Source organism: Thermobia domestica, chromosome 13 (assembly GCF_964235325.1).
Source record: "Thermobia domestica chromosome 13, izTheDome1.hap1.1, whole genome shotgun sequence".
Classification (NCBI taxonomy): domain Eukaryota; kingdom Metazoa; phylum Arthropoda; class Insecta; order Zygentoma; family Lepismatidae; genus Thermobia; species Thermobia domestica.
In genome coordinates this window covers 178,468,551-178,578,201 of record NC_137466.1, presented here as the reverse complement: position 1 = coordinate 178,578,201, position 109,651 = coordinate 178,468,551, and the positions used below count along the sequence as shown (strand labels likewise).

Sequence of the window (109,651 nt, the reverse complement as noted above, 5' to 3'; positions counted from 1 at the left end):
ACGTAATACCAGTGAGCCCATGTTGGAGCCCCTGTGACTACGTGCTAGTAGAAGTAGTTATCTCCTTCCATAAAATCCAAATTTTCCTGACATATTTGCACCCGAGTTTGCTTCTGAAAAACCTTCCAATTGTGAGGAACCCATGTGAAACAGACCTTTGTGAGCCGAAAGTGTTGGTACAGAATATCCCAAACACTACGAATATCAATCCTTACTTCCTCCATTTCTCTAATCTTTTTTCGTCGATCGGACATTACCAATTTTTGTACAATTTCCACGACTTCAGGTCAAGTTGCTGGTTTGGTCCATGACTTCTAGGCTCATCTTCGACGTTTGTTGTACCACACTTAAATGAGCTTATCCATCGTTTACCTGTCTATGCGACAGTGCATCATCACCATACACTTCCACCAAGTTTTGATGAATTTCATTGACACTGACGCCCTTACGAAAGAAAAAAACGAATCATATGTCTATGTTCTAAATTAGTGTTTTCTGGGTTTTGCTTTCTGTACTTGTGGAAGCTCTGGTGATCCGATCACTTGACATTTTTCCTTGAAATCTTGTCCACCTTCTTAAATATGCTTGTCTTCTATGGCCAGGTTTCTTTCAGTCAGCGAAAAGAGAAAATAGAGGTAATTAGACATGACTTTCCCAACACCCCTCGTATGAGACGTGGACCTACTAATTAACGTGGGATTCGAACCACGTGAGCTCCCGCCGAAAATCGAAGCCGGACCTCCCACACCAAAGGCGCATACGCTATCCACATAGCCACGAGGGAACACTTTCATTAAATCATGTGAACACAGTTATTATATTCAGTGAATAATTTTAAGCAACTAACAGAAGACATTACCTAGGTAAGTAATAAACTTTCGTAAACAGTATTGTCTTCTCTAAATAAACTTTTTTTCTCTCCACAAACGATGTGCTTTCATTTTTAAGTGTAATACATGTGTCATGCTGTTCGAAGCGTATTTCCAACACACATACTACTTGCCTAAGGCGTTCTGTGTGTGATCTGAGTTCCAGTTCCTAGATTGATTCTTAGTAGGGTATTTACTTTGCATGCAAACTCGATTAATGATTCAAATCACACTTTAAACACTGCATCCTTTCTAATATAGACTTGGTGCTGAAAATAACCGTTAATCTCCAATCAATCAGTTCGAAAAAGGAACGCAGAGAATATTCTTCGTTAAAATCATTTTCATGTTGGCATTCGACAGCTTTCGCTCTACATCAATATGAGTGATCACATAAGAGTCTACGTCTGTATGTATGTATGAATATGTCCAGTCTGTGGATTTGTTTATTTGTATCATATAATATGTGGCAGCAGAGGAGAAAAAATAAACCAAATGCTTACGAAATTGTTTTATCAATTCCCCCCCCCCCCCAAAAAAAAAAACTGTGTAAAAATGTGGATTTGTTAGTTGATTGATTTGGAGTTTAATGCCTCTTTTCAGCACCAAGACTATGTGAGACGTGGTCCTGAGATCCAAACCACATGAGCAGTTCCTGGAACTGAACACGGACGGCGCGTACGCCAATTATATAGCTACGAGAAAGCTTATTTAGGCATGGGGATAAGTCATAAAGTTTCATAGTCATTGCTGCCGTTGCTTAGTGTATTGCACCAAGTTTATTACTAAATGGGTTTGTCTACAAATATGAATTACAATAGTTCAGTGCATTATTCCTAAGATATACTATTCAATCAACTAATATGAATAATTAATTACGTTAAAGACAATTTATACACACAATGGAAGTTGGCTAGTGATTCGAAACAAAGCGAAAAGTAAATAAATAAATAAAAAAAAAGTTGTCTGTCTCCAACTCCTGGTTCATTTCTCTTGAGCGTAACCTAATTTTGTGAAGTCTTGCTGAGTTCATCCGCGGCTGAGTACAGGAATGTTACAGAAAAAGATTTTCTGTACATGAACAGATTATTTGGGGGTTTAATAGTGAGGCCACCAATAGTTTTATTTTTTAATTCATGCCAATCAGCGCTTTTTGATTCGCAACGGTGGATATTGACTTATTTTTGAGAAACTTCCTACTTTATTCTAATTAGCAACCTAAATGTTAATAAAGCAGTTATTCTAATCTTGCCTTACTTAACCGGTAGGTGAACTTAGGAAAAGTTCAAAAATCTTAGATATACGATCATCAAATGTTTGTGCAGTCAACTGATGAAAACCACTTGGGAGAATTTTGACACCATGGTGGTATGTCTTTCTCTATGTAGTCACCATGCCTAGTGACACTTTTTGACAGTGGTTCTTCACTTTCCATATGTCTATTTTGTAAAAGTCTGCAGTTTGGCTTTTGAAACCACATGAACTAGCGTACTGTACGGTGATTGTCCAAGGAACAGGTGATAATCGGACGGTGCAATATTCGGAGAGTATGCCGGATGCAAGTGTTTTCCATCCAAGGCGTAGAATGGTGTCCGGGTCATCCTGGCCACGTGAGGCTTACTGTTGTCATGTAACAGAAGGATCCCTTTGCGATTCAGAAGTGCTGACATCAGATTTTTGAGTTTTTCTTGAACATGGCTCAACTGCTGACAGTACACAGTTGCATTGATACTCTGACCAACTGGTAGCAGTTCTCGATACACGCTGCCGCGAGCAGTCCACCAAACACGCAGGAGGACCTTCTGGTGCAGTGCTGGTTTCGGCTGTTTAGGAACCGGTTCATGGAATGCTAACCAATGATGACGGCGCCGTGGAGCTTCGTTACAGGACCCATTTCTCATCATATGTCAACACCCTGTTCACAAATGGCTCCTTCCCCAGACGAGACAGCAAAGAAACACAGGTGTCTGCTCCCGTTGCCTTCTGGGCCGGAGTCAAATCATATGGGACCCATTGACCCAACTTGTAGTACTTCCTAAGTTGATGAAGGTGCTGCCGAATGATTTCTCCACTCACACTGAATTGGAGAGGCAGATCCTCATATCTCTGGCCACTTCGCCTCAATGACTGCCTGAAGATCATTTTTTTTACATGTGTTGGTCTTCCGGCACATGGTGCTTCTTCGAGTGTTTCGTCACTGTCCTTAAACATATTAAACCACCGCTGCACTGTCCGCCTAGTCATGACACCCTCACCAAAGGCCTGGCATATCTTCCGCCCCACTGCAGCGCCGGCTGACCCCAGTTTAAACTCGTACAGCATACACGTTCGGTGGAGGTCCCATATTCACTCTGTCCTTACGCAAGTTCACGGTGTAACTGAACTGCCACAACCAGGTAGTATGTTGGATATACCCACACCAACAACTGATCTTCGCCTTATGTCTATCCGCATTCAACTCACGGTGTGAGGGCCAGTTGAACGCAGAACTTTCTTGGTTACATTTATATTAAGCAAGATGTATGTTACTTTATTTTTACAAACGAATGCAAATAAAACTTAGATATTAAGTTCAATTATGCATATTTATGAAAATGAATAATAAAATACAAATGGCAGCCACTGATGACTGGTATTTCTGTGCATAATATATGTCTTAAGTTTTACATAATCATTCATTTGGTACTTTAAATATGGGGTCGCGGTGGCTCAGTGGTAGAGCGTTCACCTCTGGTGCATGGGGCCCCGGGTTCAAACCCTGCTCCCTCCAAGTGAACTTTGTAGTGGACAAACACCGTGTGCATGGGTTTCCTCGGGTTCTCCCGTTTCCTTCCACTTTCTTCATTCCACCATTTCATTCATTGCTCATAGCCTAGCCGTCATAATCGTAGGACGTAAAACTCATCTGAGGAACTGGCCAGAGTAAATACTTAGCAAGAAAGAAAACGAAGCATCGCTACCTAAAATACAACGATTTTAGGGTAATTTAGTACTCATTCTCAGAAATTGTGTGTGTTAACTTAATGGAGAACGATGACCTAGTTTGTTAATGACGGACTTTAAATTACAGAAACATGAGGAAATGCCTTCTGGGAGGTTAAAAAATTGGTTCATTTTACGTTAATAATTTGCCTGGGAATTATTGTCATTATTCAAGAAAAATTAAAAATCATACAATACTTGAATTCACATCTATTTACTATAAAGTATGTGTACAGTACTAATAAAAAAAAACTGCAGCCTTAGGTTAAAGAATTTAAGCGTAAGGCAAACTTTCTCACAGGCTATTCTTACTTTTCTTGAACTTCATCAGGTCTTAGAGAGATTAATTTGGTGATGGCTTCCCACTTTTGTTCTTAGGACAAACTTTACACCCACACTATCCTCCTCCAAAATACACCTACCATTTTTGCAGGCATAAATTTTCTTAACATGAAGATGTAGTCTATTACCACATTGGCCTAAATATAGTATGACGGATATAATGCTACCCCAACTTTTTATTGAGTAGTTCAATGAAAAATAAAAATGCCCAACATAACATATTATACACTTGGAAAATATTACATAAAATGCTGACCAATTTAAAGTTTTTTTTAGATTTAAATCTGTCTTTATTGGATCTTTCTTCTGGAGGTTATCTCTAGGGAACGGAACTTTATTTAAATAAATGTTTTTTTTTTTTTTCTGCAGTGAGATAGAGGCCCTTTCTTTTGCCAAAATGTTTATCATATCCTTTTATGTCACCACAGCAAATTTTATTTTACATAAAAACATATTTTCCAGTTCTATGCAAATACATATTTTAAGAATTTTCGTCTTAAAAAAACAAAATCTCTCATTGAGGCTTACTACATCGAAATCTTCGAAAGAAAAAGTGCTTATTTCCTCCACCTTATTTCCACACCTCTTTCATATCGAGTGTGTCAAGCTTGTTTTCTTTAGCACGTTGTCTGGCAGACTTTGAGCACCTTACTTTTAATCTACATGTAAGGTCCTGTTATGGAAAATTCTACCCAGCCACAAGCCAGTTACAACATTGCAGGACTTCGAATTCACTATGTGTTTTTTCGTTTATTATGTTCTGAGTGTGTGTGTGTTTCCTTACTATAAAATGCCTAAAATAAAGCCAAGTGTTTCTTCTCGTTGTAGAAGTTCTGTGATTAATATAAACTTGTATTTTCTACTGATGGCAAAGTGTATTTTGCCAATCGTGTGGTACATCTGTCGCGGCTGACCAACGTTCACAAATTATGCAGCATTTGGAGAGCAAGAAGCATATTATATACATTTATAAGCGTATATTGCTGCTGCGTCACGTTTGAGCAAGAGACAAGGATTTATCGGTCAACCAATTGCGTCTAGTTCTGGTGAACAGTCAAAATTGTCCGCTTTTTCAATGGACTTATACAGAGCTTTTGTATCCGCAGATATTCCACTGTTCAAATTAAAGAACCCTGAATTACGAAATTTTCTCGTGAAATACCGTCTGACGAATCAATATTGCGAAAAACTTATCTGGACAGGTGTTACGACCGAACTTCGCAACATATTTACTCGGAATGTGTGCATCAAAATATTTGAGTATGAATGGACGAAATACAGACTCCAGTGGCAAGAAAGTTTTTATCAAGTGACCTAAAAGAATAGACATTTTTAATCAAAAATGTCCTGGGATTCCTCTTCCACCCGCTCCTGTAGTTATGCGATGGGGCACTTGGTTGGATGCCGTTGTGCATTATGCCCTGAACTTTGAATAATTCGTATCTGTCGTAAATGATCTCAACAAAGACGAAGCATCGTCTATAGAAATTCTGCAAGAACTGTTAAAAGATCCCTCCTTAAAATGCAAGTTAGCATTCATTTCAACAAACCTGTCCATTCTTTCTCGTTGTATAGAAAAGCTTCAAGCGTCATTGAACACTGTCAGCTTCAGTGGATGAAATCCACGTAGTAGAAACGAAACTGGAAGAACTTATTGGAGCTAACGGACTAGTGCTAATGTCTAAATTTACAGACATTTTTGGAGAAAAAAAAAAAAAGTTTTCAAACATTGCGTAGATTGCACGTGTTTTGGAAGAAGTGGTGGAGGAAGGTGTGGTCAATTTGAGTGTTAGTGAAATTTCGTGTTGCTTCAAATATGCGAGAATTGTTTCTTGTGACGTGAAGCGATCTTTCTCGCAATATAAGATGCTTTTCGAGAAAATTATGGTGATCCACTGCGCTTCCAAAGAATAGCTCGCTAGAAGATAAGCATTTTAAAACTGAATTTAAGATATTTACAATATACATATTATTTAAGGTGGATCACTAGGTATTCTCGGTGCTATGCTAAACGCTGCTTGAATAGTGTCGAGTGGTTACTAATACCAGATAATAAAGAGAGTAATCATAGAATTCTGATTAGATACTTACTGGAGAAATTATTTTTCGATCCTTACCGCGTATCCTCTTCTTGAACTGAAACGCTAGAATCCAGGAATTTTCTTATTGTGACTACTACAGTAAACGTACAAATTTGGCAACAACGCATTATGGCGTTCTATGCAAATTTCGTCTCAAAATCTATTTCCTTAAATTTAAATTAATATTTAAATAAAATGTGAAACATAACACGAAAAACGTTCAATCAATATATCTATTTTGTAATAAGATCGTTAGTTTAAAGTACTATACACATCCAAATAAACATTTCATAAAATTGAGCACGTCTAGTAAGATCTAAGAGCAAGTGCCATCTTGTGTACTCATTGTAAAACGAAAAGAATATTTTCTTTTATTTATTCCATTTTTCGATATCAGGAGACACCACAAAACGAATCAGTGTCTTGTGCTGTGGCTGAAGCAATATTGTCAACCCAAGTATATTTGGAATATTTGTTTTATCGGAAATTTGGAGTTAATCTAACTGGAAGCATATTTTATTAGGTAGAAATTAAATCTTGTTTAAATTCATGTATCAGAATTAAGAAAGATTGTAGACAAAAGGTAAACATTACAAAAGCATTTTGTATGTTATGTTTTATGTTTATGTAATAACCCTGAAGACACGAGTCTGCAAATGAAGTAATGTTATGATAAGAAAGAGAATTGAGAACATGTCATGTCATGAATCTTTGTAAGTTTGTTAACAATCACAAATTTCGGATATGTCAAAACTATCAGACTTGCAGATGAAGGATTTCTGGAGATTTCAATCACTGGATGACAATGCAGAAACCACGAGGTTTCAACAACGAAATAGGACAACACAGAGATGTCATCAGTTGATGCAGCGAATTTCGAAAACTGAAAAGAAGAATAAAAACCTTGTGAAGGAAGGAACGTGATCAGTTGCCGAGGTCAGTCAAAGTTGAGTCGTGATCAATTTAGATCAGACAGGTTAAGTTCTTGATTCGCTTAGAACTCAAGTAACTAGAGAAGACCTAGATGGCTGTCCAGAGGTCGAGTCCGAGTCGTTGTTGAGAGACTACAATTCCACCAAGGCTACATTGTAAGGAAGGAAGAGATGGCCATCATCCCAAGGAAGCAACACAGAACCATGAAGGTATTTGTTCCTATCCAGAACTGTTACCAGTGATAAATAGCCAGAATCGTTGATATTGTGATCTGATATAGTCTGGACATATCATTTTAACACACACACTCCGTACACTTGACATTAATCGTTTAGATTGAAAATACATGAGTTTTGACCTACGTAAAGTTGATTTGTTATTTGCATTTATAACCTCTCGCATATTATGCTAATCAATTAGACAATTCCTGGTCATTTCGGATAATGATAAGAGGACAACCTATCTGTGTCACAAAGCAAATCAATCCCCATAATAGGCACGACATTGCGGTAGGTTGGCATGGTGGAGATGCTGGGTAGCACAATATTTATAATATGTAACGTTTCCTTGCGCAGTAGTTAAGGGACTGAGCTAAAATATGTACTGACTTCCGGGTGGTGGTCTGTTACGAAATATTTTTATTTTTGTCACGTATGTTTCTCGTTTTATAACATATTTTCAAAATGTATAGCACTTAAATAAATAAATATTTCTGAGCTTTTTAGCACATAAAGTTCCGTTCCCTAGTTATCACTTTCAACTTAAACCATCATCTCCTCCTCCCTCTACCATTGCTGACAATTTGATTAACGCCCATATACGCTCATCTATACAGACTTGTATTTCCTGTAGATTTGTGACCTTCATAATAAAGAAGAAACTTCTCAAGGACTTTGCTGGGGTTTTTAAACGGGATAAATCTTTTGGTTGGTATGGATACCAAATAACCTCAAGGAAAATTACAATAGATCTCGCATGCATGGGATAGATATTAGGTCTAAAACTGTCAGTTACGACTTAATAATAACTTTATAGCTTTATTATTTCATATTTTCAGATACCACAAATAGCTTGATAGTTCACATTTTGTACTAGTCTCACTTGAAACTATTATACCAAAACATAAAATATAGCAAAGTAACATATTCTTGTAATTATTAATTATCTTAAATTTTTTTCTAAATTTTCGAAACTAAGGATTCTATATAACTCATCTACTAATCAATATTTAATATCTTTAACATATTTCAACCATTTATTGGTTTTAAACAGTTTAATGTACTCTTTACTTTTAAATCATCTATAGTGTGTTTATACACTCATGTGCAAAACCAGAATAATGCTATTTGCATGATTTATTGCTCTCAGAGAATGGTGAATCAGCCATATATTATTGGAATGTGGAATTGCAAATGGATACAGTCCGAAAACACTGGAAGAGAATGCACAGGATGAGCAATAGAGACGAAAATGCATGGGCATGGGAAAATTCGGAAATAGACCAATGTGGTTTTCGAGGGTTAAGTGTAAGATACAGGACATCAATAGTGTGTGTGATCGCCCCCCACTGCAACACGTGCACCGCAACGTGATTGCATACTGAGAATGAGATTATCAAGAAGTGGCTGGGGTATGTTTTGCCATTCCTGTACAAGTGCCTCCCGAAGCTCAGGAATGGATCTTGGGAGCCATTTGACGACGTGCAATTTGCCTGCCAAGCATGTCCCACGCATGCTCGATGGGGTTCAAATCCGGTGAGCAACTGGGCCAATCGAATCGCCTGATATCCTGGTGATCAAGCTACTCATCCACTATGGCAGTGCGTGAGGACGTGCGTTATCATCCATTAGAATGAAATCAGGACCCACTGCGCCCCGAAAAGACGAACGTATTGATCCAAGGTGTCATCCTGACACATTGCACCAGTGACGGTACCGCGTGGGAAAACATGCAGAGGTATACGGGACCCCAGGATGATCCCACCCTTATACCATAATTCCGCCGCCCCTGTACTGGTCTGCAGCAGTCATGTTAGCTGGAAAGAACCGTGTTCCTGGTTCTCTCCACATGAACACACGTCGAGAATCACTGGTGAGACTGAACCTGGATTCATCTGTGAACAGGACATGACACCATTGTTCCGAGATCCATGCGTGATGTTCTTTGGACCAATTCAACCGGGCTCTTCTTTGCTGTGGGGTCAATGGAACACACTTTGCTGGTCTTCTGGCATACAAGTTTCTCTCAGCTAACCGTCTGTACACTGTAAATCTTGACACTGACGTCTCTGTAGCAGCTGCAAGGTCCCTAGCAAGATGTGAGTGGTGTTGTGTCTGCTGCGCCTGTCATTTAGACGTAAGTAACGGTCTTCCTGGTCACTGGTGCTCCTTGGAGATCTCCGCCGAACCTCTCAGAGAGACGTTTTCACCCCTTTTGGACTCGTCGCCAGATCCTCGAGATGACACTTTGTGGGACACGAATTCACGAGACGCGTCCATCTGATTCTGACCCCTCTCGAGTCGCCCGATGATTCTTCCACGCATATCATCATCAATATGGTCTCTTTGCGCCATTCTCCTACACGTACACTGGCACTATGTCAAGTAATGCAGCTTTGACTCACAAATCCCTTAACGTCTCGAACACAAGTGCTTGCGTGTTGAAACAGCGCTCATCACCAAGCGGCAACATCAGGAGTTACGCGTGTCAAGCAGTCAGGTATGTGTAACAGGATAAATTATATGCATTTACCATACTCTCCAAAACTGTTGTCTATGTATTTTCACATTATTCTTAAGTTTTGCACATGAGTGTATTTAAATGCTACATATTTCTAAAGATTATAACATTTAACAGTACATAAGAAATAAAATCCTCACGCTTCTCTTCACTGAGCTGGTGCAAAAAATTATCCAATCCACAGGATCATTTATCTACTTTTCTTACCAAAGAATGTCTGTTTCAGCTGCCAGGTCGGACTTACGTCAGTATTAAGTGTGTAGATTAAATGTTGTGGAATAGTTCGAAAATTGATGTGAAATTCATTATAAATATGACATAATAATTTGTTATTGTATTTGTTAGTCTTTTTAGGTGTAGCTAACTTTTAGGCCTATTTTAACATTGAAACAGTAACATCATTTTAAGGACAATTATTGTATTCGCCCGTTAGAGCCTTCTGCCAATGTATATGGCACCTGAATAACTACTATACTGTCAGATATTCAAACAGATTCCAATCGTTCTGATACCATGGAAGTATCTAATGAGATTCAAGTGACAATAACCGAAGTGCAACATACTCAGGGAACTGAATCGGTACCAACTGAAAAAAAAAATAATAACAAAAAACAAATTAAGTACATATTCGAAACACCTTGATCATGACGTTAATCTAAGCGAGTCGTCACATCGCCCCATATTTTATTTTTTAAAAGCCAACAATGGGGACATTGGGAAAAAGTATATCATGTCCTTAGGCAGAAACTTTATTTAGTTAAATCTCTGGCATTGCTAAAATTCAGACAATTGGCAGAAAGTTATTTAAAGTTTCCTTTAACACTGGCCTCGAGGCCAATCAATTCTTAACTCATCCTATCCATGAGGCTCAGGACTGGTCAGCATTTATTCCTAATCATGCCTTATATTCTTCAGGCGTGGTCAGAGATATCGATATATCTACAGATGATTATTATAAGACTTGGAATTAGACATACCTGTCACTTCAGTACGAAGAATTCTCAGAAGGGATAAAGACACAAAAGTTCCTAGAAGAACGGTCATTTTAACTTTCAATTCTAGACAACTTCCCACCGAAGTAAAACTTTAACTCAATCTCCTAGTCGAACCGTACATTCTGGCCATCAGGCAATGTTTAGATGACTGTTTGAAATACAGTCCCACGATATGCACATGCAAAGCTGGGACCATACTATGCATAAATTGTGGACAAAATCATATTGCAATCGAATGCACTAACCCCATTCAGTACTATCACTGCACGTTCAAACATCGAGCTGACTTTCAACAATGGAATAATCAATTTAATGGCCAAGTTACATTTATCATTCAATGAAGGTATTGCGTTAACAATTACAACTAAACCCACTACTGCTATAAGCATTACTCCTACTACTACTTTATACAGCGAAATGGTCAGGCATCCTCCCACTGACAATGTACTTCCACAACCGTTTACGTGATCAACAAATCAATCTGTCGCCAAAGAAACTATTCTGGAGAACCAAACAAATAGAACATTTTCCATTTCCCCGCAGTTCCTTCCGAAAAACGACGAAATGGTTTGCATGAAGAACACATCTTTGTCTCAACTTACCTTAGGTAGTATGAGAACCTACTTCTTTCCTTTAGCGGTTCCTTCTTCTATCGCTGAGTCCCTTGTTACCATCACCAAGGTTTGACAATGCGAAACCCAAATCCGATAATAAAGGTACATACGTAAATCGGAACTACCGTAGATGAATGAGTTGGGCATAAAACTTCAGAACACACATCTGGACCTATCAACGATCGTCCGAACTACACTTTTCTTTTCAATAATGAAAATCTCGATAATGAACATACCATATTTGGGGATTACCCCGACACAATGAAATCCTCATCAATCAAATAAAATCAATAAAACAAATCTTAATTACGGCAGCTATAAGTTTCACTACTGAACTCAATCCAAAAATACTGGATAATTTACTTCAACAAGGCACTTAAGTTCTGTGGGGCTTTGTAACCGTTGATCCTTATGTACGAGGGTCATTCGGAAAGTAAAGAACGTTTTTGTATAAACACTTTAATAACTGATATACAAAGGCGAAATTTGTATTACATACTATGTGATACTCAAGTTACTTTTCGACATAGTCGCCGTGTAAATTTAAACACTTGTCATACCGTGGTACAAGTTTTTCTATGCCTTCGGCATACACAGTTGCCGCCAAACTGTTGAACCAATCACTAACAGCTTCCTTAAGTTCATCATCACTGCCGTAGTGGCTTCCACCCAAAAAGTCTTTCAACTTTGGGAATAGGTGGAAGTCACTGGGGGCTAAGTCTGGACTATAGGGTGGATGCTCCCAAACTTCCTACTTAAACTGCTGAAGCAAGTCCGTCGTCAATGCCACGGACTGAGGACGGGCATTGTCGTGGAGGAGGATGACGCCGCTGGTCAGCAATCCGCGCCTTTTGTTTTGAATCGCGCGGCGAAGTCGACGTAACGTCTGACAGTAGGCAGCTGCATTTATGGTCTCACCTTTCTGCATGTAGTCAACGAGCAAAACACCCTTACGATCCCAAAAGACCGTAGCCATAACCTTTCTGGTGCTCAAAATTTGTTTGGCTTTTTTCGGCTTTTTCGGAGAATTTGAACGGTGCCATTCCATGGATTGGCGCTTTGTTTCTGGAGTGATGTGCGAAATCCACGTCTCATCTCCAGTAACAATACGATTTAAAAGTTCATCGCAATCCTTATGGTAACGGCTGAGAAAAGTCAATGCGGCTCCCATTCGCTTGGTTTTGTGTTCCTCCGATAACAGTCGAGGCACCCACCTTGCACTAATTTTTTTGTAACCAAGTTCACCACTGACAATTTCGTACAACATAGTTCTTGAAATTTCAGGAAAGAATTCGTGCAGCCCATCAATAGTGAATCGCCTATCCTCTTGAATTTTCCGCTCAATTCTTCCTTTGAGTTCGTTAGTCACAACAGAAGGCCGGTGCGAGCGTTCCTCATCGTGCACATTCGTCCGTCCGTCATTAAACATAATGCACCACTTACGAACTGATGCTTCATTCATTACATTTCCATACACCTCAGTGATTTGTCTATAAATTTCTATCGGACGTACTTTTCTTGCATTCAAAAATCTTATCACACTACGAACCTCACACTTGGCGGGATCAGTAATTGTATCGCACATTTTACAGTCGCACAGCGAAGCAATAACGGACCGTAGCGGATCGCAGCTGGTGCCAGACTGAGGCTAAAGCATGCCCAGGTCAATAACCCAGCGGCAGCGGGGATGGGGGAGCAGGCGCTAGCGCAAAACGTTCTTTACTTTCCGAATGACCCTCGCACTACCTCTGATCTTCAATAGACACGTTACCCGAGACACCCGCTGCCTCCATTTGGAACACTTATCAAAGCCACACTGTGTTCAGTAAATAGTGCACACGCACACATCGTGCTTCAATACCTCAGCTTCAATTGACGAAATGTTTACCTCGATTTTAGTATCCACTCCGCAATGTTGCCATAGTATGCATTATTTATAAAATGACCCTCGTATGAACCCATGAATCAATATTTGATACAAGTTGTACTGCGGAGCTATATATTTTGAATGTGAATTCAAAATGTTGATAATATTGGTCAACGTATCAGGTAATCTGAGAAGTACTGAGACTTTTGCGCACGAGATGGCATTAGTGTCTCAAATCTTAGGGTTTATGAGTCGCAGCGAGCGAGCCAGGTCTAACACCAACTGACAGCTAAAGGCAGCACACATGCAAAAAATGTTGGGATTCATATGATTATACGTCAAGTATTGCGCCATGAAGATACGTGAACTTTCCGCAAAACTTATAATTTGATTTCGATAAAGACGCAAATGCTGCGCATATCTGTGAGAAAAAAATGTGCTGTGTATGGGAAAGATACGTCTTCAAAAGCAACAGCCAAAAAATGGTTCAGTCGCTTTCGTAGTGAAAAATTTCTATGTCCAAGACACACCTCATAGTGGGTGACCAATCACAGCAAAAGTGAATGATATTTTGGCAAAGGTCGAGCAAGATTGCCATGTAAGCAGTCATGACATCGCTCATGACCTGAAGATCCACCACCCTACAGTGTTAAACGAGTTGGAAGAAACTGCCTACGAAATGAAGCTTGACGTTTGGGTGCACATGATCTGACTCACCAATATTTACTCGATCAATTTCCTATCTGCGAATTTCTACTGAAACGTAACGAACTCGAGTCATTTCTGAAGCGGCCGCTCACAAGTGATGATAAATGCATAACCCACGATAACAACGTAAGGAAAAAAATATGGCCAAAGCGAGAATGACGTTCGGGAAAGTTATGCTGTGCGTTGGTGGGATTGGAAGGGCATCGCAAACCACGAGCTGCTGCTGACGGACAGAACGATAAACTCGGACCTGTACTATCGACAACTGGCGGGCAACTCAAAAGAAATAGCCGGAACTGGTCTACGCATACCACGCTCACAACGCCATATCACTCTTCCATCTAACTGCTTTTTAATTTTTGTACATACTTCAGACCGAGCAGTGTTTCAATATATTTTATACAACAACCTCATCAATGTACAATGTAAGTCCAAGGGTCTCGAACGGATTAAAGGACGTATATCATGGTTATTACAGCAAATATAAGTTTACGATTTTACCAAAAAAAATCTGGTTTCAGTTTTTCATCTAAATACATGTCAATTTCACTTTCTTTCAACATAAATTAAATCTGCATTACATTCAATTAAAATGCTATAGTTTAAGTCAGAGATACTTTTTCTTGTACAGCTAGTTTAGTTTATAAATCCTCCACAAAATATTCAGCAAACAATGAGTTTCATTACCATGGCAACGGTACGGATATGACATCAACACTTATAAAGTAGTAGCCCATTAGCACCTATACTAAGAACTTTTCGTACAGTCAGAAACAATACAGGTTGGAGCTATCATTTATTATACCTCCAACTTTTACTTAATATTGTTTCTGACTGTACAATATCAAATGTGGTTTTATCACTGGTTTATCAATCTACAATGTGATACATACATATATAATGATATTCATAAGAAAAAAACAAGTTAAAATACAAAAAATATACACAGACGATATACCCCAAAAGAAAAGTTTAATCATATCATGAGCTCTTAAAGTAACATATTTTATTTTAAATGTGAACAATAGAGAATAATGTCTAACATAACAGTCTAAAAATTACTTCAGAAAATCCATATAGGAATATTACTCGTGTACAATACATACGCTACGGTTTAACCTCTAAAATGCCGTTGCATTGCTAATTTACTTCTCACCTAAAATTCATGAATACTTATCTACATACGGAGGATAACTGTATTGAAAGGCTGCTTACCAGAAACTTAAATGATAAGATACTCCGAACTAACTAATGATTAGATATAAAATTCCTATAAGATGTACTCAAGCTACAATTCTCCAGCAAAATCATTGTTCATTCACAAACGATTTTGAGTATATTCTGATGTGTTAATATATACAAACTAAGTGCTTCAGGTCCTCCTGCTACTGGAAATGAATGTGTTAGATTATACACATGCGCATGTCGGGGTCATTAACGTCTGAATACAAACAGATCATACACTAGTGATAAATTGGTTCAATTATGTGGGATACAAAGACAACTCTACAAGTCTGCCTAGATTACGCAGTTTTCGGACAAGCATAAGGGCTGCGTTCAGAGGCTGGTCACCCTACGGCTTTGCAAGTAGAGACTGCCGGCTCCGAACAAAGGAACTAACCAGCCTACGGCAAGAAACATTGTCTTATCATATCCAATTTCAATAAATCCCCCTGATTCAACTACAAAAGGTCCTATGCAGCATATACTACAACTACTGGGTCTCAGTCATTTTTGATACTTAAACAACATGTACCTAAGGCAGAAACCGCAGATACAGAGTTATTTGATTTTAATATTAAATTAAGATTTAATATAACTTTGCTTGATATGAATAAAATTAATGAAATCTAGTGAAATTTGAGACAAGTTTTAAAGGAATTTACTTATTTTATACAGAGTGGCCCAAAAGTAGGGTATACGGTTCCGTATTGATCGGTCATGATATTTTATATCATTTACTTATTGTTATCCATAGAGGTATTGACTTAGTTTCTTCCTTATCTGTTCTTAATTTATTTTCACTTATACCTTAAGCTCGAAACAAACCAAAGCAAATAAATTCATTACCTTAATGTCGTACTTGATCAATACTGGTCTGTATACCTACTTTTGGGTCACCCTGTATTTTCGAACAAAACTGGAAAAGGTAAAACGATCGAAAGAAAAAAAATTTCAGTATCAAAATACCTATCATTCACACTATTTGGCTTTAACACACCGTCATTTACTATTGTATTTGTTCGAACACATATAGAATTAATTAGTATGTATATAGTTACATCCCTATGTTGTCGATATACATATATTAGCAAAGTGTATAACCACATCTCTATGTTGTCGACATACAAATATAAGCAACGTACATATAACTACATCATGTATACAAAATAGTATGTAATTACAAAAGGATATCTGAACGAGGTTTGCAATTTACGAAATATTTATTCACCTGGAACATTTATAAATTTTAAGATTAAAGCAAACAAATAACAAAAAATAATAATAAAAGAAGTCTGAAATAACAAAAAATTTGAAAACACAGAATAATTAATTTCACGCGCAATAATTAATTCCACGCACAGCGCTCAAGAAAGAAACAAAACGTAAAAGTAAAATCAGTAAGTAAATGGTTTAGTATATTCAACATTGATTGGCTAATTTTCCAAAAGTAAGTTTTGAATGCATTAACGAACTGAGAAATATCTGTTAAAAAAAAAAAAAGTATTAATTAAACACTTCTACAAATGTATCCAACATTAAGAAATACAACTCAACTCAACAAAAATAATCTATAATACAACTGCAACATGAAATTTTGTTCCACATGTCACTAGCTGCATCTATAAAAGCTACTCCGAAAGGGTTATTGATACAAGTGAAAAAGCCGCCCGTTTTTTGAAGTACTGCACACTTTTCTTTCCTCTCAAACATATAAAGTACTGTAAGCATATTCACAGCTTAAAACAGTTTTCCAGCACAAACACTTATATTTATATAAGAATAAAAAGCTAACTCTTTAATGTCAAAATGTTGAAATATGTACAAATATATCATCAAATCTTTGTCACAACACTAGCAACAGTACTTCAACGATGATGCAGCATATTTACAACAATTTAACGTATATAGAAATTACGTAACGTGTATTCTTACAGTACAATTTTATATGTGCTCACGTATCAGCTATTAACTGATAACCAAAAGATACTGCAAAAACAAGTGAACACTCCACACTCAAAAGTACCTTGAAAATCTTTCTAAAGTAAACCTCTAGAAGTGAAACACTTTCTGAAAAAATGCATATATATTTTCTAGAAATTCAAAATATTTCTATTTCTACTGTTTTGTCACTGCAATTGATAACTAGTGGGTACGGATTGATTATAATCATACAACCATAATATTCAATCGCTTTCTCAAAAATAGAAAAGATGAAGTTTACTTACAACACTACTTCAGATCCCAAATACAAATTTTGAACACTGTTTATGAACTGGTAGAACACTGGCTGCATTTACCCTAGTTATTTCTTATATACATTTCCCACTTACGAAATTAGCCCCAGATCGTCAGAATAATCTCCTGACATTAAACAATCTAAAGTGAGATCCACATTTTCAGATTTGATGGCCTTCTTCAATGTGGCCAGCTCACTCGCTTTGATATTCCATTCTGAGAGCATACCTAAATGCTGTATCTGTGGGCAGTTGTTAATGATATACTGCACAGAAGCTGCAGTCAACGTTACACTTTCGACTGACAGTGCCTTCAAGTTAGGAAGCTTGTGTGACTCAAATATATGACACAAAAACTTATCATTGAAAAATTTCACAGTTTCATATAAAACTATAACAAGCGTTTCTAACTTGGTCGCATTTCTCAAAAGAAAGTCTACAACTGTACCGTTCGGAATTGTTCCACTTACTTTGCACTGCTTCATGTTTACAAAATCTGGTCCTTTCCCAATCAAATCATAATCTTTCTCAAAGATATCGACTTCCAGCTCCAGAAGTTTTAAGTTTGGACATTTTTCTTTTAACATAACCAGATCAGAGTACCGTATGCTTTGAAGATGTGTCAATTTTAACCCTTCTAAACGTGCACCACAATCACAAATGGCAGATTTCAGAACATCATTGAAGTCGTAATAAATGAGATGTATAAATGAAAGTTTCGTAAATTTAGGTAGAAGTGTACTAATGATACAATCATCAATCATATTAATTGTACTTAGTTCTATTTTGCGAACATTAGGACAAAATTTCAGTGCTGTATTCATAGAGTGTTGCGATGGTTCGAAGTCTATGTACTGAACCAAATTTAAAGTAGGTGAACACTCTTTGATTTTGTGGATTTCACTGTACGCTTCTAAAGCTTCGCCTAAATACTCATAATGGATAACACTAATAGATCGTAAGTACATTAGTAAAGCTATTACGCCTTGAATAGTTATGCCATGCCCATAACTAGCTCTGTACTGCGTATCCGTTAAATCGATAGATTTAAGACATGCACAACCATAATCCTTAGGAACAAAAATGAATTTGCCTTTCAGATCAACACAACTATTTGCATTTTCACTGGTTCCTTCGCTGGAGCCAGTACTAGGACCACTGGCTGAATGCGACTCTCTATCGGCCTCCTCATCCTTTTCTATACTAACCATCTCTATACCACATACTGCCAACAAACCTTCATCGCTTATTCTTGAATAAGAAACATCCAAGCGCTGCAATTTTCTGGCATTTTTTGCAAGAAGTTTCAGTATTTTGTTCGTACATTTTCCTGGCAAGATTACAACGGTCAAATTGGAGGCACAGGTCAAACATTGTGTCAATGCTGTCTTCTCCTCTATCTTCCATCTCCTCCACACAATGTGTTTCGCATTCAAACAAAAGTCATTTACCATGTCATTCACAAAAATAGTATATGTGATCAAATCGCCGACTTTTGCTCGTATTTCTTTGAAATAATTACTTGCTGTTTTTACGTAATCACTTATGAGTATTTTATTGAGAGTTTCTTTCAAGAACAGTCGCACTTGTTTTACTTTTTTCAGGAGCGCAAGTCTGTCTTCTTGGGTTTTTACAGTCCCTTCCCATTTGGACACTTGTTTGTGTAAATATTTCAAAAAGGCCAACTGACACAATCGCTGTAAGGTCAGTGGTTTCTTCTTTCCTCCCATGGCGCCTGAAAAAGACAAATTAAATTTTATTTAAACATGATCTTCTAAAATTATTTTACGATAACAATATGTAATTAATCCTAGAATAGATATCCGTCGCATTGGTACAACTTAAGGCTCGGCAACCTTTTAATAGTGGTAGGTTATCATATTTAGTCTTATCCTGCGTGCTTTTCAGTCTTTAAGGCTGATGTTCAGTTGAAAATATTTAAATGATTTAAAAAAAAAAATACTGCTATTTCAACAAAACGTATTTTACGTTGTTGCAAATTGTAGGAATTACTTCCTTCTTAACCCTAAATTACTACCGTGTTTCGTTATACCACTATCACTACTGATACGTCAATTTTACGAGTACGAAACGCTACCTAGCATTTTCTTCCACTATGCCATCATAGGGTCAACTAACCACTGGAAGCACTGTGACAGCGTTTGTGAGGAGAGGGAGCAAACAAAAATATGGATGCACAGAAATTTGCGCACGGTGGTAATCTAGGGTTAAGAGACAAAAACCAATGTTAACAAGCATTTTCCCTTTCTTTTAACTACAGATATTGCACAAATTAACTCGACTCCATACTGTATTCTCAACCATCACTGATCAAGTGATATGAGAAAATAGTTATTTTTGTTCTAGAAACTTCAAGATCATTGACTACAATAGCATCAATAATATAAATTTATATATCATGAAGTTTTAGAAAAAGTCTACATTGGTGTTAAAGAGAGCAGACATTGCTACAACTATATACGAGGCAGAAAAAAAAGGGGTAAGTTTAACGTGGAGTTCGCAACACTGATGAAGTTAAGCATCCGCAGTACCACGCCCTATTATTCTGTACTTGCAAGTTATAGAGCCCTCTAAATGGAGTTGCGTACATGCAACCAGTAGTAAAGTGAAATGGCTGCCGTAATACAAAATCCCACTTAATGTAAAGTGAGATCTGTCATACGATTTCTGAACGCCAAAATACAGAATGCAACTGATATGCATCGGGAATTGTGTGCCATTTACGATCCGACAGTAATGAGTGAAAGAAAGGTCAGACAATGGTGTAGAGAATATTTGGAAGGATGTTCAAATGTTCATAACGATGTGCGTAGCGAAAGGCCTAATGTTCAAAGAACGATCTGGTGGAAGCCATTAACGAGAGGAAGTGCGATCCAATCGCCGATTCACAATAACTGAACTCGCCAAAGAGTTTCAAGAAGTATCTGCAGGATGTCGCAGAAAGTATGAAATGACGGTCGGATAGACATCGACGCTTCTACCATGTAGAATTCTCGTTTAGGGTAGAGCTAAAAATGGTACATGGAAATTTTTGGACTTTTTCAATTATTTTTTATTATCATTTTTTTAATATAAAGTAATAAATAATTACAGTTTAAGTATTAAGTTTTTCTTAGGTATTTGGTTGTTTATTGATGGGTTTGGAGGAATCCTGAGACTGAAGGTCCTAGGGTGACAAAATCGAAGGTTTTTGTGGCCAAGGGGAATGTGTAGGTACTTCTCACGAGACCGAGCGTCCTAAAGAGGACGATAAAACTCAAAGGCAAGGTGTAGTAGAGAGGGAAAGTACGGAGTAAGTTGCTGGTGGCCTGTTACTGTTTCAAAAACCCCTCCCAATACCGTTGCAGGGGCCCTTACTATGACCGGTTTCACTAAAAATCCACTGCTTAATTGCATCTTTCTGCATTTCGTACATCTGAAAGTGATTTTTAAAGTGGGATGCAGGAACATATGAAATCACTGATACTGTTTTTGAAATTCTAGACACAGTTTGTCTTAAGTTTTTGAGCATTTTGTCTATGGCTACGAGTGCATGAGCCGAATCGTGTGTTTTGTCATTCCTTATTACACTATTGCCGTAAAGATAGAGGTTTGCTCAGCGAAGCCCACGTGCAATAAAATAAAATTTGTATCCTGAAAGTTTATACGATTTTTTCGATAGCAATGAACTCTCTGAATTTTCTCAATGTAGTTATGAGTGACCCAGTTAAGCCAGTAACCTACGATACGTATTGCAATGCAGCACCAGCTAACTTAAAATTCGCAATATATATATATACACATATATATATATATATATATATATATATATATATATATATATATATATATATATATATATATATATATATATCACACTATCTTGCACTCACTCCTAAGAATATACTACCCTCGTAGATGTTTTTGAAATGATTTATACCACAATATGAGGACGTTAAATACTGAGTGTGCAATGTAAGAAAAACGAATCGTGAAAGCAGTTTTCGAGATAATAGCATTTTTTTTATCCCTTAGTAAACTACCCTTAATTCTGGGGGTAAGAAAACAATTCGAAATATCCCCCACCCAATTGAAGAACCCTTTAAAAACTTGAACATTTAAAATTTCATACAGATACATTGAACAGTACTGCTTCTAGGGGTGTGAACACATTTATATAGAGACGAACGAACAGACATCCAGAAATCATTTTTCTGATTTGTAGAGGCTATGAAAAGTGTAAATCCGCTTAAATTTCTAATTGGACTATTTTTCTTGATCAAAATAATATTTTCTCCTCTCCTATAGTAGCTTAAAAGTGAAAAGAAAAGTGCTCTTAACGAATATAGGAGCACGGATCATTTCACAAATTTAGTCTCTCTTTTAGATAAGAATAACTAACTAACTAACTCTATGGCCTATGGAACCCGGAGGTTCAGTACCGCGTTCACAAAAGCTCTCCATTGACTTCTATCCTTAGCTAATTGGATCCAGTTTCTACTTTGTATTCCTATCTCTGCGAGATCCATCTTAATATTATCCTCCCATCTGCGCCTAGGTCTTCCTAATGGTCGTTTTCCTATTGGTCTACCAGTCAAGACTTTGAAAGCGTTTCTACTTTCTTCCATTCTAGCTACATGACCTGCCCACCTAAGCCTCCTAGACTTGACGACCCTAACAATGTTGGGTGAACCGTATAAACTATGTAGTTCCTCGTTATGAAGCTTCCGCCATTCCCCATTCTCGTTCCTCTTGGGTCCGAATATTCTTCTCAGGATCCTGTTCTCAAATACTTTCAGTCTATGTTCTTCCCTCAGAGTAAGCGACCATGTTTCGCAACCATACAGAACAACAGGCATGATTATCGTTTTATATATTTTAAGCTTCAAATTCCTCGACAGAATTCGCGACGACAAGAGATTTTGAACCGAATAGTAACACGAATTCCCTGCTTTTAGTCGACATTTAATTTCTTCGTGAATATGATTTTCGTCTGTTAATATTGATCCTAAATATTTGAAAGTATCCACTTTATCAAAAGTATTATTTAATATTTTAACGACTCCACCATTTGCCGTATTACGGTACCGACGCACTTCCATGTATTTAGTTTTCTCTGCATTTACTTCTAAACCCATGTCCCTGCAAGCGTTTAATAAGATCTCTGCATTTATTTCTACTGTTCTCCTATCATCCCCTATTAAATTTACATCATCAGCATATGCCATAACCTGGTGAATGCCGTTCAACTCTAGGCCCTGGTTGCTATCTTTGATTTTCCTTATGACCAATTCCATTTCAAATCGTCCAGGCAAACCACAATTGGTCCCCATCATAGTCTCAGATTTACTTCATTTTTTTAAAATAAGAAACTACATACAAAATTATTAGACCCATATTTTTTCTTTTTGCTGAAAAAAATTTTTTCTTCGATATACAGCCTTCCAAAATGGCCGCCCTCCTCTCGGATTGCTCGAAAAACTGAAAAACATGTCAAATTAAAACTTTTATTGTAGAGAAACGAGTGTACTTAGTAACGTAATCGCAATAGCAGGAAGAGTATAAAGTTGTATGTTTCGTTGGAGGGCCAAAATTTGTCTATTGGTCCAATAGGAATCGCACAATTCACTCGCAATGTTGCCAACTTTGATGAAATTTTTGCTAACTTCAAACATTTTTTTTCTGTCCTCACGAGCAATATCAAGCATCTGCTTCTAGCATCAAAATCTACTCCATAAGGTCTCTTGAAAATGTAAAGGACTTACGTTTCTGATTATTACATCCCACGTTATAGCATGATGAAAAGCTGAAAATTTCATTAAGACGCCATGTTTGGACGCCATTTTCTCAAAAACCCCACCTTTTAAAAATCTGAATTTATTACATATATTGGAGAAGTACCTAAGCATTTAATATCCGTTAACCGTTCATGCGGCTGCAGCCCCTAACATTCGCAGTTAATTATTGAAATTTCGATTTTTGTACTTGCAATGTAAATATTTCCAATGGGCATTTAGGTCCTATACACAAGGCGATTTGAAAGGGAGTATGAAAATTTTGAGAGATGAATCCTGACATCAAATCCAGTAGAAAAGTTCCTATAAACATGAGTCGAATTCCGCTTCGTTTTCGAGTTACAGGGTTTCCAACTCGGGACCCAAAATCGGTTCGGGACAATAGAAAATAATATATATATTTCGCGTTAAATCAGAAACTATGTGTTAAGGCTTTGATAAAGTTTAGAAAGTTGATTCGTATCAATATGATGATTTTTACGTGCGTTGCAATTCAGTTGGAAGTGTTGCCAACTTGCTAGAATTTTTATTTTTTCTTTTCAAATGACACTACGTGGATTTTATTTGATATTTGGTATTCATTAATAATTGCAAACATCACACGAAGCACAATTTTCCCTCACATTACCACAGTTTTCGAAAACTTACATGTATTTCATTAAAAGGTTTTATCTCGTGTGTTATTGATAGTTTGTGTGATTCGGTGTCGTGAACATCGTCCTAGTGTTCCCTGGAACCATGAAAATTATTTACACTGGTAACATGACATTGTAGTGCACTAGTTAAGTGTTTGTGTGAATAACAATTGGGAAGTCCTATTACAGTAAGGACCGTATTAAATGTGTTGATTATACTAAAAGCCATAAGATGATTGTGCACAGAAAGAATTCTAAAGAAAAAAATTATCTTGCGGTAAAATATATGGATTGCGTACTGCGTGTCAGCTCAAACGTACTATTAGGGGAGGATGATTATTTGTGTCTTGTACACAAAGCGATTTGAAAGGCAGTATGAAAAATTTTGAGATGTGAATCCTTCACCGTAGTCTAGGTGTTACCGATAACAGCCGTTTTAATGGGGGCACATTCATGGTTAGCATGTTAACTGTCTGGTTAATGGTTTTCAAATCTACATTCAGAGGAACAAATTCTTTATCTTGCTGGTGCATAATTTCATATTTAAATCATCTTTCGTGATCACCAATATATCACACACATTCACGTTGTTCACGGTAAATATTCAAAGCACCCTTTACACGAATAATCATCCTCTCCTAATACTACGTTTTGGCAGACGCGCTGCACGCAATACATATATTTTACCGCAAGACAAAATGTTTGTCAAGAATTCTTTCTGTACACAATTATTTTATTCCTTTTAGAATTATCAACACATTTAATACGGTCCTTACTGTAATACACTGAGAAAAAATTATTTCTATAGTAAGCAAGAGGATACCGTATATTTGTACAATATACCGCTGCACGGAGATCGGATTTTTCTCTGTGTAGGACTTCCCCATTGTTATTCGCACAAACACTGTAACTAGTGCACTACAATGTCATGTTACCAGTGAAAACAATTTTCATGGTTCCAGAGAACACTAGGACGATGTTCACGACACCGAATCACATAAACTATCAATAACGCACGAGATAAAACCTTTTAATGAAATACATGTAAGTTTTCGAAAACTGTGGTGATGTGAGGGAAAATTGTGCTTCGTGTGATGTTTGCAATTATTAATGAATACCAAATATCAAATAAAATCCACGTAGTGTCATTTGAAAAGAAAAATAAAATAAAAATTCTAGCAAGTTGGCAACACTGCCAACTGAATTGCAACGCACGTAAAAATCATCATATTGATACAAATCAACTTTCTAAACTTTATCAAAGCCTTAACACACAGTTTCTGATTTAACGCGAAATATATATATTATTTTCTATTGTCCCGAACCGATTTTGGGTCCCGAGTTGGAAACCCTGTAACTCGAAAACGAAGCGGATTTCGACTCATGTTTATAGGAACTTTTCTACTGGATTTGATGTCAGGATTCATCTCTCAAAATTTTCATACTCCCTTTCAAATCGCCTTGTGTATAGGACCTAAATGCCCATTGGAAATATTTACATTGCAAGTACAAAAATCGAAATTTCAATAATTAATTGCGAATGTTAGGGGCTGCAGCCGCATGAACGGTTAACGGATATTAAATACTTAGGTACTTCTCCAATACATGTAAAAAATTCAGATTTTTAAAAGGTGGGGTTTTTGAGAAAATGGCGTCCAAACATGGCGTCTTAATGAAATTTTCAGCTTTTCATCATGCTATAACGTGGGATGTAATAATCAGAAACGTAAGTCCTTTACATTTTCAAGAGACCTTATGGAGTAGATTTTGATGCTAGAAGCAGATGCTTGATATTGCTCGTGAGGACAGAAAAAAAAAATGTTTGAAGTTAGCAAAAATTTCATCAAAGTTGGCAACATTGCGAGTGAATTGTGCGATTCCTATTGGGCCAATAGACAAATTTTGGCCCTCCAACGAAACATACAACTTTATACTCTTCCTGCTATTGCGACTACGTTACTAAGTACACTCGTTTCTCTACAATAAAAGTTTTAATTTGACATGTTTTTCAATTTTCCGAACAATCCGAGAGGAGAGCGGCCATTATGGAAGGCTGTATATCGAAGAAAAATTTTTTTTCAGCAAAAAGAAAAAATATGGGTCTAATAATTTTGTATGTAGTTTCTTATTTTAAAAAAATGAACTAAATCTGAGACAGTCGTGTGGACCACCCTGGACGATTTGAAATGGAATCACTCTTATGGCGTATTCCAGCACAAAGTTAAATAATAATGGCGACAACGCATCTCCTTGTTTCAGGCCATTTTCGACGTGGAAGCTCGTGGACAAAAATTTTCCTACCCGGACTTTACTTTGGGATTCACTTAAACATATCTTAATTAATCTAATTAGCTTTCTCGGTATTCCAAGCTCTGTAAGAACGTTGTGTAATGTTTCTCTCCTAACCGAGTCGTAAGCCTTTCTAAAATCAATAAATAGTTGATGTACCGGGGTATTGTATTCCTACTTCTTTTCGAGTATTTGGCGAATGGTAAATATTTGGTCGATAGTTGATCGATTTCGTCTAAATCCGCACTGATAATCTCCAATAATTTCATCTGCGTATAAAATAGATAAATAACCTACTAATCTTTTCTTAAAGAATGTAAGCTGCAACCATGATCCAATTATCGCCGTATTATTGTTTCCAGTGTTGCCAGTTGGGACATCACCCTTTAGGAAAACTCGCTTAATTCAAAAGGCTGTAATTAATTTGTAATGCACAAGTCAGTAATGGTGTGGTTATTTTTCACGTTAAAGTGAACAACCCGACAAAATTTCAGATTTTTAAGCAATGGATTTCTCGAGAAAATGGCAGCTTTTGAGAATATGAAAAATTTCTAGAATTTTTCCCCATGAAAAGGGTTACCTATGGAAGCGATACAAAATCTCTTTCAGAAAGGGGTGACTATTTCTCTCAAACTGTGAAAAGAGAATTTTAAAATTCAAACCGCTTCAAAAAATCAAGAACAAAGTGGAAACCAAACTATAATAAAATATAGTTTTACTACACATGTACATACCACAACACGAAATATAAATCTGCCCATGGAGCTCCTCCTTGGCTAAGCGGTTAGCGTACGCGCCTTTGGCGTGGGAGACCCGGGTTCGATTCCCGGCGGGAGCTCATGTGGTTCGGATTCCACGTTAATCAGTAGGTCCACGTCTCATATAGCCTCGCTGCTAAAAGGGACGTTAAACTAAAATCAACTCAACTCAAATCTGCCCATATTCACAACTGAACAGTGAGGTCCCGAATTTGACCATTTTCCATGTTGGCTTCAATCCATAAATTGTACTAGCCGTCTTTGATGACCAGTCATTTGGCGGGATTCTTTTTTTTTTTTTTCGACAAAACATAAAAATATGGGTTTCTTAAAAACAAGTATAGTTTCTAAAAACCTGATGATGGTATATGTTCTGCTTGAATTTGAAATGGACTTCCCCACATATGTTCACTCATGTTTAGATGGTGGACTAATTTTATAGGAAGTTAATGTCTTACCTTTAGTTCAGGTACTTAACTAACTTACTGGAGTAACGAAAAGAGGAATAATTAAACAAACTTAAGGAAAAATAACAGTCTTAAAAAACGCACTAGAAAGCAGAAAATATTAAAATTTAAAATTAATATTAACAGACCAACAAAAGCATTAAAAACAGAAAATAATAAAAACGGTAAAAAAAAGAAAATACATTCTTAATGTCTATAAAAATGTTTGAAGTCCGTGCCAAGCCAAACAAATTAATGCACAATATAAAATCAGGTTTAATAGTAATTTTATGAGATGGTCTAGTGGCTAATGTGTATGCTTTAGTCCACGTGGTTCTGAGTTTCATTCTCGGTGGAAGAGCACCAAAAATTCAATATTACAATAATTCACTTTCATTAATCATCCGTCTCCTATAGCCTAAAGGGCATAACTGAGGGGTTCAAATAATAATAAACAGTTCATTAAAATGTAGAAACAAACCCATTATACGAATACTATGTCTACTTGGAAATGAGTCCAGATTAAAAGTCCCGAGTGGCTTTTTTTTATACCGAAGAGTACAAAAGACGACTTTTTTTTTTTTTTTTTTTTGAACATCCGATGTATACGTTCCCTAGTTAAGGGACTTGACTGCACTTTGAGTTTAACGTCGCTTTCAGCAGCGAGGCTATATGAGACGGGAACTTTTGATTAACGTGGCATCCGAACCACACGAGCTCCCGCCGAGCCTAGGTAAGGGAGTTGATTTTGTGTTAACGTCCCTTTCAGCAGCGAGGAGGCTATATACCACGGAACCTATTGATTAACATGATATGAGCTCCCACCGGGAATCGAATCAGGGTCTCCCACGCCAAACGCTTAGCCACGCGGAGGAGCACCCCAAACTAGGGGAGGCGGAGTGATGATAATCAACGAAATGATGGGATGAAAAAATGAGAGAACACTGAAAAAACACACACACAGTGTCTGTCTACCACGAAGCCCAGTAGGCGAGCTACCTTCGATCTAACGACCCCGAATATCAGAGAAAGAGCTCTACCACTGAGCCACCGGGTCTGAAGAATACCATTTTCAATATTTGAAAAATTTACATGTGACATTTACTAATTCACAATGGAAAACTACTGTTTAAGAAACTTTAAGGGAAATGGGAAAAACGCACACACACAAAGAAAGCGAATCGTAGTAAAAAGGATACAAAAATAAGATGGGCATAAAAGTAAAATCGGTATGAAAATGTTAAAGGAGGAAAGTGCGCACTAACAGGAGGAAGGATGTGATTTATGTAATGGATTAATTAATAGTCTATAGTGCATAGAACTTCGCCTCAGCACTATTCAGCAGCGTTCGCCCACTACGTCTCGTACACTTTCCGGTGGGTCATGATAGCAATTCCTTTATTCAGTAAATTAAGCATAAAAACATGGGCATAATCATTTTTATGGTAACTATTTTCATCCTGCGCTTCCACCTGTATTGTAAGACGTTTAATAGTTATTATCTAGGCATTTTTTGTTAACCCCCGCCAGTTTTTCAACATAACAATATTGACTTATGAATAGGTTAGATTTCGTTCACTTACTTAGTACGTACGTATTGCGAGGCGGGGATTATCGAAACTCAACCTGTTAGCAAGTAGTACTCAGATTACAAATCTGAAAGAAATATTCTATCAGCAGATTTCGATTTAGCTCTACGAAATGTTCCGTCGGGGTCGATGTAGTTTATGGAGCCAAAGATTTGAAAATTTAAAGGAGAAATGAATGTATAAACCGTGCAGATCAAGGTTTGGCACACACCACTCGAAGTAATTGTTGAAAATAATTCTGTCATTAATTTCCTTTTCTTAGTTCTCCAAAAGACCTCCACTGGACAGCATGACATTATCCGACTTAACAGAGATGAAATTTAAAGGGGACATAAGAAGTAGCTGTTGAAAAATTACAATTCTTTTACGATTTGTGTATAAATACAACGTCCGGATATATGGCACAAACACAAACTAACCTCTGTTACGTGGCAACTAAAAAGTATGACCCGTACGATAGCACGTCAGCGATGGTAAGTATAGTAGTAAGTGAGGATGGTGAAAACATGTGGTTTTTCGCAATGATAGTAGTTTCCCACTAGTATCATAGCACTTGTAATAGTTTCGCACTAGTAAACATAATATACGCTTTTGTAGATCGTGCAGAAATACTCCGCCCGTGGAAAATAGTATTTAATACTTTTAACTTCATATGCACTCACTCATTTTAACAGTCGCAAAACATTTGTAACAATTTTACACTACCAACCTTACACTTGTAAACGTAAAATACAGCTGTATTACTTAGCATTTAATTCTTCCGCCTGCAGAATTTCCTCCCTTATAAACATGTCTTCTCGTGTAGGCGACTGAATTCTACCTGTTAATTTTGGAAAATACAGTGTGCCTAAACTTGATCAACACCATATACATAATAATAATTCAAGATTTTACCTTTGATATCTCTAATAATGTAAAAATTCGTATTACAAAATGTTAACATTTTAATCACGCGTTAGGCCTACTCCATGAAGAAACCATGATCAAATAAAGTGTTATGTGACGGTAATGTTTCAGTGCAAGCAAAGTTCTTGGTTTTTTCTTATATGCAACATCTAAGTTTACGCGCATACTCGCCGTTGATGATGCACTTGATCCCTTTGGAAGTACCCGTGCGGAACCAGTAGTTCCATCTGCCATGCTCCGGGTAGATACACTATTTGGGTAAACTTTACAAGACACACTCCAGCTGCGCATCGATAAGTATGGCTCTTTTAAAAAGTATAGTACAGTAGGGTAAGGTAGAGTACAGTAAGATATAATTAAGTAGGGTAGGGGTTAGGAACGGGTTAGCTTAAGGTTAAGTTAGCTTTGATCCATTTTCATAAAATTATAAGTGTGTAATTTCTCGTTTCTGAGTGAGTATACCTGCTGGACCAGGCGTTGTAAAGTTAACCCCACTATTTTTTTACAGGCTACCTAGCACAGGCTGGTTTGTTTTGTCACGTTTGTCTTCATACTGCAAGTGAATCTTCACCCTGGAATGGGACTTAACTCATACAAAACAATGTTTCAATGTTTTAGACAGATTTCATGAAATCAGTAAATATATGTGATATACGAAGAGAGCCTCTGTGATAAAGCGTACGGGTAGACACTACTTGGAGTCACTAAACCCTAAAATATCTTCCTTAAACAAACTGTCGTGTCCACTGTGTGTGCGATGTTACTCTGACGTAGGCTTACATGTCACTAATTTTTTATTTGTACCTAGCTACTATAGTTACGGACATGCCGCTTGCATACGAGTTCCTTACTCATTGCTATATGTTCTTCTTACATTATCAAGTTATTATAACATGTCATATACTTATACACAAACAAGCAAACTTACACACAAAAAAGAAGATAGTACAACTCCGTAATTTCAGTTTAGTTTAGTTTTCTCTCCAAATCAACGTTATTTAAACGAAGACTGCTTTGATCAACTTCCAAACTGTTTTGACGCTAACATGGAGAATTGTCACAGACTAAAATACATTTATGTAAGAAAACGAACAACACTGTTATAAGTACAGGCGTCAAACTATGTCGCATGAAATTTTTATTTTAAAAAAAAGTGATTTCGTTAATTATAACTGAACATTTTTTTCTATCTGCACGAAACGAGTGAATGAAACTAGTTTACACAAACAAGGTCTCATATTTACTGCGAGAAAGGAAAATGCAATACATTCTCTTTGAACATATTGATGAAGACAACGTAAGATTCAGAAAGACCAATTGAGTGTTACATGCGTACAATAATCACTCTACGCTTAGTATCAGAAAATCGGTCTCTACACGTGATTTGTTCTTTGAAGGTGTTGTTATTGTCCGCAAAGAAAACGAAGAAACCACTGTCTATGGAAGAAAATTCGTGTCAGTTTGTGTCGTAGTTGTGTACTGAGTTTTAACTTACAGTGTTCGTAGATGGATTGTTGTAACTGACATATCAGTGTTACAAGTTATACGCGGCAGATACATACATACTATAGGTAATGGGGAAAAAGAAGACTGCTGGCTCCTTAGGCCGAGCTTTGATCAAAGATAAATTCGGTTCTTCGGGTAGACCCAAACATGATTCCATGGTAATGCTCTCTCTTTTATAAATACTAATACTATAGTGAAATTTCATTTTAGGCAGTTGGTTTCTATTGGTGCTGATTAAGAATATAGGGATATATTGATTCAATACTTCAACATTACTTTTTTAATGCAGTTTTACTATACGGATTTATATATACTTAAAAATTTGGGCAAGTCTTTAATTTGCCCATTTTATGTCGCGAACAAACCTACCAACCCCTGCGGGGCTTCTAACCCGTTCCTACTACTACTACTACTACTACTAATGCTATGGATCCTTATAGTAAAACTGCACGTTCTTTCTTAAGTGCTTTCATTTTCTTGTCACCAGGACCTGTCTACCAACAACTTACGGATCTATAATATACTTGTGAACTAACGTGTAATAAAAATGACTTTATTCATTAGCATTAGGGGCGATAGGAATACGTGTTAAGGAATATAAAAAAATTCAACGTCTGTTAGATTGTTATTTCGGATTTATTGAAATTCAGTGGTAGACAAATGTACGGGGCAGGCATGAGTGCTCGGAGGAGCGGCCACACTAGCAACAGTCTGTATGTACGTATAGGAAGACAAATACGAAAATTACACACCAGCAGGGTTTAAAAAAAAAGTTTTTTAAAAAAAAGCCCAACCCACCTGGGCCCGTATGGGTTTTTTCGGGTTTAATTGGGTTTTTTCGAAATATTTCAATGTCTTTGGGGTAAAAGTTTTAAAATGTGATTTATATTTTAAGATTATCATTGTCACAACTTGCAATAATTTTCTATTCACTGCTGTCTTAAAAAGAATGACCGCCATTTAGAAATTTTACATTGGATCGCCGAGAAAACCTATACAGCCAATTTAGAATGTCTCGTGCTTCTACTCTCAAAATTGCAATTTAAAAGTCCCATAATTGCACCCTGTAGCGTGGATAACAGGTATTTTGAAAAATGGCCGCCATTTTGAAATTACGTTGGATCGGCGTCAAGATAGGTACAGGTAATTTAGAGTGTCTCGTGCTTCTACTCTGAAAATTTCAACTTGAAAGATTGAAAGTTGCGTTTGTAGCGTGGATAACAGCTATTTTGAAAAAAAAAAAAAAAAAAAGGACGCCATTTTGAAATTTTACGTTGGTATGTCGTCAAAATCTATACAGGTAATTTAGAGTGTCTCGTGCTTCTACTCTGAAAATTTCAACTTGAAAGATTGAAAGTTGCGTTTTGTAGCGTGGATAACATCTATTTTGAAAAAAAAAAAAAAAGGACGCCATTTTGAAATTTTACGTTGGTATGTCGTCAAAATCTATACAGGAAATTTAGAGTGTCTCGTGCTTGTACCCTGAAAATTTAAACTTAAAAGACCGAAAGTGGTACCCTGTAGTATATGTAGTACACCAGGGGCGGATAGACTCCAGGTGGGGGGGGGGGGCAAGCTGATGGAAGTGAAATATTCGTCTAATGATCTAAAGGACGAAGGAATAAATGTAGATCGAATCATCCCAGAAGCTTCAGTGATATTCGTCAAATGTTTTGTTGAAGTTCACTTCCGATACTTTGTGCGCTCAAGTATGGAAATTTCCCGAGCACTTGTTGCAAGACGGTTCTTGCCAGAAAATTAATTGAAAACAATTGAAGATATAATTCATATTTTATAAAGTAAGGGTTTCAAAATGTCTTAAATGGAATTAAATATTTTCCAGCGTAAAATGAATGGTTTTATTGTTGAAGTAATCACTTCCGATGCTTTGTGCGTTAAATTGCGGGAATTTCTTGAGTCCTTCTTTCACGACGGTTTTTTTTTTTCTTTCGAAAATGCAGCTTATTTTTTACTGTACAGCGTGGTCCGGAAGTGGGCGTACGACTAATTGGTGTTTTCTGACGGTTTTAGGATGTTAATGGACATTCTTACCGGGAGATGCTTAATGAGTGGTTGGTGTTTCAACTGGAAGAAAATGGTATCAAAGACACTATTGTGATACAGCAGGATGGAGCACCAGCGCACTTCGCAATTATCTGAATCAGACATTTCTTGGCCGCTGGATTGGAAGAGGTTATGGGATTTCATAAAGCAACAAGTAAGAAACACTCGATATCACATAACGCAGGAATTACGAGCAGCTGTGGAACACGGCTTCACCCTCGTGACTCCGGAGTATCTCCCCAAAACATCTGCGAGAACTTGGCGCAGAATTCAGCTGTGTTACGACATGGATGGTGATCATAGCGATGTTTATGACTCTTAAGATTTCAAGGTAACTGTGTACAGACATTCTACCATAAATAACACTATACTGTTGAAACTAAAGGGGGTACACCCACCTTCAGACCACCCTATACATCGAAATTTCAACTAGTACGGAATTTTGAATTGGGCACTTGAAATAGTAAGCGTTAGTTAGTCTTCGGATCTCCGAACATTAAGCTTTTAAATTTGACGAGAATTTTTACGTTATTGCTGGTGTTGATTCTACAGCATGCCTATTTGAAGAGTAGCAACAAATAACTGAACTAAACTATTATTGGAAAACGAAATTTTACTGAAGAATACTTCTGTTACAATCAAAGTAATTAGAAAATAATACTAATAATTTTACTAATGCACTACATATCTATTGGTAGTACAGGCACCTATGGCCTTAAACACGTCAAACATTTGAGGAATAACGTCCCTCGGCGTCGGCAAGTACACTATTCACGGAAAGTATTTTCTAAAATATAAAATTGCATATTTTCAAACAGGCTATAAGCATAATCCATATATTAATTTGCTCTATAATTATCTTAAGCTAAGGTTTCTTATTCATTCATAAATTTATAAAGGTCGTATGTTGAAAGGTGTTGTATACCTTAACGCGAATTCGCCCAAAGAAAGACCAAAATCTGATAAAAATCACTTTCAATGTGATCAACTTAGCTGTACCAACAATATAATTACAAAAAGCTCAAAAACCCAGGTGGGTTTTAAAGTTTTTTTTTTTTTTTTTTTTTTTTTCAGGTGGGTCCAACACGAAAAAAACCCACCAAGTTTTTTCGGGCTGGATCCATTTGGGCAAACCCTGCACACCATTATATGCTAGTTGATCATTGTAATTGCATACTAATAACCTGCAACGTACTGTGTACTTTTGGCGCACCACTAGAAAGGATTGTAGAAAGATTCTTTCACTTATTTCCTTCTTATTGTCCCCTAAATGGTTTCCGCTGGGTGACATGAAAATATCTAGTTGATACAGATGAAATACAAGGGGACCACTAGAAGTACCGTAGTTGTTGAAAATTTACAACTCTTTTACGATTTCGATATAAATACGGCTTTCGAATGTGCAGCATAAAAACTACAGTGCAAAGACAAACCAACCTGTGCTAAGTGGTCACTAAATGCACGAATGCTGTCAAACCGAGTCAGAACAGGGCAAAGCTGATTGGTGTACGCGTAAGCGAGGGTAGTAAAAAGAAGAGGGTTTTACAATGATTAGAGTTTCAATAACACTTGTCACGGTGTTATACTACTAACGCTTTACATGTAAACATAAAATAAGGTTCTATGCACTGTGCAAAAATATACCACTGCTGAAAAATAGCATCTAATAGAGTCATCTTTCATATGCATTTACTTATTTTATCAGTCGTAAAGCACGTTTTATGATTTACACTAGTAAACTAATAAACCTAAAACGCAGCTGTATTAGCCCTGCTTTGTGTTTAATTCTGTTGGCTGCAGAAATTTGTTCCTTATAAACGTGTCTTTATGTGCAAAGTGTTGAATTTTCCCTCTAAATCTTCCAAAATGTGGTTGCTGAAACTACACCAGCACCGAATTGCAATTTATAATGCTGTTTCTATGTTCACAAATCATTTATGTTAGCGTTAAAGTCCATGTCAGCCACCATAGATAAGAAGGGATGAAAAATATATCAAATAACTGAGATTAGTATTGAGTCTATGGTTTGAGTTCAGCAGGCTATTACGTTACAATCGCGATGACATTTAATCCCAATTTTAGTCATGAACGAGCATGTCAACTGGATTAGGAATTTACGCGGGCAGCTCCAAAGGCATTGCATGCACATCTGTATATATTTGGATGTATGTTAATAACGTTTTAAATCAAAACTTTAGGAGACAGAGGAAGGGAGAGATAGAAAATGTCAAAAACGATTGAAATTTGTGTGGAGTTCATAGTTTTCTTGGACGGGAAAACGCCAGACCCGTTTGAAATTATTTTTGGAAGATACATAGTACCCACTTCAACTGGGCTTTTTAATTATATCAATTTGATTAAAGACATATTTTGTAAGAGATAAGGTGTTTTAATATTTGTGAAAAATAGAGTATCTTCTGTTTATATATATATATATATATAACTTTTATTGAAATAAGTGTTCTAAGCGGAAGGGAATTCACATATTTCCCATAAACCTATTCTCCCTGTGCGAAGAACGAGCATTTCAGCTAGTATATGTATTACATCATATAAGTTAATAAGTGCCTCCCATTTCAACTCAGGCAAAAAATAAAAATAAATTTGCATCATCATCATCTCAGATATTGCTGATTTTTTTTTTTTTTTTTTTTTTTTTTTTTTTTTTTTTTTTTTTTTTTTACAGCAACTAGACATGTTTATAAGAGACCCATATTTTTTTGTTTTGTCGAAAAAAAATTTTCCCGCCAAGTAATGGATCATCAAAGACTGGGAGTACAATTTATGAATTGTAGAAGACATGGAAAATGGTCAACTTCTGATCCCCACCATTCAGCCATGGAGACAGGTAGAGTTATAATTTTTGTTGTGGTATGTACACTCATGTCCAAAATTATTGTCGCATGTCTATAAATATGTTGTTGTAGGAATATAATTTGATAACGCATTCTTCCGCTATTTATAATGTTAGTATGTGTATAATCGGCAAAGACATGTATGTGGCAATTTTCATGTCAAAAGAGCAGTAAGTAAGAACAATAAAACGAAAATAAAACTTTCTTGTCCATTTAGCAGCATCTTGTTTTATTCATTCTAATTTTCCTATTTATAGTTCTTTTCCTATGAAATTTACCACAAATATACATTTCTCGATTATACACATAGTATCAGTATTAAAAGTACCCTGCAAAATCATTATCAAATTATATTCTTACAAGGAGACTGTTATAGATATGAGAGAATCATTTTGGACATGAGTGTACATAAGGATATGAATAAACTATGTTTTATTATAGTTTGTTTTCACATGCGTATCTTTTTCTACATTAATTAATAAATGAATCGAGCACTTCCGATTAATAAATGAATCGAGCACTTCCGAGCACACATTTTTTTCGAGCACTTCCGGTTGGAACTTTAAAATTCTGTTTTCACGGTTGGTAAGACCTAGTTACCCGCTTTTCGAAAAAACTTTGTATCGCTTCTGTGTGCAACCGTTTTGTCGCAGAAAATTCCAGAAATTGTAAAATTTTCCAAAATCGCCATTTTGGGCGCCATTTTCTCGAAAACACCATCTTTTAAAATTCTGAAATTTTGTCAGATGGTTCAACTTTATATGAATTATAAACACACCAAATACCATTCTCGATCAATGCTTCATGAATTAACTATAGCCTTTTGAAGTTAGCGAAGTTTCGTTAACTTTGTGTCACAGTTAGCAACACTGGAAACAATAAAAGTGCAATGATTTGATGATGTTTGTGGTTCACATTCATTAAATGAAGAATAAAAGGTTTTCTTGATGTTTTTTATTATTTTGATCAAAAAGGCTCTTTAGAATAGTAAAATGAGCCTCCCCCTACTCCTCCGTTTTCTTAAACCGTAATAATCTGAGGTGGAAATTACGATTACGAAACACAAATTTCAAGTTCACTTATTTAAAATGGTCTTTGAAAACAAAATTTCACAGATTTTTTTTTTTTTTTTAATATTTATACATGGACCAATCATTTGCTTGCTTGGTGTCTTTTTCGCTAATAGCATGTAACCGTGCAGATGCTCCAATAGGTGTTGATATACTCACAACTCGTCCAGGGGGACGATCGCCCCCCTCCGAAAAAGAAACTTTCTTATTTTATATATAAATAAAACCCATCCCAGAGTTTTTGGTTCTTAAAAGTAGCTCTAAATAGCAATATTACACCCCTCCCCCAGGAGTCCGTCCTGGATCCGCCCCTGCGTAGCACATTGTCAATAGCCACAAAACACTTATTTTCACTTCTCTTATGCTCTTATGGAAACCTGTATCCTGCTGAAGGTCCATGTGGAAGCATAAATAGTACTTCAACTTCACGTAAATCATGATTTATTCATAATATTTCTGCTACGCACGACTGGTTATCATACGTATATGTAGGTAACAAAAGTTCCTTTTTGCAGACTTCTTAAATCTACACTTTGAATTGCAGAAGCTCGATTTTGGGGGAAGCATGAAGTTAGAATTTTAAAAGATGGTGTTTTGGAGAAAATAGCGCCCAAAATGGCGATTTTTGAAAATTTTACAATTTCTGGAATGTTTTTGCGACAAAACGGTTGCACACAGAAGCGATACACATTTTTTTTTTTTTTTCGAAAAGCGGGTAACTAGGTTTTACCAACCGTGAAAACAGAATTTTAAAGTTCGAACCGGAAGTGCTCGAAAAAAATTCGCAAACTTAGACTTTTCAGAGGAACTGACATTCATTTATTGATTTATGTAGAAAAAGATACGCATGCGCAAACCAAACTGTAATAAAATATACTTTATTTATATCCCTATATACATACCACAACAAGAATTAACTCTACCTGTCTTCATAGCTGAATGGTGGGGTCCGAAGTTGACCATTTTCCATGTCTTCTACAATTCATAAATTGTACTCCCCGTCTTGATGGCCCATTACTTGGTGGGAAAATTTTTTCGACAAAACAAAAAAATATGGGTCTCTTAAAAACATGTCTAGTTGCTATAAAAAAGTTTCAACAATATCTGAGATGGTGATGGTACATGCTCTGCCTGAATTGAAATGGAAGGCACCAATAATTACAGGCCTTAATTTTGATCACGATTGAAAATTTTACCTAATCCACCTATATTTTAAACCTTTCTTTTGTTTCAAATGTATCATATTATTTTCTCTATAAAATGTGGCACAATCAATTAAAATTCTTATTTTTCAACCAGAAAACTATATGTGGATAAGGCAATAATGAAATAATCAGTAACAATCTATGAATTTAGCGCGCTGATCTAAATTGCACATAATAAGCTGAGAAAAGGTCACATAGGCGTCTAGCGTGTTATTCGATGTGTTCATATGATGACTAATGGTGGAGATGGATTTAATGAATGTTGAATATGCCTCCTATTAAAATAAGAAAGTTTTTTATTAATAATCCATAATATACCTACCCAAGCATCTCAGTAGCAATGCTAAGAGACTGATGTTTCAGCAAGATTCCACGCTTTCTTCAGTGGATATCCTTTAAGAAATATATTACTTGTATAGAAATTACATTGTTGATGAATTTTCTTAACTGAAGAATATTTAACTTGGTAACTCAAGGAATGATCATAAGATTCTTTTTCCCGTAATTTGTGCTACTTTCTTATTGTCTTTAATATATATATATATATATATATATATATATATATATATATATACAGTGAAACCTCTTCTAACGGACACCTCCCGTAACGGACATGTTTTGTAATCCCCAAACACGGTAATAGGAAAAAACATATTGACATACCTCTCCAAAGCGGACACTCTCTAGTACGGACGCGGACAGTCTTTTCTGTCTTTTATAGTTATTATTTATCACCCTATTACGGACACTTTCTCTAGAATTAAGTTGAAAAGTATAGCAAAAATACATCTTAGTAATTTATATATGTGTCACGAAGGAAGAATTGTGACAACTTTTTGCCTCCTCAATGTGTCTGATCAGCAACCAAGACGAAGCGTCTCTGTTTAACAACACTCTCATGTCCTTTGTTTGCATCCCACTCCCCCCAAGCTGTTCTAGTCAACAAAAGTGATTGACAGTTGCCCTCCGTTAGAAGTAACACGTTATTCTACTGTCCCGCTGGAATCTCTAACCAAGCAGAAGACAAATTTGGTATTTTTGCCAGCGGGTACGCATATTGTTTCGAAAAAGACACTACTGGTCTGCAATTAACCCACAAATTAAAGCGACATACTGAAAACGTAGTAAGTAGTGATAAGTGAAAGTGCAGAGAACTGTAACATCTTATTTCCATATTGTGCCTCGGACACAGAGTATTAGATGGCGGAGGATAATGCAGGTACAGAACATTTTGATAATATTAGTATATTCATGCAAAAATATTTTTTCTAATTGCATATTTCCTTATTTACTAATTTACGTAAGAAAATGTGGAAACCTCTCTATAGCGGACAGTTTTTGATTCCCCACGGCTGTCCGCTTTAGAGAGGTTTCACTGTATATATATGAGTGACTAACGAAAGCTTTCTTCTAAGTTTCCCTTCGTACTAGAATTGAGGCGCCTGTTACCGTTGTTCATACTGAATGTGAGTAAAACTGACCTGTCTCATATCTGTACTCAAAAACCTTAACCTTAATCTGGATATCAATTATGCAAATGCATTCATTGTTAAAGAAAATTATATAAGCGACTGTAATTTTAATGTCAATAAGACTGAATGACATGATGTAATTCATACATACTTACTTACTCTTCATTCTAGTGTATGAAATATGTATTTTATGTATTTGAACTATGTGTTGATAATTCTAACTATAGATATAAATGGTTATTTGGAAATGATAAAATTTTGAATACCATATTTGATTGTGATATTTCCAGCAAATGATTCACCAAATTTTATGTTATTTCGTATGTTGCAGCTTCATACAGCCGATCTTCCTGATGGATATGATTGGGGAAGACTGAATTTGCAATCGGTCACTGAGGAGAATTCATTTCAGGAGTTTCTGTCTACCGCACAACTAGCTGGAACAGAGTTTGAGGTATGTTTTTATTTATTTATTTATTTATATTTACTACCATAAATATAATCTTTTAAATAGTTTGTATTGTTGGTTTCCTTACGATTTCGTATTTACATTGAACTTTGCGAAGATGATAAATAAGGCCCGGATTTTTATGTAAAAACATTTTTTTTTTCAAACACGTACATGCCCAAAACAAAGTTTATTATCCCAATTAAGAGTCTGTTAGTGTAAATTACAAATTTTCTTTCACATGAAAATACATATTTTTTGAGAAAAATTATGTAAATAAATATTTTGGACATTTTTGTTATAAGTACATATTTTTAACAGTTTCCCGTTATTTTATTCTAAATTTCATTTTTTCTTTCGTGCGAAAGAAATTAACATAGGAAAAAGAATAGGCTACATAAATCTATCCACCGTACTTACAAGCAATTTCCTACCTGTAGAAACAGCGTCTTCATGAATTCTGCTTATCAGCGCTGGGGTAACTTGTGCCAAACAAAGAGCTTCTAAAGGAGCGCTTTGTACTTTAAAGCCTAAGGGAAGGGGAGGTGACCGTAGGTGAAGAGGAAGTAATCGTAGGCACAACGCTGCTAGATCTTTCAGTTACGAATCACGTGACAATTGCCAGGCTGTTCGATGAATCTTTGCACATTTTGTGACCGAATGGTGTGAAATACGACAATGTTTTGCTTTCTCTGACTGATAGTGCTCCTTATATGAGGAAAGCTGCTAAAGCTCTTTCCATATGGTACCCTAACATTATTCACGTGACATGTGTCGTATACGCACTACATCGATTGTGTGAAAAATCCGAATCCTTTATCCTAAAGTGGACAAGTTAGTGTCAAATGGGAAAACATTTTCGTAAAGTCGTAAACTAGAATTGAGCTTTTCAAAGAAACAAATCTCGATCTTTCACTTCCTCCAACACCCGTAATCACGCGGTGGGATAACTGGCTTAATATAGTACTAGATTATGTGGATCATTTTCAAGCATTTAAATATGTAGTAATTAAACTAAACTCAGATGATGGTTAATCCTTTTAGTAAGTGACAGTAGCTTCAAATGTGACTTGGCTTTCAAATCTCCCAATTTCGGTTTCTTCGCTCACTCTATAAAGAAATTAGAAACTACGGGAGATATATTGAGTACTTCGGATAAAGAACTAGAGTGCGTTGAAAGAAAGCTGAATGATCTTTCTGCTTCGAAAGCTGAAGTCATAAGAAAAAGAATTTAAGGATTTGTTTGACAAAAACATTGGCTATAAAACCCTATGTATAATATCTGAAGTACAGGAAGGCCAAAACACAAGTGAAATTGATGTGAATATTCGTGATATGCCCCTTTTCAAATACACTAGGTTAGCATCATGTGATGTAGAACGTTCCTTTTCTCAATATAAGGCATTATTCCGTGCCAACAGGCATGGCTTTACGATAGAGAATTTTGAAAAGACGTTAGTTATTCCATGGAATTTCGATATCTGATGAATAGGAGCTATTGGTGAGTACCAGTATTTATTTTTTTTTTTTATGTTGGGCCTTTTCCCATACTTTTTCTTGTTATTTTTTGTTAAATTTTTTTTTAATTTTTGGCAGACATTTTTTCATTTTTACCACATAAAAAATAAATATTTTAGTTTTTTAGCACATAAAAATCCGGGCCCTAATGATAACACGTATTTATAATAATATCTGTGTTCTAATGTAATAGAAAGTCAAAGTACGTCAATGATTGACGAGCTCATTAAATAGTACAGTCGATTTTCTGAGTGCTAATCAACAACAGACGTATTAGCAACAATTGTGAACCCGTCGTAGATTTAAGTGTTAATTGGACTTCATTTCTTTCTTATAATTGTTTTTTAGTCGTTTCCTGTGATTTATCGAACACAGTTCTGTAGCACAAATCTTAAATATCCCAAAAATATATACAAACTTCAAGGTGAAAAAGTATTAAAAGTGTTAATTAATATAAAAGACAAATTAATATAAAAGAAGTCATATTTGCGTTTTGCAACTACAAGAATTGCTCAAGCTGGTACTCATCAATGTACAGATACATGTGAGTATGACTAACTGTTAATTGAGTGATGTTTCCAAAAGCTTCAAGGGGGGCGCGGTGGCTCAGTGGTAGAGCGTTCACCTCTGGTGCTTGGGGTCCCGGGTTCGATCCCAGCCCCCGCCAAGTGAACTTTGTGGTGGACAAACACCGTGCTCGTGGGTTTTCTCGGGGTTCTCCCGTTTCCTCCCACTTTCTTCATTCCACCATTTCACTCATCTCTCATCTTCACCGTCTCCTTCAGCCTAACCGGCATAATCGTGGGACCTAAAACTCAAAGATTTCATTTTTTTCCAAAAGCTTCAATTTATCCCAAATATCCGCAGATTTCTTTACTGTATACTGCTTTATTTAGGGTCCTCTGCAGATAAAAATCTAAAGAGGTGTCAAGTAAGAAGAACGTGAGGAATACTCAGTCGAATCTAAATTAAATTGACTCACTTCGTCTTTCCTTGCCAAATACGTAACGGCCTCGGAATATTCGAATCTAAATTAACTTAACGTACTTCATTGTTCCTTGCCAAATACTTCACAACTTTGAAATATTTCAAAAAGCAACATGGCTTTCCTTCGTCAGCAGACAAAGGTTTATAATCAAATATATGATGAAAGGATCTCACATATTTATTATTGTTTTAACTACTTATCGACAGTTAAATATTAATGAAGTCCGAATATTATGCGTACGATTGCTTTAGTGTCGTGGCAAAAGTTCACCGTTAAGATTACGAAGAAACTAGTATTGTAAATACATAATACGGTAAGTCCACAAGAAATTGGTGATGATAAAAGCTGTGCTACTTTTCAAAATATTTAGAAATCATTAAATATTTGGCTGCTACAAAGAACAAGAGAAATGTCTGTATTTATCTCAGCAAAGTGCAAAATAAATTTTCCTTTTGTTTGAATGTAGCAAACACGTCGACTGAGCTTATTCATGGTCACAGTGGAGCAGATCTGGCGTCATTATCAATAAATTTCTTAAAATTGCCTGTATTTACGAAACTAGAGGCTTTTTAGCAAAGTGTAAAATAAAACTTTTCTCGTGTTGTGATGTGAGAAACATGTATGCGAGATTTGACGGTATCCTGGAACACCCTGTAAATTGGTATCTTTTTCGTGACTAACAATGGAAGCTATCCAACTTCTCGACGAGTATCGCATTGAAACGTGCACAAGTGAAAGAACATGTTGAAAGATGGAAAAATGCTTACTCCGACGATTCGCAACATCGTCAGACAGGAAGTATAATGATTTTTCCCCATAGCCCCAAAAGTTATGTACTCTGATCATACATGCCTTGGATGGGATATGAATCTGATACACTGGAACTTGTTTTCTTTCGAAAACAATGTTGCAAACTAAAGATGATAACAGTTGGTGGTGATTGTGATCTCTGGTACGTCATTGATGCAAATCGAAGTCAAATGGAACACGATAAGTTACCTGACGGAGAAAAAGGACACGCTGAAACCACAACGCAAAAATGACTTTCTATTATTATTATTATTAGTAGTAGTAGTAGGAGGAGGAGGAAGAGAAGGTGGTGGTGGTGGTCTTCGTCATCTTGTCGATCTGGCATTCATGTGGGTTGAGGCGTCAAGCCAGCGATTCCAAGGTCCCGGCTTCGAATTACGGCTGGGCTATGGTTGGTTGTGGATTTTCAAACCTCCATAGCAGTGCTAGATGACAATCAAGATTGGACGAAATCCTTCGTTACTGAACGGGCCCAACAATACCTTTGTTGCCTAATTATTATGATAATTATCATCATCATCATCATCATAAAAAGTCATTTTTGCGTTGTGGTTTGACCGTGTCCCTTTTCTCCACCAGGTAAAAGTGTTCGTTTTGAACTTACGATCGCATATCGTGTTCCATTTGACATCGATTCGCATCAATGACGTACCAGAGATCACAATCACCACCGACTGTTATCATCTTTAGTTTGCAACATTTGTTTTCGTGAGAAAACAAGTTCCAGCGTATTAGATTCATATCCCATCCAAGGCATGTATGACCAGAGTACATAACTTTCAGGGGCTATGGGGAAAAATCATTATACTTCCTGTTCGACGATGTTGCGAATCGTCTGAGTAAGCATGATTCCATCTTTCAACATGTCCTTCCACTTGTGCAAGTTTCAATGCGATACTCGTCGAGGAGTTGGATAGCTTCCCTTGTAAGAATTTTTTTTTTTTTTTTTTAATCAAGAAAACACGTTGTATGTTAGAAAAGTAACGAAATTGGCAACACTGTGCACGAGCCATCGACGCAACTGCCTCCACTGCACACGAAAGTTCAGTTAAACCTTACCATTGTCTTAGTACATGATTGAACTTGCTCCGGTTCTATAGATTGTTGAGAGCATCTGAAGTAAAGTTACGTTCGTTAGGTACGTTACGAAAATAAACGCCAATGTTGTGGCATCAAGTATTGGATAAAACTTGGCATATTCACTACTGTGGTTTATGAAAAATTCCAAAGAGCCTGCTGGAAACATTCGCTATCTGGGGCACATGTCCTTTTTCAGAAGGCTGAGAACAACTGAGACACGAACTTTGTACGGGAAGACCTTCAACCTCAGAAAATGATAACAATGTGGAACGAGTAATGCCTCTTGTGAGGTCAGATCGTTGTTTGACGGTAACATTGATCAGTAGTGAAATAAATTTCAACGTGTATACCATCCATTAAGGATTTGGATATGAGAAAAGTGTGCACCAAGATGATTCCGAAGAACTTGGAGACTGAGCAGAAGGCCAGTTGGGGATGTGTATGTGTCTTGATCCATTGGGCCGCCTTTAGAGGGAGCTAAAATTTTTCAGTCATGTTATCACATGTGATTAATCATGAACTTTTGAGTATGATCCCGAAACAAAACGCCGAAGTCGGGAGTGACGCTCTGCAGACTCTTCCCGTCCAAAGAAAGAAAGAGTGAGTAAATCCAAAATCTATTTGATGCTCATTTGTTGTTTTAAGAGTCAAGGGAACGTCCACAAGGAATTTGTTCCACCAGGATAAATTGTCAATCAATCTTTTTATGGGGAGGTCCTTAAGGATGGCACGCGAGCGATCAGACCTTACACACACTTGGATGCTGCACCACGACAACGCACTACGTCACACGGCAGTCTCCATCAATTAATTGTTGGCAGGGAGAAAGCATTTCTGTGGTTCCTCAGCCCTTCATTCGCCGGATCTCAGTATTCCTCGTGCTCAAAAACTATTTGAAAGGGCGCCATTGTGATACTATGGATAATATCAAGATGATCATGCCCAACGACTGAAAAGTATTCCACAAAAGCTTTTCAGCACTGCAGCGAAGACTGGAAACAATGCCTCCATTGATATGTAGCTGCCTGAAGAAACTATTTAGAAGGAGATAACCGTGATTTGTAAAAATTATAAAATTCTTCGTTAAGAAAATTTTTCATTACTTTTCTAACACTCCTTGTATGAGCTGGATAAAAAGATACATAAACACTGTAATATATAAACTGTTTTGGTGGATGGATATTAAACGATTTGTTAATTCTCCTTCAGGTATGTATTATGGTAATAAATGAATTATACAGGAAACAGATTGTAAGACCTTTCAGTACCAGAAAATTTGTTATTTTCGATGTTAAAGATATGTATGTGGAATTGTAAAAGAAACAGAGACATGTCCAGAAAGTAAGTTCCTCTAGGTCAGTAGACACAAGAGAGAAAAAAATGACCGTCAAACATTTATTGCCACAGATATAGCATAAGTGACATTATTTTTCAACATATTCAATACCGGAATTCAGACATTTGTCATACCGTGAGACCAGCTTTTGTTTCCCGATGTAATAGTCAGCTGCTTGGGAGTGGAACCAGTATATGACAGCCATCTGCGGTTGTTCATCATTACTAAAATGTTTACCGTATAGGAACATCTTGAGGTCAGGGTGTCTACTAGTGTGGAAAACCAGGAAAAGTCAGGGAATTTTCTGTATATTCTGAAAATTTTAAGTAAAGTTGGGCTTATATTATTGCTTTTACATTTTATCTGCACAGTGTTTTGAAAACAGTTTTTCGGTACACCAGAAGTCATCATCCAATGAAGAATGTCTGAAAGGAGTTGCCAACCCTTGAATCTGGAGCTCGTGGTTTCTGATCTCCATGTTAAAAATGATAATCATGTCCAGGGGTAGCTAGGTTATAGCAACTGGTGACCCCCAATAAAGTCCTAAATGACATTTGTTCTGATCTTGTTGATCTTAATGTAGCGATAAGTGAGAGCCTATGTACGGTTAACTCTAAAGTGTAATACAGGGTTATTGTTTTAAAACTCATAGATTTCATTTGGGTGTAGAATTTCTAACTGAATTCCAATTTGCCTGTAGTTTGTGATAAATGATCAAGGAAAGATGGGAGATTTATGGGACTATATTTAATTTACATTCATCCCGGATACTATCGGCCACACCCAAGAAAAACAGCAAACATTCGCCAATGTACCTTATAATTGGAATGAGGTGCGGTGCGGAGGTTTCAGTTTTCCCGTTAGATGGCAACCTCGCCAAGGTTAACAAGAAACAGGAAATTGGACCGTTGTTTTGAGAATTGTTGTGCTGTATTGTTTGATTGTGATCAGGACAAGCTGAGAATGGTGTACTCTTTGGAGCAACATATGGTTATCGTTCACAGTTTTTGGAGGCATTGAAATTGGTACCGCTTGGTACGTCGTGGTTCGGAATAACTTCCAGTCTCTTATTTTACTTTTTACTCTTTTCCTCTCCCAGCAATCCCACGGCGGACACGGTCCATACCCATGTCTGTATCTTCGTTGTACTGGGGCTGGGGACGCAGTAAACTCGGATGCAAACACCGTAAAAGATGTTTACTAAACTATATGTGATTAAGCTATGTGTTAGATTTGTAGCAAATGATAAAACCAAATTTTATATGATGAATGTATAATGTTACTCAAAATATATATTGTTACATGCACACAAACCAATAAAACAAATGAGTTAATAACCCTTTGATTAACTTTAGTTTGCTGCCGTTATAATTAAAATATACCAACGAAATAGGTGGCTCGATAAATTAATTAAAGAACTCACATTAGTCTGCGGCTACCCAATGATGCTGTTCTGTCACCGTCCTGAGGTCAAGTCCGTAATGCTGCTCCCGTAATTAATATTCTAAATCAGCGCACACAAATGTAATCCTTAGTACGTATGGTTGCAGACGAAGTCTTGCCACAGAGTTCCACTTATCGTGATATTTGCCACAACGAGGAATGGATTTTTTTTTTAACACATACAAAGAACTTACTAACTTGGTCTTCACACTTAACATATTTCAAAATATGTCTGTATATATAATCACACTATAAACTGTTCAACACATATCAAAGTGACGATGCGGTTAGTTCGTCCCATACAGGAAAATGTTGTACGTTTAGAAGATACGCGCGCTTTATAACAACTAGCGGTGTGGATGCTGCGTCCACAAGGGTGCCCGAAGCACTCAAGCACTCTTTGGTTAACTATTGCATATGACTCCTGGGGCTGGAGTCTCCCGCCTATGACGTATGATGTTGAGTTCAAGCTCTTTTACTGAAAAGATGCGGATGCTTCGAATTAACCAACCAGCGATGAACTGTACCAAGTGTAGGTGTGATTGCAAGTGTCCCGTTTTCTGAACTCAAGAAGCCGATCACAAAGGGAGTCGTCGTTTCCACTTCGTATGTCCATATTGTAGAGATATATTAGAAGATTATAAGATTTTATTAGGTGATTGGGATAATTATAATTTAAAATCAGACTTAAAGCTCAGAATATTACACTTGTATGGCACGTGTTATTGTTTGTTATTGTCTGTCTGTGTAAGCAGTTGCACATGGTTATGTTTATGTTTTGTTACTCGTGAAATCCTGGCGAGACGCTAGTGTAATAACATCATTTGTTAACATTAACACAATTCGGATATGGCATAATATTCAGATTCGCAGAGATTGATAGTCTGGGAATTCGGTCACAATGTAATACGGTTTGAAACGAATGTTTGACCAATAGCTGAGGTAAACAAAGTCGAATCACGAAATGACGAATTCCATCGTCTGCAAGAGGAAACAAAAACTCAGATTTGGATGGAATCAGGATCAGTCGCGGATGAGCGATAGATGAGTCGGAGAGTGGTGGATGAGCCATAGATCAGTCGCAGCTCAGAAATAGATCGGAGGTCGATCTAAGTTTAAGTTCCAAGTACTACGAATTACTATCTACTAATGGTTGGTCATTAGTTGGCTAACTGTGGAAGCCGAGTCGCAGATACCAACATCGTCCTGATAAAGAGACAGAGCCCAGCAGTGGATATTCGTCGTTCCAGCCTGAAGCTAGATTACCAAGGTATGTGTACCTCAGTTATGTATGTTACTCGTGATCGAAACTCCAGACATTTGACATACTGTGATCTGAACAATTAGGTCATATCCATTTATTCCACACACTTGCACTATAACATTCACTATTCAAATACATGAAATTTAAATGAATTAATGTGTTTCTGTGATAGAATAGAATAATCCTCTCGCTAAAACATCTACTTGCTCGATACCTACTCATTTCAGATAATGAGTAGCAGCAGCTTCTTTACGTCAACACGCAACTATCCCCAAGCTTAATAGGCACGACGTAAGGAGGTTGTTAATATATAGCCATGGGATCAAACTGAGGCTTACCAACACAAATGAAAAGTCACACCAAAGCGATGAGGGAAGAGTTTCTAGAATGTTTGGAAATGTACGAGGCTTGGTTAATAAAGTTTAAAATCAATCAAAGTTTTTCTTGATTTTCCTCAAATGCAATAATATAGGCTAGGGTCGGTGACAAAATCAATTTGCCTCACGTTCTGCCACAGACAGGAACATAATATGGTATCTAGTGAATAAATTGGAAGAAACAGGATCGCTTCTGAGTGAGACAGGGAAGTGTCGGACCCCGCAGGCGGGTGTTGTGGAAGGTGTCGGTTATCGACTCCTCAGGTCGACCAAGAAGTCTTTCCACGGTTTGTCGCAAGATAGCTATTTAATACGTGATTTATGGGTGTTACCAGTAACTCTTAATTTGTAGTCTCACTAAAACTTGATTTTATGTTCTGCAATTCCGCTTCAAAAATCCAAAACCTCATTTCAGTTGTAAGCTACACCGCCAAATATTTGCTATTTTTATTCAGGCGTGGCCGGGATAAATTTAAATCAGTAAACATAATCCCATTAATCTCCCATCCTTCCTTGATCATTTGCCACAAACCTCATAAAAATCGGACTTGCGTTAGAAATTCTAGATCCAAATGAAATCCATGAGTTTTTTTAATTACCCTGTATAATGCGTAACTAATTAGCTAGATTTAAAACTCGTAAGAAAATTCTAGGGTTATCACACGGAAACGCTTCCTTTGAACTCAATTTCTCATCGAATAAGGAGTTTCTTGTGGATAATCTACACGAAGTCTTTAGTTTCGCTAACAATAGTACATAACACAGTATGTTCCACGGAAGTGTTCAGGCAATGCCAATCTGAAAACAATTAATTCATGCAGCAAGAAATGCAAATGCCAAATGGAAAGAGGCTCTCGATAGAAAGCAAACAACTGAGGCAGGGAAAATTCGTTCAAAAGAAAAAAGAGAGTAGTTGAAGAGTTGGAAGAACTGAAAAAAAAAGAAAGAAAAAAGGATAAATCCGTGGAAAGGCAGCGAAACAAATCAACGAAGTTGATGAGCACATGAAAAACCTTAAGAGAAAGATTCAATAACGTGATCATAATTGGAAATCTCATGTAGGTTTTAGGTTCTAGATTTTAAAAATATCCCGTATTTGGTATTTTACATAGACATTAAATATAAAATACTTTTACAATCTAGAATACTAAAATGCACAATGTTTGTCAGTATTTGTATCTCGCAATGACATTCTTGTTAGTATCCATATATCTGTGTGTATTGTGGTGTATGTATTATCCCTACTTCATATCCTGGAATAATAAAAATCTAATAGAAGTAAATCACTTGAATAGTCTAGTTTATATAAGTGAGTGTACCTCACAAGTACGTGGTATGAAATATAAAATCTTTATACGCATTTCTGTATTATGTATGTATGTTTTGTCATTCACACATTTTGTATTTTAAAAAAATAGATGTATTGAAGCAAGAAGCGGAGCAAAATATATATGAACAATTGTCTGAATTCCGGTGGTAAATATGCTAAAAAGTAGTGTCACCTGTGCTGTGTGGCAACAAATGTTTCAAGGCCACTTTATCTTCTTTGTGTTTACTGCTCTAGGGAAACTTACTTTCTAGACGTGTCTCATAGTAAATGGCTTCATTATACCGTACTTTGCGAATTCGTTATTTTATCTTTCAGGCCGAGAAACTGAATATAACCTTTGTAAACCCGAAGTCTAATATTGGCCTCTTGACTAAAGAAGAAAAGGCGAAAGTGAAAGACAGTCATGAGAAACATCGACAGGTTTTGCGAATTCCAAGACGGTAAGTTTATTTCAAAAAATGTGAAAATTTCTAACACAGTGGTCATTTCAAGGATTAAAGGCAAAATGTCAATGCAAGTAACATTTACTTTTTTTTTTCTTTCTTTTTTTAAAAAGGCCAGTAGATGGCGGGACTCGAATACTGATTACCCGCTTGCTGGGTGGATGTTTACCAATTGAACTATCAGAGACATGACTAGGATTTTGTGTTTTTGATGTAGTTTGGGATGGAGCTATACTAAATGAATATTGTGATTTGAGGATACTTTAACATTTATCCTTAGGCAAATATTTTAATTATCATGTTTACACTTTGTTTTAAGTACAGATATAATATTCGTTGGTCATTTTTTCTTTTTTTTAAGTGTACATTTTCACTATTCACGTATCATCGAGTTTTATTTCTCCGGTAAAGTTCCAAGAATTATTTTGTCATTTTATTCAGTTTTTCTTGTTAGGCTTAAATAAAAATGTATTTTCCTTTTTTGTAAATATGCAGTCCAGCATGGGATGAGAACACTACAGCTGAAGAGCTACAAAATAAGGAACGTGAAGCATTCCTAAACTGGCGACGACAATTGGCAGAACTGCAGGAGGAAGAGGGCCTTTTACTTACTCCATACGAGAAGAATCTGGAAGTTTGGAGACAGCTTTGGAGGGTTGTGGAGAGAAGGTGAGTCAGTTCTTGAGAATAGCTTTTGAAATTATGTCTGAGAAAAAAAGTTTCACTGGTATTAACAAACAATTAATCAAAGTAAATAATGATAAAACGTGAATGTTGTAGGAAAAAAAGAAAAAACAGCATTAATCTTTATGTATGCTGCGGGAGTCGTAATAGGATTATTAAATCCTGTTATGATATATTTAGATTATTAATTACGCAGGTATCAACAAATATGTAGTTCTAAAAGTAGCTTTAATTTCATAAGGTACATACATTGAGAATGACAACAAGTTGTCCCTGAAATATTTGCGTTGAATTGGCATTTGGATGCTTTAGTAAGTACATTTTTGTTTTGATTATTTTATATGCGTCCAATTACGTCATTATATAATTTTATTTGTCAAAGTTTTCAGTCAAACCCGGGGGAAAATAAATAGTAGCTAGCTTCCTAATAACAGAGATAGATCTAACATAATGTAAATGTTTTTGTTAGTACTAGCCTTGTAGTTAAATTAGGATAGTAGCTACTTTTGTTTTGTAATAGTAACTATTCTTCAACATTGCATATACCATTTGTATCCTCGAAAGATACGATGAAGTAAAGACTTAATAACCTAAAGAGACACTGTAGGTCAATCAAATAGATATGGAATAAAAGCTTTGTAACACAAGGAGACACCGTATCTCAGTGATTGAGCGCTTGCGTTTGGTGCAAAGAGAGGCCAAGATCTCTGTCCTTGTGAGTTTATGGACGGTATTGTGAGTTTTCTCTAGTTTCCTTGATGAACTATTTTCATGCCATTATTTCTTCCGTCATCGTTCAACGGCACTTGTCATATCTGTCTTCTGTAGCCTCCAGAATGGAATATCTGTGGGAACATTAAAATGAAATTTTCATTTTGATTTCATGTGCATCGGTAATGCCTCTTTGTTGCAAGGTGGCTAATGCGTGTACTTCTCTGTGCGCATATTTTATTTACATCCCATTCGAAGCAGTTTTAGTTGTATCAACATGGAAACAGGAATCACACTTGTGATATTTAAATCAAACAATAAACTGTTGTTTCTGACAGAAGGTTTTCAGCAAAGTCTGTGAAGTATCTGCTTTGTACTTGTCTGTTACATAATCGTCGATATTTCGTCCGGATATAATCTATGTATTTGTGATCTGTACACCTAGAGTAGTGAAGATACGTACATATACAATAAAATGTACAGTCTATAAGCCAAAACATCAAAGTATTCCTTGGTTTTGGAAACCAATAAAGATCAGGATACAAATAACCTTGTATTTTCAAAATGTATATCATGCCCCAGCCCTATCTTGCGTTGCAGATTTCACAGTCTCTCTTATTATACCTTTTACCACGCGACACTCAGAAAAGCATGAAAAGTCGTGTTTACATCTGGACATTGAGAACACCATGGTTCGAAATGTGGATTTATTTTATTCAGCCTTGCTTTGAATATAAATATGTCTTGAATAAGAATATACAAGCATTAGGATCTGCCTCACTTAACCTTGGTGTTTCAAAGAAACGTTAAATTTCAGTTGATTAATTAATCAAGCATCTGTAACGAAGAATCGGCATGTCATTGTGTTTACTTAAACTCGTTTATGTATAATAAACTATTATGATTTTTTCAAGTCTAGTTATTTGAGAACGATAACTTTCGTAATATCTAAGTAGAAATATAATTGACTAATTTAATTAAGGAAATCCCAGTAAGAATTATTGGTTTGAGATACACGGGCTGCCACCTCATAACCTCTACATTATGTCAGCTAAGTCACACTGTTCTATTATTAAGAACAAATTCGTCTGTTTTATTACCTGAAAAACTAAGGATGACTGCCATAGTTTTAAGTTGTTATTACTTTTGTTTAAAAAATTAAGTTGTAAATAATGCTTTTTCTTTTCTTATTTCAGTGATGTAATTGTGCAGATCGTAGATGCGAGAAATCCTTTACTTTTCCGCTGTGAGGATTTAGAAAAATATGTAAAGGAACTTGATTCAACAAAACAGAATATGATTCTTATAAATAAAGCAGATTTTTTAACAGAAAAACAGCGTTGGACGTGGGCAAAATATTTCGATAGTGTATGTATTCAAGTGGCATTTTTCTCGGCAATTCAGGATGATTCGGTTACTGTTAAGAATCGTGTTGCCAATACTAGTAAGCATCAGTCGGATGAAAGAGTGGTCTCTGATGAACTAGCTAAAGATACGGAGCCTGAAAATCAAAATGAAACGGAGACAGCGACAGGTACTAAAGAAAGTGAAGGCTTGCCGTCTCAGGCAGGCGAAGAAGACTCATGTGAAGAAAAGAACACCACAGAGAGTGCGTCTGTTTGTAGTGAAGACAGCCCAGAGACGACAAACGACACAACAAAAACAGACGAACAGTCTGTTTCTGAGACGACATGCGACACAACAAAGACCGATGAACAGTCTATTTCTGAAACTAGTGAGGATGTAAAGAACGTTTGTAATACTATTAATGAACAAAACAAGGACACGATAAATAACTCCGGAAAACTGTTAACAAGAGAAGAACTTATAACGTTATTTAAAAATATTCACAAAGCTAAGAAAGTTCAAGGAAATGTTACAACTGTTGGGTTAGTTGGCTATCCAAATGTTGGTAAAAGCTCAACCATTAATGCATTATTGACATACAAGAAGGTATCCGTCTCCTCAACTCCTGGAAAGACGAAGCATTTTCAGGTAAAACTGGTTTTAATTTTCATTTAGATATAGTTTTAGTAGAAAATATTTGTAGTTTTAATTGGCTCAGAGACCGCTGAAAGATGCCATTCCCCAGGAAGCAAGAATTGAAAAGAATGATTACCTCTTTTTGAAGGTAGTACTGCGGAGTTTATTTGGTAAGGCTGATGAAAACCCGAGAAACAAATCTAAAACAAAAAAGAGAACAAAGGTATTGGGTAATCCTTGCGGATCACTTAATATTGCCACATCAACTAGTTGGTGTTATGTGTGTTCTCCACGGTGGTAGTATGTTCCTGTTAGGCAAATAACCATCGGCTTCAACAATAAGGACCTGTGGATCGAAGCCAGTCGAGGGACAAACCAAAATCTAGAGAAGCTAGTTTTCTTGCTCCTCAACAGTATATTTAGTCTTAGTTTCTATGCCAGTGACAAAATTAGTTTATTTATGCATGTTCAACGTTGGATCATATTTGAATAATAGCTTCCTACTTCACTGCATAGTGACGTGAACTAGAGTGATCTATATAAGTATGATCTTTATAGTATCCTTATAAGATTTACTATGTAGTCCATTGTTTTCTGAATAAAAACTAGCTGAGCACTATTCTAAAAATTGACTACGTTTTAACATGCACTTCCTGAGCTAGGTCAGTTCGTAATTCTGGACTTGAAAATTCAAAATTGAAATATATGAGTAGGCTATAATGTATCTGGTTTGTGTGAGATACAATGACTTTCCAAGTAAGATTATAGTTGATGTTTCTGAAAATTGTTTGTCTTGTCTGTAAGCGGGTTTTTAGCCCATTTACCCCATGTAACGAGGCGGAAAGGCTAAATCAGTAGAGCATGGATAGAGTGGCTCATTTTGAAACAAAAGTGAAGTGATAGATTGAGAGTTAAGAAATAGCACGTATGCAGGACCAAATATTTATTATATAAATCTTTATTGTATATTAATAGTAGTGGTACTAATAAATCACCTGGCCTGTAGTGTTTAATTTTGGTTTAATAACGTATCCTTTATTCCAGACTTTATTCTTGGATAATGATTTGATGTTGTGCGATTGCCCTGGTCTTGTGATGCCAACGTTTGTGTTTACCAAAGCAGAGATGGTATTGAACGGGGTGCTTCCCATCGATCAAATGAGAGACCATATTCCACCTACAACGCTGGCGGCTACACTGATCCCAAGACATGTGTTTGAAGAGAAATATGGGATTATGTTGCCATCGCCGGCTGATGGTGAAGATCCAGATAGACCTCCCACTGCAGATGAGGTTCTTAGCGCCTATGGATGTAAGTATTGTTGTTAATATTTGTCTCGAATGAGTCGCATTATCCTCACACTTTGCTCATGTATGTGATGAATTCTCAACCCTGCTCGCTGGTCTGGTGACTAGCTCGCTCGAATTTGATGTACGTGGTCTCGGGTTCGATTCCTGGTGGGAGAGTATTGAACACTTAACGGTGGTTCGGATTCCATCTTGAACTGTAGGTCCACGTCTCATATTACCTCCGTGCTGAAAAGAGGCGCTTAACCAAAAAAAAAAAATGATGAACACTCAAGTAAAACTTGTTCGTATTCCATTAAGTGCAGAGGGGCCGCGGTGGTTCAGTGGTAGAGCGTTCACCTCTGGTACTAGGGGTCCCGGGTTCGATCCCAGCCCCCGCCAAGTGAACTTTGTGGTGGACAAACACCGTGTGCGTGGGTTTTTTCGGGGTTCTCCCGTTTCCTCCCACTTTCTTTATTCCACCATTTCATTCATTAATCATCATCACCGTCTCCTTTAGCCTAACCGGCATAGCCGTGGGACGTAAAACTCAAAGATTTCATTTCATTTTCCATTAAGTGCAGAGACAAGGTGATCTCTTCGTTTTTCTACTTTCTAAATAAAAACAAAAAATTCTAATTTAAATTGAGCAAAGCCGAAGTTACTTTTGTTTAGCTTTCTGATACTGTAAGACGTCAGAGTCTCACGTGAAGGGAAATTAGTTGGCGTGGGCAATAATATTTGTGAATTGAAATCATAATTACTCAGTTCTGGTGAGTGCTATTTCTAATCCGAATCCTTATCCTCTACTTCCTTAATTTAAATTTCCCCATATACTTTCTTAAACCACAAGTTTTTAAAAAAACCTAGCTCCTATCCCTGCTCTACGGTCTCTGGGGAAAACACTCAAAATATAGGGTGACCATAAATTTTTCAGCTGAAAACGGGACTGGTTCCGGTTTTCTAAAAATTATGAAAAATGAGAAACAGGTCAGTGCGTAAATTAGTTTCTGTTTATCTTAGCAATATCTAATAATTTATATTGTAATATAACACAATATATATAAGTAATAATATATAAACAGCATTTAATTTACAGTATAGTAGGACATGATGTTGCCTGGATTTGCCCCTTTACCCTAGCTCGAATCTTTGATATTACATTGGGTGAAAAGTTGACTCTGGAACTGAAGAATGCTAGAAGTATTTCTCAGAAGAACCTATCTTCATGAGAATAAGTTTCTTCTTCACTAGTCTTTCATAAAACTCATGAAAAAACTTGTACATTTTAACTACAAAACTTTCAATATCATAAGGGAGACTATCAACACTTGTTTGAAAACAATTATGTGCGATATGTGCTCCACAGCCTGTGCCAAAAATATCCTTATCCAGTTTTGATTGAAGCTTTTGCCCTTATTATTATTATTATTATTATTATTATTATTATTATTATTATTATTACACGTCTATTGATACCACCAAAGTCGTGTTGGTGTTGTCAGCACAAAGTCCTACAACTTCATCTTGCAAATTGTGTGTTTCAATTACCTTTTCCAACAATGAACACTGGTGTTCGGAATTTTCACCTGGCAGAGAGACGAATTCTAATATTTTAATATTAATACCACTCTTAGGAAGAAAAAAGTCTTACTAACACAGGAAACAGTTCCTCAGATTTCTTGTTAGAAGCGTTAATATTTTAGAGTATCTTGCCTCTTTGTTATTATTATTTCTTTACAAGGACTAAAGGTTCTTCGTTTGTTATTTACTACTTTCCTTGCATAAAACGCGAGAAATACTACTTTTTTTCCCATCTACTGACGGGACGGCCGGGAAGTCATGATATTCTCGGGGTACTCTCGATTCTTTCCGCTATTTTTATTACATCAATTCTTTCAAAATCATTCACTTTCATTTTATCATTAAGTCATTAGTATACAGGATATAATCGTTGGACGTTAATCGAAAATTTAAGTATTATGTGAAAGTATTATTTCATTTCATTTCATTTCATTTCAAGACGTAACTACGCGGTGGCTCAGTGGTAGAGCGTTCACCTCTGGTGTTTAGGGTCCCGGGTTCGATCCCAGCCCTCGCCAAGTGAACTTTGTGGTGGACAAACACCGTGTGTGTGAGTTTCCTCGGGGTTCTCCCGTTTCCTCCCACTTTCTTCATTCCACCATTTCATTCATTACTCATCATCACCGTCTCCTTTAGCCTAACCGGCATAGCCGTGGGACGTAAAACTCAAAGATTTCATTTCATTTTTTTTTCAAGGCATAACTAATTTCCACAATAACAGCTAAAAAAAAAAAAAAAGTCGATTTCGATATTCCATTTCAAAATTTAAAAAGAAAGAAAAAAGATATGTTCCATGACACACAGTGTCTTGAAGTTTCCAACCAATCCCAACTGCATGGAGTTAAAATAGTTAGGAATGAGGAAAAATAGTTCCATTGTAACTTTCGAAAAAAAAAATCAATTTTGGAGGCTTTTCCACATTACTTGGGGTTAAATTAATCAAGAACGATGAGTGAATTATTCCCTTCCAATTTACAAATATTCGCGATAACTTTCATTTTAAAAAGTCGATTTTGATGCTAATGCACATACTTTATTGATTACTTCCACCATTCTGATTGTTTGGGTTTAAAACCAGTCAAGAATGACGATGTGAATTTAATCTCTCTCTCCAGTAATTAAAACTTTCGCACTTTCGCAAAATACCATTCAATTTCGGTACAATATTATAGATGTTCATTGAGACTTTTCATACTGCTTGGTGTTGAAAAGAATTACTTACGAGGTAGTGTGTATATACTCCTTTTACCCTATGAGGTCACGGTAGCTCAGTGGTAGAGCGCTTACCTTTGATACGTGGAGTTCCTGGTTTGATTCCTGGCCAAGTAAGTTTGTGATTGGATATAATCGTGTTCGTGGGTTTTCTCAGAGTACTTCCCACATTCTCATTCCACCAATTCTTCCACCATAATTCACTTGCTTTACATCATCGTCTCCCGTAGCGTAAAGAATATAATCGTGGGACAAATGAAAGATTTCATTTCATTTTATGTCCCTTGTTTCCGATTTTTAAGAGAATGTTCTGCAAACATTTCGTAAGAACTATCCGAAGCGTTTGTTTTTGTTGAGGGTGGGAGACGGTGAATTAATCCGTCTTGTAAAAGCATACTAATCATAAAGATCATAAAGAAGCAAGACGTGTATTTGTTAGAAGCTTAAGGATTCCTCGTATTGGTTAGGGTTTGAAATTGGTGAAGAGCAAGGCGAAGAAAAACTAAAATCGAAAGCAATCAAATGATTTACTTCTATTATGTGCGTCATTAGTAGTAACAACAATAACAAGCTTTCTCATTTCTAGACTTACTACAGTGCTATTAGACTAGGGTGAAAGTTGTTTCTATACATGTATTTAAATAACTGAAATAAATAGATGTTGTTTATGCGTATCAATATACGATGATGACATTTTTAAGTATTAAAAATTGTTATGTGGACATATTTGTTTCTTTCCAGATAATCGTGGGTTCATGACCCAGCGTGGACTGCCTGATACTGCTCGTGCAGCTCGTTACATACTAAAAGATTATATTAATGGAAAACTGTTGTATTGTTTTGCACCACCAGGATATAATCAGGACGAATTTCACGTTTTCCCACAGAAGACAAAGACTTCGTCAGCTGATAAAGTTCCACCACAGTTGAAAGTGATGAAGGTAAGTTTTTAATTATGTTTTTACTTTTTTTTTTTTTTTTTTTTTTTTAACTATTTACTGAAACAGTTGTAAATTTTAGTGCAAGAATATACACTTATACGTATATTAAAATAACAGTAAGCGGAATGCTTGTGTTTAAAGTCATATACTCTACTACACTGCGCAGTCGTTTGATATACTTGTTAAGATTCAGCATACTGGGTAGATACGATCGTTCGAGAAAACTCTCTAGGAGTTACATAAAATTTGGCCGAAAAGCTAGAGGAAATAAATTATAGAACTGCTCAGAAAAACCGTCTACCACTTTTCTTTGAAAACCCCTTCACACTTACCTGTAAATAAAATTAAAATAAACGTGAATCTTCTTCAGCTCCTTGAGATTCTTATTTCAAGTTAATGTTAAAATGCCCAGTCTATGATTGTGAATAGACCTATTATTTTATTTTTTATTGTTTACATTACTACACATTAAATACGTTAATTTTTTCATCATCTGAAGAACCGGATGCTTTTCTCTCCAAAGCTCATAGTGTTTTAAAAAAGAACATTTGGGCTTTTGCAAAATCTTCACTAACTGAGCCTATAATCTTATTTAACCAGCAATCATTAAGGTTTCTTATTCCTCATTATTTTGACTGTTTTTAAAGTGATATCCTATTTGCCTTAAAACAATGTAACTGTAATTTTTGTATGGTTGATTTTCAGCTGTATTTTCAAAGTAATCCAACATGTAGTTATTCACTATGTAAGTGGCTGACTTCAGTGGGTATGCAATCAAATCTCCTAGCCATGCTCAATCAAAATGTCGCATTGTTTCTCGATACTATCATGCCTTGGGAAAATGATAAACTAATCACTAGAGCGTGGAAAACTACAAGGAAATATATGATAAGACGACGGTTCTCTTGAATTACTGCACGTGTTATTTCTCGTTTTTCAGTCCCTCACTGCGGTTGAGGGCAGTCACGTCGATGTTTATCCACCATCGAGGTTTTTCCTTTTCATCTATCTTCTAACATTGCTAATGTCAATTGTGTTCTCACCATATGCCGCCTCCAGTGTGCTTTGAATTTCCGGAGTTGGACAACCCTCTGTTTGCAAGAATTCGATCACAGCTCTTTGTTTTCCTATGCTGTTCATGTTGTTTATGTTAATCTATGTATTATGTAACCCTACTACTTTATTCTAATGATCAATCACTCTATTAATAAAACTAATACAATTTAGAATATACAAGTTTATTCTAAACTTGTTAAGCACACCTTACGGTTATCATCACCACAATATTATAAAGATCATATAATACATAATAATTACACAGCATGTAATACTTTTTTTTTTTTTTTTGTTCGGTTACTACACAATTCGTGTAACATTTTATACCAAGAACACCCACTCCCCCTTAAATGTGAAATTAATCAGTGTTGCCTATTTCCATCGCTCTGAAGACTTCCTTAATCTCCTACATCTGCCAATCTTACCTTCGAGATTTTTCAGCTTCAATTAGCAATCGGTTATCTATTCTGTGACTACTTTTCTCAGACGTCGAATCTCTTAAATGAAGTCTTGTTCTAGATCCCGGACTCCATAACTCATCAAGCACGAAGGATTATTAGTGTCTATATATCACTTTATGTATCCCTCGTACATGGACTACAAACATATTCGTTCCAGTGTGCCTTAACACAGTGCCTTTTGAGAATTTTGGAAGCTGATGTCGTGCCAAACGGTGGAACCAGTCTCGTATAATTTTAGGCTTCCTGGACTTATCGGCTTTGCCATCTCACCCCCTTTTGAACTAGGGCAGTCATAATAAAGTATCTGGAAAACCAAAAACTCAGAATATTTTATCGAGCTTTCCTGTGGTATCTTGGAAGTTAACCGACTGTACACACAAAGTTTTAATCCAGTTAGAAAAACAATCAACCAAGATAATAATAATGGGTCCAGAATTAATAGAAAGAAAACCTACGTGTACTCTTTGCCATGGGGGTTTCATTTGCGGTCATTCCTTGTATAGCACCTTAGGAAGTACGTTGGCTAATGACTGACACATCTTTTAACAAACTCCTGCTATCATAGTTCATCATACTTCGTTTAATGAAATTTTCAACATTCTTGAGTCTTCCATGTAGTTACTATACAGCTTTTCATACAAAATGATCAGAAGCGCTTGAGAATTATAAAGCGATTTTGAAAATGCAACCCAATATCAATTAACTTGTAATTTTAACTGTGTCTGAATAGTTTGAATTTGGACATATCAAATATTCAAGCAACTTGCCAGACTATCCATTTTTCTCACTCAGTTAGCTGCTGTAATATCGCATTACTGTTAATAGCTTTAGCTGTTTCTTTTATATTTAAAAGAAAAGAATGTATCTCAGAAACAAATTGACTGCGAGGCTACTTCATTGGCAGTGACTGTGTTGATGGGAACCTGGATAAGAAATCAGCTACAGGCACGTGCTTGGAATAACTTAACTCGAAATCGTAGTGGCTCAATAACAAGAACCAACGCTGTAGACGAGGCGAAGCAGCCGAGGAAGGAGGTTTTCCTCCAAAAATCCAACTAGGAGGCTGAGAATCAGATACTTCAAGTGCCTTCCGAAAAGAAATTTCTTAACAGTAAGAGTAATTGCCAAGGCCTTCCTTTCAACGTGTGGGTAGTTCCTTTCAGCTGTGGATAGTGTAGCCGACACGGTACATTTCTCGTTAAATAGCACTGCCCCAAATCCATAAGGGGAAGCATCCGTCGTCACATTTTGATCCTGATGGAAAGTATAAAGTATTTCAGCTTGTAACAACGCTTTCATCACATTCTCAAATTCTATCTTACGTTTTTCATGCCACTGCCGATTGGTTTCTTTCTTGAATAGGCCATACAACGCTGGAATCTTCAAGGATAACGATGATAGAAGGTTATCATTCCTAAGAAAGATTATAGTTGCGCCGCATTAGTCGGAGATGGAATATTTATTATATTCTTTTTCTTGGTTTCATCAGATATAATTACATTACGACTGAAATTATATCATTCTCTATTATCACTATAGGTAGTAAATGTGTGGTGAAGTCATGGACAACAACCAGGGAGTAATCTACACCCCTCCAAATTTCTTTACACACACCCCTGGATGGAAAAGGAATGCTCCCCCAAATCCAATTGTATCAATCAGTATCACATATCTTATTTATTACATCAAGTTAAAAGAAAAAAAAAAGGTTTAGCGTTTAGGAAAGAAGGCAATATTCTTATTTATTTTATTTCACTTCAAAATAGTACGAAGCGACCTCGTTCTCATGTGCGGCTTCGAGAACCACATGACCTCATTGTTTCGGGCGGTGTTTTGATCGATGACAAAACAGACCGCTGATACCTACCCTTCTGGGCTCCGCGGTCGTTTCCGAGAAAACAGACTGATGGACAGATGCAGATGACTGAAATTGGCAACGTCTTGAAGGGTCATTCACCTACCTTCTCAATAAGGAAAAATGTGACAATATAGTGATAAGCCTATACCAGATTCAGTTGGTAAGTGCTACTCTGCAACAGCTTGCAACCAGAGGGGCTAGGGAGGGCCTGGCCCTCTAAATTTTTCATGTCCCCTCCAGACCTCAATACAAAATGCAAAATTTAGATATTTGTAAGAGAATTTTTAATGACTTGGTCCCTCCTAACATATTCATGGCCCCCCAAAGCTGTGTGGCTGGTTTCGAGCCTGCTCTGCAAGTGGTGTATGAACGGAAGGACGTTAGATGGTTGTAGTCAAAACGTGTTTAGAAGTGAAGAGATCAGTTGAATTAAGAATTATATATATTTTAGACTGAGTCTAGTGTTATGCAGGAACGCATTTGGCGCTAGCGTAATGTTTTGTATACCTACAGTATATTTTTATTCACGTAAATTCATTGAGCCGAACAGGGCTCATAGTGAGTCACTTTTTTTAAACTAAAATTTACTTTTTTTCAAGTTGGTCACTAAAAGTTACTTTTTTTCAAATTTGTCACTAAAAGTTATTTTTTTGAGAGGTAAAGCGACTTTTTCGTGTGATTTATGTTTTGGCAGTTTTCTAAGAAAAATATAAAAACAAATGGAAAAAGGCAGAAACTTGGTACTCATTACTCTTCTGAAAGCTCCAGTACTTGCTGCCACATGTGAAACAGTCAGTTTTATTCTCACTTCAGCTTTTATTCTTTCTAAAGCACAGTGGACGGTTGGTGGATGCTTAAGCTCTCAAGGTGGGGTTGAGAACCCTTCTGTGTCCATTTTTTCTTCCATCATAATAATCTTTTAGTTTTCTCGCGTAATAGTTAACGCTCCGTTGAACGTTGTGTATGTGTGTCTGTGTGGTTCATCATGTTCGTCTTGTGTTATGCTTCTTGTGTGTTCTTCTTAAGAGTAGGTGATGAATTTGAATATTTCACGTTTTTGAGAACTCTTAATGCGAAGTTAAATATAATGTCTGGGATGAAGAAATTCGGAAATAGGCCAGAACTGGTTCCACTTACTCAGAAGCTTTTTACATCTGCTAAGTCTGCTTACCGTAACTACAAAGCATACTTTGAAAACCTAAGAAAGGAGGAAGCTCAAAAAGAAGAAGTAAAGAAGAAAAGATGAAACAAAACAACAAAGAGAGAGGTGATGGAGAAATTGACAAAGGAAAAAAGGGGTATGATGAGATTTTGGGCACTTTTTCGTGTGCTTTTGGCCATTTTTTGGTCACTTTTCAACTCTTTACAAGAGACAAGACCACTATGAGTCCTGGATTATTAAAATTAGAGTATATTAAAGAAGACAAAACAGACAGATACAAAATATTTGTAAATTGTAAAACTGGATTTCTGGAAAACAACTAAATCAATGAATAATTTTCTTATGAAAGATATTCAGAGCCAATAACGTAGCCAGGAAGGGGCAGGAACGGAGATTAAGAGATCAAATAATATTACAACAATTAACGTTAACAACAGGGTTAAAATATTAAAATAATGAAATTGGAACTATGTACAGTATTAATTACTAAACGAATGTGATTTCAGCATGGGACAAGAGAATTTTTTCCCAATTAATATTTTGGAAAAAATCACCCGCTAAAACTTGTTGGGGGTGAATAAATTGAAATAATAGCAGAATTTTGCAAAATAATTACAATAATTCGTATGTAATCAATTCACATGTAATTACTGGGTAAAATAGTGGAGGATAATTCCTACAGTGAAACCTCTCTTAACGGGCACCTTTCAATAGTGGACATCTTCATAAGAGGACAAACTTTCTTATTCTTCCATGCCATAAATATGTGTGGTGTGGTGTTATGAGAACCCTTCCTTTTAGGGACACCTCTCATTTACGGACAAATAATCGGTTCCACCGATGTCCGTTTTGGGAGGTTTCATTGTATTACTTAGTTTAGTAATAATAATAAATGCCCAAAGGTGTGAACTTACTTTATTGAACCTACCACTGCGAAGAGCTGATATTATTATTATTATTATTATTATTATTATTATTATTATTATTATTATTATTATTATTATTATTATTATTATTGCTGCAATAGTTGCGTAACAAAATACACTGTTTTCTTGTTTGAGTTTGTTTAAAAATTATATCACTATTCTGAGAGCACACCCCCCCTTTTATTTTGAACACCCCCCAAGTAAAAATTTCTGGCGTACTTATTGACAACAGCAGCCCGTATACCGTTGCCCAAAGAGAAAATTGAAGAATTTCGCGAACAGAAAATAGAATGGTCCAACCAAACTACCCCTATGAAAGGAATTCAGAAGTCACATGTCTGAACTTACAGTCATGGGAAAAAGAAGAAATTTCGGTTATCCAACCAAGATCCTCAGAAATACCAAGAGAATATCAGATTCACAACCCACGAAGAGAGATGTTTGTGGCGTGTGTGTATGATTGCTGGCTTGCAGAAGTTATAGATATCAGTTGTGAACTTTGCTACAATATGGACCGACTGCTGGATATAGATTTCCACCTGCAAAGCAGCAACATCTCCACCAGTGCTCACTTCCAATTCGCGATGTTTTAAAAATTGTAAGTGCCCTAGATCCTATTGGTTCAACAGGAGGGCATCACTCAATATGAAACAAAGATACTGATGCAGTTGAACAGTTTTTTAGTTCATTAAATTGCCGATTTCAGTTCTAAGTAGAGTGCACGGAGCTTTGAAACCTGTAATATGTTTTGGAATTTGCACGCATATTATGAAAGCTTTAGAATGTTTGAAAGCTGTTTACTTATCTTTACGCAGAATTAAAATACCATGTCAAATAAGACTAGATTTTGGTTTCATGAGATCAATATGTGAGAATGTGGTAACGGAAACTGAGTAAAATTTTTAATTGTTTGTAAATCTTGTTCAACTAAAAATTGGAAATTCTCTTTTATTAGAACATATAGGTTTGGTGTTAATCAACAGGCACAAAATTAAATTTTTGGGGTTAACATTTTTGAAAAAGAAGTATTTCTGATTTTAAAAAATCGGAAGGCTACAGCACGAGTTCTTGGACACACATGTCCAAACAAAAGATATAATTTGAATCAGTAAACTATTATCTTTCAAATAAATAAATAAATAAAAGTAATACAATATCTTGAACCGTTCCAGAGGTAAAATATTTTAATATTTTGCTGAAATCCGCAAGAAATAGCGCTCGAGGCGCCATCTTTGGTGGTTTTGTATTGGTCGAGGATTTTTTTTGGGGGGGGAGGTGAAAACAAACATTATGGATTTCATATTACATCTGGTAAATTCAATAACATCTGAGACTATCATGGTAAGATATTTTCTTTGTCTGGCTGAATTGATCTGGACTATGCCATATCTGATTGTTCCTTTAAAATTGTTTCCACAGCCTAATAAAATATCAGTAAAAGAATTGGACAAAGCATTCTTCCAGAAAATGTCCGTAGGTGTTCATTCCAAAGGAGTTAATAGAGTTCCCGGGCCTTCAAATATAGCAGGAAGGTAAGTAGATAATGATCTATTTTAATATTGCACTAGTAATTTATACATCGCAGATGTTGGAAAACATTCTAAAACTTACAATACAAGTACATACTTTTTTATTCTTCACGTGCAGACTGTAACCTGGCCATAAATAAATAGGAAACCCATAAATAAAACATCAATAACCTTTTTAGTTACCTTGTAACTCGTTATCATTTACTTGTTTCCATGTTGTGTAGTTGTTGTTATCCTATTTTTGACGATCTCTGCAGGTGAATAGCTACTAAAGAAAGGCTTCCAAGTTTATTAAACACTTGTAACGATCTTGTTCAAATTAGAATTGGAATCTAACACACAACATAATAATTGCATATTTTTCAGAACTTATTCCGGAGCTTATCGTACAGTTTCCGATCTTCTTGAAGATTAAAGGAACGTGGTCGATAGTTGATCCGAGTGGTACATTTGGGCTTAAATAGGTACAGACACGTTGAAATCGGAAGGAATCCCAATTAAAATTTTCATTTTTCCAGTGGCTTTGAAGTGATTGCCCAATTTCAGTCCTATTTTTCTACCGAGTTGTGTAGTACAGTAGAAGTGTTACGAGCTGAAAAGTGATACGATAGCCGAGCCTGTCCCTGGCCGAGCGGCCACCAAAAGATAAAGATATATATATACCATATTTTACAGACTATGAGACGCACGTTAATTTTTAATTATTTTTTTTTTTTTAAATACCGTAACAATTTTACCATTTTTATTATTAGATTGCAAAGTAGATCTTAGTTTATAAAACCGAACTGTCCTTTAAAATCCCTGAAAATCGTCATCTGAACTTCGGTGCACTGCTGCTGTTGCCAGTTAGAGATAGGTTTCCCGCGGCACCGAATATATAGCCATTTTTAAGAGTAGCGGGAATTTTAAATCAAACACTGAACATTTTTATAGTAACTTTGAGTATGAAACGCACCTGAATTTTGGAGGCAATTTTTCGAAGAAAAAAGTACGTCTTATAGTCCATAAAATATGGTATATATATAAAAAACGAGCTTTATTCCTGAGATAATGGGCCGCTTCCCGCAAAATTTGGTTCAGATCTGGCCAATAGTTACCGAGAAATGAAGTCCCACATACAAGGCGAGCGGAGTTTGACAACCAAACATAGCAAGTTTTATTTCTTAGACCATGGACTACGTGTCCACCAGATTGGTTTAAAGCCGGCCAGTAATTACCGAAAGTACAAGAAATATATATATAAAACCTGGAGTGAAACTAACTCCCGTGTGCTTACGCCGGTAGCTAGTAGAAAAAAAAATATTCATAGTAAGACAGGAATTCCTTCCTTCCTTCCAATGAAGTAGTCCTAATTAAATTCTGACATGGGTACTCTGAACAGAATTTGTAATAATATCATTGACAGACCAACGAGAGACGAAAGAAAAGGATTTAAGGTAGTAGCAGCAATGGCAGATAGTTTTAATCACCAGTATATTTTTTATTTTTCAATTATCAGATGCGTACCAAAACGACGTACTGTTTACATATCACTCCCGTAGTTTTCCATTTTAGAGTTACATATTTCTGTCCCTTTTCAACATAATCCCCGTCCACATCTACATATGGTTTCATCTTCGCATTGTACTATGAAAAGCATCAGGTGTTTTTTTTTTTTTTCGGGGTGGGGGGCGACTGCAGACACTTCCGAGGGTACATTTGGACTCAAAACGTCTGTCTCGCTATGAATCCTTCAATTTTGAAGGCAGAGAGGTCACTGGGGTACACTTCTTGGAAGCAGAATGGATGAGCGACCATTTTGATGATCTTTCTGTAAAAAAAAATTCTTGTTAACCGGGAGACTTCTTTTCATCTGTCGAGGAACCTAACGTGAACCGACTTGGACAACTTCAAGTGGTGTGTCAAAATTCGTTCCACGATACAATGAGAGAATCCTATAAAGTTACAATATCCTCAATAGTTAGCCTTCTGTACTCCGTGACCAGGCCCTGAACAGGAAAAATGTTTCCTGAGGTGGTTGCAGATGTTGAGCTTCCAGACAGCAGATCTTCAGTTGACTTCCCCCACCCCTCTAAATTCATGCACACACTTCCGCACAGTACAATCTCAGCCAGGGGAGTGTCCCTACAAACATTCTTCAACTGACAATGAATATGGATAGCTTTTCTACATGTAAACATAAACTTAACTAGGAATAAACTACGGTGAATTCTATAATTTCAGCTCGCTGTCAAAAAAGGTATTCCTTCACAGTTGCATTTATTAAAAACTAACATAGTTGGAATCTTAGAAATTTGCAAAGCCTTAAAGTGTCAGTTTCAGTCCTGTGTAACTTTACTAAAATGCTATCATGCGTTTTGAACCTGCATCAAAGCGGCATGTGCTTTTGGTACGCACCTCCTCGTTCGTAATTCCCACAACTCTTTCTCCACAATATTTCCTTTTCAATGTCTTGGCAAAAAATGACAGCTGTAAGCGAAAACTCGACGTGAAACATATTTGAAACTTAACTATATGATACAGAAGAGCAAGATGAATGAATACCTTTTGAGTTGATTGTTTGCCAACTTGACACGACGTAAGTGTTGTTTCTAATAGACTAACATTAGCGCAGTGAATTGAGAGTTTTTGTACCATGTGCTAATTTCGTGCACCCGTGTTTGCCTTCATATATTGCAAGCAGTTGATAACGAACTGCTGAGACACTGTTGGGAGAAGTTCTGTAGTTGTTATAGCAATTGGGAAGATGGAGGTCCGCACTAATGTATACTGAGGGAGATCCTGCTCTGGGGGATACCATATTCCTCCTCTGGAATGAATGAAAATAATTACAGATCAAGACATATACAAACACACCCAAATGTGGATTGTTATACGGAGTACAATGCAATATATGCTGTCATTTTGTTCTTAAATGCATTTTATCCTCTGTAAAAATCCTTTGATTTGCAAATTACCTTATATTTTATTATGTTTTAAAATTTTAATTCTCTCTCTGGTGATTTAATTGTATAAAATTAGTACTAAGTTTCAGTCCAAGAAAGAAAGCAACAAAAGCCTCTCAAGATAAATTCCATACAAAAAGTCCTTCTGCATTTATGATAGCCTTACTCGAACCGTAAAAGAGCAGGTAAGATATATCATATGCATTTGCAGTCAAAGTATAAATTGCTCTTCGTAGGTTTGTTTGTGAATAGGTTTCTCAGAAAAGGTTGCCATGAGCTCAACAGGCAAGATGCAAAGTAGGAATTCCTTGGTTGCGAACAAGTTTACCATTGACATTGTGATGCAATGAACAAATGGCTTCAATCTGGACAGTCGATCTTCCGAAGAGACCAATTTAAAATCGGAGCTATTTGGTCTAGGAATTAATTCGTGCGGTTGGTACGCACACATTGAAGCTGTAGTACAAACACAAAATACATAAATACCTTAAGAAAAATATTGTCCATCGCTAGCCACCACTTTCGCCCATCTGTCAGGCAATGTACGGATTCCGTGGCGAAAGAAGTCCTCATCCTTGGAAGCGATCCAGTCAGAGACCCATGTTTCGATATCTTCTGAAGAAGTAAACAGCTGTCCAATGAAATCGTTGTTCATGCAATCGAACAAGTAGTAGTCCGAAGGAGCAACGTCTGGTGAATACGGTGGGTGGGGTAAAACTTCCCATCCGACATTTTCTAAATAGGTTTTGACCGGTTTTGCGACATGTGGGCGAGCGTTATCATGTTGAACAATAAGTTTATCATGTCTGTTCTCCCATTCTGGTCGTGTTCTGGCCAGAGCTTGCTTCAAACGCATTAATTGTCGTCGATAACGTTCTCCATTCATAGTTTCACCCGGTTGCAGCAGCTCATAGTACACCACACCTTTCATATCCCACCATATGCACAGCATAACCTTTGCACAGTAAATATCTCGTTTTGGTTGTGATGGACCTGGTTCACCTGGTTTCACCCAGGCCTTTTTTCGTTTAGGGTTCTCGTAATGGATCCACTTCTCATCACCCGTAATAATTCGATGCAGAAACCCCTTTCTGCTCTGTCGTTGAAGCAGCAATTCGCAAATGGTTTTTCGTCTTTCAACGTCTGTCTTTCAATTCATGTGGAACCCAATGTGACATCTTTTGAATCATTCCCATGGCTTTCAAGCGTTTGGAGACTGTTGTTTGATCAACGCCTAATGCTGCTGCAAGTTGTTCCTGCGTTTGACACGAATCCTGCTCGAGCAATGCTGTCAATTCTTCGTCTTGAAATTTTTTTGGCTGTCCAGCTCGCTCTTGGTCTGCCAAGCCGAAATCACCACTTCTAAACCGTACAAACCACTTCTGACACGTTCGCTCAGCTAGAGCATGGTCACCATACACTTCCACCAAAATACGATGACTTTCAGTCGCACTTTTCTGCATGTTAAAGTAATGCAGCAGGACACCCCGCAAAAACACTTTATCAGGCACAAATTGCGCCATGTTCACTTAACTACAAACTGGTGTTGTTGACGCTTTAATCCACTGCCCTATACTACGAACGATACGCGATGACAAGGGTTTGCAACACATGTGTGGATACACGGAACTGTGGGACGCTCCGTTCGTTGCGCCATCTCTTGTCCACCCGCACGAATTAATTCCTAGACCAAATATGTTCTAGAACTGTAGTATCAATGTACTGAGAGATTATTCCGAGTCATTCCACTAGTTTTTTCATCACTCACTTCCATTAATCATCCATAAAGGGTGTAAGTTTCCTTTGTTTCTTTTTTTCTTTTAAGAAAAAGAAAACGAACAGAATGTTTTGTACAGTACAAATATTATTCTATTTACCTACGTAGCTTTTCCCCGTCCAACCACTTGCTACGTTTGCACACAATTCTTGAGCAGGCTGTGCTACACATAGCAAAAGGAAGAATTGTTCAACTCAGAACCACTGAAACTGTACAAATTCAACACTTAGTAGATAACTGACATGTGGCAAAAGACATTGTGTAGTGTGTGTGTTTTGTCAAATCATGCAGGTAACATAATCTACCAATTGATATATAGTTTCTATATCAATTGATATATGGTTTACTTCGCGTAGAATTTATATATATTTTCTTGTTGTAGGGACAGTTCATCTGCATCAAGTGAGACAGTGAATGCGAAGCCCTGGAAGAAGCACAATAATCGGAATAAGAGAGAAAAACTAAGAAGAGTGTATGCATATTTGGATGAATAATAATAATATTAATAAAGGAATGTGTAGATATTTGTAAAATAAACTTTCATTGTTTTTATAAATAAGCTTTTCTTCCTTTTTGGCGGGGAAAACTATTGAAAATACATTATCATTCCAATATAAGATTTTGATAGTTGAACTAGACTGAATTTTTATTTATATTTGAAAACCTCATTTGGCGTAACATTCAACTAGACCTGAGTTGACTGGCTGGAGCGTGAATGTTATCCAGATCCTGAAAATTCTTATGCTAATAGTGACTTCTAGTTAATAAATAAATGAAAATAAAAGCCATGACTCCTTGTTGGCATTTGCTTATTCTCAAGTCTACTCTATAAAAATAATAATTACTAGAGGGTCTTGACATTTAAATTTGGTTCTGGTTTGTAAAAAAGCCCAGTTTCGATATCCAATTCAGCCAATCGTAAATTGTTCGGTAATATACGAATAAATTTAATGTGTAGCAGCTGAAAAGAAATTTAACTGAATCTTCATTTGAAATTCCACTATAAATTTATTAGAATGAATTTGTAATTTTAAAAAGTATCCTAGATTAATTTCGGATTTTTTCACGTTTTCCAATCGGGCATTTATTGCACTTTTTTAAGCGTGCATTGTTCAAGTGAACTCCTCAAATGTTAGACATGAGTCTTTTTTAAGGCGATCACTTAAAAGCATTAATTATGCTATCATCATCTGAAGGACATGGTTCTGTAATATAGTTGTCAAATGTATATATATACTGTAAATTAAATTAATTTTGCATTTTTTAATTTGGTGTCTATCTTGTTCCATATTGGGGAGAACCAACTTTTCGTTGTTTGTATCTTGGGGTCAACTGGATGGATCACCTCCATCAGTCAACTTGATTCTTAATTTTTGATAATCTTGGTGATCCATCGATTAGTTCTTGAGATTTTCTGTTTCTAGTTGGACACGCGGACAGACAGAGTAAATTATAAAGAAATTTTGGTAAACCAAATTTCTTAAAAAGCATGACGTAACTTACTGCTGGTTATAAAAGACTGTGATATAGTATATCATGCAGAAAAACATTATTCCAAAAAAGAAATGTATGTATTAACCCCTAACAAGCCTCGAAAGTTCACCACCGCCGATACAAAATTTTGCTATTTAATCCACTCCAGTTACAACTTTTGTAGACATTATGCCAGTGGCGTGGTCTTCTAATTCAGCTCTTTTGGAGGCGATGTATGTGGTGGGGAACGACATATTGCAAGAGTTGATCTTCCACACGATGGTGTGTGCATTGGCCAACTGCACCGGAATCAAGTTCGGACCCCACGTTAATAGTTGTCACATCCTTCATAACCTTGGTGTTGAATACGGACGCAAACCACAAAATATCACTAAACAGCTGCGCAGGAGAATCCACGAACTTTATCACTTTTAACGGAATTATCATCAGCAATCGAAGTATACAGACGTGTTCAAATTATTCGACTCGACATTCAGTTTCTGAATATTTCACTGTTCTTACAATATTACGTGAGAAAATACGTTCGACATTAGTTCAAATTAGTACTTTGTAACTCTGTCCTAATTTCTAGTGGGTGTGGCATATGCTTTTCAATGTCAATAAAAGAAATGCGTACGTAACATTCAAATATAATTACTATAAAGTGTGTATATCCAAATTGGAAACAAAAAATGAAATCCCTTATTCTTTATTAAATCTTTTATCCTTTGTGGCGTCTTATGTACGAGTTTAGCACATTTTGCCTTCACACACACACACCACAAATTGTTGATCTCCTTGATCAATTGAAGTTTGGTTCTAATGTACTTCTGTAGATTTTCTTTCATGAAGCTCCAAAAGTTTTCAATCGGGTTCATATCACGACTAGTGCCTGGCCTCAGAAGAACATTAATTTCATTGTCCTCGAAGAATTTTGTCTCAGCTTTGGCCCGGTAGCATGGGGCTCCACCATGCATAAAGATTAATTGTACGTCATCAAACCATAGTGCAGTCTGAGAAAGCAGTTCTTGAACTTGTAGTTATTGGTCGTGCTTCATAGTCCTCTCTACTATATACAGTCTTCCAGGCCCGAAGACAGAAATCATACCCCAGACCATGACTGAAGTAGGACGATTCACGGTTTATTAAAGACATTCCAACTTGAATTCCTCCCAGATCAAAGTGGCACATATTGTGAACATTCATCACTGAAACACACTATTCTCCAATCGTCAGCAGTCCAATATTTTAGGCCTCGTGCCCATTCGAGGCGCTTTTTTTTGCCATGATTGGAGTAGACTCTAATTATTGTTTTCTTTCTTGACGTGTGCTTATTCCCTCGGCACAAAGAATTCTTTGAGCACTTTCAGGCCAGATGTCTGCGCCATACACAGCCATTTTTATGCTTAAGTCTACTAGAAGTTGCACATCTGTTTCCCAGAGCCAATCTTTTTAGTTTTCTGATACCTCTTACCGACAGCTTTGGTTTTCGCCCATACTTCCCAACCTTTTCTGACTCTTGTTCATTTCAACAGAGATTATGCTCACAGATTTTTGTTCTACCCCAACTCTACTAGCAATGTATTGCCGTGTATATCTTATTTCCACCAGAAGTATTTTGTTAACTTCCATTTTACGCGGAGAAAGGTCTTTTGCTTTTCCCGTTATGCTGCAATTACAGGACTACACAGAATAAAAGACTGATACACGAAACCCGTCACAATTATTTTAAACTGGCCCATTCAAACTGTTGAACGCTTTGAATGTCGTTAACTTCTTACGACAGCAACCACAACATTTCAGACTGTAATTGTAGATAGAAACCACAATTGTTATCTACAACTGAAACACCACTTTCAGAATTCCCCTCACTAATACCATCTGCTGTTCAACGGTGATATCACCACTTCAACTGTACAGTAAATGAATGAAGGATCCTATATTGGTGGTTCAACCATTAAATTAAATGTTCTAGAACTCTGAAATTAGGACTACTACATCAATTTTGCATTTTTCTAGCGTGAGTCTAATAATGTGAACAAATCTGTAAATGAATTCGTTCCATACCTCTCTGCAGCAACTTCTTTCAGATGTTGTTTATAGGTTTCACTTTTGTGTGAAACAATACAATGTTTTCACATATGTAACTACATGAAAACTCAATTAATTTTACCAGATGAATGCGCATGAAAAGAAAATGGATTGGGGAGTCAATAAACAGACATCAAACTTGGAACATAACATTTATGTCGAAAAAGATCATTGTTTCAATTCTTATATTGAATGTGGTTCTCAAGTTATGCATATTGTTCGTTTAAACCAATATATATATCTTATTTTCAGGAGAAATAAACTTATATCGTACCTTCACCAAAAAAATACACTCAGAAAGTAACGTCTTCTCAAAACTTGTGGTGCAGCAAATTTTAGTCACACGCATTCCAAAGATAAATACATTATATATTCCGCTAATGCTCGACAGTACAACTGCTGTGTCATTTATAAATATAGGAACGGTTTTGACCTTTTAAATCAGCCCTGTTTATATTGGTTGTTAAAAAATGTTATTAACACTACCATTTATAACATAATTTGATCGTATTTTTCGCTTCTCATTTTAAATGCAGCCTAAAGCTACAATGATTATAATATTATTGACAAATATCTCTGTACATAGATGTTTATATGAAAATAAGTTTACAAGTCCCTGAAATACACTGAAACTGTTTCTAGGACAGATCAGATATGTTGATAAAAATTACAACCTTTCCAATAACGTAACATTTTCTCGGGTCTTACATGTTAAATTTATTACTAGAACAAATAAAAACTCTTTAATAAATATTTTCAATTTGTAATAATTTACATAAACGTAAAGAAACTATTATAATCATGATACTTCATTTCGCCAACTTGCATTATGTCGTAAAATCAATTTTCTTGTAAAGACCTCCAAAATGAGCACTTATATTTTGAAATAATAAACTACAAGTAATTAAATCTACGGAAGTGTTGCGCTACCAAAGGCAAGCAAACTGAAATGTCCATTTACAGATCACTTGTTTTGCAGTTACAAATTTGTAACTTTATCACTGCGACGATGGCAAGGAACAATGTTTTTTTTTTTCTTTCTTTCTTTAATAAAAATAACACAACCAGTTAACTTCTAAGTTCTTTTGTTTCCATACTGGAAATTTCTGTCAACTGAAAGAGAATTAAAAAAAAAAAAAAAAAAACTCAATACCATCGTTCATTAAAATTAAGGAAGCACTTTTTGTATGTATTTTTCTTTTTTCCTTTGACTCCAGTCAGTCAGTCTTTGGGAAACAGAACACTCACTGTTCATGAAAAAAATATATATGGATGCCTTTTTCTGTTTGGAAAAATATGTACATTTACTCTATCATAAGTCAATAGAACAAAACACAATGTAAAATTGGTCGCTGACACTTTGATTCGAAATCTTGTAGCAACTCGTCAATATCGTTATCAAGGTCATCACTTTGTGACATCTGGAAGAAGAGAAAGAAAAATTAGTCAGGAGTAGAATATTAAGAGCATAGTATTTGGACACTAAACTAAATGAAATCTTACCGTCTTATATTTATGGCAATACTTTTGAGTTTATGCAAAATCTTGCTCTGGATACTCAGTAATTATACAAAATAACTGGACCGTATATGATTATCCACTTCTTTCAAAAGCGTCGTTCGAAAATCCAATATATGACTCCCTACCGGGAGAAGGGCGGGGTATCTACGATAATCGCCAATGAAATGAATGATGAAAAAAATAATACAGGGTGTCTACTGAGTTTCATTTTCAAGATTCCAGTATATTTAGTAATTTACATTTTTATATTATGTATGTCAGTTTATAAATTTCCTTTTTGTTAAATTCTAAATGTAAAATAATTAGGCAAAAATTTTAGTGTTGACTTCATTGTTATACCTAGATCTACATAGAAATATATTATATGGAGAAATATTTTAAAAAAATATATATATATATATTACAATTTAGTATAATTATCAGCAAAATTCCAATACCTAATACAATGATTAACCCATTCCGGACGGGCCTTTTAATACCTGATTTTTCCCTGTAGACGACGGTTTTTTGGCATATTTTAAAAATTCGTAGAAAATAGAGTTTTCAACACAATGCTATTTATTATACCATTTTATAAACTACAAAACTTCCCCTTTACACAGGTGTGAAACATTCAACACTTGGTACACATTGTCTAATTTTTTACTGCATATCTATATATATCAATTACGTAAAGCGAGAAAATTTTTTACAATGTAACAAAAAGTACAAAAATATCCTATACGCATGTAATATGTAAGCTATAGTTGGAAAAGAGCCACAAAATACACAATGTGAGAGTTTCAACAATGATACTTGTTATGTCCACATGGAAACTCGAAAATCACAGCTAATATCCACAATCTCATCAGCATCTAATAATTTCGACGCCATTTTCACAAGTAAAGGCAAAAAACGCGTATTCGTACAAAGGTGTATTGCCACTTGGCATTGTACCTGAATTCCATTCATTCTCACGCCAACTAAAGTTGCAATTGTACACACTAAGGTTTTGGAATTGTCTGCAGGTTTTGTATTGTGACGGGTGTGAGCATCAATATGGAAAACTGACTTGAATGAAAGAAAATAGCAGTCAACTGGGGCAACAAAAAATACTTGGTATGTTACTATACCAAATATATCAACATTGTTTAATATATAAACACACTATTAAACTATTTACAAAACTAAGTTTGAAGATTTCAGTATGAGCTTGTTCTACAAAATGTTTAGAGTTTTTATTGATTTGTAGAGGCTACTGCTTTAAGTATTTCTATTTAAAAATTGTCATTCAGGTCTAAAGGTATCGGAAAAAAAGTGACTATGGAAGTAGATACACTTGGGGTCTAAATGTGGAATCACGTGTCTCGGTTTTGCGTGCAGTTTTGACTTTCAGTCACAAGAAATTGTTTCAATAATTGGTTCCTTGGAATACGAACTTAATCCGTTCCAGAACCATGTTCAACTTCCAAACATAACAACAATAATAGAAACAATCAATGGGTTTCTGAGTCTCACGAATTTGAATTTTCAAAATAATTTTAACAGTAAATACGCTGGATTTTAAGGTAAAATATTAGCAAATAATACTTAAATAAAATTAAAAATGAACCTTTTACGATGCGTGGTGAACATACTATAAAAGTAACCAAGAGAGTTCTGTCGCTTTTTGTGGAGGTTTGTGTTCAATTGGCATTCATACCTTGAGTTCAATGCGAATGGAAATAAGGCGAAGGTCAGTTGTTGGTATGGATATATCCAACATACTACCTGGTTGTGGCAGTTCAGTTACACCGTGAACTTGCGTAAGGACAGAGTGAACATGGGATCTCCACAGAGTGTCATAAGGGCATGTATGCTGTACGAGTTCAAACTGGGATCAAACGCCGCTGCAGCGGGCGGAAGATATGCCAAGGCCTTTGGTGCGGATGTCGTGACTACGCGGACATGCAGCGGCGGTTTACCAAGTTTAGGGATGGTGGTGAAACATTCGAAGAGGCACTACGTGCCAGAAGACCAACCCATGTACAAAAGGAAGATCTTCAGGCAGCCATTGAGGCGAACGGTGACCAGACATATGAGGAACTGGGGCTACAATTCAAAGTAAGCAGAGAAACCATTCGGCAGCATCTCCATCAACTTGGGAAGCACTACTAGTTGGGTCGATGCGTCCCACATGATTTGACTCCGGGCCAGAAGGTAATGCGACAGACATCTGTGTTTCTTTGTTGTCTTGTCTGAGGAAGGAGCCATTTCTGGACAGGGTGTTGACATATGATGAGAAGTGGGTCCTATACGGAGCTCCACGGTGGCATCATCACTGGTTAGCATCTCATGAACAGCTGAAACCGACACTGCACCAGAAGAAGATCCTCCTGTGTGTTTGATGGATTGCTCGCGGCATCGTGCATCGGGAATTGCTACCAGCTGGTCAGAGCATCAATGCAACTATGTACTGTAAGCAGTTAAGCCGTGTTCAAGGAAAACTTAAAACTCTGGAGCCAGCACTTCTGAATCGCACAGAGATCTTCCTGCTACAGGATAACATTACGCTCCACGTTTCTAGAATGATCCAGGACACCATTCTACGTCTTGGATTGGAAACATTATTGCATCCGCCATACTCCCCGGACATTGTACCGTCCGATTATCACCAGTTCCATTCCTTGAACAATCACCTTAGAGGACGCCAGTTCAAATCCCTAGTACAGGTGCAAAATGCACTTGATACCTTCTTCGCTTCACGGCCCACCAAGTTCTACCGCAATAGAATCCATGGCCTTCCAGAACGTTGGCAAAAGATCATCGATGCTGATGGGGACTTTTTTTTTTTATCTTCCAGGTACGTCTTAGATGACATATCGATGTTCGAAGGTGGTGGGGGGAAAAGCGACAGAACTTTCTTGGTTACCTTTATATATATATATATATATATATATATATATATATATATATAAAACACAAAACAGGTACAAAAACATAAAATTAGCAGCGAAAACCTCACAGATATTTTTACTACAGCTTCCGGCAACAAACTGAACGACAAAGCGCATGGGTGGCCCAAGCGCACGGGAGACGTATGCACAAGAAACGTGCTGAGCGTTTGGACTACAAAGCAGCTTTCGTATTCCGAGACAAAATTTGCATAAAATTTTTGTTCGTATTCCAAGTTGTTCAAGTTCCGCATTGAATGGAACCTTCTAGGGTTTACAATCTATCTATATAACGTGCCTTTCATTCATGAGCAATTGATGTTATCTGTAAATTTTCTAAATTGTGACTCCGCGAAATTTGTATCCAATAAAACTTTGGGAGAGTAGGACTATATTTTTGCTGAAAAACAATAATCTGGGTGTCACCATACAATTCATGTAAATTTAGTGTGCAACACTCATGCTGCAGGAATTCTTATTCTAATGGCGGCGGTTAATGTTTGCTATATATATATATATATATATATATATGTACAAGAGTATTTATAACTTACGAGAAACGTATGATTCCAAATGAACGAATGTAGGCAGTATGCAGAGGAACAGAATGACAAAATGAATACATAATATTTTCATAGCTCTCCGTTAGTCGCAACATTGTGATGAGTGATGTGTGATGCAATGTATCAAATTGATACACGTAATTTTCTTCTTCTTCTTTTTTTTTAACATAATTATTATTTATTTGTCGTTCTTATAGTTTAACGGTAAATTCAGTAACTTGTTTCAAATATTTCTAATACATAAATTTATTGTATGACTTTTCCTCGTTGAAGAAAACAAAATTGAAACTAGTGTGAGATCAGTTACATATGCAGTATTCTTTTATAACAACAAGAGTCGCGCGTGTGTGTGTGTATAATTCCACTTCAAAATATGCATAAATTATTCTTAGTCTACGCCATATTTTTTATTAGATCTTTGTTCCTTTTAACATTTCGTAAGTACTTTTTCGCTTCAAAATTGAAATCTTCGTTCTGAAACTAAGGCACGCTACACAATAAGAATAACAGGTTTTTGTTTGTGATTCCTAGACACACATATATTTAGCTTGATAGCTTGTTGATAGCTTCATTCATTTTAACTACATTTTTGAAAAATCGATGTAATAGCATATTGCAAAACTTTCGTTTATCACTCGATTCCACCTGCCCCTTTAGTTGCAATTGAGGAAAACAATTGTTCGTCTTTCATTACGCTTCGTTCGGTCGTCAAGTCCAAGACATCGTGTAATGATGTACTACCGAGGTAAAGAAATCGACTGGAAATCTTGATTTTACATAAACCGATATTACTTGCACCACGCTCTCTTTTAAATACACCACGTACACTACTGATAACCTGATTCGGATAACAATATTCTGGGGTATTTCATCGGTAAAGCAGTTTTAGCGATATCTATCTAACTACTAAAATGCTAGGTTTATATGTTTGTTGCCAATCCTTTCGACAATGAGATCTCGAAAACCGTAAGTGCTAGAAACGTGACGTTTTCGCTGGTCGGTTCCAAATTTTGTGTAGATTTGCCAGTTTGCATTCAGCTTTTTTTTTTTTTTTTTTTTTCCAACTTCTCATTTTTCTATTCCACATTTTAGGCGTCGTTATGACTCTATTAGTTTAATATTCCCACTAGGATGTTAAGGTTGCTACGCTTGTGAAAAGCAACCAGTAGAAGAGCTACATATAGCGGGTTGATAGACACTTCAGGCGCTTTGCTTTAATCTGAATGAGAAAACCTATTGCAAGCTGACAACTTCGAAGGCTTTTGAACCCACAATGAGGCGTACTCGGATATGGAATTATAAGAGAAATATTTGCATTTGGTATCATCTATCACTTATCCAAGTTCGCCACAAACTCACCCCAACATTTTATATATTGAAATACATTTATAAATATGTTTGTCTATAGCAATTCACTCCTTTTAAGAGTCTTCCTGTCGTTTACTTGTTGCCTGTAAAGGGATTTGCACATATATAGTGAGAACTGGGAAGGAGATTCACGCTCATTTTAGAACTTGCGCTGTGTAAATAGCGCAGGTTCAGCTAGTTTTGATATTAATTTGTTTCCACGCCAGGAAGTTCAATATATTCTGAGTAACCGTTCGAAGGTTGTATTGACGAAGCATAATTTGTTACCTTGTTGCTTTGTTTCTCTCAATATAAACCAAGTTGTGATTTGGATTAGTTTTATTTATTTCACGTTCTTCCATTTCGGAAGTTTCTATTACGTCTCTCATCATCATCATTAGACGCATCATTGCCGAAGTCTTCTACTTCAGCTGGATGATTTGAAGTTCCATCTTTAAACTAGACGCCATCAGAAGAATTATTCAAATTAAAAATACATCTCCGTTCAATCATATTGAATGAGAAAAATAAGCAGATAACTCACTGAAATGAAATAAACTCTTAACGAAACAGTTATTGTGATAATACACTATAACTGAAAATACGGTAAACGGTAATACCACCACCAGTCGCAACGTATCAATTTGATACAATCGCATACAAAGGGAAACACCACTACTCGCCAAAAATCTCTCCCTCATTGATATGTTGGAGAAGCCGAGTGAGAGACGGCCAGATGAAGAGCTGTCCGCAAGCGCATTCAAAAATGCGACTTAAAATAGGTTTGATTGTATCAATCTGATACGCATACAACTAACGGAATGTTAATAGTGTACTATTTCTAATATTGGCAGTTGGTATAGTTGACTGATCTAACGCACTAGACTGAAAGACCAAATCACTTATGTTTTAGTCATAAATCATTAGTCATAATTTACATCTCGTTATCACGTTTAGCCTGTCTAGCATAACTGTGGAATATATAAAATCTGTTTATTTTATAATATTTTAACCATACTGTTTGCATTCGTAGTGCAATTCTATATTAAATAATAAACGAACATTCACTCGATAGGAATAGCTCTTAAAGTTACCTAATACTTTTAATAAATCAGTGTACAGAAAAAAGTTTCAGTTTACTACAACTAACTTTAATAAGTAGAGACGTTTGCCTCATGTACAGTTTTAGGTGCTACAGGCTGTCTCCTTCCCTTCTAACCACAAAACACTGCCCAAATGATGTCACCAATTAATCTTCTCACCGGCACTATCAATGTCCCCTTCGACGTTGTCTTGGTTCGAAACTTTTCGAAGCAACTGAAACACCTTAAAAAACAAATAAATGAATTAAAAAAAATCTCACTATTTCCAAACCTCATTTTGACAACACCGATGGGAGCACGGTCCTCTTTTATCTTGTTCAATTTTCAAAGTTGTAAATTAAAGAACAATCTTTCCTTTCCTCTTATTTAATGTTAAAACCTATTTTTTAATTTTCGCTGATTAAGTAAAAAGTGATTGAATGAAAGTCCACAACCTGCACACATAAACGCAGCACAAATGTCCCCAAAACATGGGAACACAGAAAACTGTGAGTAATCACAAATAATCCCAAAATGAATTTGCTAACATTCTATGCCACCTACGGTGCGTCGACACTGGAGATCAACTATACAAAGGATAGCGTACAGATCATACCGCATTTACATGCAACACTATACTTACCATCGTGACAAGCTCGCACACTAGGAAAGCACCTATTGTCGCTTCTTCATGGTTGTCCTGGATATCAACATTCACTACATGCACTGGGGTGTTTTCTTCAGTAGTTCGATTTTCTAAAGCTACAAAAGAATGCTATTATTAACAACGTTAGGACAAATGATATACATCCAGGCACTGCAAGTTATTTTATCATCTGATCCCACCCTATTCAACGATCAATTTTTTTCTCCATTTCCGTTAACATGGTCATGTGAAACGAAAGTACCCACAGCGAAACAAATAAAGATGATGTGATGAGTTGACTATTTCGGAGTGTAATGAATAGCAGTGAAGCGTTATCACAAACTCGTGTTATACTGAACATCAACTAGCAACATAAGTAGCGTTAATTTAAGACATAAAATGTAACTTCACAAGTTTTCTTGCACGCTCATTGATTGCTGAGTCCAAATTAGCTTTCTATATTTATCCTCTAGCTCTTAATTTACACGTACTTTAACACGTGATCTATTACAGAATTCTTCATACTGAAGCGATAATTATCCAACTTCAATCTATTACAGAACCATAGGCAAATATTCGGAGATATTATGTAAAAAATCACAAATTAGTGATTTATTGAAAGTATATCAACAAATTGGTTGGTTTGCGAATCTGAGGTTTACTGTCTTGTTCACAGCTTAACGCGAGGATCCGAACTACATGAGCTCTTACCGGAAATATGTCAATTAAATGTATCTTTTGAAAAATGAAAGAATGAAGTATTAGTTTGTGAATACTTATTGCACGACAAAATCATTAGAAAATTTATTGAGTGCATCACGTTATTCACAAATAAAAGATTAGCACTGTTTCTCGTTTCAAGAAGCCAATGTGTAGTAAATTTACATCATTCAGGAAAGTTTTGAGTAATAACGGTAATAAGTGGTTCAAATTAACTATTCAAGTTTCAACTTTTACCACCATAGAACAAAAAGAGTAAGGGATAGCGATTAATGGTTTCTTCATATGGATTCAGCGTCCGAGGAATAGGTTCTATCTTTAAATCATATTACTCTATTGCAACCAGTAGTTATAGATGTACTACTTCAAGTTTGAGTATTCAATTCGCAGTTTGGAAGCCTTAGTTCCACGCTGTGAAATGAAACTTCCTTGTTGAAATTTAACTTTCATTTTCACCATAACACATGCATGTACAGTTGAAGTGTGGGATCACGAATTCCTATTGAATTTGAACCCATTCTCCCGCACCAAAGTCGCGTATATTAACCATACAGCTAAGTGCTCTAAATCAGATGAGTCAGAATCGACGAATTAAAATTTATCATTAAGAAGAACTTTTTAAATAATATTAGATGAAATGCAAAAATTAACTTTTCGTAGGAATGTTTATAAGCCAAGGTAAAGTAGAACAATTTTGAATCTTTCCTGTTAAGAGTTTTATTACATTTGCTTTCTCATAATACGACCATCAAGATGTAAACGCGACTTTTCCTTTTTAATATGGCTTTCCGTTGCATTCTAGTTGCAAGTAAGTCCGAAATTCAAATATTCAAGAAGTGCATTGACTTTATATAAATCTGCGATCTTACTATTCACATGAAACCAACTGCTCACACTAAATATTACTTAAATAACAAAATAATAATAAGATGCATATTATTATTTTGTTAAAAAATGAAATATACTAACAGGTACAGGACACGCAAAATTTGGACGGACAAAATTATGCATTCGGAGAACTAATATTTTGATCAGTTTCCCTCACTGTAGAAACAGTTCTAATGTTCTTTGATTCACCGTTATGAAATTTCCTTGTCGAGAATCACTCCTTTCTCTTCTACAGTTTTTTTCAAAAACGAGTCAACAATTCACCATGGTGATTTAAGGAACAAAAGAACTGTCTTTACAACAGGCGAGACTGATAAAAATATATAGTCCTACGAGCTAAGTAATTATTTACAAAATACTCGCATGAAGATGATAACGGGTCATTGAAACGTAACGTCAATTTGTTCGTAACAATTTGGTGTTTCAGGAGTATATATATATATATATATATATATATATATATATAAAATTAAGAATGTGCTATACTTACCTTCTATTACTTGGTCGTACACTCTTTCTTCACACGTAATAATAATATCAAATTTGTCTTTACATGATTGAAAGCGCTCTGGTCTAGCTTTGATTCTTCTATTCCTATCTAGCATATGGAGAAGGCCGTTTTGAGTATATCTGATTAAATTAAGGAATATATGCTCACCATACACACAAAAGGTAATTTATAATCGTGTTGAAAAGCAACATATTGTATAAGGAAGCCATGCGCCAGAATATAAAATCAAAATACTTGTTGAGTGTTATCCAAAACCTCTTTCTTTTTCTTAACCTTCAGAGTAGAAAAAATTATTGTACGTAGTTTCTTGTAACTCGAAGTCAGAGCGAGTTTTCTCTAATACGGGAAATACTTTAATGTAATATATAAATCACCTGACACTGAAAATATTCGCGCTTTATTTATTTATTTATTTTCTAGCTTTGTAATGAGTAACTTAAGATATATAGTGACTTTGATTCCAACTTTACCATCATGTTGAGCGAAAGTAACGAAACATATGAGAGAAAATGCGTGATTGGTCCAGGTATCGAACTTGAGTCTCTGGCTTACCATGCCAACGGTCTATTCAATGCTTCCCTACACGAGTCACACATCTTTCACTTTTCAGACTGGTGCACAGCCATGATTGTAGTGTAATTTACGTCTGCAGCGTTTGGGCAATCCATTTTAACGAATCGATTTTGCATTTATGACGGTTGAATTTTATTATACAGAAATAGAAGAAAAACCCGATATTTTGAACACCAACTCCTCTGTAATATAGATATGACGTTTAAATAGATGAATGCAGACACGAAAAGTGATACATATATATATATATTGCTAGCTCGTGGAAAAACAGGTCATGTGGTACTTTACCGGCTCAAGCCGGAGACCGGTGTTCTATTTTCGACTACGCCGCACTTTTTAACTTTGAAGAAGAAGAAGAAAGTTTTTTTTCCTATATGTGTATCGCTGGGCAAACCGTTCTTCCAAAAGTCCACTGTTCACCCTATATAGATAGAATATTTTGCTACATGTGTAAAACATCCCCTCCCCCCCCCCCAAAAAAAAAGCTTCAAATTAACAACCAATATACTTTTTAAGTAAACTGATATTTATTCAAGAATTTCAATAATAATAATAAGAAGAAGAAATTTATATTCCATTTGTTTCGTTTACATGTATCAATGTGGTATTAGTACAACTGATATATCTCTCCAATGTGTGTCTATTGCTTTCTTCCGTACACTAACCAGTGACAACTTAGCAATTAAATAATAAAATAACTAAATTTGAATTAAGATAGTACTTTAAATTCCAGTGAATATGACATCCTAACCTGTAGTATCTTAATAAGGGAACCTGATCTTGCTTTTAGCATAAAAATTACAAACAATACCATCAGATCAGATTATTTTACACTGCTGATTTTCCAAGATATATAACTAAAACACCCCTGATTTGTTTTTTACAGAACTTACAGCTTTAACAGATTATAGTTAGCATTCACTTTCGCTACTAACATTAATACGTTTCAGCAACAATACCTAATATTTTTTAATATGGAATCTGCCTAATATTGTACTTAGCATACACAAATGAAAAATGTGAATATTGCGTTTAATATGACAATACTCGTACTTCTTAAATAATATCAATCTTTTTATTTACTGAACACTGTCGCATATCATTTTATTATAGACCAGCTTATTACATTTTCTTCATGCATACAGATGGATAGTGTGTAAACCTTTTAGTAAAATTTAATAAGAAATACTTTTCGATGTGGATCTTAATTGTATGCAATTTTCGAAACCACCTCCATGGAAAAGAGGAGGCAACTTCGGTGGAGGTTTCAGTTATCCCAGCATTTCAAGCTGAAACCAAATTTAGAAATAGCATTAAAATATCGAAAATATTTACTGAAAAGATTTACTGCTACATTAATAATTTAAAATATTACCTTGTTTTTAGCGACGAGCGAATGATTTATGATTTTGCACAGCTTTATGAGGTGTGTACAATATTTTTCTTTGGGAAAAATGTTATGGATCTACTCTTATCGGGGTTAACTTTTAAGAGCCATGTTTTACAACATGATGAAAAATTATCTTTATCGTTTTGAAGTAGGTCGGAGTCTTCTGTACTGTTCACTTCCCTGAAGATTTTACAGTCGTCTGCAAATAACAAGATTCTGATGGAGATTGGGTTGAAGCCATTAGCCAGGTCATCCATATACAATATGAATGAATGAATAATAATTATATATATATATAAGAGTTGGACCTAGTACACTACCATGTGCTACTCCGGATGTTACAGGCAGCGGGTCAGAAATTCATCCCAAGATGACTCTGGGTGTGACCTTGTAGGTAGCTAGTCAATAAAGATACGAGTGGTCCACGGATACCGGATTATTGAAGATTTTGTAAATTAGATAAGGATGTATATAATCGCTATGAACAAAAATAAATCACAATATTTCAGATGATCGTGATTAAAATTGTTTCGTGCAATGCTCCTTTTCTTAAACGTTTTTTATATTCTTATGATGACATTCCGGTCTTAATGAGTTGTTTGCAGTAGTGCATTTTTGTTCATAATTATCATCGTTGGATTTTCTCACGGTAAGACGGGATTCATTTGTTTTAACGTGATCATAAACCTCTTGGATACCCAGTTACGCAAAAATATAACATATACCATTAACAACAATGCATTTTAAATCATTAATTTGGTATAAAAAGGATACAAGGCTTTATCTTTCGCTATAAGATCCTGATAAATTTCATCATAAGAAATGCCAAATTCATAACAATTTGGCCTATCAGGAGCCGGTCCGGGTAATTTCACTTTATCACCAGTCCCGAACGACTTCACACAGAAGCCTTTTTTGCTGCAACAAAAGCATGTAAAAGATAAATAAATAAAATTAATAACAATAACAATACATTATAAATGGCAAAAATAAACATAGGACACACAAATATCACAAATGTTTTATCATCATGCATATACGAAGAACATATATTAAAGAATTCTACTTCAGCGAAAGCTTCCGTATTACTTAAATATACACATCTCTCAGTGGATGTGAACATTACAATACCACAGCGAACTTTACAGTAGGTCGATTCATTTACAAGACACCACATAAGAAATTATATTCCATGTTCTGCATTCTTTTGGCCAACAGAATACCTACAAAAATATTCATCACCTTTTTCTCAAAAATATATCTTTGACCATTTTTCTCGCTGCAAAATTTCATGTCTTCATTGCCGCTTTTCGCTAATATAGTACGGTAATTTACATAAAAATTACTGAATACAGTGATACCTTAGGATTCAAACTTTATTCTGTTCCAGAACCTCGTCTGAGTTCCACGATAATGTTTCTCTTTGAAAATAATACGGTTCTGGGTTCGATTCCCAGTGGGGACATTTGGTCGAAAAAGTGTAAAACTTTTCCAGGTCAGCCATCCTGAGTGAGGTTTCCCCTCATTCACACCAAGCAAATGCTGGTATGGTACCTAACAATAGTTCTAGGTCGCTTAATTCCTTCCCAATTCCATAGGTAGTGTGGAAGGACATTATTCCTCATACATGACGGGCTAGCATGGCCTTTGCTGCCGAAATCCCAGAAATCTAGTCCTAATATTTTAAAATAATAAAAACAACTTTAATCTATTACTACGTTCCACAAACTTGAATTTTCAGGAAGAGCTCCTTCGTGACTAAGCGGTTAGCGTACGCGTCTTAGCGTGGGAGACCCGGGTTCGACTCCCGGCGGGAGTTCATGTGGTTTGTATTCCATGTTAGTCAGTAGGTCCACGTCTCATATAGCCTCGCTGCTGAACCAGACATTAAACTCAAAATCAACTCAACTCGAATTTTTAGAATGATTTCCAATAGTAAATACATTGAATTTTACAGTAAAATATTAAAACGAATAAAAATTTAAATTAGTAACATAAATAATAGCGACAATCACACGAAAAGTTTTTACTACAGCTTCCGTCAATTGTACGATAAAACGTACGGGTGGCCCGAGCGGTGCGGAAACGTAAGCACAAATACACGAATAACGTGCTTGGTGTTCGGAAACCGGGACAACGTTTGTTCGAATTTTTTATTCCGATTCCAAGTTGCTCGAGTTCTAGAGGGTTATGATTCCGGAGGCAATACTGTATTATCAAAAGGATTTGGGAAGAATACTTTCATGGATACAGAATTATTGGATTGGATTGTGTATATTTTGTTAAGTAGTTAGAACAAATTCATCCTGAAGCACTCTTAAAAGTCAGCTTCTTACCAGGAAACAATAATAACACATACCACATTAATCCAGAAGTAAACTATAAGCGCTTTCGCTATATGCGTCATCACATAAAGAGACGACGTAGAAAGATAACTATGAAGCGTCCAGCTAGAAGTCGTATTAGAATTCAGAATCACGCGATAAAATTTCCAGATTGAAAGTGGAGGTCGATACGAGTAATTGGAGTGGTTGATCGACAGACAGACAGACACACACACACACAAATAAACTTAAAATAAAGGAGACGGATAATGAAAATAAGTCACTGATATGAGAGTATTCATGGAATAAGAATGCCAGAGACAGCGGGAGAACATTGAGAAAACCCACAAACCTCACTTGGCCTGGAATTGATCCAGGGACCTCCAGCACTATGAAGGAACAAAGGAATTGATACACGCATAATGTAAGAAAACTGTATATGTACAATGATAGGCCAAATTACCAGAAAACTCTTGATTCCAATATGGCGCCTAACTCGACGCTTCAGTGCCACTTCTATTTTAGTTCTTTAATTTTCTCCCCTCTGCCTCAATCCCTTCCTCTCTAAGATGCATTTAGTTTGCTTTGTGTTGTATGTTAGTTTTTTTCTTTTTCTTTTTTTTTTCATAAACGGTACGGAAAAATCCTCTCATTATCAACATGCAAATAACTGATTTGTTTAACAAAGCATATTTAATTACACATTGCCAATTCAGAACTACTTGGACATTTTAAAATATAACCTACAACTATACTATATATTATACTCTTTTACGCAGACATTGAGAAGCACTAAAACAAAATCCATGGAATATGCTTACGTCAAAATTAAGTATGAAAAAAAGCACTTTATTTGAACTTGAAGTTTCATCTCAAATTAATTCAATTGTTAGCTATGCACTCTGTATTAATACATACGGAATAATGATGGAACAACACACATATATATAATCGGTGAACTGCAGAGACTTCAGCCCTATCCCTATATGTTGAACGACTGCACTATCAATTGAAGTACTAGTGAGACGACCTATTTTCTGTGTTTTTGCAGCTGAATTCCCAACTACCCACCCATCAGCTGGCACTCTGAAAAGATTATAAAAAAATAGTGGATGCCTAACAAATAATATTCCACATAAAAATGAAAGGACCATTCACTCGTAATAATTTCACACTTACCTAAGAAACGCATGAGCTTCCATGCTTCTATTCATATTGCTGGAACATATAACAGCAATCTTCATTCCACTATTGGACTGCATTTTATGTAGACGTACATAAACTGCAACATACAAAATGCCATTATAAGTATAATGGTCCCGAAAGATTATTGGACATATCTTCAATGTTTCAGCCCACTCTGGGGCTTTGATCATGAACAATCATTTCAAAAAGGAGACATTAATTGAACGTTATTTTTGTTGCTTTGACCTATAACAAAATAAAACCGAGTATCTGAAACACCTCTATGTGTGCTTAAAACTGTAAGGTTGGAATTACGTCCATTTACTCTTGACATTGAGGTAAGCACAGTCGGATAATTTGTTCTAATTATGTGTTTAAAAAAAAAAAAAAAAAAAAAAAAAAAAAAAAAAAAAAAAAAAAAACCTTCACACTAAAAGAAACTTCGTCACTTGAGTTCGTTTTATTTTACCTATTCTTTTATATATAGAAAACCTCGTTGTGATTAATTGAAATGATTTTCTTGTGTTTCCGTTACAGAAAATAATTGAAGACTTACTGTAGAAAACAATGTAAGTGCCACCTAGCAATTGTTTCACTTGTTTTATTTTTTTAAATATACGTTTATTCCTTAGATTTTCATACATAGCTTCACTTCGTTATATGCTGGGTTGTATTTATAAACAATAATATTTTCTATTTTGTGACGCTTGGACACAACTCTCAAAAGCAACTATTGCTTTTGGTACTTACATTGTTTTCTACAGCGAGTCTTCAATTATTGAGCGAACTGCAAATGTTCAAGAGTGTGCAAACAAATGTTGCCGGATTCCCGGCGGGAGCTCATGTGGTTCGGATTCCACGTTAATCAGTAGGTCCACGTCTCATATAGCCTCGCTGCTGAACGGGACGTAAAACTCAAAATCAATCAATCAATCAAAATGTTGCCGGAAGATGTTGATATGAAAACTTTTTAGAATTCCTTGGAAATATTCAGTTATGTACAAAGAAGGATAAACTTACGTTTCTCTTATATTACACACCTATTTAGTTTTGATTATGCCGTTCTATCCGTGATCCAGATTACCAGTGTCTAAATTAAATTAAGGATTTTTGATCCTAATAAAGATTTACACACATTTCTTTCTGTATTATTGGAGCATTGGTTGTACTTATTTACTGGCTCTATGTTACGTCCAAATTCATGCAAATGTCATGATAGACCAGACATGGGGGGTCCCTCCCTTCTTGAGATCCTGATGTGTTCTTTCACCCTCGCCAAGATATTTTCCTCTGTCATTTCAGTATTGATTTCGATGCTCAAACAACACGCTGAGTAAATTCCTGGTAAAGACAATTTATCCCTATAATAGTTTCTGTATTCAGAAAGGGAATTTTAAAAACTTCTTCGTGCTTTCATTGAAAATTTGATTCCAAAAGAATTGCCAATTTTCCTTATTCTGTCAGAGGCTTTTGGGTAAAGGTGTCAACTTGGCCATTTTAGCCTTGTTGGCCTGGCTAGTGTAATATTCCAAAGCCGATTCTTCCATTTTTCAAGTGTAGTGTAATTGAATCCGTTCTTCTTCCCTAGAATTTATAATTTGTGAACATGATTCCTAAGATCCTTTTCTTCTGTAGTGTGTCTGAATGCCTTTAAAAAGATATTCTTCTAAATATTGGCCTCAATGAGATGTGAATGTGCTGAATATTTATGAATAAACAATTCCGATGCTATTTCCTTTCTGTATGCAGACGTACAAAGTTTACTGTTTACGCTGAATGTGAATGTCTAGAAAGTTTAGTCTGTTGTTGGCTTCTTTTTCTACTATTGTTTCTATGAATGTCGTTGAATTCAGAGACTAAATATAATAATGTGTTTTCTTCTTTAAATAATCAAGGGATCGTCAACGTAACGGAATTACGTGATAAATTCATATTTATCTTTTTGCAAAATTTTTGTTTCATAATGATCCATAACTGTTGGCCAAATGGGGGTCATAGTGGGTTGGTTGCCCATGGCTACTCCATTTATGTTTGGGGGGCGCGGTGACTCAGTGGTAGAGCGTTCACCTCTGGTGCTTGGGGTCCCTGGTCCGATCTCAGCTCGCGCCGTGTGGACTTTGTGGTGGACAAACACCTTACTCGTGGGTTTTCTCGGAGTTCTCCCGTTTCCTCCCACTTTCTTCATTCCACCATTTCACTCATCTGTCATCATCACCGTCTCCTTTAGCCTAACCGGCATAATCGTGGGACGTAAAATTTAAAGATTTCATTTCATCTTTTTCCATCTCTGTTTGTGTATGATATCTTCGAATTAAAAATAATTATTATGTAAACAATACTCCAACAATTTAGTAATTTCATAGATTATGGTCCGAAACTCTTTTCTCGTAATTTCTGTTGACTGCAGGCAATGATAAATAAATCGGTATTTGAATTGTACGCATCCGTGGTGTCTATTGATGTTAAGTGTACACTGTTTGCGCTAATAAGGAAATTAATGTCTGGTAGAATTCCCATGGCATCTTTAATGGAATGTGCGAAGTTTTTCGTGTTGTCAGAAATAAATTTGGTCAACTAATTGGGAATCCCATAGGTATGGGAGTTTCTAATGGACAAAAAATAACGGGTCTATCTAAGAGAGGCGTATTCTTTATGAATTTTGGGAAGACTTATAATTACTTTGCTTAATGTTTTGATTTAACAGGCTTTACTGTTGATTTTAGTTAGTAGCTTTGTTCTATATTCCTTTTTGTCAATGATAAGAAACTTGTCTTGATCAGATTAAATACACCAAAGGTTGTTTTTAGAAAGTCCATCCTTGAAATCCATGAGAAGATTCTTTACATGAGGTTTCTGCTTCCGTTTAATTACATGCGTCTTTGTGGCCCAACACCGAACGACAGCTATTTACGAATTTTTCTTTTTCATTGGAAACTCAGTTAAAAGTGCCGCTTTTGCTTCCGAAGGGATGAATTTGGGTATTATTAATTCTGTAGATATTAAGCTAAATTTAAGTCCTTTGTTACAAATGTCCTTGAATTTGGTGAGATCTGGAATACTGCAATATAAAACTTTTTAAACTGTTTTTTGTGTTTCTAGACGTTCATGCCCATGGATGGCAGATGTTCTCACTGAGGGTTCTAGGTATCTAGTGACTATGTTAGGTGCGTTCTTTTTACAATCCTATCTATTGCCACTTCCAATGTGTGACCTATTAATGTCTTTCCTTATTTTAGCATTAACATTGGGAGCGTACACGGTACCCCCATAAAAATTAAAACCAGCTATGTTCCCTTGGATCAATCTGTTATTAATGTTTTCTGATTACGCTCTCAAAATGTTGGATGGGTTTACCGAACAGATGTTGCGAACATCTTTCACTTCTCCTGGCAAAGTGAATAAAGCCTTTATATTCATAACTATCATTAACTTCCTCTGAAAGTCAATAGGAGCCCCTCTGCTTCAACTACTTCTTGACTAGTATTTTCTTCAGTTCTAGGTGTGACAACTCATCGGAACCGAAGCTGAACTCTTCTTCCCCTGTTTTCAAATTATGTTCATTAATTACGCCTCAAGAAAACTGATGATTTACAGATTAGTGCAACACAAAACAGCCAGGCCAAAAATCACATTTCCAAGTTACAATCACATTTCCAACATAAATATACTTGAGATAAAGGAGAATTCATAACGATATAACAAGGCATGTGAAATAATTTTCAAGCATTCCTACAATGATTCTTTAATTTTCTGAGTTGTTCATTTCAAAAAGTATTTGATCTATTGTTTTTAGCGATTGTCAGTTTTATTTTGGTTGAGTTACTGATTACCCTGCTACTTCCTGTTTCAATTTCTTTTGCTATTTCTTCTACAGTTTCTATCTTCAGTTATTTGTGCCAGTTTTATGGTGCTCCAAAATTTTTCCCAATTAATTTTATTTGGATTATATTTTATAATTGTTCTTCATCTAAGATGTCCTTTTCTATGTCCAAAAATATTATAATGAGGTCATTGTCGCAGTGTCTACTATTCTCCAATTTTCTTATCCAATTTATTATATTAATGTAGCGATAGTTACATCTATATTCGATTCAGCTCGCTGACAATAAGTTGATAGATTTCCCTCTATATTAATAACGTACATTTTATTATTATTATTAGATCCTCTAATTTCTCTCCTCTATAGTCTGTGATACTACTGTGTCATAGTACAAGTTTAGCATTAGCATCTGCACACAATATTACCTTCTAATTACTACATTTTTCACATACTACTGCGATATTTTGTAAAAGTGGTTCAATTGGTTTCACAATAACAATTTAGTAACACGAAATTTTCCATATTCGACTTTATTTCCACACAGTTACTAAAATAGTTCCCATTTTATGTTATATCTAATGTTTTTTAAGATTTCGATTCCTGTTTATGATGACTGCCACTGGTTTATTCAATGTATTTATATCTGTTATTTCTTTATTTTTGCATATATTGTTCCTTCATATATATACTAATTACTATATACTCCAGTCTATACATACACTAATACCACACGACACTGATATTTACAAAAGCTGAATCGTACTAGCACATTTTGAAATGTCAATACCCTATACATCGTCCAAAAGATTACATTCTTTGAAATTTGAAACAAAGGTATAATCTGACATGATTGATTTCCCTATCCCCCACGATTCTTAAATGAAAGAAACATTGAAATTAACTTCATCACGACTGAGTGCTTACTTATAGTAATTTCATTTAAAAATCCTGCTAAAATCAGATCTTTAATACATGAATAATAACAATAATCAATATTTTAATTAAAAAGTTATAGTTATTGCTGATGGTAGTTGTTGACAGTGACTAAAAAGAAAGAAAGAAAGAAAGGAAACAACAAAGGTAACGGGATGGAAACCTAGATTTGAACTTACTCTGTTACCTTAGTTTCTTTCCCTAATATAGTTACCAACTTGTTATCTTTTTATGCAGCAGCAGAGCGGGGAAAGTGAATTATGAGAGTTCGTTTTGATTGCCTAACAGTTTATGTGGATCGAGAACCTATAAAATGAAAAGAAATTGTTCATAGAATGCGCAATCTCTCTCTCCATTAACACTATATACAGTCACTTTGTATCGTGAAAGCACCTCGTTTATGTGTATACCGACCATCGCTGACGCATCTGCTCCGTATGGATGCACTCCCCCTGCCTTGACTCGGTTAGATAGTATTCGTGCATTTTAGTAGACACCTAGCACATGTTGATTGGCATTTTTGTACATGATCTCTTAAAGTGAATCTGCACACCGGGGAATGCAAGTGCACACCTCAAAAATGATTGCTGAGGCACAAAAAGTGAATGCAGAGAGAAAGAAGTGTAGATTTCATGAATTCACGTATGGATCCGTACCCTCAATCTGCACGTGGCTTTTAACCTATAGTGATCACCGTAAAAACCGAAGTAATGATTTTTGTTACTGCCGGTTTGAATGGAGATGGGAGCTATTCGCACAATGCTAAATCGACTAAAACAAACAAACAACCAAAAATCTCCTCTCTCATATTTTTGCTTTACGCAGATCAATATTGAACTCAAAAGTTGTAATGAATATCTATACTTTCCGTTTTAGTAGAGATCAAAGAATGAAGTATTCTTGAGACACTTAACTGATTGCTGGAAACCACTCCTCGGCATCTATGACTTTTTTGACCAATAGCCATCGAAGGTAAAACCGAAGATGATTGATTCCGATTTGAATATTACCTCCAATAAACTCGATTCCTAATGTTGACCTAGGCCTACATCCTGCTCCAAACTAATTGAAATGAAATGAAGTCTTTAAGCTTTACGTCTCACGGTTATGCCGGTTAGGCTAAAGGAGGCTGTGATTATGAGAAATGAATGGAATGGTGGAATGAAGAAAGTGGTAGGAAACGGAAGAACCTCGAGAAAACCCACGAGCACGATGTTTGTGCACCACAACCAGGGACCCCAAGCACCGGAGGTGAACGATCTACCACTGAGCCACCGCGCCCTCAATCCAAACTAATTGAGACACGCGCGCGCGCGCGGACTGACAAGGAGTTTTGGCAAACGCAAATAATTAAAATGGAAAATCTTGAACAAGTCTTTGTCAATCAGTGACCAGAAAATTGTTGTAAAATGTAACAATGTCATCATCTTTAATTATAATAACTTAAATTTTAACACTTTTGTCCAAAAGGAACTTAAGAATTCCGAAACAATTTCAGAGGTAGGGTGGGTTTTCTCTTTTTAAAAAACGAGTTTTTTGAAATCCTGGCAAAAGACTAGGTCTCCCTGTTTACTAAAATTTCCAAAAACGCTGCGCAAACTTAGGAGTTGCCTCTTCGAAATACCATATATATGGAACCAAAGCTCTTATTCAGCTGACACTCGGCCCATGACCATAAAAAACAATACAGAATCTTCCCACCAAATTACATTAACTTTGGAACTACTAGGGATACCTGACGTCTTCACACTTCTAATAAGCATGTTTCCATACATGGATTGTTTTCATAACTTACTGATGTGGTGGAGCTGATACATGAGACAACCAGGCAGGGTTGGCAAAAACATGATTTTTATTGAAAAAAATCGATTCTTTTGGTTTAAATAATTTGCTTCATGTATTTATATTACATATTGACAAAAGTAAGTTTGTTTCGTCTTTGTGCCATTATGCAGCAACAGGGTTATGCTGAAAGGGGAGACATAAGCGTAAGGCGCACCAAACCGCTTCTCGGCTTACATCCGAGAAACTGTCCTCCATTGGAACTCGAAACCGGAACTAATTGGCCACAAATACTACGAGTCTGCCGACACACTTACGAAGAACTCCTGACAAAAATACGTTGTACTGATGTTTACATAATTGTTAATATAATTGTCAAGAGTCGTTTCAGAAGGACAAAAAGATAAACAATTGCAGAAGTGAAACACTTATCCAGAATTATATATACATTGTGAAACTCCGGGAAAGTCCTGCTATTACTTTACATGCAAAGCAATAACGGGAATATTCCGTTATTGCTTCGCATGTAAAATTTTAAGTTCAAAGTATTATAATTAGTACGCTAAAACTGAGGTATTAAATTACAAATTTATTATGTAGATATCATTCAATAAAATTAAAACTGAAAGTCCAATCCATGCTAATGTTGGAAGCGACGTAGGCAGTCGATAAATTTTGCCAATTTCTATCAATATATTTAATCAACCTTGGCTTCTCTATAAAACAACAGCCATTCAGGCAAGCAGAAATATCAATTCGGTTTCGCTTCGTATGTTTACGATTAACATCCTTATGTAATACAACTTTCGCTTAAAGTGACATCCTCCAAAGCGCAATTATGCTAATGCAAATGGTTTGGTGTGCGGAAACGTCACCATGAAGGTTTTTTTTTTTTTTTTTATGTGTGTGTTTAAACCATGAACCATGGTTGAAACCACCTTGGTTTAACCCAGCCAACCTTGCAACCAGGCATTCCAGAAGCATACAGCGGCGCATGAGCTAGCTTAATTCCATTCGTTTTCACCCATACTATCTTTTTTAAGGTTACAGAATATGGAGTTACCTATAAATGGATCACCCTTGATGCATTTGTTAGTACTCGCATCATGGGTTAAGCTCCCAGAAGTGAACTTTGTGGTGAACACAGTATGCGTGGGTTTCCTCCGGATTCTCCCGTTTCCTCCCACTTTCTTCATTCCACCACTTCATTCATTTCTCATCATCACCGTCTCCTTTAGCCTTGCCGGCATATTCGTGGGCCGTAAAACTCAAAGATTTCATTTCATCATGGGTTAAGTTCCAAAGTTGATCGTACATTGTAACAAAATTCTGAAAATTTACCAGGAAGAAATGGATAATTTGCTTGTTTGCGTGTTTGATATGTATAAAGAACCGAAGTTTTATATATATATATATAAGCGGTTATAAAAGAACTATTTAGCAAGCGGAGGGAACTACTTGACGTTCGGTTACCGCATGGTTGAGTTGGAAAGTAACGTGCAATTGTATTGTGAACATGCCTGCAGGTGTACACACACACACACTCCACCCTTATCCTTATGGTATCCTTACGCAGCGATGAGAAATTACACTCTATTAATTTTAATATGGGTCCTAACTTTCCTAACCTTACACATCCCTACCGTACTCTACTCCACCCTATTGTAATATAGGGTCCCGTACTGTAATACCCCACCCTTTTAAAGCGGTCCTAAAGATTGATTATTTTTAAATTTTCGTATGGTTCTTACGCTTTTTGTCGAAAACAAAGGCGGACGGCAAACTTCGGAATAAATGCCTCCAGCATTTCTTTATAATTAGGTTTCGAAGGCATGGCCTTGATATTAAGCAAATAGTTGTTTTGCGATGACTTACATCAATGAGAGAAATGCAATCTGCGAGAAAAAAAAAAAAACTTTAAAGGCCAAGAACAGAAATAATAAATGTACAGAAAAATAGGTATGAAAATTACACGAAACACCCTTTCCTAACTCATGTATTGTTTATAACCGAATATGTGAATTTTGGAACCTTGTACTTCAGTTGCTAGAGGAAGTGACGAAATTACTTGACTCACCCGTACTCTTACATCATACTGTAATCTTTGCTATGCTACTCAAGAACTGGCATCAACTGTATACATTTATTCCACTCAATTTTTAGTCTTCTGCTTTTCTCAATTTGTACTATACAACAAATTCCCTCCTTGCACATCAGTAGAAATATATAATGCCATAAATCTTATATTCTCACTCGACTAATAGCATGAGTTTCCTGAAAGAGGAAAGTATAGTAAATATGTTGCGAATTTTGACACTTCAACCCACTCACATACTAATGGTCAACCAGTTTTCTCCTAAAATTAAACATTTTCGAAAGAAACTAAGTATATACTTTCCCTTGTAAACATACCCGTTCTATAATTTGACAATTAACAGCTGGCCTTCAGTACGACTGTTAATTCATGGTCCCTGAGCAAATTACAAGTAAACCGATAGAACTGGTGCAATAGTTCACTTTCACCAGTTAAAATTCCTAATTCGGCAAAAATATACGCTAAATTTATTGTATCGTAGATCACGATAATGATTTCTGGGTCATTCACGGTAACAAATCATGTTATCGTTATACAATACAATCCCCATAATTCGAACTTATAGGCTTAAATCCATTATAAGAGTCCACGACCGCTTACTAAACAGGCTTTCCTCTACTACTACTACCAACATCAATGTTGCCAAAAGACGTTCTCCCATTTCTCTGCTTTAATATATATGACTGGAAATATATTAATGATTGCCACTGGACTGAAAGGAGGCAACTGAAGCTGAAAAAAAATAACGATTCAGAAGAATGATTCAAGAAATACGTGAAGAAAGGGGACAGATAAATCGCAATATTAGGAAACGAAAACAATCGATCCATAGGAAGATAAAATTTCAAAAATCTGAGAAAGAGAAGCGGTACCGTAAAAAGAAGGGAATAAAATAGGCACATTCCGTAACAGTAATCGCAAACTCTTGCATATACACACATACCGCCTTATGCAGAGTCGTTTTGACATATGATTAGTGTCATACTAAAAACCTGACTACTGCAGGAAACATATGTTAGTCGAACTCTTTAGCATGTCACTAATCACACGTCAAAACGACTCTGCATAAGGCCCATAATGTATAGAACTCGCAGAGTCTTGAAAACCTTAGTGGGTGGTAATCGGAACTGTCTGAACAATCATATCCTCTTACTAGTGACATTGTAACTCAACTTATGTTCAACGACGTTGCCATAGCTTTGGCCTCCACTACACTGTGATTAATGTAAATGGAAGGGAACTAAGTGAGAAAGAAATGGAAAAAACCAAGAACTTCTTGAATTTTGGTGGAAAAAGGAAATGGAAAACGTTAAATGAAAAAAAAACAAAAAAAACAGTACTTACTTTTTTTCTTTTTTCCAGGATCCAAACTTCCGAAGAGAAGGAAGGAAAATACCTTGAACCTGAACCTGAACCTGAACATGTGGGTTCTTTCCTTCTATATAGAGAAGGGGGAAATAAACAAACACTGACCAACTTGCCTGCATATATAGATCATTCCTTCTCAATGGAAAAAGAAATATTCTGTTGAAAGCAGGTTGAAAGTGTCAAATAACAAAGCAACATCAAGCACTCGGAGTTTCCAGACTACTTTTTTCTTTGCCAAAACATTTAAGACATTCCATTCCTTATTCATGTGACGGAGAAGATCAGCTTTTGCTCACCCCCTATTTTCGCCGAGAGCTGCCGTCCAGTTCGAATTTTGTTCCTCTCCAAAGGAAGAAGGAAGACTTTTCCACTCAAATAACAAAACAACACAAACCATTCGGAATTTCTACGCTACATTTTTTTCTTTTTCGCCAAAACCTTTCTCAAGTGACAGAGAGAAATACGCACTCCTCTGGTCGAGAATTGTCAGCTAGCTAGAATTTCTTGGCAACACCGGATTTCGGAGAAAGTATCTGTTTCACTACCATGTAGTAGGAGGAGAATGTTAATAGGTCAATTTTCCATACCTCCCCCAAGGTTTTTAAGATGTTTCTAAAAGTTTAGTGTGATTAGAAAAGTGTATTCTAAGGGAGAGAAAGACAAATACACGCCAAAAATTGAGTAACTCACGGTCCTATTAAATTTGCAAAGTGAAAGTTCGTATATAAACTCGTCATTAAGAGTAAGTGGACACGTGTCCTAACGTTTTTGAACATTCGTTTTAACAAAGAGAATGGTGCATTTCTGTAAGCTTTTTCTTCACTTGGTGTTTTCTGTTTCATGAAGGAAAACAATGCGGGGGAAAGGGGGGAATGCTCAGTCAGAAATGAATTTTGGAACATATTAAGTACCACTTGGTACCAACTCTAAGTATTTTTTCTGATGTTACTTTGAAAAAACGGCTTCTCCCAAGAAAGTAGAGGAGTCAAAATTTATATAAAAAATACAGTAACTCGCGAGCCCGTATATAAACCTCCATATTAGTAAAGGATTGGATAGTACACTGACGTGCAAATATTGGTGAGTGCCCTATACTAGTTTCTCTTTTATATGTGCATATATATATATATATATATATATATATATATATATATATATATATATATATATATATATATATATATATATATATATATATATATATATATATATATATCAGTGGCGTAGGGAAGGGGTGCGCCCAGGGGACCGAGCCTCTCCCCAAAGGGTTCCGATAATTTACTTTGGTGCTTTGATGTTTATAATTTTTTTTCTCCCTAGAAACAGCAATTGCCTTCTATTTCAGAACAAAACATGTCATAAACAGTTTCTAGATAAGCTGAATGAAAGAAAGGAGGGGTAAGAATTAAGATTTTCCTTTGATGTTTTGGTTTCATTCAAGTGAAAAATATTTGAGGAAAAAATGTTAACAGGAAAGGGTGGAAAACAATAGTAAACACTTGTAGCATGTGACTATCTCATAGAAATATCTTATGTTTGATCAATGGGAGCAATTCAGAAGATTTGCTTAAGTTATTCGAGTTCTAGGTGTCGAAAGAAGAACTTCGTTTGCAATTGCAAAATGTCGCAAAACGTTTTACAAAAGTGGTTAAAGTGATTAAAAAAAACAATTGTGTTAATTTCGGTGAGGAAAATGTGCGAAGAAACCAAAAAACAACGGAGAAAAATATAAACAAGATATTAATTCAGAGGAGGACCAGCAAAACGTTTTAGAAAAACAGCTAGAACGAAAAAAATGATAGTAGTGGTGTGCAAAAACAGCAATTGAGAAGCAACGAAGAAATATCTAGAGAAGTCAGCACTTCAGAAAAAGATATATTATTATTATTATTATTATTATTATTATTATTTATTAAAAACATTCTGACGCAGCAAACTCATATATATATATATATATATAGCTCGTTCAATAATGATTGTTGAGTTGGAAATTTGTGTGGATGTATGCATTAAGATAGACTATAGTACTATCAAACCCCACTAAATGGCTTTGTTTCTTTCCGTAGGTAGCACATTGTAGCAGCAGTTGTTCCAGCTTGCCAGGACGCTGGTGGACAACGAAAAGAGCATGGAAGCAAACACACATGGGCAACGGTGGACAGTGTGGTTTCTCTGGAGGGAAGGAGTGAATACTTCAGACATCCACAACAAACTATTAGCCGTATGTGGGTACACAGCAAAAAGTCGCAGATCCGTGTTTCGTTGGGTAATCGAATTCAAAGAAGGCAAAGACAGTGCTGCACTAAACAAAAGTACAGAGCGTCCTGCAACTGTACGCAGACCAAGCAATGCCGCGCGAGTGAATGATTTGATAATGGAGCACACGAGAATCACGTTTGATGAACTAGAGAAAAAAAGAGGTCCATCACGGGATTCCCTCAACACTATCATTCATGAGGATTTGAAGCTGCAAAAGGTGTGTGCACAATAGGTGCCTCATGACCTCACCGTTGCACAGAAACACAAGCGTGTGGAGATTTGCCAGCAGTTGATGTAACAGTACAGTGAAAATCCGACCGAGTTATTTGAGCGTCTGGTCACCATCGACGAAACTTGACTCCTCTACGAGACTCCGGAGAAGAAACGCCAGTCCATGGAATGGAGGCATACTGGAAGCACTCGTCGCAAGAAGGCACGGATGGGACTATTCGTGCGGAAACAAATGGTGACCGTTTTCTGGGATCAGGAAGGGATACTGCTGGTGGAATGGCTCTCTCCCAATACGTCCATCGACAGTGAGAGCTACTGCAGTTCACTGCATAGACTCCGCCGACGCATCCAACAACGCCGACAAGGAAAATGGGGCCGTGGAGTTCTTCTCCAACACGACAATGCACGACCACATGTCAGTCGTCAGACAATTGCTACAGTGCATGAACTAGGGTTTAGTGTATGCTGTATCCTCCATATTCGCCGGATATGGCTCCTAGCGACTATGCTTTATTCGACAAAATGAAAGAGGGTATGAGAGGTTAAAAGTTCAACACAAATGATGAACTCCACGCATTTGTCCGCCATTGGCAGAGAGATACCCCCAAAGAATGGTTTGCTACATAAATAAGGAAGTTTCCACAACGGTGGCAAAGGTGCATAGACATTGCCGGGGAATACCTCTAAAATAAACTGTAATCGTTTATTCAATAATGTGTGTGTTTGTGTGATCCCTTATGGGAGGTCACGAATCTTTACAGTGTTGCGTAAGTTACTTGTAAAAGAGTAACGCGTTACAAATTACTTTACTTCTCTTTAAAATGTAACGCGTTACTTACCCCCAAAAGTAACTGTTACTCTACTTCGAAAGTAACGCGTGAGAACACGTTACTTTCAGGTCCGAAACTTTCAACATGTGAAACATCTTATTACTTCAATTTTTCGTACTACAACTATTATTATTATTATTATTATTATTATTATTATTATTATTATTATTATTATTATTATTATTATTATTATTATTACATTTTCCCTAATCATCGTAAATGTTTAGAAATGTAGGTTGATAATAGTAGAACTGCTACATCCTTTCATGCGGACAGTCACTTCACTGGAAATTTGATGTGTTTCGCTGACGTTATGAACTCAATATTGCACGTTCTGAATCGCTTTATGCAGATGCAAAAACATATTCTTACTCGACAGCTACGTGAACAGTTTCATATAATAAAACTGACTAAAATGCCATACTGCATTAGAAAAAATGGCTGCTTATTATTCTGCTAATCTAACCTTATAACCGTATCAAAACTTGCCAGTACTTTAAAATCGATACATGCTTTTTAAAACTAATTTGTTCCAAACTCTATAATCAACGGGACTCTAGGATACGCAAACTGATCTGAAATAACTCCAATATTACATACCATCGACGAACTATTTTCTAGTAATAAAGTTGGCCTGCTCATCAGAACACAGTTTATTCATATTAACCTCTTACTGTGTATAGTTAGTTATGGCACTCTACCTGTTGATAAATATTTCCCGCCGGAGCATTTCAGACACTTCGCTTTTGAATTCAGTCCACCATCATCTTCAGGTTTTCAGAAAAATTATTCTTACAAGTGTTTGAACGGTAACATATTTTCGTTTTCCATCTTTATAAAAACAACACCAATCAAAGTAAAATAGGGTACGCGTTACCATTGTACTCGTAGTACACACACTGAATATATTGATTTTGAGCTGTCAAAATCTGTGACAAAATCTTTCATCTGCTTGCAATCAGTACATGTGTTTTCCCTGCGGGTGTATACATCTTCCAAAAAACAGCAATGGCACCAAGTTCATGCTCCATTGTTCCATTCTAAGAAATTCATTTACAGGCAAAAAGAACATTTGTTTCCTAAAAATATGAATATATTATAGTTACTCATCCAAAATGTAACGCAAACTAAGCATGTTACTTAAAAATTTGTAACGCGTTACCATTACAGTTGCTTTGGAAAAAATTTAACGCGTTACTGGGAAAGGCTACTTAAAAAGTAACCCCTTCTTTCGTTACGTTACTTCCCAAGACTGAATCTTTGATAGACGTTGGTGTGATCTAATTTTTTTTTAACTAGTGTGTTCACGTTTGAATTTTCACTGGCAGAGAGTGTAAAAATAATTACAATAAAACAAATGAAAAATTAGAATTCGCCTGGGACTGATGAAATGAAATATCTAACAATTTGGTGCAAAGTTGTTGCAAATACTTAATTACATCATTATGTTATGTATAAAATATTTCATTCTCCACACCTTTCCCTGATAAACTAAAAGCTGTTAAATTAAACCGTTATATATATAGGCCTGTATTTATATATTGTGCGCCCCTGTGCTCAAAATAATTTGCCGCCCCCGCATAAAATTTGCCGTCCCCTGAAAACGACCAATATTAGAGTTGAATTCGTCGTTGCTTCGGATCACTGAGATGAATAGTGACAGTTTTAATCCAATTCAACTTCAAGGTCATACTCCACTCCCAGAGAGGAGGCGAGACTTTCAAAGTAATCGAATACGGCAAATATTAGTGTTGAATTCAAAGTTTACGAGGTCACTGACTTTAACTGTGTCAGTTTCCATGATGTTCAATTTCATCCTAACTCATTTGGGTGGGGTGGGAGAGGGTGACATTTCTCAAAATAATCAGATAAGCTAGCTAAATAGTAACTAGTGTAATTAGAGCGATTTAAACATATTAACATAGTTTCTCGCGCTTGCATGGGACGCTACGGGTTGCTAGTTTTAAATATGTATTTATTATGTATCTTCAAAACAAAATTCTGAGGCTGCGGTGGCTCAGTGGTAGAGCGTTCACCTGTAGTTATATCGACACCTGATCCCACTTTTTGATGAGATTTCCACTTTTCCCAGGACCCGCCTGATCTGAAGGATTTGATTTTCCAATGTCGCGCATAATGCTGTGCCACACGTATCGCCCAGCTATGGAAAATTGAACACCCTCCAAAATTGGCTCTCTTTTACGACCCTTTTTTAGGGATGTACTCGTTCCCTTTTATGACAAATTTTTCATGAACACGTAGCAGAGAATAATGAGGGGTGTACTCGTCCTCTTTTCAACCTCTATATAACATAGCAGAGCTGATAAAAGAGTATGACTTATTTTCAACCCCTATTTAACACAGCAGAGAAAACATAAGACTAAACCAATACCAGGGGTACCTTTTATCAACCTCTATGTAACATAGGACAGAATACGAAAAGACTATGAACACATTTCTCAACCCCCTATTTAACATACCAGAGATTACGCTGAGATTACGAATACCTATGTTCGCAACACCTCTATGTAACATAGCAGAGCTGATAAAAGAGTATGTAACATACCAAAAAATTACATAACCGGGAACAATGGGGGTGTATTCGTTCTTTTTCAACTCTATTTAACATACCAGAGATTACATAAAGTTATGGCATATAATAGAAATTCCAACTCCTATATAGCATAGTAAAGAGTACGAACACATATTCCAACACAGTTACCTTTAAACCCCTATTTAACATAGCAGGGGTTTACTCGTTCTCTTTTATAGTACATTTTCAACCCCTAATTAACATAGCACAGATTATAAAAGACTATGACCTGTTTTTTCAACTCTAATTACCAAAGGCTACAAACACTGGTTTTCAACTGAAAAGAAGAAACCTCGTTTTCTTTATAACCCATATTTTGAACATGCTAATTACAAAATATTTTAGTTTATGTGGGATACGCCCTTTTATGATAATTTTACCCGATTTGGATGAAACTCGGTATATAGCGGTTTTCAAACATGCAGATTACGAATATGATATTCATTATTAACTAGGCTTTGCTGTTTATGTGGGATACGCCCTTTTATGTCAATTTTAGCCGTTTTGGATGAAACTCGGTGTCTAGGGGTTTTCGAACATGTTGATTACGAGTATGATATTCATTTTTACCTAGGACTTATAGTTTATATGGGATACGACCTTTTATGTCAATCTTAGCTGTTTTGGATTTAACTCGGTAACTGGATACTCAGGTCAAAATACAGACGACCCGGATCGATTTTTTGTAATTCGATCGTTTGATTTTACTCCAGGCATGGACCCCCAAGAAGAAGAAAGAAAAATTGCCAATGTATTCACAGGAAGTAGCTCCCGATTTTATATTACAATTACAAAATCAAAATCAATTTAACAACATAAATACGATCAACTAAAAATTAAATTAATTTCATTGTCTCGTTTAAATTTACCAGGATATAGGGCAGAGTTAGAAATTTTTCAAATACAGCAGAACGAAAATGAGACGGTCGACTCATATTTTCTAAGGAAATTAAGGGCCATTAGACAGCTAATGCCAGCGGCTTCAGAGGAACAAAAGATCCATTTGCTTTCGTTGGGATTACAAAGAAATTTTTTACAGAAGATAGCTTTGGAATCAATCCAAACAGTACAGCAGTTACAGGATCGACTCCATGAATTAGAAAAGCTCAGGACCTCATGCAGAAGAGGAACTATGTGGAATTGTCACAGGCAATTCATTTTTTAATCAGCCAACAAAACCGCCCCTTTCTCTCTCACGACGCCCGGTCACCGAGAGACACCTATTCACACAATCTCATCCCCTTTCATGATGTCTGGTCAAAGAGAATAACCTCACCTGAAAGCACTACGACGCTTGGTCATTGGGTTCCTTCCATTTTCTTACCTGAAATATTATAGGAAACTAATTATTGTAAAATATTTCTGTATTCAAGAGGATCTTTTATAACAAAAGGTGATGCGAAAGTCCAATCTCCCGAGTACGATAATTGCTCAGTAGTATAGCGTGCACATCTCACGAACTTGTTCCGAAAATCTCACGAAAATGGCCCTAAAATCCGCCATTTTGTACCAAAATTTACCCATGTTCCGAAAATCTCACGAAAATCGCCCTAAAATCCGCCATTTTCTACCAAAATTTATCCATGTTCCGAAAATCTCACGAAAATGAGGCTAAAATCCGCCATTTTGTACCAAAAATTTACCCATGTTCCCAAAATCTCACGAAAATGGATGCAAATTTCCTCTTGAATGTTTTATCATATATTTTAATACAATTTTATATTAATTTATATAATTTATGCTGATTATTTACCGTTTCTCCCCAAGCCTTTAAGAAACTTGTTTCTTCCTTGCTTATTCATCCCTCAAGTGCTCAGAAATAACTAAAGGAACTTCAGAACATGTCCACACAAGTCTTTTTTCGTTAATATTGAACGCAGTTGGTCTTGGTATTCAAGAAACTAATTCTAAAGAAAGAAGGCACATATAATAAAAGAATGGCATGTTATAAGGTGACGTAACTAAAGGGGAAGAGCACAGGAAGTGGGGGAGGTTGTAGTCATATACCTAAATGTAACCAAAACTGGGGGAGGTAAACACAATAGGAACGTTTTGTATTCGTAATAGTGATGCTTCTTATGGAGCTGTCACATAATTCCATCATTTTGTCAATTAAAGAAAGAAGGAGCTGTCAATTTAATGTAACATATGGATGTTGCACAATACTTTAACTGTTGGAAGGCAGAGAGACATGTGAAATGACTTTTAGAAACATTGGAAACATAAAAGAAAAGGATAGAATTTGAAATTGACAAGCTTTTGTAACAGTGTTACAATTTGAACCTTGTGTCATTAAAAGAAAGAATATATTGTTACTTAAACGTGACATATGGGTGTCTGAGAATACTTTAACAGCAGGAAGTCAGAAAGACATGTCAAATAATTTAGTTTAATGTATTTAGAAACATGAGAAACTCTGGATAAAGAACAATTGTTAAAAGACATTGCCTGTTTAAGATAGAAGGCGTAGGAGTGAGAGAGCCCTTTGATGCCTACTAAAGAAAGAAAGAAACATAGACACCTGCTTGTATGTGTGTGTTCCAAGGTGATGGAGTTGGGGGGGCGAAGTGTACTGTCCATGGAATAAAAGACATTGTTTAATTGATGCTGTGACTTGCAACCTAGGGAAAGATACCGCTCATTATTTTGAGAACAGAGATTTTAAGAAAGAGATAGTTAAATGTGACATGTTACTTTTTAAAGTTAATGTATTGCTCCCCATACTGAGAGACCGCACGTAGGATTGCATGAGGGGAACTGTGTTGTTATTTTGAGCAAAGGACCAGTTTAAATTAACGTTTGACTTGTTACGCATTTTGTTAAGACCTTGCCACATACGTAGAGGGGAGAGAAAGAGTGGCCCTTCCTACGTGAGTTCCAAAGAGGAAAAAAGACTGAATGAATTGTGTACGTAAGGGAAACTTTCCCTTTCGTGCTTTTTGGAAGAAGTCTTCAAACAAGATTTCTTTTTAAGGTATTTCCGCATAAATGATTTTATCCTTTTAAAAACTAGATTATTGAATTAATTATTTATGAATATTAATGAAATGATAATGAATATTAATGAGATGGTAATGAATATTAATGAGGGGGTATTTTATGTATTGATATTGTATTTTCAGTAGCTGATATGTGATTTTATCATAGAATATCATCTTTTGGATACTGTATGGGTCTAATGGT

The 109,651-nt window shown here is 36.2% G+C and overlaps 3 protein-coding genes across 5 annotated transcripts; 1 reads left to right on the top strand and 2 right to left on the bottom strand.

Annotated features, from left to right (window-relative positions):
- Positions 1 to 8,228: 8,228 nt before the first annotated feature.
- On the bottom strand, positions 8,229 to 31,251 carry LOC145668807 (uncharacterized). Its single transcript, XM_081736974.1, has 2 exons — positions 30,935 to 31,251; positions 8,229 to 19,323 (listed from the first exon to the last, which is right to left on the bottom strand). Exon 2 carries the CDS (start codon positions 19,316 to 19,318, stop codon positions 17,681 to 17,683), a length of 1,638 nt encoding a protein of 545 aa, XP_081593100.1. The 5' UTR covers positions 19,319 to 19,323; positions 30,935 to 31,251; the 3' UTR covers positions 8,229 to 17,680.
- A 174-nt stretch (positions 31,252 to 31,425) lies between these two features.
- On the top strand, positions 31,426 to 72,598 carry Ns3 (nucleostemin 3). The gene is made up of 9 exons (XM_081736973.1): positions 31,426 to 31,670; positions 40,510 to 40,632; positions 51,088 to 51,212; positions 51,711 to 51,884; positions 53,807 to 54,605; positions 55,638 to 55,905; positions 59,418 to 59,617; positions 66,500 to 66,612; positions 71,714 to 72,598. The coding sequence occupies exons 1-9, from the start codon at positions 31,581 to 31,583 to the stop codon at positions 71,823 to 71,825; spliced, it is 2,004 nt and encodes a 667-aa protein (XP_081593099.1). The 5' UTR covers positions 31,426 to 31,580; the 3' UTR covers positions 71,826 to 72,598.
- Positions 72,599 to 75,920: 3,322 nt separating this feature from the next.
- On the bottom strand, positions 75,921 to 99,834 carry Ssu72 (Ssu72 CTD phosphatase). Of its 3 annotated transcripts, none has more exons than XM_081736980.1 (6): positions 99,505 to 99,831; positions 90,552 to 90,654; positions 87,823 to 87,966; positions 85,065 to 85,204; positions 82,964 to 83,082; positions 75,921 to 76,316 (listed from the first exon to the last, which is right to left on the bottom strand). In XM_081736980.1, the coding sequence occupies exons 2-6, from the start codon at positions 90,632 to 90,634 to the stop codon at positions 76,215 to 76,217; spliced, it is 588 nt and encodes a 195-aa protein (XP_081593106.1). In that variant the 5' UTR covers positions 90,635 to 90,654; positions 99,505 to 99,831; the 3' UTR covers positions 75,921 to 76,214. The 3 variants fall into 3 exon arrangements, with proteins under 3 accessions (XP_081593106.1, XP_081593107.1, XP_081593108.1); XM_081736981.1 differs by lacking the exon at positions 99,505 to 99,831 and adding an exon at positions 99,170 to 99,369; XM_081736982.1 differs by lacking the exon at positions 75,921 to 76,316 and adding an exon at positions 82,398 to 82,564 and having other exon boundaries at positions 99,505 to 99,834.
- Between the last annotated feature and the right edge of the window lie 9,817 nt (positions 99,835 to 109,651).

Excerpts from the sequence above, each read along its gene's own strand:
- LOC145668807 (XM_081736974.1), bottom strand. The coding sequence starts at position 19,318 with ATGGGAGGAAAGAAGAAACCACTGACCTTACAGCGATTGTGTCAGTTG.
- Ns3 (XM_081736973.1), top strand. The coding sequence starts at position 31,581 with ATGGGGAAAAAGAAGACTGCTGGCTCCTTAGGCCGAGCTTTGATCAAA. Across the intron at positions 51,213-51,710 it reads GTTTTGCGAATTCCAAGACG|TCCAGCATGGGATGAGAACA; the intron begins GTAAGTTTATTT and ends GTAAATATGCAG. Across the intron at positions 54,606-55,637 it reads GAAAGACGAAGCATTTTCAG|ACTTTATTCTTGGATAATGA; the intron begins GTAAAACTGGTT and ends CCTTTATTCCAG.
- Ssu72 (XM_081736980.1), bottom strand. The coding sequence starts at position 90,634 with ATGCAGTCCAATAGTGGAATGAAGATTGCTGTTATATGTTCCAGCAAT. Across the intron at positions 85,205-87,822 it reads ATAGCGAAAGATAAAGCCTT|ATATACTCAAAACGGCCTTC; the intron begins GTATCCTTTTTA and ends TAATTTAATCAG. Across the intron at positions 76,317-82,963 it reads TGTGCGAGCTTGTCACGATG|ATGTCACAAAGTGATGACCT; the intron begins GTAAGTATAGTG and ends CTCTTCTTCCAG.